This window comes from Oncorhynchus tshawytscha, linkage group LG02, assembly GCF_018296145.1.
Source record: "Oncorhynchus tshawytscha isolate Ot180627B linkage group LG02, Otsh_v2.0, whole genome shotgun sequence".
In the NCBI taxonomy this organism is placed as follows: Eukaryota; Metazoa; Chordata; class Actinopteri; order Salmoniformes; family Salmonidae; genus Oncorhynchus; species Oncorhynchus tshawytscha.
The window spans coordinates 41,148,894-41,290,993 of NC_056430.1; the positions used below are offsets into that span (position 1 = coordinate 41,148,894).

The following is a 142,100-nucleotide window of genomic DNA, read 5'->3' on the forward strand; positions in this document are numbered from 1 at the left end:
GAAACGCTCTGTGAGAGTTTTCCACAAGCCCTTCTTCTCTTCATCCATCTGCTGCATGCTACCTGTGAGGGGGACGATACACGAGAGGGGTTATAGAGACATCAGAACCATTACCATGCATTTTCTGAACACCCTGTGGAGTTCCTTTAGCTTGTGTGCCAGTTTGCTGTTTTGGCTCTCTTGCAGTCTGGGTGCCAGCCTCCTGCTGAAAGAGTGCGGGTGTCTAGTCTGCCAGAGGGCCCCCAGGCTAGTGCTAGTCTGCCAGAGGGCTCCCAGGCTAGTGCTAGTCTGTTTCTCCTCTCTAAGGAAAAAGCTTCTATGAACATGCTGGTATCCTCAAAGTCCACTCGATAGTGCTATTAGCCCGATTAACACTACAGGTGTTGTTTTTGAGACAACATCATGACTGATATAGTAGTCTATGCTTTTTCATTGATGTGTCTAAAACTGACAGTAGTAGAAGACATGAACTATTAATAGAACATTTGGTATGGAAAAGAAATAGGGAGGTGTGTATGTCCTCAAAATAAATACAGAAGCATTTTCACATAGCTGCAAGCATAAAGAAAGAAAGTGATATACTTGGGAAAATGGATATGTAGAGATATTGTGTCCATACCTGTTGCTAATAGCATTCTACATTCTTCCACTGTGACACCTGTAAAACTGGTGTCTCTTGTGCGGGGGAACTGTGAACAGATATTACAGGAGATAAAGGTGATGATAAACCTGACTGACATCACTTGGCTGATTCCAAGCTCTTTCATAGCTGCCGCAAGAAGCAAATGTATCGAGTAATGAACAGATATCACTGAGTGGTCCTGGCTGTGGATTTGGGCCTATGGGTTGGTTAGGCCTATGCTATGACATGAAAGTCTCTACATTAAAGCCAATACAATATCAATAGGGATATAAGGGAATACTTACTCGTTCTCTGTATATGTTAGTGTTAATCCGGGCCAAGCTGTCATACATTTGATCACACTTCTCTGGATCCGAGAGCTGTCAAGAAAGATCAGAACAGTTAATAGGGGGACCATACAATATCCACATCTAGCAACTATCCACATACAGATAAGGGCATTTTGTAAGATTTCATGCTGTTCAATGGTCAGTTCAATTTCAAAATAAGTGTGAAAATTACTCATTTAAAGTTAAGAAATATGTTTAAAACCATCATGTTGATCTTAGGTGAGGCTACATTTCCTCAGCCCCATTCCTCAATTTACCAAACAGTGGCAGAAGGCTTTTCAAATGACAGATAATGCCTTTGCCTTTTGTAAGTAAACCAGTCCCTCCGTGCTACTGAATGATTGTTTGGACTGTCGTGTCTCACAACTCAATAAAAGATATTGAAAAACATTTGATTATAGCTCTAAAGGCCCGCGATTGTCATTACTAAACATGTTTGTTTAGCCTGTAACTGCAAGGTTGATATGGACGGGTGCCCTATCATCACCATCCTACGCTAGCTAAACTTCAGCCTGAAGCTATCTAGCCACATTGGTTAGCGTTCTCGTACGACATATGAAGCGGAATCGTTTTACCTGTGTGTTTTCACCTTCACGAAAGGCAAGGGCTACTCTCTGTCTTAGAAACGTTCCTAAATCACGGCCTTTCTTTGATTCGTCCCGTGGCCATTCTTCGCAGAGTTTCAAAAACCGACGGTACCGTGTTGCAGACATTTTCTGTTATGGAACGCAAAAAACGACTATGAATATGTTAGATAAAGACATCATTGAACGACCTGAGTTTGGCCGCTATCGGCGACCGTAGTTTTCAACTTCATGGCATTCCGTATTGGTGTTACATGTCAATCCTTCCCCTCGCTGGTAAATCGTTATTCAGCAGAAAGGAAAGCACTCACACTAAAAAGCTAATATGAGTGGAGCTGGAAAAAAGGCTGTCGGGGCACCGTCTGGTGGTGTCGGGGAATGGATCAGTACCGCATGTCGGTTCGCTACAGATAGGAATGATTTTCGAAGGTATTTATGATTAAACATTCACATTGTAGCTAGCTATCTTGCAAAACATGTGCCTGCTTTGCCCTTGGATATACCGGTATGAACACCCCTTAGCTAATTGCTCAGCAGTCATTGCAAACATAACATCAAATTCGAACGAACATGGTTTTGTGATATTTGGGACACATTTTGTGATACGTTGTGGGGTTGGGCAACCCCATAACAATACCCCCCAACACACAAACTGTAAGAGTCAACGTGGAACTAACTCGGTAAAGTAATGAATATAATGAATTGTATTGTCTCCCGTGACTTTATTCATGAAGATAATTTTGTTGTATATAATTATATTAATTCATTGTTTAATGTGTCTTTATTTAGGAACCTACTGGTCAACCTGGGCCTTTTTGCAGCTGGAGTTTGGGTTGCCAGGAATCTCTCAGATTTTGACCTGATGTCTCCTCAACCAATCACGTAGTGCAATAACTGGATGGATGTCGGGAGGTACAGGGCAGGCCTCACTTCAATTCATGTTTGATTACCTGGTATATGTGTAATTTGTTTTTTGCTAGTTGAATGAACACCAGTATTAATATCTCTATTTTATTTTCAGGTGTCTCGGACCAAAATGGCAGTCGAAGGGACAAGATATATGCTTTATATTTTCTATTTTATTGGTTGGTGATGGGATAATGTTAAAGATAGTCTGGAAACTGGTGTGACTGATAATTACTTTATTTGAACTGTATTGCTTTCAGTATCAACACACTTTCAGTTCTCTTCATTATGTACATGTTAGATCCAATGCACACAGTGACATAACTTTTGTGACAATCATTTACCTGCTTAAATAAAGTTCATAATACTTTAACTTGCATCTTAAGTGCTAGAGAGAACTTCAAAACTGAGCTTGGTGTGGAATCAATTATAAAACAGAAATTCTTCAAGAATCTAAGTCTGTGCATGACCACTTAGCCATGGGGGCAAGAGAACCAGTCTGCACTATGGTACTGCTGTCGGTGTCAACAAAGAAATGTGACGACCAGAAGCAGGCATACCTTGAAGTTACCGTTAGATTGATAAACAAACAAACTGTAGAAATAATTATCTATAATTCATTAGTCAAAGTAAATTGTATGTGGTAAGAAAGGCATAAGCGTTGAACTGGTGTACCATTTATTACAGGGCTAGCTGTTTTTTTTGCTAGTTAGCTACACTGTGCGGAACAAAAATATAAATGCAACATGTAAAGTTTAGTCCCATGTTTCAAGAGCTGAAATAAAAAAATCTTAGACATTTTCCATATACAGAAAAAGCTTCAATCTCAAATTTTGTGCACAAATTTGTTTACATCCCTGTTAGTGAGCATATCTCCTTTGCCAAGGTTATCCATCCAATTGACATGTGTGGCATATGAAGAAGCAGATTAAACACATGATCATTACAAGGTGCATCTTGTGCTGGAGACAAAAGGCCACTCAAGTGTACAGTTTTGTCACACAACACAATGGCTGCGGCCCAATCTCAAAGTAGACAGCACTCAGCCCTTGAATGATGTTTTACATTGTCACATCCGAGTGCGCCTTAAATGTCTCTTGCCCAAGCGAGGGAGAGTGTTGATCGGAGACGCAATGTCCTTGGTGAAAATCTTAAAGTTGACCTTAAAAACAACCCACCTAAAGCTATTGATGTAGCTAGCTACAGTTACCCATACTAGCTGGCTAGCTAGTTTTATAGTTTGGTCATTTATTCCAATACATTTCAGAATTCCCAAAAATATGTCTATGAAGCTAGCTAAGTTTTATAGCCTCACTCTGAGACTAAGCCAATTTGCCATCTCTAAAATCAATGTCATTGTGGAAATTCTTACACAGGGACTCTCAAAGTCAATCTTAAATGAATCATTGTTTATTGTCAGTGCGCTGGAAAGGTTCCAACCAACTCATTGCACAATAGTACACAAGTCAATCAGGAGCTATGCCTGGGCAGACCCAGCAGTTGTCTAATATACAGCTATGATATAGCATAATTAATCAATACCATTTTGTTTCATTCATGTGACTGACCAATACTGTTTCACAACACGTGACAGACCAACACCTCACAAGGCTTCTCTCTAAACTGAGACCTTGAAACGATATCTATCATTCGTTTTCAAAACACGGTCTGGACGTACTGCCAAATTGCAGCTACTGATAAGTGAGGATTTGTACAGTCAGCCACTTGCATGAACACATAAATTGGTTATTAGAACAGCACATGAATAGAAGACAGAAATTAGTTAAAAGAAAAGCACAAACATTAAAATTCCCCTACACCACATACAATAGTTCCTGTCAAAGGTTGACACACTTACTCATTCAAGGGTTTTCTTTATTTTGACTATTTTCTACATTGTAGACTAATAGTTCAGACTTCAAAAATATGAAATAACACATGAAGTCATGTAGTAACCAAAAAAGTGTTAAACTAATCAAAATATATTTGAGATTCTTCAAAGTAGCCACACTTTGCCATGACAGCTTTGCACACTCTTTGCATTCTCTCAACCTGCTTCACCTGGAATGCTTTTCCAACAGACTTGAAGGAGTTCCCACATATGCTGAGCACTTGTTGGCTGCATTTCCTTTACTCTGCGGTCCAACTTATCCCAAACCATCTCAATTGGGTTGAGGTCGGGTGATTGTGGAGGCCAAGTCCTCTGATGCAGCACTCCATCACTCTGCTTCTTGGTCAAATAAACTACACAGCCTGGAGGTGTGTTGGGTCATTGTCCTTTTGAAAAACAAATGATAGTCCCACTAAGCGCAAACCAGATGGGATGGCGTATCACTGCAGAATACTGTGGTAGCCATGCTGGTTAAGTGTGCCTTGAATTCTAATTAAATCACGAAAGTGTCACCAGCAAAGCACCATCACACCTCCTCAATGCTTCATGATGACACCTGACTACAGTTTGCATTGTGGGTCTGGCTTCTTCACCTGTGGGATCGTCTGAAAAATTCGTTCTGAGTGGGTGTTTGCCCTCCCAGGCCCCCCATGGCTGTGCAGATGCCCAGTCATGTGAAATCCATAGATTAGCTTAATTCATTTAAATTGACTGATTTCCTTATATGAACTGTAACTTAGTAAAATCTTTGAAATTGTTACATGTTGCATTTATTTTTTTGTTCAGTATAGTTCCCCTGCAAACTTGCTATGCTTGAGTTGGGGCGGTATGCAAACTGAATTGGGTCTAGGGTGGCAGGTAAGGTGGAGGTTATATGATTCTTGACTAGTCTCTCAGAGGAATACCTATGTAAGAATGCTGTTCATTGACTTCAGCTTAGCATTCAATACCATAGTACCCTCCAAGCTCATCATTAAGCCGAAGGCCCTGGGTCTCAACCCCATCCTGTGCAATTGGGTCCTGGACTTCCTAACGGGCCACCCCCAGGTAGTGAAGGTAGGAAACAACATCTTCACTTCGCTGATCCTCAACATTGGGGCCCCACAAGGGTGTGTGCTCAGCTCCCTCCTGTACTCCCTTGACTGCATAGCCATGCACGCCTCCAACTCAATCATCAAGTCTGCAGACGACACAACAGTAGTGGGCTTGATTACCAACAACGATGAGACAGACTACAGGGAGAGTGTTGATCGGAGACGCAATATCCTTGGTGAAAATCATAAAGTTGACCTTAAAAACAACCCACCTAAAGCTATTGATGTAGCTAGCTATAATTTAATTTGCAAATAAATTCATTAAAAATCCTACAATGTGATTTTCTGGATTTTCTTTTCTCATTTTGTCTGTCATAGTTGAAGTGTACCTATGATGAAAATTACAGGCCTCTTTCATCTTTTTAAGTGGGAGAACTTGCACAATTGGTGGCTGACTAAATACTTTTTTGCCCCACTGTATATACTGTATTTTATACCATTTATTGCATCTTACCTATGCCACTCGGCCATCGCTCATCCATATATGTATATGTACATATTCTTATTCCACCCCTTTACATTTGTGTGTATAAGATATTTGTTGTGGAATTGTTAGATTACTTGTTAGATATTACTGCACTGTCAGAACAAGAAGCACAAGCATTTCGCTACATTAGCATTAACATCTGTTAACCATGTGTATGTGACCAATAAAATTTGATTTGCAGTCACTGAGCTACAGTGGGGAGCTATCAGGGACGATTCAGGCTTTACTTGCTCATATCAGACAGTTCGGACAACAGAGATGATAAGGAATAGTCCTCTGTATCGAAGAAAGATATTGTGACACGTGGAATCTGCATTCTCTTTGGGATTCTATTGGGCTACCACTCCACCTACTGGTTTGACCAGAGCAGGAGCTTTGAGAATCGCCTAGCTCTGCTACAGGCAGAGATTCAGTCAGTTCTGGATAACTGGACTAAACTTCAGGAAGGCTTTCAGCGCAGACTGACTCAGTGTGACCAGATCAACTGTCACCTTACCTTCTGTGGCTCTGTGATTCCAATAGCACTTTGTTGATGGATATTATAGAACATACTATAACATGGATTTACATAAGTTGGTTTATTTATTTATTGGAAATGCAAATCCCCCTCATTTGGTAAATGCATTACTGTGGTGTTGACATTACCTAAACCATGTCTGTGCACTGACAAGACTAGATCCCCCACAATATTATTATTAGTAGGCCTACATATCTAAAGCTCATCTTTAAAACTCTAAAATAGTTATTGCACCTATTTTCCATATTGGTGGTTGTCTGTAAAGTATATACTAGTTAGCTAAAGCGATGGATAGGCTAAGTGAAAAGTAGAATAATAACCATTCATTCCTATGGATGACTTTTACTTCCAGGGAGGATCAATAAGGCAGGGGTTAACTTCAGAATATTGCCCTGTCAGCCATAGAGTATACAGTCCCTTCAGAAAGTATGCATACCCCTTGACTTATTCCACATTTTGTGGTATTACAGCAGGGGTGTCAAACTCATTCCATGGAAGGCCTAGTGTCTGCTGTTTGTTTTTTTCCCTTTCAATTAAGACCTAGACAACGAGGTGAGTGGAGTTCCATACTAATTAGTGACCTTCATTCATCAATCAAGTACAAGGGAGGAGTGAAAACCCACAGACCCTCGGCCTTCTGTGGAATGAGTTTGACACGTGTCTTACAGCCTGAAATCAAAATGGATTAAACAGATGTTTTTTTCTCACCCATCTAAACACGATAACTCATAATGGCTACCACACTGTGAAAACATGTTATTAGAAATGTTTGCAAATGTATTTTCATTTCAATGCAGAAATCTCATTTACACAACAAAAATATGAATGCAACATGCAACAATTTCAAATACTTTACTGAGTTACAGATCATATAAGGAAATCAGTCAATTGAAATTCATTCATTAGGCCCTAATCTATGGATTTCACATGACTGGGAATACAGATATGCATATGTTGGTCACAGGTACCTTAAAAAAATGTAGAAAAGCAGTCAGTATCTGGTGTGAGCACCATTTGCCTCATGCAGCTGTAACAGTATAGCTTCCGTCCCTCTCCTCGCCCCTACCTGGTCTCGAACCAGGGACCCGCTGCACACATAGACAACAGCCACCCTCGAAGATTCGTTACCCATCGCTCCACAGCCGTGGCCCTTGCAGAGCAAGGGAAACAACTACTTCAAGGTCTCAGAGCGAGTGACGTCACCGATTGAAATGCTATTAGCAAGCACCCCGCTAACTAGCTAGCCATTTCACATCGGTTACAAAGCATGACATATATATTTTGCATAGAGTTGATCAGGCTGTTGATTGTGGCCTGTGGAATGTTGTCCTACTCTTCAAAAGACTGTGGAACACACTGTCATACATGTCAATCCAGAGCATCCCAAACATGCTCAATGGGTGACATGTCTGGTGAGTATGCAGGCCATGGAAGAAATGGAACATTTTCAGCATCCAGGAATTGTGTACAGATTCTTGCGACTTTGGGCTGTGCATTATCATGCTGAAACATGAGGTGATGGCGGCAGATTAATGGCACAATGGGCCTCATTATCTTGTCACGGTATGTCTGTGCATTCAAATTGCCATCGATAAAATGCAATTGTGTTTGTTATCCGTAGCTAATACCTGCCCATATCATAACCCCACTGCCACCATGGGGCACTCTGTTCACATTAACATCAGCAAACCGCTCTCCCACACGACGCCATACAAGCTGTCTGCCATCTGCCCAGGACAGTTGAAACTGGCATTCATCCGTGAAGAGCACACTTCTCCAGCGAGCCAGTGGCCATCGAAGGTGAGCATTTGCCCACTGAAGTTGGTTACAACGCCGAACTGCAGTCAGGTCAAGACCCTGGTGAGGATGACGAGCACACAGATGAACGTCCTTGACATGATTTCGGACAATTTGTGCAGACATTTTTCAGTTGTGCAAACCCAGTGCAAACCCAGTTTCATCAGCTGTCCGGGTGGCTGGTCTTATACGATCCGTCCAGTTGGACGTACTGCCAAATTCTCTAAAATGACATTGGGGTGGCTTATGGTAGCTAAATTAACATTCAAATACTCTAGCAATAGCTCTGATGGACATTCTTTCAGTCAGCCTGCCAATTTGCATGCTCGCTGAAAACTTGAGACATCTGTGGCATTGTGTTGTGTGAGAAAACTGCACATTGTAGTGGCCTTTTATTGTCCCCAGTACAAGGTGCACCTGTGTAATGATCATGCTGTTTAATCAGCTTCTTAATATGCCACACCTGTCAGGTGGATGGATTATCTTGGCAAAGGAGAAATGATCACTAACAGAGATGTAAACAAATTTGTGCACAACATTTTAAAAATATAAACTTTTTGTGCTATAAGCTATTCACACCGCTGAATCAATACATGTTAAACTAATCTTTGGCAGGGATTAGGACTTCAGCTGTGAGTCTTTCTGGGTATGTCTCTAAGAGCTTTGCACACCTGGATTGTATAATATTTGCACATTATACTTTTAAAAATAATTTGTCAAGCTCTGTCAAGTTGGTTGTTGATCATTGCTAGACAGCCATTTTAAAGTCTTGCCATAGATTTTCAAGACGATTTAAGTAAAAACTGTAACTAGGCCACTCAGAACTGTAACTAGAACATTCAAAGTCATCTTGGTAAGCAACCAGTGTATAGGTGGCCTTGTATTCTAGGGTATTGTCCTGCTGAAAGGTGAATTTTTCTCAAAGTGTCTGTTGGAAAGCAGACTAAACCAGGTTTTACTCTAGGACTTTGACTGTACTTGGCTCTATTCCGTTTCTTTTTATCCTAAAAAAACTCCCTAGTCCTTGCTGATGACAAGCATACCCATAACAGCCACCACCATGCTTGAAAATATGAAGAGTGTGTTGTTGGATTTGTTCCAAACATAATGCTTTGTATTCAGGACATAAAGTACATTTCTTCGCCACATTTTTTGGCAGTTTTACTTTGTGTTATTGCAAACAGGATGCATATTTTGGAATATTTATATTCTGTACAGGCTTCCTTCTTTTCACTGTCATTTAGGTTACTATTGTGGAGTAACTACAATGTTGTTGATCCATCCTCAGTTTTCTTCTATCACAGCCATTAAACTCTGTATCTGTTTTAAAGTCACCATTGGCCTCATGGTGAAATTCCTGAGTGGTTTCCTTCCTCTCTGGCAACTGAGTTAGGAAAGACGCCTGTATCTTTGTAGTTAGTGACTGGGTGTATTGATACACCCTCCAAAGTGTAATTAATAACTTCACCATGCTCAAAGGGATATTCAACGTCTGCTTTTTATTTTACCCATCTACCAATAGGTGCCTTTTGCAAGGCATTGGAAAACTTCCCTGGTGGTTGAATCTGTGTTTGAAATTCACAGCTCGACTGAGGGACCTTACAGATAATTGTATCTGTGGGGTACAGAGATTTGAATACTTTCTAAAGGCACTGTACATGTACAAGCCCATAACACATGATTCCTGGTTACTAGTAGTGTCCATCACTTCAGCCCAATGTCCTAAAGCTGATTGCATTGCTGCCAGGTTGACCAAGAGTTAGAATAGTAGAGCCCACTGAATAGTTCTCAAAACAATACAACGGTATCTGTGGATCAGTGACTGAAGTCCTAGTGAGGCCTTCCGTCTGTCTTTGTGGTCAGTGAGGCTGAATGACAGACAATACCTCCCCACAACGAGCACTGACTCTGAACTCTGCCAGGTGGTCGGCCCTGGTAGACCCAATGTTCAAGATGGCTACTGGGATCTTCTGGTCAGCTGCTGCCAGTAGGAATCTGTATCCAGAATACACCTGGAAAATTAGAAGGGATGTGAAACTTCCACATATTGTAAGGCTATTGAGTTGTTTCCTTTGTGTCACAGGGACATGTTTTTCTAAGTATACCATATCAGTAAGACAAACATAACAGAATATCACCTGTAACAACCAGTTGACTATATCAACAACATAGCAACACTATCAATTTAAACATTTATGGTAGGTCGTGAACAATTATATATATCATGCCCACCTGCAAAGAAGATCCAGCGACAAGAACCGCATCGGACTCAGCTAGTCTCTCATGTACAAACTGCACTGTCCTTCGGTTCACTGTGTCCCCAAAGAATGTCACCTCTGGCTTCAATATGCCACCACAATCCTTACATGAAGGCACTCTGAAGTGGAGGACCTGCTCGTCCTCAATGAAGACATCACCATCGGGAGCCACACCTCCTGCCTGTGCACCCCAGCTAGGGTTCAGTGCTTTGAACCGCTTCTGGAGGTCCTCCCTTGGAGACACGGCACCACAGCCCAGACACAACACCCTGAGGGACACACACACACACAAAGGTAAAAAGCTGAGTGTTGTCCTGAGCCAATGTCCTTGAAGAAGAAGTCAGTCTGTATTGTATGTGTGACACAGTACATTTCTACCTCACTACCTGTGTGCGCAGCCGTGCAGTTCAGTCAGTCCTTGATGGCCTGCCTTGGAATGAAGCGCGTCCACATTCTGAGTTACCAGCCAGTGTACCTTTCCCTGCTCCTCCCACTGCTGCAGAGCCAGGTGGGCAGAGTTCGGCTGATGAGAGGAGAACTGTGGCCAGCCCATATAGTTCCTAGCCCAATAGCGCTGACGAGACTTGGCGCTGCGTATATACTCTGCATACTGCATAGGTCGCCTGTCTGTGCGGGCGTAGAGACCCACCCCCTCTGAGCGGTAGTCTGGAATGCCAGACTCTGTGGACAGACCCGCCCCAGTGATGACGAAGAGGCGCGTGGCACGGGACAAAAAGGCCTGTAGCTGCTCCAGGGTGTGGGCATCGATGGTGCTGCTGGCGGGCACAAAGCTCTGGATGACCTCGGGAACTGATGATGATGCCCGTCTCCCAGGGGCTGCGCAACACAGTGCCAAGGGTCTCCATGGGAACCGCATCTGCATACAGAGTACAGTGTAAGATTGATGCATATAGGTCGATCCACCTCACAAAGCACTTGAGGATTTCGACCCACTATCTCAGATTGTTCTGAAATAGTTTCTGTAGTTTGTAACAGATACGATTAGCATTCCTGAAACATTACACTCCAGTGTTGATTTGGCCTTAAGTTATTGTCCTGCTGAAAGGTGAATTCATCTCCTAATGTCGTGGGAATCAGATTTAACCAGGTTGTCCTCTAGGATATTGCCTGTGCTTAGCTCCATTCAGTGTTATACCCACAGTGCTTGATTTGGGACGAAACTGTCCTGAACGCCTTACCGGCACTTCTATTTTTTTGGGAATTGCGTACCAGCTCCTCTATAAAAACAAAGTACCCTATCGCTGGCCCAGATTCACACACCAAGGCAAAACAGGTTGATCAAAGCTGAACGAAGTCGGGATCTTCATTGAATAGCAATAGAGAGTCCGCATTAATTTCCTGATTCTGCTTTGTTCAAATGTATTTGCTACTAGTCTGCGTTGACAGTAAACTGTTCCGAGATTGCGCAGATTGAAAATGCGCCAGCCTGAATAGCATGATGTGCTGATCCAAGTTGTCCAATTAGGGTTTGTCAGGTCATGGAAATTAGTTTAATAATTGTTGTTACTCTAATTCATGAAAGCACACTTAAATATGATCAATCAATAAAACAACATATCCGCCATTATCGGAATGACCCTTCAGTGTGTGCCAGTGCCGGAGGAGATAGACGACGACATTTCAGCAGCAGGTATAAAATAATGACAGACGAACTAGATCACCATTTAGAAACACAACTTGTAGCAGTTCTCGCTAGTTAACTATAGCTAACTAAGCACTCATTTCGTTGTCGCACTGTAGAGCCTAACGAAATCTGCACCATTAGAAAGCTGGGATTTACCTCTATAAAACAGTAGCCATGTAACGTTAATTGCGATAATGTTAAAAAATATTCTAAGAATAGCATAATTGACATAATTTGCTGTGCATAGACCTCCCTTGAAACGTTAATATTTCAGCCTTATATATGAACATGTCTAGTTAGATTCAGTACCAGTCAAAAGTTTGGACACACCTACTCTTTCAAGGGTTTTTCTTTATTTTGAGTATTTTCTACATTGTATAATAATAGTGAAGACATCAACACTATGGAATAACACATATGGAATCATGTAGTAACCAACAAAGTGTTAAACAAATCAAAATATATTTGAGATTCTTCAAAGTAGCCACCCTTTGCCTTGCTAACAGCTTTGCCCACTATTAGCATTATCTCAAACAGCTTCATGAGGTAGTCGCCAGGAATGCATTTCAATTAACAGGTGTGCCTTGTTAAAAGTAAATGTGTGGATTTTTTTCATTCGTAATGCGTTTGAGACAATCAGTTGTGTTGTGACAACATTGGAGTGTATACAGAAGATAGCCCTATTTGGTGAAAGACCAAGTCCATATTATGGCAAGCACAGCTCAAATAAGCAAAGAGAAATGACAGTCCATCATTACTCTAAGGCATGAAGGTCAGTCAAAACTGAACATTTCAAGAACTTTGAAGCGCTATGATGAAACTGGCTCTCATGAAGACCGCCACAGGAAAGGAAGACCTAGAGTTACCTCTGCTGCAGACGACATGTTTATTAAAAATAACTGCACCTCAGCCCAAATAAACGCTTTACAGAGTTCAAGTAACAGTCACATCTCAACATCTACTGTTCAGAGGAGAGTGAATCAGGCCTTCGTGGTGGAATTGCTGCAAAGAAACCACTACTAAAGGACACCAATAATAAGAGACTTGCTTGGGCCAAGAAACATGAGCAATGGACATTAGACTGGTGGAAATCTGTCCTTTGGTCTGATGAGTCCAAATTAGATTTTTGGTTCCAACCGCCGTGTCTTTGTGAGACGCAGAGTAGGTGAACGGATGATCTCTGCATGTGTGGTTCTGACCGTGAAGCATGGAGGAGGTGGTGTGGGTGTGCTTTGCTGGTGACACTGTCTGTGATATATTTAGAACTTAAGGCACACTTAACCAGCATGGCCACCACAGCATTCTGTAGTGATATGCCATTCCATCTGGTTTGTGCTTAGTGGGACAATCATTTGTTTTTCTTCAGGACAATGACCCAAAACACACCTCCAGGCTGTGTAATGGCTATTTGACCAAGAAGAGTGATGGAGGGCTGCATCAGGTGACCTGGCCTCCACAATCACCCGACCTCAACCCAATTGAGATGGTTTGGGATGAGTTGGCCTGCAGAGTAAAGGAAAAGCAGCCAACAAGTGCTAAGCATATGTGGGAATTCCTTGACGGTTGGAAAAGCATTCCTCATGTAGCTGCTTGAGAGAATGCCAAGTGTGCAAAGCTGTCATCAAGGCAAAGGGTGGCTAATTTGAAGAATCTAACATACACTTTTTGGGTTGTCTTCACTATTATTCTACAATGTAGAAAATAGTACAAATAATATGCTATGCTTGAAAATATGGAGTAGTACTCAGTAATGTATTGCATTAGATTTGCCCCAAAGATAACACTTTCTATTCAGAACAAAAAGTACATTTTTGGCCAATTTTTTTGTATTAAAGTATTACTTCAGTGCCTTGTTGCAAACAGGATGCATGTTTTCTGTACAAGCTTCCTTTTCACTCTGTCAATTAGGTTAGTATAGTGGAGTAACTAAAATGTTGTTGATCCATCCTCAGTTATCTACTATCACAGCCATTAAATTCTGTTTTAATGTCACCATTGGCCTCATGGAGAAATCCCTGAGCGGTTTCCTTCCTCTCCAGCAGGATGAACGCCTGTATCTTTGTAGTGACTTGGTGTATTGATGCACAATCCATCTACATTTACCCATCTACCAATAGTTGCCCTTCTTTGTGAGGCATTGGAAAACCTCCCTGGTCTTTGTGGTTGAATCTGTGTTTAAAATGCACTGCTCGACTGAGGGACCTTACAGATAATTATATTTGTGGGGTACAGAGATGATGTAGTCATTCAAAAAATCATGTTGAAACACTTTTACACACAGTGTGAGTCCATGCAACTTATGTGTCTTGTTAAACTCATTTTTACTTCTGAACTTATTTAGGTTTGCCATAACAAAGGGATTGAATACTTGAGTCAAAACATTTTAATTTATTAATTTTCTTTAAAAAAATTGCACTTTGACATTATGGAGTATTCTGTGTAGGCCAGTGACAAACATATACATTTAATCCATTTTAAATTCAGACACTAACAACAAAATGTGGAAAAAGTATAGGGGTGTGAATAATTTCTGAAGGCACTGTATTCTGAAATACCATTTTTCACATTAATGTATTCATGTTTGATTCATTTAGACATTGTTTGGAACAATATACAATTTCCAGTGGGCTCTCTGCTACTTGAAAAAACTAAACGTTATACATAGAAATTAACATGTATAGGTCATTATTAACCAATCACAGCCCTCCTGTAGGATTGCCCATTCAACAAATCACCAGCAGAGGGAGTTCCCTTTGAATCCATTCCCTGTGTTGGTGGTGCTCATAACATTTATCGTAACTTTAAAAGTGGCAGGGAACCCAGTCTTGAAATGTGATGTATTTTGAGATCAATATTAATAGCTTTAAAATTAAATGCATGTGTAAAATTGTATTCCAGAATGTAGCGATACTCCATATTTTAAACCACACTAAGGAGTACAACGACACCAAGGTGTTGTCTGTATCATGTACGGATCATTGGGCATGTATAGGTGGGGAAGGGGTGGAGGAAGAAGTTTGGTACTATATTTATTGAATATCTGAATCCTATTTATTAAAATGGCCAATTTGCGTGCAATAAATTCGCTTAATTTCGCATAGATCAAATTAAAATGTCAACAAAATAATATAACCTGTTTCTAACCACAAACTATTTAAGAACAATCTGAGATCGCGGGTGTCATGGCTTGCTGCAATGACATGGAACGACTGTTGCATGCTGTTGTTTTCTTATACACATATCAAAAAAGGAACCTGTTGGGATCAAGTGTTTCACTGGGTAATAAACTCCATGGTTGTCACGATCACTTGTGGGGTTGATTTGGCCCACAATGTAAAGCAAAACTGTGGTCACGTGTCGCTCAACAGATATGACATTGATTTCAGCGTTTGCCAATAGTCTTAGTCTCATAGTGAGGAGACTTTAAAAAGTACCTAGCTTCATAAAAATATTTTGGGGGAATTCTGAAATGTATTGGAATAAAATCACAACTATAAAACTAGCTAGCCAGCTATGTGTAACTGTTAGCTTGCTAGGTACATTAATTGCTTTAGGTTGGTTGTTTATTAGCGCAACTTCAAGATTTCCATAAAGGAAGATTGCGTCTTTGATCATCTCTCGCTTGGTACACTCAGATGTGACGATGTAACATTTCATTCAAGGGCTGAGTGTATAGGACGGTCTACTTTGACTTTGGATTGCAACCAAAATCTCATCTGTTGATGGGAGATTCTCCATTCCTTCTCAAAACCCATTGGAAGAAAAGGTCAGAAAGGCGGGACCTCTGGCTCTCTCATCCAATGGGTTTCGAGAAGGAGGTAACGAGAGAGAGGACGCGAGCTGTAAATTATTTAGATTTCTCTTATGTAAATTCAAGAAAACATGGACATGCCCTGATGCCTCCTCGCAAGCTTGTCACATATTTTATTAAAAATAATATAATTATGGTCACCAAGCAATAATTATATGTATCTACCTTTATCTGACACAGTCATTGTTCATTTAGTCTTTTACGGTATTCGACTTTTTGTCAAGGCTGATTTGTGTATGTTTACAAGTTCTGGCTCATCATTTGAACTCCTGTCATCAGTAACAAGGTTACGTGGAGTAAATACGATAAGAAGCATAGAACCACAAAAAGGCATGAATTAGACATTGTAAGTAGTAATAAAATTCAGCGTCATGTAACGTACCTTACAATGGCACGAGGTACACGTTTGATAGAATAAACAGCCGACAATGTAGCAGGCAGCCAACTCTTACGAAAAAGAGCGACAGGAAATACCAGTGTAACGAATAACGGCAGCCGCCGCTATGCACGCTGGGACTTGTAGTCTGGTGGAATTTACCAACGTACTAACGTTCATAGCTCAGTGTGTGGTACACAAGCGGGTTCCCAAACTTTGCGTCGGGGACTCATTTCGTGTCAGCAAATGCATCAGTCGCCCTCATCAGAATACAACTCCTACTGTAGACGGCATTAAAAATAGCATACACGTAGTTTTACGTTGACTAAAACAGTGCATGTCCAGACCTTGGCAATACCATACCGTTTTAAAGCTAATTTCTTGCAATTCTACACATTTTGCAATATTAAAATAATGCACTGTGTTCAAAACCAAATTTTGGGGGAATGAAGAAGAATTCTGTTGAACAAGATCATTGATGGAGTATTGTGAAGACCAATCTGTGAGCCTCACAGGCCCATGTTGTGCATATAAGGGCTAAGAACATGAATATGACATTGTATTGTAACTTCAACTTTTTCCACGGATCCCTTGTCCAAAATCCTTTTAATTTGTTGTTGCTAGTAATTTTTCAAAAAATAAAAATAAAATATTTGTTTTAATATTTAGAGATTTTGCTACAGACCCTACTTTTGGAACCCCTGCACACATTACCAAAAGTTTGAAAAATGACATATTGCTGAAAAGAAACAGAAGCTTTCATTGAAAAGTATCTGACAATTCTATATATATATATTTAACATTCAGGTGGGTGTGGACTGAGGAATTACAAGAAGCAAGAAACAATATTACATTTTGGCATTTTGGTTAGGGCCTCCACAATAGGTCAATGTGAAACATGTGATTTCTCTTCTCTCTGTTGCTCAAAATATGCTGCACACGTCCTGGTTGCAAAATTCCAAGATGTCTGTCAGAGAGAAAATTAATACATACATTGGCTACTTTATAGTCAATAACATTTCAACAGTACACAGTTTCAGTATAAACATGCACATGATAAAGTATCAATTTCCACCTGAGTGTGTGCAGTTGAAGACAGTCTCTGCTAGTCTGTAGAACTCATCTCCAAGTATGGTGCGGTAGTCCAGGTGACTGGTGTGGATGAGGCACTGAGTGGCATCTTTAAACAGCAGATCACTCTCTCCATACTGCTGGGACTGAAACAGACGGAATTCTGTGTCTGGGTTGGATGCCAGAGTCTCCTTCAAGGGATGGGAACATTTGGAATGGCTTGTTAGAAGAAGAAAAAAATAGTATGAAATTAATACAGTGTTGCCAGAATAATTAGGTTGGTTTAGATTCCTGTTTGTCTGACTCCGCAGTCTCACCTGTGACTTCATGAGGAAGTCGTAGACGCGAGAAGTGAGCACAGGTCTTGTCATGATGATGTTGGGTGGGATGGCTCCTAGGTTACAGTTCTCCCATTCAGATAAAGGTTCCCGCCGGCCATCCCCACACAAAAGCTCAAAGTCCCAGGATAGCCACCCATCCGCCCACCCACTGGGGCTCAGACCTGGAGCACAACACAAACAAAGAAAATGTAATATAAAAAGTATCACAAACCAAATGAGGAAAAACAAGAACATTATTATAACCTGTAACTGTTTGCCTGAACGTATACCATTATTACTTCATGGTGTGTGAGTGTGGTGGACATATGTAGCCTAACTATGTATAAGAGTTGTATGAGGTTCTCACTGAGGATGTTGCTCTCTAGATTGTGCTGCTCAACAAAGGCCACATCTCCATAGCTCTTCCCACTGGCATCTCCTACCAGGCACCTGCACAAATAACCATGGGGCAACGTCATAACAATCACAACAAATCTTTCACATTGCCAGGTTTCTGTAAAGCACTGTGACAACTTGATGTAAGATTGAATGACTGCATTTTTTATCCATGAACAATGAATACGAACATGCAACAAGAGAGCCACCACTCACCTCAAAGCCCCCATGTTGCCGTAGTAACGCTCGTTGTGGTTGTCTGCACAGCGTTTGGTGGCAGCCTCCCCAGTGCCCCCCATACACACTTTACAGAGGTTTCCCTGAGAACCAGGGAGACAGCCCTTCCAGAACACCTCGTTGTACACTAGGAGAGATGAGCAGAATACACATCCTCACCAAATATCAGCCTATTGTGCTGTAAGAATTTTGGGTAATTTCATGTTGTAGTCTACACAAGGATAAAATTGTGAATTGCAGTATACCCGAGCTAGTTATCTGCATACTAGTACACACACACACACACACACACACACACACACACACACACACACACAATATATATAAACACAACAATTTCAACGATTTACAGTTAATATAAGGAAATCAGTCAATTGAAATAGGCCCACCCACTTGGGAGTCAGGCCCAGATTTGGTACCCTTCTCCAGACCGGCGCCTTGACCCAATCCTGTCTTGGGGCTCTACGGACAATTCCTTCGACCTCATGGCTTGGTTTTTGCTGACATGCACTGTCAACTGTGGGACCTTATATACACTACTGGTCAAACGTTTTAGAACATCAACTCATTCAAGGGTTTTTCTTTATTTGTACTATTTTCTACATTGTAGAATAATAGTGAAGCCATCAAAACTATGAAATAACACATATGGAATCATGTAGTAAATGTAGTAAACAAACAAAGTGAAACAAATCAAAATATATTTTATATTTGAGATTATTCAAATAGCCACCCTTTGCCTTGATGATAGCTTTAAACACTCTTGGCATTCTCTCAACCAGCTTCGCCAACAGTCTTGAGGGATTTGCCACATATGCTGAGCACTTGCTGGCCGCTTTTCCTTCACTCTGCAGTCTGACTCAATTTAGTTGAGGTCGGGGGATTGTGGAGGCCAGGTCATCTGATGCAGCACTCCATCACTCTCCTTGGTAAAATAGCCCTAACACAGCCTGGAGGTGTGTTGGGTCATTGTCCTGTTGAAAAACAAATGACTGTCCCACTACGCCCAAACCAGATGGGATAGTGTATTGCTGCAGAATGCTGTGGTAGCCATGCTGGTTAAGTGTGCCTTGAATTCTAAATGAAATCAATCACAGACAGTGTCACCAGCCAAGCACCCCCATAACATAACACCTCCTCCTCCATGCTTTATGGTGGAAATACACATGCAGAGATCCGTTCAACTACTCTGCATTGGAACCAAAAATCCCAAATTTGGACTCATCAGGCCAAAGGACAGATTTCCACCGGTCGTATTTCTTGGCCCAAGCAAGGAGATTCTTCTAATTTGTGTCCTTTTAATAATGGTTTCTTTGCATCAATTTGACTATGAAGGCCTGATTCACACAGTCTCCTCTGAACAGTTGAGAAGTGTCTGTTACTTGAACTCTGTGAAACGTCTATTTGGGCTGCAATCTGAAGTGCAGTTATTCTAATGAACTTATCCTCTGCAGCAGAGGTAACTCCGGGTCTTCCTTTCCTGTGGCGGTCCTCATGAGAGCCAGTTTCATCATAGCTCTTGATGATTCTTTGCGACTGCACTTGAAGTAACATTCAAAGCTCTTGAAATTGTTCGTATTGACTGACCTTCGTGTCTTAGAGGAATGATGGACTGTCGTTTCTCTTTGCTTATTTGAGCAGTTCTTGCCATAATATGGACTTGGTCTTTTACCAAATAGGGCCATCTTTTGTATATTACCCCTACCTTGTAACAACACAAATGATTAGCTCAAATGCATGAAGGAAATAAATTCCACAAATTCACTTTTAACAAGGCACACCTGTTAATTGAAATGCATTCCAGGTGATTGCATCATGAAGCTGGTTGAGATAATGCCAAGAGTGTGCAAAGCTATCATCAATGCAAAGGGTGGCTACTTGGAAGAATCTCAAATAAACAAATCAAAATATATTTTATAACACTTTTTTGGTTACTACATGATTCCTTATGTGTTATTTCATAGTTTTGATGTTTTCACTTATTATACAATGTAGAAAATAGTCAAAATAAAGAAAAACCCTTGAATGAGTAGGTGTGTCCAAACTTTTGACTGGTACATAAATATAAATATAAAACACACACACAGGAAAGGGAGATGCAACTGTCAGGCAGGAATGGTACCTTGGTTTGGTTCGCAGGGAGAGGTGTTGTTGTGTTCCAGGCTGAGGGTGTGTCTAAAGGGCAGAAGCCAGCCTGCAGGGCTGTACATGTGGCCGTGGCAGGAGCGCCTGCCCCCAAAGTTCCCAAAGAACACACCCCTGGTGGAGCGCTTCACGACCGCAACACCAACGACGGACGGCAAAACTGTGGGGACACAAGGAACTGCTTAGAATAAAATCATGTACATTTACAGATGAATGGACTTCTCTTCTGTTCAGCTCACCATCCGTCTCTAAATGGCCTGCTTTTTCAGCTCCTCCCTCAGCCGGTACGCACGTCTTCCCTGAGAGAAGTGGAGAGAGAAAGAGTCGACGACAGACACTGACTGCAGTGAGCGTCCATGATAAATAACTTGTTCTGTAACCATTACATTATTATCAGGCATACCATAATACTCTGTTACCACGGGGACAAGGCCACATTTCCCAGCGATGAATGCATGTGTGGCGTCCAGCGAGACCGCATCCACCTCATCTCTCTGTGACAACACAGTAAGTGGAGATCAAGATGTAGGGCTGCATAGAATGACAGTAGGTTATGGATAGGGTTATGATTTTCCACACCCTGTAGTTTTATCTTAGTCTGCTTACCTTAATCTTCTCGACACAGTCGCTCATGGAGATGGCTCTAACACACACCAATGGGTCTGACTTAATGCTGAGAGCCCACTGCTCACATTTCTTCTGTTCTGCATGGCTAATGCAGCACCAACGCACAACACTGTCCTCCAATGAGCTTCCTATAGATACACAACAGAAGAAAAAATATTTAGTTATGATGCATAATGTAGCAGCAAATTAGTTTTCCCAATGAGCAGCCTACATACACCCCCACTGCCCATGTGAGTAGGTAGGCACCTTCATGTCCAAGGCCTTTGAGGAGAGCCACATAGTCCAGCCCCAGCACCTGACTGATGTCCTTGTTATCCTCTAGAATGGACAGCTTCTCTGTGACATCCTTGAAGAGCAGATCAGCGGCGCCGAACGGAGCAGAGTTAAAAAGCTGGAAACGTTGCCTCTCTCGACCCCGCCGGCCAAACGCCATCTGATTAGGAAATCCATTGGACATTCTCTCAGCAACAAAAATACAAACAAGGGACATACTATAGATGACACATGCAGGTGGATTGATGCAAATGTGATATACACTGATGTTAAATACAGTGGACACGCTTTCCCTTGCAAACCCAACCCTGTTTCACAAGTGGTCATCCTGAGTAGAGGGCTGGAAGCCCTGAGCTGTCCCGACAAGTCCCACACCTGCTGCTTCTAGAAGTGGTTGAAGACAGAAAGGGTTACTACCTGTGCTGCCGCCAGGAACTTGCGTGCGATCTTACGAACACTGAGTCGAGTGACCATGCCCTGTCCTGGTCCCCTTCCCAGGTTGCAGCTCCCATAGTGGCTTAGTGGCGCACGGGTACCATCAGTACACAGCAGTTGGTAATCCTCCCTCTCACTCTCTGGAAGAGAAAAAAAAAACAGGGATAGAGAGAGAGCGGAGGGGGATGTTTCAACAGCTATTTGACTAGTCTTGAGAAAGAACTCTGAAGTACTTGAATGGTAGTTGTGTATTGTTCCAGAATATCTATATTTTTTGTGTACCTTCAATACCCTCCAGGGCTGTATGGTCCACAAAAGCAACATCCCCTGCCCCAGTCTTGAGACACCTGATAGACAACGAGAATCATTTTTAAATGACCATATCATTATCATTGTGTCTGTCCTGATATGACCCTCCCATCTGACCTGAGCGCCCCCTGGCTGTTGTAGAAGGGTTCGCCATGTGCCGTCTCACAGTGGAAGTTGCGCTGGGCGATGTAGGACTTCTGACCCTGACACAGGGTACACAGGACGGGTGCTATGGCAGCCGCCCCAGGAACACAACTGGCATTGAAGAAGGCACTGACCGCTGCCAAAGAGAAGAGTGGGGATAGAGACCATTCCTTTGTAGCGGAGGTGATTTGGAATCACGCTCTCGTGATAAGTTAGGCCTGCCTGAGACTTGGAAGCCCTATTGTCAGCCTCTGACCTTGAGCATGTCCTCTAAGAAGTTGGATTAGCGAGCAAGAGTCCCGGGTTCTAATGCCACCAGAAACACCAGCGTTTCCTAAACTCTGTCCTGGGGACCCCAAGGGGTGCACGTTTTGGTTTTTGCCCTAACACTACACAGCTGATTTAAATAATCAACTAGTCATCAAAATAAAACATGTGCCCCTTGGGGTCCCCAGGACTGAGTTTTGGAAACGCAGTTTAAAATGTAACAAGCTCTCGTGGACAGATTCTCATGGACAGATGAAACGGCGAGAACTTGTCAAGGCTCACTTCCTTTTCTTCCGAAGTGAGCAATTGTTAACGGCATCCCCCCAGAAGTAAAACAGAAAATGACAAACTTTTGGGTAACCGGGATTACACTTAATAAAATTATGATTCAACAATTTGGATGGATATGTCGGTCTATGTTCTTACCCTGACTGAGTGGCTGCTCCTCTGCCCAGGTCAGGTAGTTGCGGGACAGCAGGAAGCCCAAGGGTAGACTCCAGCCTGCCGTCCAGCGGGCCCCAGTATGACAGCTTCTCTGGCCCTGCAGGGAGCGCACGTCCAGGGTGCGGTTCCTCACCACCGCCACCGACAGAATACAGCCTCCTGGGCAAACAGGTGACAGACATACAATAAACTGGACACAGTACTCCGCGTTGCATCGTGCATAAGAACTGCCCTTAGCCGTGGTATAGTGGCCATATACCACACCTCCTCGTACCTTATTGCTTAAATGTTTCCCGTACACAGATTGTGCCTAGTTCTGGACTAAAAGGATCCAAATCTTAAGTGTCGTTAACCAACCGTCACTGTAGATCTCCTTGGCAATGGCAGTGAGGCCAAACTGCTTCACTGCAGTGTAGACTTCCCCTGCATCCAATGTTACTATGTCAGCACGGTTAGCCTGGAGGAAAAGCATCAGATACAGTTGGCTATGAAGGAGCATCTGTATGGTAAACCTGCCCTGTCTGAAATCAGTATCAGCATTAACAACATCTTTCTGGTCTTTCTGTCTTTCTGGTATCTGGAGAGAGCAGGTATTTTCTGACCCTGATCTTGTTGATGCAGTCGGTAGTGCTGTAGGCAAGGACACAGGAGAGCCTTGCGAATGCTGCCACAGCAGCAGGAGGCAACACTGCCACCAGGGCCTTGGCCAGCTCAGCACACTTCTTCTGCTCCTGCTCAGACACCGTGCACCAGCGCATCTTCTTACCTAAAACAAAAAGGGAAATAAAACTGGGGTTAAGGAGAGTAATATTAGGACCTAAGAAATAGCATCAATATTAACCTGCATGCATAACTCACTATTTCCTTTCCAATGGGAAATAAATAAACAACTGCTGTAGAGGGAGAATACATTGTTACAATACTGTATGAGATTAATTAAAATGTATAGGACCACAACATTTTCAGAACAATCCCTGAAATTAGGTGAAACCACAAAAGCAAGAATATATTTGAAAAGGGCAACATTACCCAGCAAGGCTAACCAAACGATTAACAATTGGAATTTTGAGTACCTCCACCCAAAACTATACTAGATTGGATGAACACTTACCCCAACTATAGTGAAGGCAGATGAAAATTATTAGAATGGCATGCATTGCCCTCATTTTGGACTCTGAAAAGGACTGAAGAGCTGAACAAACCAAACGCAGTTTACTTTACGCAGCGAGGTTGGCGGACCCCTTCCAATTCGTCCTGAAATCCGTCTTCATAATTCAACATGATTTCTTATTACTACAGACGACCTAAAGAAATCAAACTATTGTGCAAGCGTAGAACTTCCGAAATAGCCAAAAATAGGGGATTCTGCGCCACTGCTCTGCGCGCATCTGGAAAATATTTCCATGTAACGTCACGCGGACGACCCGCATCCAAGCACTTTTACGCGTTTGAGATCTGTAGAACAGTTGCCAGTATCTCACACCTCCAGTTTGTTTGGCTTATCGCGGTGAACACATTGAATGCATGATTATGTAATAATAAACATCGAGTGTTATATTTATTTTGGTAATAGTTTTGTGAAAAACAGTTAAGCACTGCAAAGTTTAATGCAGAAAATACCAACATAATTAGGCATGTAGCCAATATTTTATTAAAATGTACAAACACCAAAACATTATACATGTAAAAAAAAGCCATTACAGTATAGTCAAGTCAAACATAAATCAAACAGCTGCCTTGCCATGCCATTCTTTTTCAGTCCAACCGATTAACACCAAGATCAGGGTTTTAATTCAAAAGCTTCAATTGAACAATTTCCATACATCTGCCTCTATTTTGAATAATGATGTTTTTATACTATAAAAAACAACCAGTGGAGAATGGCAACATGTCATTCTCTTACACCACTGGGGCGACCATGGTCCGGTCAGTCATCTAGTGTGGTGGACAGAGTAATGATCAGTAGCCCCATGCTCTGGAGGCCTGCTGAGAACTGCCTGTCCCAGTCCCAGTCCCAGTCCCGTGGCTGTGCTGCTGTGGAGAACACTCTCTATCCTGTGGATCCTGGCAGCATGCAAGATATTTACAGGCTTCTGCTCTGCCAGCTCAGCTGACAGTCTTCCAATACACTCCATCTGTCAATAACAATACAAAGAGCTGGAAAATGAATCTGGAATGACCACAAAATGGGAAAAAAAATCGTTGCACAATATGGCATGGTTATTATATACTTGCTGTAAATTCTGACTGCTCCGTTTTCATAGCTGAAGATTTATGGCTCACATGAAAATGACACCTCCAGAGGAATGCATGCTAAATCAAAGCCATCAGTTTAGTTATTCATTTATAAGTGGATAGGAAACCAATGAAAAAAGTATTACTTCAATGATTGGTTCTGGTTCTTTATGGACTGGTGAATAGCCAGTATACTTTTTTTTTCTCTCCATTTTTTTTCTTTTCATAATCACCATTGTTTGTTTATAAATCCTTAATTACTCTGCCTTGAAGACATTGTGGCCCTTACATATACCAATGACCGCAGCATCTTCCCTTCAAGTCTTACCTCATCCAGCCCTTGGCTGATTGTGTTCCTCTCCGCAGTCTCTCCCTCACTTCCACTCGTCTGCAGCCAGCTGCTCAACACCTCTTCAAGTCTTAGCTACAGTGGCTTGAGAAAGTATTCACCCCCCTGGCATTTTTCCTATTTTGTTGCCTTACAACCTGAAATTAAAACTGATTTTTGGGGGTGGTTTGTAACATTTGATTTATACAACACAACCACTTTGAAGATGCAAAATATTTTTTATTGTGAAAAAAAAAAAAAACTTGAGTGTGCATGACTATTCACTCCCCAAAGTCAATACTTTGTAGAGCCACCTTTTGCAGCAATTACAGCTGCAAGTCTCTTGGGGTGACTATAAGCTTGGCACATCTAGCCACTGGGATTTTTCAAGGCAAAACTGCTCCAGCTCCTTCAAGTTGGATGGGTTCCGCTAGTGTACAGCAATCGTTAAGTCATACCACAGATTCTCAATTGGATTGAGGTCTGGGCTTTGACGAGGCCATTCCAAGACATTTAAATGTTTCCCCTTAAACCACTTGAGTGTTGCTTCAGCAGTATGCTTAGGGTCATTGTCCTGCTGGAAGGTGAACCTCTGTCCCAGTCTCAAATCTCTGGAAGACTGAAATAGGTTTCCCTCAGGAATTTCCCTGTATTTAGCGCTATCAAATCATTCCTTCCATTCTGATTAGTTTCCCAGTCCCTGCCGATGAAAAACATCCCCACAGCATGATGCTGCCACCACCATGCTTCACTGTGGTGATGGTGTTCTCGGGGTGATGAGAGGTGTTGGGTTTGCACCAGACATAGCGTTTTCCTTGATGGCCAAAAAGTTCAATTTTAGTCTCATCTGACCAGAGTACCTTCTTCCATATGTTTGGGGAGTCTCCCACATGCCTTTTGGCAAACACAAAGTGTTTCTTATTTTTTTCTTTAAGCAACGGCCTTTTCAGGCCACTCTTCTTTAAAGCTCAGCCCTGTGGAGTGTACGGCTTAAAGTGATCCTCCACAGATACTCCAATCTCCGCTGTGGAGCTTTGCAGCTCCTTCAGGGTTATCTTTGGTCTCTTTGTTGCCTCTCTGATTAATGGCCTCCTTGCCTGTGAGTTTTGGTGGGCGGCCCTCTCTTGGCAGGTTTGTTGTGGTGCCATATTCTTTTCATTTTTTAATAAAGGATTTAATGATGCGCTGTGGGATGTTCAAAGTTTCTGATATTTTTTATAACCCAACCCTGATCTGTACTTCTCCACAACTTTGTCCCTGACCTGTTTGGAGCGCTCCTTGGTCTTCATGGTGCCGCTTGCTTGGGGATGGAAATTTCTGAATTTTTGGTGGTCTTCTTAAGCTTGGTGGTGCCCCTTGTTAAGTGGTGTTGCAGACTCTGGGGCCTTTCAGAACAGGTGTAGATATACTGAGATCATGTGACACTTAAAGTCCACCTGTGTGCAATCTAACAAATTATGTGACTTCTGAAAGTAATTGGTTGCACCAGATCTTATTTAGGGGCTTCATAGCCAAGGGGGTGAACACATATGCACGCATCACTTTTGCGGTTTTTATATTATCACATTTTTTTCAAACAATACATTTTTTAAAATTTTACTTCACCAATTTGGACTATTTTGTATTTGTCCATTACATGAAATCCAAATCAAATCTATTTAAATTACAGGTTGTAATGCAACAAAATAGGAAAAAACACCAAGGGGGATGAATATTTTTGCAAGGTACTGTACGCCCTACAAACACACACACAAATCCACCAGAATGTATAAACAAGATCCAACAGTAATGTTAATCACAGACCTGTGGGTCCTTACTGAAGTTGCTTGCAGCCCTGTTGGAAGCGCTGCATGTCCATGTGGATATTGAGCAGCTCTATGGTCCAGGCTAAGGGGGGTGCAGTAGTGACTCCTCACTACCTTAGTTTGACTGTAGGTGGTCATGAATGAGGAGGGGGGCAGTCTGGTCTACTGATCCATAATGTGGAGCTGTTGGGAGACTGAGATGGGGGCGCTGGGCGTGCCAGTATGGGACTAATGGGGAGGGAGGCTGCAGCAGGGTCGAAGCTCGCTGTCACTGGGACCTGGGTTGGAGGTGGTAGAGGAGCTGCAGGTGGTAGCAGCTCTTTGACCGGGGAGTACAGCAGAACTCTAGGCCGTTGTGGTTGTCATCTGGAAGCACGCACGGCCACCCTGCACACAGAAAGAGCTACTGTAAGACTCCCAAGGATAGGAGACATAGGGCCAGTTTCCCAGACAAACATTAAGCCTTGCCCTGGAGTAAAAAGGGATTTGAATTGAGATTCTCCATGTATTCGGAAAACCCTCCCCGTAAGGTTTAGGGTCTGATGTTGACATAGTGGCCACCAGTACAGGTAGTTGAGTGTGCGGTCTCCCACTCCCTGCACCACTGAGTCTGTGTCCGGCTGTGGGTGAGGCCCTCTGCACCAAGGCTGGGCAAACAGGTCACGCTCTGGACCATTACACCGGATCTTTGCAGCTAGCCAGCTGCTACCGAGTGGCTATTGTGGCCAGCACCCTTGTCCAGAAGCATGCACCAGTTAGCCTCGAGCTAGGCCCATCTCCCTGCTAGCAAACGAAGTACACCAACTACAATACCTCTCTTGACAATTACCCTGGACCCTTTGTCGACACGGAGCCCCGCCGATCCATCACGACTGGTATGCTGACATAATTAGGCCGATGTGCTCTCAACCGGCCTCTGCATCGTGGATGTTGATGATGATCCATCTGCTATCCCCGGCCCGCTAGCTTCCTGAACGCCGTGTCTCCCGCTCGCCTAGTGTAGCAATCAACTACCCAACGGCTCCCTATTTCAACTATTGCTGCTTTTGACCCTATGATCACTCGGCTACACAGCTGATACCTGCTGGACTGTTCATTACCACGGTACTTAATTTAGTTTATCTGTCGGCCCCAGCCTCGAACTCAGGCCCTCTGTGTAGCCAACTGACCCGCTCTGCCCATTCATCGCCATTTACCCATTGCTGTTGTCTTAGCTGTTTCCCCGGTGTTGTCTTAGCTCTCCCAATCAACACCTGTGATTGCTTTATGGCTCTTTCTAATGTCAATATGCCTTGTATACGGTTGTGTAGGGCAGCTCTTATTGTTTAATTTTACTGTGGAGCCCCTAGTCCTGCTCAACATGTCTCAGATAGCCCCCTTGTCCCACCCCCCACACATGCAGAGACCACACCTTGCTTAACTGGCGCCTCCAGAGATGCAACCACTCTCATCGTCACGCAATGCCTTGGTTTACAACCACTGTATTCGCACCCTATCATACCCTTGTCTGTACACTATGCCCTGAATCTATCCTACCACACCCAGAAATCTGCTCCTTTTAATCTCTGTTCCCAAAGCACTAGACGACCAGTTCTTATAGCCTTAGGCCGTACCCTCATCCTACTCCTCCTCTGTTAATGTAGAGGTTAACCCAGGCCCTGCATCCTCGAGCATCACTCCCATTCCCCAGGCACCCTCATTTGTTGACTTCTGCTACCGTAAAAGCCTAGGGTTCATGCATGTTAACATCAGAAGCCTCCTCCCTAAGTTTGCTTTATTCACTGCTTTAACACACTCCGCCAACCCGGATGTCCTAGCAGTGTCTGAATCCTGGCTTAGGAAGGCCACCAAAAATTCTGAAATTTCCATCCCCAATTATTTTCCGTCAAGACAGAACTGCTAAAGGGGTCAGGAATTGCAATCCACTGTAGAGATAGCCTGCAGAGTTCTGTCATAATATGGTCGAGACAGGTCGAGCTTCTACTTTTAAAAGATCCATCTCTCCAGAAATAAGTCCCTCACTATTGCCCCCCCCAGCTATACCCTGGACACCATATGTGAATTGATTGCCCCCATCTATCGTCAGAGTTTGTACTGCTAGGTGACCTAAATTGGGATATGCTTAACACCCTGGCCATCCTACAATCTATGCTATATGCCCTCAATCTCACACAAGTTGTCAAGGAACTACCAGGTACAGCCCCAAATCCGTAAGCATGGGCACCCTCATAGATATCATCCTGACCGACTTGCCCTCTAAATATACCTCTGCTGTTTTCAGGATCTCAGCGATCACTGCCTCATTGTCTGCGTCCGTCATGGGCACACGGTCAAACGACCACACCTCATCACTGTCAAACGCTCCCTAAAACACTTCTGCGAGCAGGCCTTTCTAATCGACCTGGCCCGGGTATCCTGGAAGGATATTGACCTCATCCCATCAGTAGAGGATGTCTGGTTGTTCTTTAAAAGTGGGAATAGTCCCCGTGATATGAAACTTTTCAGGGAAGTCAGGAACCAATACACAGTCAGTTAGGATAGTAAAGGCTAGCTTTTTCAAACATAATTTTGCATCCTGCAGCACTAATTCCAAAACAATTGGCCACCTTTCCTTCCAGTTCCCTGCTGCCAACGACTGGAACAAATAGCAAAAATCACTGCAGCTGGAGACATATCTCCCTCACATCTTAAATAAGCATGCCCCAGTCAAGAAATGTAGAACTAAGAACAGATTAGCCCTTGGTTCACTCCAGACTTGACTGCCCTTGACCACCACAAAAACACCCTGTGGTGTACTGCACTAGCATCAAATATTCCCTGCGATATGCAACTTTTCAGGGAAGTCAGGAACCAATATACACAGTCAGATAGGAAAGCAAAGGCTAGCTTTTTAAAACAGAATTTTGCATCCTGCAGCAATAATTCCAAAAAGCTTTGGGACACTGTAAAGTCCATGGAGAATAAGAACACCTCCTCCCAGCTGCCCACTACACTGAGACTAGGAAACACTGTCACCACTGATAAATCCACGAAAATCCAAAATTTCAGTCACTCTCTTCAGCATTTCTCTACAGCTGGCCATGCTTTCCACCTAGCTACCCTAACCCTGGGCCAACAGTTCTGCACCCACCGCAGCAACTGGCCCAAGCCCCCACACTTCTCCTTCACCCAAATCCAGACAACTGATGTTCTGACAGAGCTGCAAAATCTGGATCCCTACAAATCAGCTGGGCTAGAAAATCGGAACCCTCTCTACCTAAAATGATCCGCCGCCATTGTTGCAACACCTATTACTAGTCTGTTCAACCTCTCGTATCATCTGAGATTCCTAGACTGGAACGCGGTTATCCCCCTCTTCAAAAGGGGAGATACTCTTGTCCCAAACTGTTACAGACCTATATCCATCCTGCCCTGTCTTTCTAAAGTCTTCGAAAGCTAAGTGAACAAACAGATCACCGACCATTTCGAATCCCACCATACCTTCTCCGCTATGCAATTTGGTTTCCGAGCTGGTCACGGGTGCACCTCAGCCACACTCAAGGTCCTAAATGATATCATAACCGCCATCGATTAAAGACAGTACTGCGCAGCAATCTTCATCGACCTGGCCAAGGCTTGACTCTTGTCAATCACCGTATTCTTATCGGCACACTCAACAGCCTTGGTTTCTCTAATGACTGCCTCGCCTGGCTCACTAACTACTTCTCAGACAGAGTTCAGTGTGTCAAATCGGAGGGCCTGTTGTCCGGACCTCTGGCAGTCTCTATGGGGGTGCCACAGGGTTCAATTCTCGGGATGACTCTTTTCTCTGTATATATATATCAATGATGTCGCTCTTGCTGCAGGTGAATCCCTGATCCACCTCGACGCAGACGATTCCATACTGTAAACATCGGGCCCTTCTTTGGACACTGTTATCAAACCTCCAAACGAGCGTCAACGCCATACAACACTCCTTCCGTGGCCTCCAACTGCTCTTAAATGCTATTAAAACAAAATGCATGCTCTTTAACCTATCGCTGCCCGCACCCGCCACCATCACTACTCTGGACGGTTCTGACTTAGAATATGTGGACAACTATAAATACCTAGGTGTCTGGCTAGACCGTAAACTCTCCTTCCAGACTCATTAAGCATATCCAATCCAAAATTAAATCTATTATCGGATTCCGATTTCGAAACATACCCTCGTAAAACGGACTATCCTGCCAATCCTTGACTTCGGCGATGGCATTTACAAAATAGCCTCCAACACTCTACTCAGCAAATTGGATGCAGTCTATCACAGTGCCATCTTTTGTCACAAAAACTCCATATACTACCCACCACTGCGACCTGTTTGCTCTCGTTGGCTGGTACTCACTACATATTCGTCGCCAAACCCACTGGCTCCAGGTCATCTATAAGTTTTTGTTCGGTAAAGCTCCGCCTTATCTCAGCTCACTGGTCACCATAGCAACACCCACTCGTAGCACACGCTCCAGCAGGTATATTTCTCTGGTCATCCCCAAAGCCAACACCTACTTTGGCCGCCTTTCCTTCCAGTCCCCTGCTGCCAATGACTGGAACAATTTCAAAAATCACTGAAGCTGGAGACATATCTCCCTCACTAACTTTAAGCGTAGCTGTCAAAGCAGCTTGCAGATCGCTGCAGCTGTACACAGCCCATCTGTAAATAGCCCATCCTACCAACTATCTACCTCATCCCTAAATTTGTTTGTTTTCTTTTGCACACCAGTATTTCTACTTGCACATCCTCATCTGCACGTATATCACTCCAGTGTTAATTGTAATTACTTCGCCACTATTGGCCTATTTATTGCCTAACCTCCTTACTTCATTTTGCACACACTGTATACAGATTTTTGTATTGTGTTATTGACTTGTTTATCCCATGTGTAACTCTGTGTTGTTTTTGTCACAATGCTTTGCTTCATCTTGGCCAGGTTGCAGTTGTAAATGAGAACTTGTTCTCAACTGGCCTACCTGGTTAAATAAAGGTGAAATAATATTAAATTTTTTGAAACCTCACTGCTGTCTGTTTCCACTGCAACACCACCCCTGGAGACACCGCGAAGAACTCTGTAAAGTACCAAAAAAAGACAGGCTTGATACAGTTCCACACAGACAAGACACACTAGAATAATAAAATACAGCATCTGCTCACACACACCTGCTCCTGGCTGTGAAGTGCTATGTTGGTGCAGAAGCTGCCCATGTGAGCGGCGTGGGCCACCCCTTTCCTCAGAAGCTGGTCTCTATAGAACTGGGCATCCTGGGCCAGCCTCTCCTGCTTTCGGTGCTACTCCGCGACCCATAGCCTCCAGCACCTGGAACAGAACACACCAGGGGATCTTCCGTCTCATCCAGTGTGTCTGAGGAGTATACACTATTCTATACATTTCCACTCTATTCACCAGGGGATGTCTCATTCATTATGTCTATCGAGTCCTTTTCATATCCTTATTCCAGCTGTGGCCTGGATATCATCAATGAGGAAAATAGGTCTCTGACGTTACACCCATTAGCCTGGTCACAGAGCCGTTTCTGCGGTCTTGCTAACTCCTATGGTCATTGGAAAGACAGCACAAACAGATCTGGACCCAGGCTGTACATTAACAGGGTCAGCAATGGTAATCATACAGGAGAGATGTCCTCCACTACAGACAAACAGAGACAGGGATAATATTTCATGTTTTAGTTAGGCTGAAGGCCAGCCGACAGTGAAGTATGTGTCCAGGTGTTACCTTGGCCTGCAGACTGAGGGACCAATGCCAAAGGGCCAGTTCTGTCTGCTCAGCCTCTCTCCCCTTCTGTGCTGCAGCTGTGCAGGCCAGGGAAGAAAAACACTGAGTTACATAACAGCCAGGAGTTCACCCCGACACTCAGAAGCTCACAGATGGATCATAGAAAGAGGAGATCATTAAAGCCAAGAAACATCCCAAAACACTATTTTTCAATTAAATAATTGTATTTTAAAGTAACTTGAACACAATTTCTCACACAAGTCTTGGTAAGTTGACCTTTAGTATTTGAAATAACCATGTTAAAACAGCAATAACCTCACCACAATATTCCAGCGTGCAAAAAAAGAAAAAAAGAGCTGGCATGTATTGTTTCAAATCAAATTGTATTTGTCACATGTGCCAAATACAACAGGTTACAGTGAAATGCTTACTTACAAGCCCTTAACCAACGATGCGGTTAAGAGAATACCTAAAAAATAAAATTGAAGTAGTAAGAGATAAGAAAACCAAATAATTAAGAGCAGCAGTGAATAACAATAGCGGGGCTATATACAGGGGGTACCGATACAGATGCAATGTGCGGGGAACTGGTGTCGAGGTAATTAACAATTATGTACATGCAGGTAGGGTTGTTAAAGTGGCTATGCATAGAAAATAACAGACAGTAGCAGCAGCGCGCAATTTTTACAGCCTTCCTCTGACACCGCCAGGTATAGAGGTCCTTGGTGGCAGGAAGCTTGGCCCGGTGATGTACTGGGCCGTACGCACTACCCTCTGTTGTGCCTTGCGGTCGGAGGCCGAGCAGTTGCCATACCAGGCAGTGATGCAACCCGTCAGGATGCTCTCGATGGTGCAGCTGTAGAAACTTTTGAGGATCTGAAGACCCATGCCAAATCTTTTCAGTCTCCTGAGGGGGAATAGGTTTTGTCGTGCCCTCTTCACGACTGTCTTGGTGTGCTTGGACCATGTTAGTTTGTTGTTGATGTGGACGCCAAGGAACTTGAAGCTCTCAACCTGCTCCACTACAGCCCTGTCGATGAGAATGGGGGCATGCTTGGTTCTCCTTTTCCTGTTGTCCACAATCATCTCCTCTGTCTTGATCACGTTGAGGGAGAGGTTGTTGTCCTTGCACCACACGGTCAGGTCTCTGACCTCCCTATAGGCTTTCTCATCCTTGTCAGTGATCAGGCCTACCACTGTTGTGTCATCGGCAAACTTAATGATGGTGTTGGAGTTGTGCCTGGCCGTGCAGTCATGAGTGAACAGGGGGTACAGGAGTGGCCCCCGTGTTGAGGATAAGCATGGCGGCTGTGTTGTTACCTCCCCTTACCACCTGGGGGCGGCCCGTCTCAACATTGAGTGTCCCGTTTCTTGCATCACCTAAATAAGGACATGAAAAACACAATATTAAACACAGACTAACATAGGATCAGAATGTATCAAACACCACACAACAGACTCAAACACAGGACCGAACGCAGTATCCATCTACCTTATAGCTCTGCTGATGCTGCCAGTACATAGTCCCCAATCTGAACATACTGCAAAGAAGAGTGGTGGTGGTGCCTTTTGGTTTTCTCCACACCTGTACTCTCCTCCACAACTGCTCTGCTTCGCTCCCGCCATCTCCTGAAAGTCCACCGCTGCCTCACTGAGACATACAAAATGGTGTCAGTATGCTTCACATTTCAGTGGAGGCTTCATTCAATGTGCCAGGAGACTGATCTAACAGAAAATAGCATTGAATAATGAACTATTTGTCTTCATCTTAGTATCTATTTACCTTTATCCATGCGACTCGGAGCCCTGCTCACTGCCGGTGACGGTGACGGTTTGACACAGGATGTGGCTTTCCTCCATGCCAACAGCACCTATAGGAAAAAAAAAGAAGATATTTGTTGGTGAGTATTTCACACTGACTTGAGCAGTAGTTGCACCCAGAATCAGTCGTGGTAACAGTACTGATAACATACGAAGCTGTAGAAATAAATTAGAAGCTAAGTCATTGAGCTTCTACAAAACTTTCAATGAAGCCTGAGACTTTATCATAGGTAACAGATAGAGCTGCTCTAACACCTTAGCCTGAACAGTGCCGGTAGTGGTTCCCTGCCCTCTTCTCACTGCTCCTGGCTGCTGCAGTCTCCTTCCACACACGCAGAACCCTCCTGGGAAGAAAGTAATACAAGTGTCAGTCAGAAAGATGACCAAAATCAACATTCCAAGTAAGAGACGGTGGATAAAGAGATTGAGACGGTGGATCCATTTGGGTTGATGCTGGAGGAAGTCATGCTGATGCAGGCTGTAGCGCTCCTCGACAAGCTCATCGACCTGCTCTGTCTGGAGGTGATGCCACCACAGGGACACAAACAAACAAGGCAGGGTGGAGCCTATTCTGCAAGGAGCATCAGTCAGGTCAGACAACACATGATGACCAAATGAATGAACAATAGAAGTGTTAACTAACAACATTCAGAACAGTTAACGTATAAATAGGGATGGGCAACTTTGAGGGGTGCATACGCACATCCATACCCACACATGCAGTCAGAGCCAGTCCTAGCCTTTTGGCGGGGCCCCCTGTATTGATAGCGGAGCAATTTTTTGTTGTTGTTTAAGTTTTAAAGTTAATTTCCTGCAATGCTACAGATTTTGACATGGGGCAGAGAGAAATGTTAGCAGTTTTTAATATGATATCTGAGTGAGTGACTCCCAAAATCAATGGGGGCCCCCCTGGTTGGTAGTTCTACCATGATAAATACATGTTTAGACAGCACGCCGCTAGACTAACTTATCAATCTAATACATTTTAGTTGACATGGGCTAATTGAGTGACTGTCAGTGACAGAAGATAAAGTGATGATGCACAACCAAATTTCGAAGCTGCACCTTGTGTACATATTCTACTATTCCAACTGTCAAAAGTTCAGACCCGGAATTCTGAAAGAAAGCAAAAATATTTGCCCATCCGTGATGTATAGGATGTGAGCTCTGTTGTGCCTTCCAGGCCTGTAAGGTGTGTTTGAGAAGTCTGACTCATGCCATGAAGACAAACTGATCCAGCCTGCTGTTCTTCTCTCCTCTGTGCTGGACACACTGACATCAAAGAATATAGGATTACTCTGGAGAAACCAAACAGAGCAAGGCTAATGGTAAACTATACTGTATATGGTAAGATGCTGTACCTCACTCCAGCCACTCAGGGCGCGTCGCACACAAGACACATCCCCATGTCGACCTGCCTGCGCCTCTCGGTTTCGCCTTAAGAGATAAACACACTTGAAGGATTAACCAAAACCTCAAAAGGGTCTAATCAAATCCTGTTAAGTACACACACCAGTCTACGTCTTTCTGAACCAGTTGGTCCCCAACAGTCAGCATAAGTAGCAGGTCATTAACGTGCATTATAACATCAAGAAAAATATCATCCTGATCCTCACTGATATTTTACAGTCAGTCGTACAGTACCTGTCCCGGATCATGGTGACGTTGTCCTTCCACTGGCTCAGTGTGTTGTGGACTACAGTATGGTGGTCCAGTATGACAGAGGCTCTCCGTTTCTCCTTCTCCTACCCCGCCCTCCACTGCCAGTGGTGCCAGGCTCTACTTAAACACAACCTCTCTTCATGCACCAAGGCCCAAAGGGCAGGACAGCTGGGCTCTGTCTGGGTGTATGGCTGTACCATGATGGTGTGTGTGTGTGTGTCGGGACAGCTGTGTTTTACCATCCTCTCAGCCAGCCTCTGATCCTTTCTCTCCTCTGAATGTCCCCACCAGGTGTAAAAGGCCCAGGTGTACTGACGCTGCCCACAGACGGTTAGAGTGTTTCACACATTAAGACAAACGTCATCATCACCACCACAAGGCTAGCTATATGTAGTTCATAAACGTAGCCAAGGGCCCTTTAGAAAAATATATATATAATATAGTATAATAGTAGTAGTGCTAGGATCAGTTTTACCTTTCAGATCATAATTAATAAGATCACATGGACTGGGTGGACCTGATCCTAGATCAGCACTAGTTCAGAAACAGGATGTGATTATGGGATTGTGTCGTCTCGCCTCTCCCTGTGCTGTTTCCTCTGGCAGGTAAACTCAACCCAGGAGTTCAGACACTGTGGAAAGATGTGGTTCGCAAACCAGGCCTGAGCACGACGCTCCAGACCCTACAACCACACACAGTAATGTACAGGTAACTGCCAAAAATAACAGAACCACTTGATTAACAAAGTGTATTGAAAGCAGGTGCTTCTACACAGGTGTGGTTAAGTTGATTCAGCAATTAACATCCCATCATGCTTAGGGTCACGTACAAAAACGCTTGGCATGCCATTATTTGAGCTACCATGGCTATGCCTCCATAGCATGACAATGACCCCATTCATAGGGCACAAGTGGTCACTGAATGCTTTGACGACCATGGAAATGATGTAAACCGTATGCCATGGACATCTCAGTCACCAGATCACAACCCAACTGAACACTTATGAGAGATTCAGAGTGGGGCTTGAGACATCATCAACAAAGTACGAAATTATAGAATTTTGCGTGGAAGAGTGTTGATGTATCCCTCCAATAGAGTTCCAGACACTTGCAGAATCAACACCAACTGGTGCATTGAAGCTGTTCTGGCTCGTGGTGGAGCCAATGCCCTATTGAGACGCTTTATTTTGGCGTTTCCTTTATTTTGACAGTTACACGTCGGTGTGTGTGTACCTGCATTTGTCAGTGCTCAACAAGCTGCTCTCTCCAGTGATTCAAGCAGTAGCTCTGTAGTGACGTCAGGCCAGAGAAACTACTTTCAGAATTACTCTTCTAACACGCAACACACTAGTTGTCTGGGAAGTTTAAAAAAAACATGTGTATAGACAGCGTGCGTCGCTGAAATTTGCCAAAAGGAGCCTGCCAACCTGTAGTGGATGTGTGTCATCTGCATCTGAAGTACCCAATCTTCAGCCTCCTCCAGACGTTGCTGCCAGAGTATCCAATGCCTGCCTGTAAGATACAGAGAAAACACATAACATAGCAGACGTGGTACTAACACCGGACCAATTCAATTCAAATAACTATTATTTCCTGGGCGGGAACTTCATGTGTGATGAATGGTACGGACAAGACGCATAACAACATAGAACACAAAAACACATAGGATACAGTATAAAGGATTAGAAGCAATCACAGGGTATATACACACATGTATACAAATGAAACCTTCAAAATTGTACTGATACTAATGCAGGGTGACTATACTAACATGGATATTATAGTACTGTAGCAGCATAACTCTTACAGTGTGATGATGATGCTGGACAGCGATGTTCTTGTTGAGTCGATGAGTATCTGAGCGATATTAAGGGCCAGACTTCTCAGACCAGCGTGCTGCAGACAGAACAAATTAGAGACAGAAAGTTAAGGAATACAGCAACTTGTCTATGGACCGAGTATTGCAGAAATAATTCAGAAGTGCTTTGCTCCATCTCACCAATAGATGGCGGTGTTGACTTGCTGCTGACTGATCTCTGACTCCTGCATGCACAAGTCCACATCTGCACATAAACTCAGGAAATTCACTTAATCTTCTTGCAATATGTTCCGAAGTATGATGTTGAGGTAGATGAGGGCACATGAAGTTAACCATAAGGTGAGTATTGCTAATGTTGTTCTTGCAATAGTGTGTGACTTCACATCTGTCAGTGTGTGTGGGGTAGGATAGTGTCCCCAGCGCTATGCTGTATGCTGCATTGTGCCACATGGTCAACACTCTGCTCTCTGTCCACCTCTCTCTGTAGTCCACTTCTCCACACATACCAATACCTCAGGACCAAGCGGAGTTGCCAGGCTCGCACAGCAACAGCTGAAACACAGGAGGTAGACCAATACATGAGGGTTAACAACAACAGAAATAAATGGTAATGTCAACGCAAGTTCTAGCGGACAACAGGCTGGTCTGTAGTATGTGTTGGAGACAACCCAAGTTTGGCTACAATTGTCAATATAAGTTTCTGATATCCTAAACTGGGAGTATATTATCCTGGACCATGAATGCCATCCAGTGATTGTGATAAGAGGTACAGTAGTACACATGATTAACAGAAGATGGCACCTTGTGGTTTCCTCTTAGCTTGGCGGAGGTGAACAAAGCTTATACAGGCATGAACGTAGTGCCTATGACAGAATAACAACATGCATAAATCATACAATTCTGCGAATGGACATTCATTGCAAATTGTCATTCACAGACAACAAGGTAGTGAATGGACCTTCCTCTCCATTGTGGTTTTTGAGGGGCAATGAGGATGTGAGGAATCAAGGAAAGATTCATTGAAAAAGAGCCACATAAATATTGATGTAATCAACTCACCTTACTCTGTAGAGTCAGAGCCCAGTGCTTGGTCCTCTATATCACATTCATCATACCTCCTCCACATCCTAGTCTGCCACATAGTCCACACCCAACTGTATTGGGGGAAACACACATCAGCAGTAAGACAGGCTGCCTCCTCCCCTTTTACTCACAAATGATTATATTGTCAACACACATATATAATCACTCACGCAATGACTGTATGTAGGAAGCTCACTAACCTCCCAGAGGCAGTGTATTGTTCCTAATTCAAAGTAATTTCATATAAAATGAACAAAAATAGCATCTATCAGTCGTAATGCACTCTGCCCTCACTGTGAGCCTCAACTCCCTCCTAGCTGTCCACCACTCATCTTTCCAGCCCCACTCTGTGATGTGAGACCTACAGATTGGACAAGGTAACATTCTTCCAGTTAGCGAACTCAGGCTACACACAGTGGATATATTAACAGCATAGTATCAAGAGCTTTACCAATGTTATTTCCCCACCATTTGGAATGGACATTGCAATGCATTATAAATTCAAGCAGTGATGTAATCTGTCTGTAATCTATAGGCTATTCCTGAGAAAGTGCACCTTGCATTGTAAGGATGAACCCATCCAAAAGTCTTCTGTATCCATAGTTTGAGGAACTCCATGCAAGTTGCCTGGAAGAAAGACCGATTTCAGGGATGGCCAACTCCAGTCACTAAACATACAGTACCTTAAATCAGTGGTTCCCAACGTTTTTCGGTTACTGTACCACCAACTGAAGTTTGCTCTGGTGAGGGGGTACGGGTACCCCTGAAATACGTCCTCGTATACATTTTACCCGTAGGTTTATGGTCTCATCAGTAGTCTCAAGTACCCCCATGTGGATAGGTCAAGTATTTGTGGTTAGTGCCATTTCGAATCGTTGGGACGTCCTAGCCCTTGATCGTGACTCTCAGTTCCGTTACATAACACATAAGAGTCATTGGACTCTTATATTTTTTTTATTTGAAGGATTCTTTCTCGCTGATGAAAGATAAGGGCCATTGGTTTCGAAAGCCGTATCGCAAGCGATGATTATTGACGTTTCTAAAACAACGCGTCGGGATTGTAGCTAGTTCAGGTGAGGTAGGCGTGGGCGAAGCTAATTAACGTCAGCCGGAAACTGTAGATCGAAGGCAGAACATCGCCTAGAGTTTGAGAGCTACACCTACCCTAACCATTTTAAAATGTCAACTTCAAATGGGGTAGGGACGTCCCAGGGATTCCAGATAGAAAATGCAATTTATTTGAAGGGGGTACTTCTCACCTTATTCTCGGGGCCTTGTCTTCCACCTTGGTTCCAGGTGTATCCGATTTTATAACTGGATATAGCAATGCGTGGAGTTCCTTTTGTACCAGATATGTTTGATTTTTGGGTTCCTCTACCTCTAGAAGTCATTGCCACAAACAGTTGCCTAGCTAACAACCCGAGAACACTAACGTTACTCACTAGCTCGTACTACTGGCTGTCAATCAGATTACTGACTTCTTCAACTAGCCGAACAGAAATCACCATTTCATTATCTTCATATGAATAACTTAGCTACCATTACATTTTCTTAATTCCCTAACTAGTTTCACGTCTATAGCTAGGTTTCCAACCAATTTGGGGCAGATTTTCATGCGAATAACCTCATCTGCCTAAAACAATATAATAACATTTTCCCACCAGAGATGTTTTCACCAAACCAAAGATTATGGAAAACTGACAAGACTACGTCTCTCCGCCCTAACAATGGGAGTCGTTGTTCACAAAGTGGCACGGCTGGCTGTCTAGTTCCCGCCTATTCTTTGGATTGGTAGATACATCTATTTATTGTTATTTGTTTTTAATATTTTATGAGGGTGGTTAACTTCAACCGCCCATATTCAATGACGAGAGATTTAACATTACATTAATACGACGTTAAACCATCTCGAGACAACTCCAATATAAAGTGGGTTTTTTTTCTCAAAGTTGCTGGGATGTCACGTGTCCAATTTATATCAGCATACGCGTAACAATTTAAGCATTACGAAACTTCAATTCGATCAAATAAACCTCAGGTAGAAAATAAGACTTTACATTTTCGTTGAACAAATTCGACACTCAAACGGTTTTATTTTCGCTTACATTTTTTGGGCTGAGTAAACCCTCTCGTTTAGCCTTTTCCTCTGTGATTTGTCGCCACATATGGTTTGTTTACGTTTCCTCTGTTGTGGTTAGATGGGGTAGGCCTACATCTCTATCCAGTGGTCGCGTCGGGGAAAACAGCTGTTGACAACCGAAGCATTAACTAATCCTAACTATTTTCATAACCTTAACCTCATTCTCATAACCTGATACATTAATTCACATATCCTGCCTCGTTAGTTCTCGTAACCTGCCACGTTAATTATCCTAACATGCGACGTTAATTATCCTGACTGCTATGTAAACAAACCATCTGTGCCCAAAATCATCAGTATCACCACACCTGCTAAATTAGCTATCTTTGTGTCATACCCAGTGAAATTAATAAACATGCGCATCTTTATGATGGAACCAATGACGGTGAAGTTACTACCACTCAGTGACCGCGTGTTGTCTTGCAAACGTTACTGTAGCAACCCTCTGTACAAATACTGAACTGATGAGCGTGATGTAAAGTACATCGAATTTTACCCTAAAATGACAGGGTATGGTATCATTTACAAAGAAATAAAAAAGGTGGATGTGTTGCGTGCCATTTGGTTGGCCTATACGTCAAATCATTAATTAATGAAAGGGCTCATTTGTTTAAAAAAGTAAATTGAAAGTATGACAACGATCGATCAGTTTGGGCTTTCATCGATCCGCTTTGTAATGTCAACAATTAGCTGTCCATACATAATGCCTGATATGAAATGACTCAATCGTAAAATACAAGCAGTCGTTGATATTTCATCTAAATTAATATATATTAATTTCGTAGTCAAAAGAGACTATGTCAAAGACAGTAATGGTTTAAATGAATGATTTATACTATTTTATATGTTTGAGTAAGGCACTAGTGATGGGCACTATATAATCCTACGAAGGACCCTCATTCAGAAGCGGTGATCGGAGAAAAATCACTGCTACGACTGAGAGAAGAGACCAAAGAGAAGTATATTTCGACATTCGAATACAATCCCAGGAAGACGCTAGTGTACGTTCGGATTTCAGTTCGTAGAAATATCACGGGCGTTGGCTGTTTGTCAAAATAACAACCCTAGCTGTTTAGAAAAAACGTATCGCACTTATTGGAAGGCTTTATCTCCAGCAAGCTAGCTGGCTAACTAGCCATAGAGTTAGTTTAGCTAGCAAACGTAGCTAGCTTCTGAGTCGGCTTCAAACGTTTTCTAAACAGCATTGTAAGTTAATGGTTACCTTCTACATGTATAAGTATCTGCAATTTATCCAGAGTGATATGATGGCCTGTTTGTTTGCTTTGTTAACGTTACATATGCACTCGGCGTTTATCAATTGAGTAGCCGAACACACGTTAACTAGCTATCGGATTAGCCGACAAGTCGCCTTTCAAGCTAACTAGCTAAACTAAAGTTTTGGCAGCTAACTAGCTAATATTCGCTAACTAGTTACCAGTAAACCAAACACGACGGTCGTGTAATTTAGCTAATTGTCAGCCGTCCATCAAATATTTGACGCCGGTCTTGTAAATTGGCATCAACATAGGCATTTGCTACATATGCCAACGCAGTTTTGCCAATTAGTTAGTTAATTACGTAAATATGCTAGTTAACTTAACCTACTTCCAGTAGCTTGACAGCTTGCTAATTAATTCTGGCCAGGTTCCTAGCATGCTAATGGTAGCCAATTTTAGCCACTCTATTGCTATGATTTAGTTTGCCTGTGCTGCTCAGGTATGGATGACATGTTGCCAGGCCAGCTTCCTTTGGCGAATTGGTTGAGTCGGATTTTATCACCAGTCCACGGTCGAAGCCCTTGCGCTAATGTTAATATACCTCGATGCTTAATGGTATAGATTGTTCGACTAATTTCATTGATCTAAGCTTGTTGCGTTTTACTATTGTATCGATATTACTACACAAACTACATTTTAAAAGTGTGCCAATACGTTGTTTTAATGTCTTTGCACGTACTTTATCAGCAGTGTCTTCCTGACCAATATAGAATTACTTTTGTTTATGAATTGTAATTACTTTTGTTAAGCCTGTGAGGGTTATGTCATAACAGCATGTTGTTTTTCAACAGGTCAACTACTAGTCTCAGAAGCTATACATTGGTTTAGCCCCCCAAAAGAGTCATGGAAAAGGATGCTTGTGTAGAGGAGGATGCATGTGTAGAGGAGCAGGAGAATGGTGACACAGTGGTGGTGAAAGACCATGTGGTCAAGGAATCAACAGGACCATCCCCTTACAGATACACCAAGGTATTTGGGAGATATGGCTTGTATAAGTTGCTAGATGTGCAAGTTATTGGATTGCTTCATGGACTTAGGTTCACATAATGTGTTCTTACAGGAGCAGCTTTTGGAGATAAAAGATTTCCCAATTTCTAAAGAAAGGCCAGACTGTCTTTCTGAAAAATATGACAGGTGAGTGTTTTTGTCACACCTTGGATTAACTTGACACCCTACAAAGCTTATAGTCTTAGCCAATCATGTTGGTTCTATGCTAATTGTTGAGTTTGTCCCTCTGGTTTGGTCTTACATTTGGTTACAGTGATTGTGTTTGGGACCCTGAGAAGTGGCATGCCTCGCTGTACCCCACCTCAGAGTGCAGCTCTCCTGTGGATGGATATAAGAAGGACTTTGTGGATGATAGGGTCCCTCTAAAACGTAGAATTGCAGGTAAATAAGTCCTGTATATTATATTCAAAGCTCATTTTCAAATCCCTGTGGCATACATTTAAAATAATCTATTGCATATTCTTTAAGGGTCAAGTGGTTTTAAGCTCAAATTAATTTGGCTACCCTTACAAGTGCCATATTGCTTACACATATGCTTTGTAAAATACAATATGAAGCATTATAGTGGATGTTATGTTTGTTCCTTGTGACGCTGTTGTCAGATCCCCGCGAGCGACTAAAGGAAGATGACCTGGACGTGGTGCTCAGCCCCCAGCGTCGTAGCTTTGGAGGGGGCTGTGTTGGCAATGCTTTGCCTGCACCCACCCGCCGCCCCATCAGCCCCCTGGAGAATAAGGAGAACGAGAGTCTCAGGCTGGGTGGTGCACGGCGCATTGGCAGTGGCCGCATCATGGCGGCGCGAGGCTTTGAGAGGGAACCCCGCATGGAGAAGGAACGGGACTTCAAAGATAAGAGGTTCAGGGTTAGTGTCTGTTGCTTCATGATCTGCATTCAATTTAAACTATTTATCCTTTTAGGGCTATTCTATCGATATGTTCCGACCCCACAAAATGGCAGTTACTTGTGCCTCAAGGGGAGGCATATGTTCTGCGGTAATCTAAATGACAATCATCAGGAGCTGTGTACACCATTATTTCCTCTTTAAAGCTGCACTATGTAACCTGACCAAATTTGGGTAGAAATGTGAGTTATAGATCTCATTCTCATTGAAAGCAACTAAGACTCTAAAATAAAGGTAGAAAAAGAAAGCAATCTGGTCTGTGGGCTATTTCTGTTTACTGTTCTGAAGTTTATTTTTTTGTGCGTTTTACTTTCGGTTTTGTACACCAGCTGAAAATAAAATATTTTTGGTTATGGATTTTTCACAGCAGTTTAGATGGTACAATTGCTCTCAAAACTACATTTCTTGTTTTGTCACAAGCGGAAATTAGGTGAACTTTTGACTTTTAAGCAAAAAGGAAATGGCTGTGCGATTTCTGCATATTGCACCTTTTAAAATATCCCATGGTATTTAGCAGCGTGTTAGATTCAATGTTTAAGTGTTTTAAAATGTATTTACACTACCGTTCAAATGGTTGGAGTCACTTAGAAATGTCTGTTTTTGAAAACTTTTTTTTTTTTGTCCATTAACATAACATCAAATTGATCACAAATACATCGTTAATGTTGTAAGTGACTATTATAGCTGGAAACTGCTTTCTATTTTAATTTGATCAGCAACCATCACTCCTGGGGTTCCAATGGCATGCTGTGTTAGCTAATCTAAGTTTATCGTTTAAAAAACCTAATTGATCATTTGAAAATCCTTTTGAAATTGTTAGCACAGCTGAGAACTGCTGTGCTTATTAAATAAGCTATAAAATTGGCTTTTAGACTAGTTGAGAATCTGGAGCATCAGCATTTGTGGGTTCGATTACAGGCTCAAATAATGGCCAGAAACAAAGCGCTTTCTTCTGAAATTCGTCAGTATATTCTTGTTCTGAGAAATGAAGGCTATTCCATGCGAGAAATTGCCAAGAAACGGAAGATCTCGTACAATGCTGTGTACTACTCCCTTCACTGAATAGCGCAAACTGGCTCTAAACAGAATAGGAAGAGGAGTGGGAGGCCCCGGTGCACAACTGAGCAAGAGGACAAGTACATTAGTGTCTAGTTTGAGAAACCGATCCCTCACAAGCCCTCAACTGGCAGCTTCATTAAATACTACCTGCAAAACACCAGTCTCAATGTCAACAGTGAAGAGGCGGCTCCGGGATGCTGGCCTTCTAGGCAGAGTTGCAAAGAAAAAGCCATATGTCAGACTGGCCAATAAAAAGAAACAATTTAAGATGGGCAAAGGAACACACATGGGACAGAGGAAGATTGAGAGAACGTGTTATGGACAGACGTTTGAGGTGTTCAGATCACAAAGAAGAACATTCGTGAGACTCAAATCATTTTAAAGATGCTGGTGGGGTGCTTGACGCCATCTGTCAAGCATGGTGGAGGCAATGTGATGGTCTTGGGGTGCTTTGGTGGTGGTAAAGTGGAAGATATGTACAGGATAAAAGTGATCTTGAAGGAAGTCTATCACTCCATTTTGCAAAGCCATGCCATACCCTGTGGACGGTGCTTAATTGGAGCCAATTTCCTCCTACAACAGGACAATGACTCAAAGCACAGCTCCAAACTATGCCATAACTATTTGGGTAAGAAGCAGTCAGCTGGTATCCTGTCTATATAATGGAGTGGCCAGCACAGTCGCCTGTGGGAGCACCTTGAACATGTGGTACGTAAGTGCCCATCAAGGAAATCTGACTTGTGGGAGGTGCTTCAGGAAGCATGGGGTGAAATATCTTCAGATTACCTCAACAAATTGACAACTAGAATGCCAAAGGTCTGCAAGGCTGTAATTGCTGCAAATTGAGGATTCTTTGGTGAAAGCTAAGTTGGAAGGACATTTTCAATCAACCATTATTTATAACCTTGTCAATGTCTTAGGAAATAGTCAACTAATTTCATGTTTTTATAGAAATGCCCTTTTCCATGTGACTCCAAACTTGTGTGTCATATATATATATATATATATATTTTTTTTTTTCTGCAGCGAGACTTTGGGGACAAGCGTGTGTTCAGTGAGAGGAGAAGGAACGAAGCGGAAGAGGAGCCGGAGTGGTTCTCAGGGGGCCCAACCAGCCAATCAGAGACTATAGAGCTCATTGGCTTTGACGACAAGATCCTGGAGGAGGACAAGCGCAGACCCAAACGGTCCAGGAAGAGGACTGACTCTGTGAGAGAAGGCATGTCATGCTGGGTTCTTCATACTTTAACTTTTGGATTGTCCCCCAGAAGGATCCCATTGGCTTTGCAGTGTTATGGATGCCATGTTTTATTTTCTTGGGTTTGGTTCAGGCTTGATATAAGTAGACAACATGGGCTTAAGTAAACACTTACTATAAATATTTTTTTACTGAAGTCTATGTTAAAGACATACACTGGTACTTGGACTTGTATTTATTTTTTTGACCTCCCACCTTGAGCTGTTTGTGTGAATGTGTAGTTCCTACATGCATAGTCTGAGCAGAATTATAGTCTTACCTCAATTAGCCATGAAATCCCTAGTTTGAAAGCAACTGTTTTCCGGAAGATGTGCAGCACAATTTCCACTACACCCATGTGAGCCAGACCCCCAGCAATTTGAGTGTCAGCCATTGAATGAACACGTAGTTGAGCGAGGGGAGCCTTAACGTGGTGCACGTAATATTTGTACATTTTGATGTAGGCAATTTTCTGGGACAGTTGGCTCGTGGGTGCTACTTTCAGAACTACTGGCTTAAAAGCATACGAAAGTACTGTCCAAATTAACTTATCGCAAGTCTGAATACGCTCCTTGATGACTTGTGGTGCATTTATTTTCGATTTATGACCACACTGATGTGAGGGTCAATGTTTGGGTCATGAGCATAGTAATGTTTCTACCTTTACAATGTACAGGTATGTCTTAGGTATTTTTTGGGGGGGGGGGCTCCAGACACTGAATGATCAGTAGAGTACTTTCTGTCTGATGTTACTATATGCCATCGGATTGTTTACGGAAAGAAGCTACCCTGAATGTTAATTTGCACTCTGTCTATTGCAGTGGAATGTAATGGTGGGCTTGCAGAGGAGCCGGAGCAGGTAGTAAAAGACTCCCACTCTACAGCAGACCAGGAGGTCCCACACCCAGTGGTCCTCCCAGAGCAGACATCTGGAGACTTTGACTTCAATGAGTTTTTCAATCTGGAGAAGACCATGCCAGGACTGGCCTCTGTAAGTCCTGGGGAGCACTGCATGTTTAAGGTGTGTTTTGGGTGCTAGAAGTTGTGCTCTCTGGGCTAATATCCACAGTAATGTGTTCTAAGTGCATCACACATTGGGTCCTTTTACTTTTAAGTGTTCAGTGTAGTTTAAAGGGATAGTTAACTAAAATTACACTTGTTTCCTTAACATGTAAGCAGTGTGTGGACCAAGTGTTTTGGCAGTCCGTGCTTATTTTCCCTGGCACTGTTTCCACATGCACATTTTTTAGCATTTGTTAGCATGTGGAAACTGCCATGGAAATCAAACCAAAGCATAGATTGCTGTCATACCGTGTCCACAAAATGCTTACAGGGTAAGGAAACCAATATTATTTTGTAATTTGGGTGAACTATCCCTTTAACCTACACTGGTTAGTTCCATGGTTTTATCACGTGGTACTGTCCTTTGCCTGTTTGGATGGGTGGTGGTACCGGCAGTATTGTCACCCTGGCCAGGACTGTTTCTTTCTAAGGTTTTCTTGACGTATTGTCATTTTCCAGTGAAACGTCGTAAGGCAACAGGTTTTTACCTCCAGTAGGGTGGTTTTGTTAGGTTTCAGTCAATGCAAATGTATGCCCATCTGTTCCAGTTTATTCCGCACTTATTACAATACCCTTCGAAGGAATCTATAAAAAAGGAAATTAGCTATGGGATAGGGAAATAAAGTACAGATTCAATGAAGAAAGAATTACAATACCGTCAAAAAGCACTGACAAAATGCATCCAAAAAAAGCCCAAAAGTGTGCAGATGGACGGCGCCGTAAACGTAAGTGCAACCTTTGCTCACACCCACCCTTTAGCAGTCTGCCACTCTGGACCAGCAGCTTGCATCTGACTGGCCTCTGGTTCTGTGTTGCAGATGATAGAGGATGTCCTGGGGGAGGGCCCTGTTTCGGCCAGCCGTTTCAGCCGGTGGTTCTCCAGCAACCTGAGTCCCTCGGGCAGCCGCTCCTCCAGCCTGCGCTCCACCCCTCATGAGGAGCTGGAGAGACTGGCTGGTAAGAGGGCTGCTTCTGAAATAAATGTTTTTGATTAATACAAATGTGTTGCCCTCAAGGATCAAACAGTCCCTCCAGGACTTTGCAGGGGGGGTTTGTGATAATTGTGTACAAAAATGCACTTTTTTTTGTGTGTATTTCTACTGTTTTGCATGGCAATGTGGGATATTTGTTGGGAAAATGCACTGACGAGGGAGAGTTTGACATGTGGCTTGATTAAACCATGCGGTAAATGTGTAGTGATTGGTTGAAATTGCGAGCCCTCTTTTGTACTGCCATTGAGTTTTTTTAAATGTTTTTTTTATTTTTTATATAATACTGCCATTATTTGACTACTTTATGTGGAAAAGGAGCAGTTATTGTTGATTTTGCAAGAAATTGCACATTGTATTTTTATATCTGTTTTTTGTAACCCAGCATGGAATTCAAGTAAGGGAAATGCATATTGGTACCGCGGTTGCTAAGCAACCTGTGGAACACAACCTAGCAAACATTGGCCCTCCTTTAGTTAAGTATAATTTTATTTAAAAAAAAAACATTATATGCAGTCTTTTGCATATGGAGGACCACCCTGAAACATATTTTTCATATAATCATAAAGCCACAACCGTTTCTGTTTTGATAGCCACAATTTCTGAAATGACATACAAACCCCTCTAAGGACTCCATGATGCTTTCTGTTTTGATGACTGCACATGTTTTCTAATGAAGTTTTTGGAAACTGTTACTTACCGTTTCTCAGGGCAGGACCCCCGCTGCACGTCCCCCAACCAGATGGGCCCTGTCCCCTACTTCACCCCCATCCAGTCGGTGGAGCACCGGGACAAGGTGGACATTCTGGAGCTGTTACACAAGGCCAAGATAGACCTGAAGCCTCTCCTCTCGAGCCTCAACGTCAACAAACAACGGCTACAGCAGAGCAGTAAGTAGCAATTGTTCATGTGACCAGTACTTAATTTCCATTGGGGTCGTTTAATTCGAGCACTAAAACATTTTGAAATGGGAAAACAATTGTTTCTTATTAAACAGTTCCAGGCAGTTCCGTGTTTCCATGCTGCCTAATGTCATATGGTGAATTTGCAGTAAGACGTATGCTTTTCCAACACTTGTAAAGCCCTCATCTTGTCCCCTAGCTAACTCTGGTGTAGTGCTCTCTCTGGAGGAGGTGGAGGGAGGCCTGAAGGGGCTAAAGGTGGGCTCTGAGCAGAACCACCAGTTTCATCGGAAACTGCACCAGAATCCGCATCGGGGAGGAATCAGAGGCAGCACCAGCAGTGGCACGCCCTTCATGGCTGAGCACTTGGAGCAGGCTCTAACAGGCGGTGTAGGCCCCAGTGCAGGGCCGCCTAGGTCACAGGCCAGAGACCCTGACATGTCAGCCTTCAACAAGCTGGTCAGCAGCATGAAGGCAAGTGGAACTCTGCCTACCCACCCCAAAGCCAACCAAGTGAACAGCAACGTAAGTGTGCCGCTCTCGGATGATGTTTAAAAAGCACCGACTGTCCTGTCGGCAAGCTGCCTCAGGTAACGCTGGATGTGTAAACCATAACGGCTTTGAGCTGCATGCTGCTTCAGGTAAACTGACCCTTGCGTCTGTGCTGCTGAAAGTTTGGCCTCTTACATCACATGTAGGTTCTCAACCAAATGATGCATGCAAGCTAGCGTCCTAACCATAACTGAACACCTAGACTAATAGTTGTCAGGTCTGGAAAATGATGGGCATAAATTTGCATCGTTTGAGTTCCTCCCAAGAGTTCTGGATTCACATGAACCCCTATGAACTAACATGTCAATCAAATGATTGCATACAGAAGATTTGTTCATATTTAACCTTACTGTTATCCTTTATCAAATTAGACTGGATTACCCTCATGTCCTGTGACATTTTTTTTTTTTTTGGGGGGGTTGTGCCCTGGTGAATTTGTTGGGGTCTGTCACTTTGGTCTCTGGGCATGGAGGGATATCTACATTCAAGAACATTTCATTGCCTCTGGCTGAGCCATGCTATGCTCTTCTCCATCCCAATGGGCTTTTCATATCTGATCAATTAATGTTGCATTTTGGTCATCTGCTGCAACGTTAGAATTTAGTCATAAGTTGTTACATATACGTCATTACAATCTCATAATTTTCCATTGGATGATGTCTAAGTAACTTGTATTTGGACATTTGACAACATTGTAGCAATGCAATGTCTAACAATGTTAATTGGTCTGATGCAAAACATTTATGCAAGTGAAAAATGCCCAGAGGGATTGGTTTTAAAGGCTTGTCCACAACCAAGACTGCTGTCTGATTCCACGTTCTTCCACCCGTTACAGCTCAATCAGGGCACAGATCCTGCTATAGTGCCCCTGCCTGAAGCCACAGTGCCTGCCCCATCGCAGAGGAACGTATTCCAGGTGTGTAGTTTGGGGCTAGCTCGTTATCAGGGTGGGTGTGTGGAACTGTTAAAATAGTACTTATTATAAGCTGTTGAGTTTGATAGGCTGTAGCATTCTGGTTGGGGTGCTTTCTAAGGAATAAGGGGCTGGTGTGTTGTGTGGCTCAGTTGGAGTGTTGCTGCTGTCTGAGCAGTGTGTATAATTGCTACAGGAGCTTCTAGGTGCCCAGGGCCCTCCCCGTAGCGGCTCCCCTACCCTCCACAGCGTGCTAGGCAGCACTGACGCCCCTCCACCCCCTGGGCCTGGACTTCAGCACAGGGGGCCCTCGCCTCCACTCTTCCTACAGAGGGCACCTTTGCCTGACTACTTCCATGGACGCATGCGGCCACCCGCTGGTAAACATTACATCAATATGGAAGCAAAGGGTGGTGTTCATTTAGGGCACACTGTAGCTACGGAAAAAACTGGGCACTACAGTGCGACCACTTTTGAATTTGCGCCTAAAAATAGATGTGAGAACTGAACAAGTCAATTATGAGCACGTTGAGGTTGTGATTTATAGCAACGAAATTGCTGCCTTGACTATTTTCAAACTAATTCTGCAGTTTTGTTTCTTTGCGGGTAGCTAATCACATAACTATACTGAACAAAAATAAACAATAGTTTCAAAGATTTTACTGAGTTACAGTTCCTAATAAGGAAATCGGTCAATTTAAATGTATTAGGCCTTTATCTATGCTTTTCACATGACTGGGAAGGGGTGCAGCCATGGGTGGGCCTTGAAGGGCATAGGCCCACCCACTGGGGAGCCAGGCCCAGCCAATCAGAATGAGTTTTTTTTCCCACAAAAGGGCTTTATTACAGACGGAAATGCTCCTCAGCACCCCCCATTAGATGATCCCGCAGGTGCAGAACCGTGCAAGGTGCACCTGCGTAATGATCATGCTGTTTAATCAGTTTCTTGATATGTTTTGGATGGATTATTTTGGCAGAGGAGATATACTCACTAACAGGGATGTAAACACATTTGTGCACAATTTGAGAATCAAGCTTTGTGTGTGGATGATTTCTCCTCATGAAATGTGGGACCACCAACATTACATGTTGCGTTTTGTTTTTGGTCAGTCTGTAGTCTCATATCCCACCTCGTGCAGCAACCTGTCCTCCTGAAAGATTCATTTTTAGAAGCTCACAGGCATGAAGTTTGAATTTATTTGAAAGTCTATTAGTGACTTTAGTGTTTCTTAGCAGTTTACATCGTTTTCTTCACACGCTAGCGTTAAATTGTCAATCTTTGTTCGACCTTTCTCAACAGCTAGGAAAGAGACGTCTGTGTATCTAATCTCCAATGTTAGCAAATATTTTTCAGCAAAATCGTCTCCTGGCTCCTTGATTAATCGATAGGTGACGTTTTGCTGTGACGATGTCACAGCACCCATTTGCCTTGCTGCGGTCCCCGATATAGTGTTTTTGCCCCCCTACCCTTGTTTCCTTCCTGTACGTGCACCGTTGCTGTGACTTCTCCACAGACATCTTCTCCCACTCTTGTTTGAAGAATTGTGTGAAAAATCACTAAATGCTATTTCTAAACTACCCCAAAAGCAGCCTGAGAAGTAGCTGAATTTGTCTCTTGAATATTTGACCGTTAAGTGGCTGGTGCAGTCTGATAACTCTCAAAATATAGCGACAGTCACTAAGTTTCCAACACTGCTGATCTCAGATGTTTGAGTCCCTCTGTTGCCACAGTGATGGCCCACCCCTTAAAGGGGCAGCTGAACATTTGTCTTACCTAAGTGACTATTTGAGGGTACGTTGTACTTTATTGAGCATGGAACACCAATGTTTCATTCATTAACTTAGTAATTTATCAAACACTCTTCACTCTTATTTTCATTGTGCTCCTAAATGTTTTTGTGCTCCTTCACTTTTAAGTGATTTGTCTGATTGGTCTTGTTTCAGGGTACCCTGTTGGTGCGGCACCCATGATGGGGGAGCAGTTCCCAGATATGCATAGATCCCTCAGCCCTGGACATGGACCCACCCTACACCAGCAACAGGTTAGATGTTGTTTACAGTAAACCTTATCTGAAGCACATCAAATCTATAAGTCGTTATGGTGCAACACCCTTTGTTAGATCTTGCCTTGGTAACCAAACGATTATGGCATGCAAACTGAAACCTGAGATGGGGTGTCATTCATTCCATGGAGGGCCAAATGTCTGCAGGTTTTGGTTTTCTCTTTCAATTAAGACCTAGACAACCAGGTGAGGAGAGTTCTTTACCAATTAGACCTTAATTCATCAAGTACAAGGGAGGAGTGAACACCCGCAGACACTCAGCCCTCTGTGGAATGCGTTTGACTCGTGGTGTAAGTAAAAACTGGTGGTTTATGACTGCCTCCAGATGAGGGCGATGTCCATGGCTGTGGACCAGGCTGACCTGGAGGCTCTGATTAACCAGCAGGACCTTGCTCTCCATGCCCACAATGCCTTCCAGCCCGGTTACAACAAACTGCCTCCGAACAAGGTCTACCAACACAACAGGTGACTGAGGGTTAAAAGGGTTAAAATTTGACATCTTTCACAATTTATGGGGGTGACATTTTACATTGACGTGTGTTATCTGGCAACCCAGGATGAACCGATCCCCTGGTCCAGGCACTCATCCTGCAGGCAGACACTCCCCTGGCAACACAGTCACCAGCATGGTACGTCGAAAGGTTGTCTGCGTTGTATTCATTAGTCGCCAACCAGAAAACCAAAATGGGGCAGGACTACCTGAACTTGTACAATAAGAAACACTCATTCCATTTTTCCAGTGAAAACATTGTAACCTTGTTCAATCCCTCCACTGACTCAAACCCATAGTGGTTTCAGGAAACAGTTTGATAAATAAGCACTTGTCTGTTAAAGTGGACATTTCCCATCTGCTCAGTATTGATCAACTGTCTGGTTTAAGTTGCTTTTTTTATTTTAATGCCCTCCTATATAAGTAAAATAACTTGTGTGTTGTACAGCTGTCACCATCTTTCGTGCCCACGTCTGTGATCCGTAAGATGTACGAGACGAAAGAAAAGAGTCGAGATGAGCCAGGTAGTCGTCCAGACAGCAAGGAAGGCCACTCCCAAGAGGGTACGTTCATCAACTGCTGTTTTTGCATGTCAGTAATGACATTGTTTGGGAAATGCATTGAATGCAACCTCAGGTAAAACCAGGTGGATGACTTCCTATATCTCTGCTCCTTACTTGTGCAATGTTGTTTCTGCTACTGTCTTGTCTAATGTAGCATTTGTGCGCCTGTGTTATAGACAGGCGCTCTCCCAGCTCTTTTCTGGATGGGATAGGCAGTAGTGGTTCTCAGTTGGGAGGGGTGAAGGCCACCTCCCAGGCTCGCCAGGACCGCCCCAGGCCAGGCTCTGCCGGGCACCCCTGCCCCATCTACCCGATACCACTGCTATCCCACGGACATGTGCCCATGGTGCGCCCCCCTCCGCCCCAGCTCCATCCCAGCCTTGTGCAGAGGATGCTGGCCCAGGGCATCCAGCCACAGCAGTTAGGCCCTGCTCTGATGCAGGCAGGTTAGTACTGGTCTACCTGTTTACAGTACCTTGCTATTCTAAGCCATCACATAAGGCCACTGTGACAGGTTTTATAGTGCCAAGATGAGTTAGCCTATTGAAAATGACACTCATGCCTATATTACCAGGGGTATTTAGAAAAACTATAGTTGGAGTTTGTTTTCAGGATGAGTTTACCTGCAGTGTATGGTTGAGGTGTGTGGGGAACTGCTGAGGAGCTCACTGACATTTCATTTTCCATCCTAGGCATATTTCCACAGCACGTTGACCTCGCTCAGCTTCAGGGTTTGCCCCCTGCCCTGCTAGGACAACCCCTCTACCCCCTAGGGGCGACAGGACACCCCCTCTTACCTCCCCGAGCCAGCAATCACATGCAGCTAATGCAGCAGCAACCGAGACCAAGTGAGTGACATTTTCTGTTCAGTCTGCCGTTATTCAACATGAACACCTGTTTTGCATTTGTTTTACTAGTGTTTATGCAGAGATGAGGGCACCACAATCTTGGCACAGTGGATCCCTTTTTTAAGGACATTAGTTTCCCAATGTTCCGAATGGCCTTTACTGATAAATTTCATTCTCTCTCTCCTCCCAGTGCATCCATCAGTCCCAGGCCACCAGTCGCAGAACCTCGGCCCTGACCGGACGAGCCACTCCCAGCAACATGGGGGTAGCCCCACTGGTGTGGGGGGAGCTGGTCTGTCTAAGTGGTTTGGCTCAGATGTGCTGCAGCAGCCCCTTCCTTCCATGCCTGCTAAGGTCATAAGTGTAGATGAACTGGAGTTCAAGCCCTGAGAAGAGTTTCATACAACCAGAATGCTGGATAATGGAAGACTTCATTCCCCCCCCTCCTTTCTCCACCTCCCCATTAACAAAAAAGGCTGACTTTAATTTAAGACTAAGCACAGATCCTGGAGAACGAGGAGTGTGTCCATGTGTTTTCTTAAACCTTGAAGTCACTGTTAAGAGTTTTGAAGAGGCCTCAACTTAAGGGAAAGACTGAGTTCTATAAGATTTTTTTTCTTTTTTGCAGCATGTTTTGGGATATGTTTTTCTATCTTTTTTTTTTGCAGTAAAGATGAAGTAAATAATTTATAGGCCCAACATTGTACAGACTGTAGGAATGGATCTGATTCTTCTACCTGTACATAAATATGATTTTGTTTTCTTGGTAAGGGGAAGGTTGTATCTTGATGTTTAAGTGCGGACTGCCGCAGTCAGACGTAGTAGAGCTGTGAAGCGAGGGTAGTGGCGCGTCTTTGTCGTGTCCTGGTAGTTTTATTTCCCCCCCATGGATTTGAACTGCACTGAGAAAGGGGTGACAAGTTCAATGTTTGATTGTGGAGTTGCCCTGCGTGTACCCTCAAAAGATGTCCTCCCTACGGCTTGGTCAGTCGGTGCCACTGCCTGCCCTGTCTGGAAAGGTGACTGGAGTGTTACAGGGGGAACAGCAAGTGCTGGGTGTGCCTTTCTGACTCTCAATTCATCTTTCCATGATTATTTGCATCCCATCGGCTCGCCTGCCTCCTTTTCAACAGTATTTGAGAAGGTATGAGGTCCCTTCTGTCGCACCTTCTCCAATGTGTTTTTGAGAAGGTGAAATGATGCAAGGAATTAAGGTAAGATTTGAGAGCCCACAGCTTATTTTTCTTTACTGCGTCCCTCCCCCTCTGCCAGTCACTGGAACAGAGAAGCACTTCTGAATCACGTTATCACATATTTGGCGGTAGGTGGTAGAGATTCAGTTTGTTAATGTGCTATTAAGTTATAAAAGCACAGAATAAATAAAATGTTCAATAAAAAAAATGTATCACAATGGCTTTGTTCTCTTTGTGCGTATTGAACTAAGATTGCTGAAGCCTTAACACGTGCCTTTGAAAATGCAGGAGAATGTGAATACTGCATATTTGAACAATGAGCTGCTAGGTCAGATATATCATTTGTGGCATTGCCTGATTTGTTATTGTCACTGGACCGTGACAATCTCACTTAAATGCATATTCTGTTAACGCATACCCAAATGTTGACTCAGCCTACAGTATACTAATTTGTGGGCCAAGCACAAATTGGAGGAAAAACATCTGCCTGTTTTAAAAATATATAAAAATGCTTGCCATTTATTTGTAGAACATGTCATTGGTTGAGCTGGCCAATCAGGTTTACTTGGGTGAATATTATCACAGGTACACACTCACCATTCTGTTATGGTATGCCCACATCATTCCAACACAAGCTACTTTTAAAGTTTTCCTTCCACATTTAAGTGATCACTCATTCTAATGAATTAGAGGTCATATTTAATTGGAACCACAGGACAGTTTAAAGGGAGGCACACTTTTTTTTTGGGGGGGGGCGCAATCTTATTGAATGTCATGGTTGGTTTACCTTTCTGCTTTTGGTGGCAACTGACGATAAACATGGAATTTTACATTTCAAATGGTGTTTCGGTTCTCGTAATTTCTTTGCTTTACTGTCATGAGCTGGTTATTTGCATATGCGAGTAGCGCCTTTTCAAATTGGGCAATTCTCCAAAGGCATCTGCAATGTGTGAATGGCAGCAAGCCATATACATGTGTTATAGACTAATGTGTAGTGTCAGAATTGGATGGGTCATAAAAAAATATTGCCGCATCAAAGTTATGATTGGAGTCGTCTATAGTTCAACTTCAATTTTTTTTGTTATATTCTAACATGCGCACGGTCGCACCCTTTTTTTTGTTCTGAAAGCTAGACGGTCAGCCTTTTCTCAGCGGCGGCTGGGGGAGGGGGCTTGTTGGAGAAAAAAAAAGATGCTGGGAGAAACCAGGAAGAGGAATATTATGAATGTATTTGACAACTTCAACCCAACCTCTTGTCGGCTAAATGGGTGTAGTATCAGAATAATACATTTTACATGAGACACACACTTTGTCGAGTATCTAAAAGCGACGTGGAAATATAGAACGATTCTCTCCCCCCCCATTTGAAACGAACGAAAAAGGTTAAAGTTCACAGGAAGCTGGGGGGCTGCCATTTTTCCCTGCTAACATTTTAGATGCTAAACAGGGAAGGGTGGTCGTCGTGTTTTTTATTTAACTTACTCGGACTATTGAGCTTTACACACTATTTGTTTCGCCACCCCTAGTCGCTAACCTAAATTGATGTTGAATGAATTCGGCATGGAGAGAATAGCGGAGCAGTCGTGGAATTCTTCATACACCTATCAGGTGAGCAATCATAGCGCGGAGATGCTACACAACCTCAACATTCAGAGGAAAGATGGAGGCAGGTTTTGCGATGTGATCTTGCGCGTTGGCGAAGAGAGCTTCCCTGCCCACAAGGCGGTACTGGCGGCGTGCAGCGAGTACTTCGAGTCCGTTTTTGGTTGTCAACCGGAGGGCGACGGGGAGGCAAAAGAACTCGAGATGCATACGATAAGCCCCAAAGTTTTTAAAGACATTTTGGACTTTGTCTACACCTCTAGGATTGTGGTACGATTGGAATGTTTCCCCGAGTTGATGACAGCTGCTAAGTTTCTGTTAATGCGTTCTGTCATCGAGATATGCCAAGAAGTAATAAAACAGTCCAATGTACAAATCCTTATACCACCCTCTCGAGGAGGCGACGTCAGTTTGTTCCGTGCCACGGGGGGCTCTGAATTGGGTTTCAAATTAGCGGTAGACATGTCAAATGGGAATGGCTTGTTGGAAAATAGCAACAATGGGCACACACATAATGTGGGCGGAAGTCATGCCAATGACACTCTTGTTTCGGATAGCAGCCCCCAGTCCACTATTCCAGTTCTGCAGCCCGTGTCTCCATCAGAGAAGACGGGCAACCCGTTCCAAGAAGAGGGATCTCCGGGTTCTAAGAGAGGCAGGGGACGACCAAAGAAAGCGACAGCCATAGAGCATATACATTATAACCACAGCACCTCTGACGTTAAAGACATTGAGCAGCTATTTCCTTGTGGAATATGTGGCAAAGCATTTACAGAGGCTGTGCGGTTGAGAAATCACGAAGCGCAGCATGGAGCGTCCAGCCATGGCGCGAGTAGCGGAGGCGGCCCTACCTTGATAACGCACTCTGGTCAGCCCGGTCTGTTGGAGAATGGCATGCCCTTGCATGGAACAGTAGATATCAGCCGTAAACGAGAGAGGACGAGACGTCACGTTGGCTGTGACATTTGTGGAAAGGTATTCCGGGATGTCTACCACCTGAACCGACACAAATTGTCTCATTCCGGGGAAAAGCCATATGCGTGCCATGTCTGTGGCCTGCGATTCAAGCGCAAGGATAGGATGTCATACCATGTGCGGTCACACGATGGATCTGTGGGAAAACCTTACGTCTGTCAAAGCTGTGGAAAGGGGTTTTCAAGGTGAGCTATGGACAGTTATTATGGTAGACCTACATTACCATCACTACTTCCAGGGTCATTCCCTATTCTATTCTAAGCATTCTGTGTTCAGAGGGAAAATATAGACAGACGGTCTTCCTATCATCTTCCTAACATGCCTATGTTTGTTTCATTCAGGCCAGACCATCTTAATGGACACATCAAGCAGGTTCACACAACAGAGAGACCCCATAAGTGTCAGGTGAGACAATAGTAACAACTGGATTCTCTTAGGAGAGTTGATGTGGATGCAATATTTGTCACAATGAATGAACAACACTTTAAATCAGTCAGTGTGGTATTTGTTTTAATGATTGAATTGTCATTGAATATGGTTACTCAATGACAACAGAAACTAATATAATAGTTTGTTTAAAATGTTTACGTGCTTTGCAAAATAAACGATTTCTCTAATAATCCAGTTTACATGGACACATCTGAAATCAGGCTACCTGATGGGACTGAAATAAATGGCGAGAATCGCCAATCAAAATAAACATTCTACCGACATACCATGTTATTTTTGCAAAGACTATTTGATTCTGAGTTGAGACATACAAAGTTTTTATGTGTGAACTTTTTTTAAGATGCTTACTTTCAGTTTTGTTTTACTCACTTGACTAGGGAAAGGGGGATACCTACTCAGTTGTACAACTGAATGCCTTCAACTGAAATGGGTCTTCCACATTTAACCCTACCCCTCTGAAACAGATAGGTGCGGGGGGCTGCCTTAAATCTACATCATTTACAAAATAGCCCCTAACACTCTACTCAGAAAATTGGATGTTATCTATCACAGTGCCATATGTTTTGTCACCAAAGCCCCATATACTACCCACCACTGCTACCTGTATGCCCTCGTTAGCTGGCCCTCGCTTCATATTTGTCGCCAAGTCCACAGATCCATAAAAGCTATTTCTTTGTTTCCTGTTCTTAAGTTTAGTTTTTTTCATCTTTTACTTTCGGTTTTCTACACCAGCTTCAAACAGCTGAAAGTACTATATTTTGGTTTATGGAAAATATATTTCACTGTGGTTTAGATACTACCGTGACTCTCTACACAATACTTGCATGTTTTGTCACATAAACTAAAAACGAGGACTGAATTTTGGCAACCAGGAAATGGCAGAGCGATTTTTGCATAGTGCATCTTTAAAATAAGCAGAGTAAAGTGTTTATGGCTATTGCCATATTCGGCCTACTGCCATAATCAGTTAAATATGGAATTATTTGGTTGCATGTAAACATACTCATTCTTGTCGATTAGAATATGGTTGACGGTAAATTAATACTGTTTCTGTAGGTAACGTATGAGGGCATGCTCTTTACCTGCATTTTCCTCCTCTTCAGATTTGTAATGCCTCCTTTGCTACGAGAGATCGTCTGCGGTCCCACCTGGCTTGCCACGAGGACAAGATCCCGTGCCAGGTATGTGGGAAGTACCTCCGGGCTGCGTACATGACCGACCACCTCAAGAAACACAGTGAAGGACCTCACAACTACTGTAGCATATGCAACAAAGGTAACCTCAGGCCTAGTGTGCAGCATCATCTCCTCATACATGTCAGGAGAATCAGGATGGCAGCTTCCTTCTATAACTGTGTCTTCTTGTTTCTTAAATTTGTATGTTTTTTGTTGTTGTTGTTAACCTGCCTTTCTTCCAGAATGGTATTTCGATCTTGCCACAAGGATGATCTACCAATATTTTTACTATTCAAATCTAATAATGTAAGTAACTACCTCAGCTGGTGCAAAGAACTTGGGTTGCTTTCTACATGTGTGACCTGCAAGGTAGTACATACCGTGGGGTCTGAAATAATTTACACCAGCAAAAATGAGTGTATAAAATAAATAATTCAAATACTGAGCTGTATTGTATGTGCCAAAAAAATGAAATTATTTTATACTAAAACAATTGCTGAAAGAAAGAGATTTTGTTTAACAAGTAATATGTTTTTTTTCTCAAAGGTAGGGGTAGAATTGACACCCCTGTTTTCAAAACCTCACCTCAGCCTTTTTCTAAAATGTTTTATGAGTTGGAGAACACATTGGGAGGGATCTTAGATCATTCCTCCATACAGAATCCTTCCAGATCCTTGGTATCCGTCATCTGCACTTATGGACTGCCCACTTCAATTCAAACCACAGCTTTTCAATGGGTTTCACATCCATAGACTTGAGATGGCCATTGTAAAATGCAAATTTTGTGGCCAATTAACCATTTTCTTTGTGGATTTTCATATGATCCACTTGCGGCCAAGTTTCAGCCTCCTGCCAGAAACAACCAGGTTTTGTTTAAAATGTCCTGGAACTGGGTAAAGTTCATGATGCCGTTGACCTTAACAAGTGCCCCAGGACCAGTAGAAGCAAAATATCCCCTTAACATGAAAGATCCACCACCATGTTTTACAGTTCGTATGGGGTTCTCTTTGAGCAATTGAATGTATAAAATAATATAATTTCCCAATTTTTTGGTGCATACAATATAGCTCAGTAATTTAAATCACGGTACCGGTGCCGTTTGTCTTTAGACCTATGGTCTGAAATTTTGCCCCAAAATACTGTATTGGGCTTCTTTTGTCTTCATTTACCTTGCTTCTTTTGTCTTGAGTTACCTGGCTAGAGATGGTGTCATTCTTGTGGTAAGCCTAATAGCTTAGATAAGAGAGAACAGTGGTTGCATATTTTTTTATTCTTGCTTGAGGTTACCCTTCCTTTTGCAGGTTCACATTCTCCCTTGCCTTCTGAAGTTAGATGCGCTTCATATTTATTTTTGAGGGGTTGTTACATCATCCAAAAGCTCAGCTCAGTTCAACAAAATCATATTATTATCCCTGGTACCAGCTCTTATGCTTGTCTGGATGAAAATATAAAACAGTTTCACAAAAGGTGGACGTGGGAACAAGTTTTTGTTGTTGTCCCACAGTCATCTTTGGGTACATGACAACAGGGAGCATCCATTCTCTCCCAGCTGGATGTGTAGTGCCACTGCCCTTTTGTTCTGTGTTCTTCTCCTGGTCTCCAGGTTTCTCCACTGCATCCTACCTTAAGGTGCACGTAAAAACGCACCACGGCTCGCCATTGCTCCCTGCTACCGCCCCAGCACACGGTGCCTTCCCCGAGCCGCAGAACCACAGCGGTGCCCTCTACCACACGGGACGCCAGTGCGCAGTGGAAGGCAAGCAGCCGCCCACCCTGCTCCGCTCCACCTTGCCCCCCCCCCCAGCATATGTCTCTTTATTGCTTTGTATGGATCATAATCTGCTCTGCTGCTGCTTGTGGGGAAAACCTGCTCTGTCTGTCTTTTTAAAGCCTGACCAAAAACACAAGCATACACAAACACATACGCACATAAAATATATAGGCATGCTTGTCTATGCCTGTGCAGTAATGCTAACACCAAAGGATCTATACGCTCTCTGCGCCTCCATCAGCTAACGGTAGGGACACTGTCTTCAGAAGAAGCGCCATACTTACAAAGCTGGCTGAAATAGCTGTCCTGGCTGATATTGTGTATATGGTTGTTCTGCATTCATGCACTTTCTGACTGCACCCCATTTGATTTGAACTAAACCTTCAAAACATGTTTGCCCATGGTAGACATCCATGTCGTCATCACTGAAAAAGTAAAACGGTTGAGTTTGATATGATTTGAAAGTGTACAAACAGGGTTGTTAAACTATTTGTGACATTTTCTTTTAACCTTTTAATGTCAATTATTTCAAAAATGCGTAAACATATGTTGTAACTTAGATTAGAGGTCTTCTTTGTTCCAAAACGTTGGACCCAGACCTGAGAACAATCAGACTCGAACACGAATGGACCGGACAACAGCCAGACCTAGACTCTACCCGTACACTAACGGGTTTGGATTTAGACTAGACCCGAGTGACAAAAAAAAGTATGTTTATCAGCCATGTTGCTCTTCCGGTTAACTAATAGGTCTTTATATGTTGGCTAGGCCTTCTATAAGTTAATAAATTCACCTTATTAGCATAAAATAAATATGCTATGGGCAACTTTTTAATGGGGGTGGTGGGCACAAAACAAATCTGCAAATATCATTAGGGGTCACAGTGGCTGGCAGGTCTGCATAACCACATCCATACCAACACAGAGCTGGCCCTAGCCTCTTGAAAGTGGAGAGAAAATTGAAGTTTTAGAGATAGTTTGCTGAAATTCTACTAAATGTTCTATGGGGCGAGGAGAAAATGTTGCACTTTTAAACCAAGTTTGCTCTAATTCTACATTTAAGCATGAGGCGGGGAGACGATTTAGCATTTATTTGATCTAATTTCATTCAATTCTACTTATTTTGCCATGGGACAAAAAATAATAAATTGAAGTTTATAGCTCATTTTCTGCAATTCTACACATTTTGCCATAGGGTAAGATAAATGTTAGCAGTTTTTAATATGATATCTGAGTGAGGGTGACTAACAAAATCAATGGGGGTCCCCCCGGTCGGTAATTCGACCATGATTACTCCACGTTGCACCTTGTGTATTCTACTATTCTAACTCAACAGTAAGATCCCGACTGAGTTCCTCCCCCCAAAATATATATACATACATATTTAGTACCAGTCAAAAGTTTTTTCTTAATTTTTTACTTTTTTCTACATTGTAGAATAATAGTCAAGACACTATGAAATAACACCTATGGAATCATGTAGTAAACAAAAGTGTTAAACAAATCCAAGTATATTTTATTTTTGAGATTCTTCAAAGGAGCCACCCTTTGCCTTGATGACAGCTTTGCACACTCTTGGCATTCTCTCAACCAGCTTCATGAGGAATTATTTTCCAATAGTCTTGAAGGAGTTCCCACATATTCTCAGCACTTGTTGGCTGCTTTTCCTTCATTCTGCGGTCAAACTAAAATATATTTTGGTATGTTTAGCACTTTTTTGAATACTACATGATTCCGTATGTGTTATTTCATAGTTTTGACGTATTCACTATTATTCTACAATGTAGAAAATAGTATAAATAAAGAAAAACCCTTCAATGAGTAGACATGTCCAAACATTTGACTTGTACTGTATATATGTACAATATGTATATCACCTGTAGTTATATAGACCCAATGACAATGAAACAGGACCTGACCTGGACCCAAGGGAATAGTTAGAATTTTGGACCTGGACCCGCTCAGGTCTCGGGTATTTGGTTCAGGTTGACCCATGAAGACCAAGCATAGGCTCTATTTTACATCACCTGAGGTGTTTGTTGTGCCCGTCATCGGTTGAGACACCGCATACTCTTGAATACAGGGTGGGTGTCATTTCGATCATAGAAATGTAATTCATAGAACGGACCTATCCCTTCAGTCCACTGCAATTTATCTGGTACACCATTGAAACATTAACTTCCAATTACTACAGAATGATGGTGGCTGGTCCACTCACCGTCAAATACCAATTTGAATGTCTATTCTATTATGCATATTTCTAGTTCAATAGGTTTCCTATGGAATATTGACAGTATAATTTAAAACAGTGTATATTCCCACTCAATACAACATTGTCTGATTTCCATGTTTGTGGTTCCATTTGAGAAAGTTGACATTTCAATTGTATTCACATTTTAGTACATTTATCAGCCGAAACATGACACTCAGCCTGTATGCTGTGTCTCAACGATGGTGAGCACAACGCAAACATTTTAAATAGGGTGCCCTTCTGCATGGCTTTATGGCGAAGAGAGGGTGAGGAAAGTGAGAAGTTGAATGGGGAACTTCACGTTTAGATTTTTTTAGATAATGTGAATTAATCTTTTAATAAGGATAACTTTGCTCAATAGGTTAGAATTTGTATAGGCCTATTTCTTGAAGTTAAAAGATTGCTTAATCAAGGTGAAAGGAACATTTTAAATTGTAGCCTTTGGTGTCTTTTTTAATGGGTCACTGCCCCCCAGTGGTACATTTTTGGACACTGCAGTATCTACAACGAAGAGGTATATGTATGCCACCCCATTTTCCAAATCAAGGCTCAGACATATAGACTGTTAAGCCTAATAGCCTTAGTGCCACACCCATCTCTGTCTGTTCAGCATGGCAATGTGAACTCTGTCTGAAAACGCTGTTTGTCGCTTGCTGTCATCTCCATCGCCTTGTGGCCATTGGTCAAACAATGCACTAATGTTGTTGCATGTCTATTGAGTCATACTGTACTGTGCAATGTTCCTCTGGATTCAATGGAGCTTTTTTCAACTATATTATTGCCATGGCAACCAGCAGCAGCCTATGGAGTTTGCTGTACAGTACGTCCGACTCCGAGAGAGAGCCAAAGCAGTGTGGAGAGAAGTTTAGATGCGGCGCAAAAACCTGTTTTTTGGTTGTAGAAAAGAGCTTCCTAGTGATTACATATCTCCAATCTAAAATCAATGAAAAAATGTGACAGAATGCCAGGATTTAAAATCTATTGACCAACTGCTTTTATTTAGAATGAATAACTGTAGAATGCCATTGTAGTGTGACTCTGATCATGACAGTTTTAATAGCATCTTCATTCAACACCATTGCTCAACTGTTTTGGCCTGATTGGCATGAGATGAGGGGCCTGTGCTGCAGACAGAACCCCGTTCGAGAGGAGTGAGTAGTAGGGTTAAAGCGACCTGGAGGAGCTGATAAGAGTATGGATTGAAGAATGGGAAATGCTTCATGAAGATAAAATGTATTTTATAAAGGAAATAGAAAGAAATAGCATAAAGAATAGCTGTAAACTTCCTAAAGGAAAAAGTTATTTGACAGAGAATAAATACCATTGCAAACATTCAATTCTCTAGAACAGACTAGCAGTCTGCTGGCTTGGCAAGTAATACAGGAAAAAGTTTCATTCCACTGGACAAAGTAAAACTACTAAGTGAAAGACTTCGTGAGGTCTGGATAACATTCGGACTACGTTGACTGTATGGTTTCCGCTGGCCTTGTCTGTTGTCTCTGCTGTCCCCACTCTACTTTCTGTTGGTGGCCTGGTGTTTGTCTGTCGGTGGTGTAGACCTGTGCACCAGTCGCCGGCTGCTGGTCACCTTTCAAGAGGCAGAGGGTCACTGCTTTCTCCCCCAGCCCGGCCCTCCCTTCCTGGGCCTGCAGCCCGAGCTGCTACTGGGGAAACCAGGGCCTGGGGGGGCTCCGTATTTCTGGGAATGCTCTGCCGGCCCGCCTGGGTTCCAACCCCTCCATGGGCCTCTGCCAGGTCAGTACGGGCCAGCCGGAGGGTGGGGGCTGGGCCGTGCCTGGGCGCTAACAATGCCCACTGATTGGACGGGTAACAAGGGTTCCACTGTAAAGGGTTGGTTGGATGAGGAGATTCCAACCTTTATGGGTGTATGGGTATAAAGAGTCAAGAAAATTTGGTTGACGGGATGCATGAGTAAGTTTTCCTGGAAATAAGCGCTAGAAGTTAGCGGATGTGGAGACATGAGATGTCGCAGGAGTAGTTCCGATGTGGTTTTGGTATCGTGAAAAAAACTGATACAATAGACTATTTCAGGGATGGGCAACTGGTGACCCCCCCTTTTGTAAGCCCTTTTTTTTAGGTACTCACTCGGGGACTCAACTTACTGTTGAGTTAGAATAATAGAATACACACGGTGCAATTTCAAAATTTGGTTTTGCATCAGCAGTTTCTCTTATGTCAGTCACTGACAGTCACTCAATTAACCCATGTCAGCAAACATTTTTTGGATTGGTAAATTACTCTAGCCAGCGATCTAAACTTGAAGTAATCATGGTCGAATTACCGACCGGGGATGCCCCATCTATTTTATTTTAGTCTCTCACTCAGATATCATATAAAAAACTGCAAACATTTAACTCCACCCTATGGCAAAATGTGTAGAACTGCAGGAAATCCACTGTAAAACTTGTCATTTATTTATCTGCCCCATGGCAAAATGAGTAGAATTACATTCAATTTGTTAAAAATGGCAAAATCTTCTCTCCGCCCCATGGCAAAAATGTGTAGAATTGCAGGAAATTAACTCTAAAAGTGAATTTGTTTCTCTCCACTGTCAAGAGGTGGGGCTGCTAAAATGTTTTGCTCGCAAATTTCACTTAGGGCCTCCAAAAGGCTAGGGCCGGCTATGACTGCATGTGTGGGTATGGATGTGGATACGCAGACCCGCGAACCACTGCTGCTCCCTCATAATGAGTTCAGTTTTTTTGTGGCTCACACCCCCATCAAAGTTGCCTAAACCTGGCCTTTTTCATATCAGATATTCTGGGCTGATATTGTACAATCAGAGCTAAAATAATCTGCCATGGCTTGCTACCAACCAACACTTGTTTCCCGGTGAAAATCTTAAGTGTAAGGAAATGCCAACAAAGCAGTTGTGTAGAATTGTGTTTTTTTGCCTGAAACTCACAAGGAAGAAACATACTTTTTGCTCTCAATGAAAGCATATTATCTATTGGGTAAAGGAATGAAACTGCGGAATGTTTGTTTACCGCATAATCTGAACAAATATGCCCTCTGTTCCTATAAGTATATTATTCGCTAACGTTCAGTCCCTGGAAAATAAAGTAGACGAACTCAGGTTGAGGAGTTCCTTCGAGAGAATAATGACTCTCTCTCCAAATATGTTCTTGTCCATTCAACCAGCGGGGTTCTCCATCCATTGCGAGGACAGGAAGAAAAAACTCTCCGGGAAAAATAAAGGTGCAGGGGTTTGTTTCATGATTAATGATGTGATTGTGGTAATTGGTGGACTATGTGCAAACTGGAAACCGCATATCATAAGTCTGCATTTATTGTAGTTGGGGATTTAATAAAGGAAATTTGAGGAAAACGCTACTGAAATTCTATCAACACATCTGCTGTGCTAGACGCCCAACACAGACCCTGGATTATTGCTACTCTCCCTTCCGGGACTGCCCTCCCCCACCCTCCCTTCGGCAAATCAGATCACGCCTCCTTTCTGTTCCTTCCCACCTATAGGCAGAAACCTAAACAGGAAGCTCCCATGATAAGGACTGTTCAACGTTGGTCTGACCAATCGGAATCTATGCTTTAAGATTGTTTTGATCACGCGGACTGGGAAATGTTCTGGGTCGTCTCTGAAAATAGTATCGACGTATACACTGACTCTGTGACTGAGTTCATCATGGAGTGCATAGAGGATGTGTTTCCCACTGTGACAATATAGAACTTATCCAAACCAAAAACAATGGATAGATGGCTGCATTCACGCAAAACTGAAATCCAGAACCACTGCATTTAACCATGGTAAGATGTCTAGGAACATAAACGTCTACAAACAGACCAGGTACGACCTCTGTAAGGCAATCAAGAGGCAAAATGATAGTACAGGGACAAAGTGGAGTCGCAATTCAACGGCTCAGACACGAGACATATGTGGCAGAGACTCCAGACAATCACAAATTACAAAGGGAAAACCAGCCGTGTCGCCGACACCTCGTTCCCTGATGAGCTAAAGACTTTCTTGCCCGCTTCGATGAAAACAACATTGAGACGCGGGCCCACAACACTCACGAGGACTGTGTTCTCTCGTTCTCCACGGCCGACGTAAGTCTTTTAAACATGTTAAATGTGCAATATGCAGAAATCGATCCGCCTTCCTGGTTGTAAAAATTCTAATAGTTTGCCTAATTTCAGTTTGTGACAAAACAAACAATGCATAGTGTAGAGAGTCATTGTACTATCTAAACTACTAAGACATATCTTTTCAATAACCAAAAATTATGTATTTTCAACCGATTTGAAGCTGGTGTACTAAACTGAAAGTAAAAGATAAAAAACTAAACTTAAGAACGGGAAGCATAGAAATAGCGCCCACAGAGCATGGGCAGACCAGCTGGCTGGAGTCTTTACGGACATATTCAATCTCTCCATATTCCTGTCTGTTGTCCCCACTTGCTTTAAGATGTCCAATGTTCCTGTACCCAAGAAAGCGAAGGTAACTGAACTAAATGACTTTCGACCTGTAGCACTCACTTCTGTCGTGATGAAGTGCTTTGAGAGGCAAGTTAAGGACCATATCACCTCCACCTTACACAACAATTTAGACCCAGTACAATTCACATATTTCCCCAACAGATCCACGGACAATGCATTCGCCATTGCCTTATCCCACCTCTACAAGACTAATTCCTATGTAAGAATGCTGTTCATCGGCTACAGCTCAGCTTTCAACACCATAGTGCCCTCCAAGCTCATCACTAAGTTCAGGGCCCTGGGTCTGAATCCCTCCCTGTGCAACTGAGTCCTGGACTTCCTGACGAGCCGACCCCAAGTGGCAATAACACCTCTGCCACCCTGATCCTCAACACGGGGCCCCACAGGGGTGCGTTCTCCGCCCCCTCCTGTACTCCCTGTTCACCCATGACTGCCATGACTGCCATGGCCATGCAAGTCTCCAACTCAATCAAATTAGCTGATGACACGACAGTGGTAGGTCTGATTACCAACAACAATAAGACAGCCTACAGGGAGGAGGTGAGAGCCCTGGTGGAGTGGTGCCAGGAAAATAACCTCTCCCTCAACGTCAACAAAATGAAGGAGCTGATCGTGGACTACAGGAGACCACAGAGATAGCACGCCCCCATACACATCGATGGGGCCGCAGTGTAGAGAGTCAAAAGCTTCAAGTTCCCTGGTGTACACTTCACTGACAACCTGAAATGGTCCCTTCACACAGACAGCGTGGTGAACAAGGTGTAACAGCACTTCTTCAACCTCTGGAGGCTGATGAAAGTCGACTGAGCCCCTAAGACCCTCACAAACGTATACAGATGCACCATTGAAGCATCCTGTCGGGCTGTATCACCGCCTGGTATGGCAATTGCACAGTCCCCAACTGCAGGGCTCTCTAGACAGTGGTGCGGTCAGCCCAACTTTTCACCGGGAGCACACTGCCTGCCTTCCAGGACATCTAAAGCACCCGGTGTCTAAGGAAGGCCAAGAAAATCATCAATGACCTCAGCCACCCGATTTATGTGTATATTTATTTTATTATTATTGCTAGGTATTACTGCACAGTTGGAGTTAGAAACACAAGCATTTGGCTGCGGTAACATCTACAAATCTATGTATGTGACCAATAAACTTTGATTCGATATGAATGACCACCATGTCTTCTAAGAATTGCGGTACAATTCTACTTAAAAGCAATACTATAAGAATACTGCAGATGGGAGTAGATGGTTAGTACACAAAGCATTAAACTGTCCTGTTCATGTTGCAGGTGATGGTGGTGAAGAGCAGTGCTGCCTCGAGGTCTCGCCAGATTTTGTGTTGTGCGCATGGCCTAATTTTCATGTTTTTCTTTCTCCCCTTATCCTTCCCCTGCTTCCTGACTCTCCCTGTGACCTTCCCCTCTCCCCAACCCACTCTGTACTCTCCCCATCCCACCAACTATTCCAACTCCCACCTCCTGTCCCTGTCCCTCTCCCCCTTTGTCTTTACCTCAGACGGGCAAGAGAATGCCGGGAAATGTCCCCATCAGGGAGAATCTGAGGGAGACGAGCCGTCTTTCAGGGAGCTGCCCAATGGCGACGAGATGAAATCTCTGCATAAGTCTGAGGGGGAGGAGCTTGGGTCTCCGACACCATTCGCCTGCAACGGAGCCTCTGCTGGTACCGGGACAGTGCCGGGGTCGCCACCAAGTGACGCTAAAGCCAAGACCAGCCAGGACTCTCCAGAGAAAAAGTTCCCCTGCAGCGAGTGCACCCAGACCTTCCGAACAAAATCCTACCTCAACAAGCACGTCAACAGAGTGCATCATCATGGGGTCCAGAAGAGTCTGGTGGTGGGTGCAGGGTCGGGGTCAGGTCTGGGGGAGTTGGGTCCTTCGCTGGGCTCGCCCTTCTCCCCACAACAGAACATGTCTCTGCTGGAGTCGTTTGGCTTCCAGATTGTCCAGTCTGCCTTTGCCTCGTCGCTGGTGGACTCTGAGGCAGGGCATAGTGGGATGGACCTGGGGGGGAAGTGACCCGTACGCCCTAGGTCTGTTCAGCCTATCAGATGGAAGGGAATGATGTTGTCTTTAGACTACTTTGCTGTTCATTGCATCATCTCTCACTGTTGTTGTTTATCACCTTCTGTTACCTTTCTGTGTCATGGACCTCGCTATTACTATCAATATAAATGTTCCATTTCATAGCAATATATAGAATGTACATAAACGTGAATCATTTTAACATTAATCAACTTCAAAAGCTTTTTTGAATCTGCTGTCTGTCTTTGAAGTCTACCGTCAGTCATGTTTTTGTCTTTATCGTGTTTGTATTGTTTATGACATGACCATCCGCTTATGATCCATTACCAAACACATGCACATATAAGAAACATATATTAGTCAATGCTGTTATTGTTATGTCTGGTCCAGGGTTTTTTCTCAATCAAAATGGGGCTTAGGTGGTGGATGTGGCAGTGGGTGTGGCCATGGAGTCCCGATTGGGCACCGAGAGAAAATTTCCTGCAATTTCACCAAGCTAATTCCTTGCAGTTCCACACATTTTATCATGGCGCTGGGGGGGGATTTCCTGCGATTGTACACACTTTACCATGGCTTATGCGCATTCTTATGCTAGCTGAGTGACTCAAACATTAAAACAAAATCAATGGGGGACATTTTTGTTTTTTTACATTTTAGTTTCTCCCCGACTGTGTAGTTTTTAAAATTTAGATCCAAAGAGGATCTGTTTGAAAAATAAATATGCCTAGGTCCATTATCTTTTCAACATACGTTATATCTGGGTTTAGCCGTTTACACTGAAAACGTTTTCACTGTTTGGATTTAGGCGGCCCGGCCAAGACTTTTCTATGCAGAAAAAACCCTGAGGTCCTAGTCATATTGGTAATCTGTGGGTTAGTACATATGTTGACTGGGCCATTTTGAAATGCTTTGTTATCTACATGGTTTTCACAGCTGCAGTGACGCCTTCTAACCCAAGGTTCCCCCTTACTTCAGACAGAGCCTCTGATGGGACGAGGCTGCAGATGGACATCTAGTCCAACTCCGAATATAAAGGAAAGGGAGATACCTAGTCAGTTGTACGACTGAATGCATTCAACTGAATATAATCAGTCAATTATACCAGTTTCTGCAGGGCAAGAATATAACCTTATGCCTCAGTATGGCTGTTACATTTGATAATGTTGTATTCTATTATTATGACATTTTAAAGAACTGATATATTTGTTAGTCACATACTTGTGAAATCAGTTCTGGGTATTCAACAGGGACCAAGTTCAGGTTTGACTATTAGAAATCGTGAGAAATGTAGAATATATATTTTATTAACTTATTGATTGCCCTGTCCGTGTTGTGCACAAAGTTTTTTTATTTTTTATAAATCAACGTTTGAGATGTCGATGTGCTGTGCTGATTTTACTCTTTAAGTTATGCTAGAGACGGGAGGCCTACTAGGGAGTGACAAAAAGAGTATGTATGCAGAAATATCTGTGTGTGTGTGCGTGCATGTTTGGTGCTCTGATATGTGTGCTTTTGTCCTCAGAATGTAATCAACCAGAAGGCTTTTGATCTTTAATTTGTTTCAGATAATTTTGCTCTATTACTTTCAGTACATTCCTGCTTTTATTTATAGTTATATTGTGATTGTAATGAGTGTAATATAACATGCGTATATATGTGATCAAACCTAATGATTGATTTTAATAGTTTGTCAATTAATGGGGATCCTGCGTGTGTGTATGTGTGTGTGTGTGTATATATATATGTTTTTTTCCTTCCTTGCCGATGATGGAAAGAGGTGTGGAGGTTTTGGTGGTGGTGGTGGTTTGATTTGAAAGGTTTTCCTCACAGTGCACACCCATGGTCTGCTGTGTACTGTTCTGGATATAAATGTTTTTTGGGGGTGTGGATGGTGACGGAGGTTTCGCTTTTCACTGAAGACCTGGGTTCAAAAAGTACTCGAAAAACATTTGCTTGAGTCTGGCTGGAGTGACTGATGGGTGGGTTTGCACTTTTGGGACTCTTCTATTGTGCCAGGCAAGCTAAATCAAATACTATTTGAACCCAGGCCTGGTTCACGGCGCTGTTACCTGGCTCTGGTAGTGTACACTACCCGTTTAGTGATAGGACCCATGGCTTTGATCAATCAGTCTGTTTAGGTCATATTAAGCTCTTTTTATATCCCCACTAAATAGTGATGCTTTTCACACAGCGAATGGAGTACAAAATCATTTATAAAGGCCTGTTTTGTGTTATTTATTGGATAAGTGAGAGACGATGCTGTTTAGAAATATGCCCTTATATAATTGGTGGTTGTGGCAACACTTGGGATCGCCCATACATGCTAATCAAATCATCTGGTGGTATTGTTTTATTGATCTCATCTGTTTGGTACTTCAATTTATAGATGTTTTGATTGATTGCTTGGATACTTACCTTTGCTGTTTTCTTGTCTTATTCTGTTGGTCTGTTGCAAAGTGCCTTCCCAATACTGATTGTGCACGGCAGTGGATTTGAAACGCGAGATTAAAAAACAGGACCTTTCTCTTGAAATGGTAAATCATGCGCAGATTGACTTGCAATGACACTTTTGTACGCATAAAAACATGCACACACAGAAGATGTACATTTGTATATGTATGTTACCTTGGTATTTTATCTCTGTACTCTGCAAGATCGTTGAACTTTAAAAAAAAAAAAATATATAAAAAAAAATTGGAGTTACATGTTTTGTTATAAAACCTTTGGACATATTTCAATATAAGCATACTTTTCTATAGATGTCTGTTTTTGTACACTGTTTTTGAGTCTGTCATCTCTGTCTAATTGATACAGAGATGGGGATTCAATAAAGATGTATCTGAAACTGTTCCTGAGTGTGTTATCTTTGGTGTGTTTATTATTGTGCTTAAGTTTAGGATGAGTTGACTTTGATTTTCTCTTGAGCATGACGCATCACGGGTCACTTTAGCCACGCCACTATGACTGGATTCAAACTTTTCATGAGGCCATAAGTAGAAAATAAAGATGTCACTGTGCAGAATAGATTATGAAATGTTCTGCCCCTGAACAAGGCAGTTAACCCATTGTTCCTGGGCCGTCGTTGTAAATAAGAATTTGTTCTTAACTGACTTGCCTAAAATAAAGGTCCTGAATAAAACATGGTAGCATAAACACTATATCATTGATGACAAACACAATTTAGTCTAATATATATATATGTGTGTGTATATACTGAACAAAAAATAAACACAACATGTAAAGTGTTGGTCCCATGTTTCATGAGCTGAAATAAAAGATCCCAGAAATGTTGAATATGCACAAAAAGCGTATTTCTCTCAAATTTTGTGCACAAATGTGTTTACGTCCCTGTTAGTGAGCGTTTATCCTTTGCCAAGATAATCCATGCACCAGACAGGTGTGGTATATCAAGAAGCTGATTAAACAGCATGATCATTACACAGGTGCACCTTGTGCTGGGGACAATAAAAGGCAATTTTGTCACACAACACAATGCCACAGATATCTCAAATTTTAAGGGAGCATGCAATTGGTATGCTGACTCCTGGAATGTACAACCAGAGCTGTTGCCAGATGTTGAATATTAATTTCTCTACCATAATCTGCCTCCAATGTAATTTTAGAGAATTTAGCAGTACCTCCAACCGGCCTCACAACTGCAGACCGTGTGTAATCTGGCTTCTTCACCTGCAGGATTGTGTGTGTGTGTGTGTGTGTGTGTGTGTGTGTGTGTGTGTGTGTGTGTGTGTGTGTGTGTGTGTGTGTGTGTGTGTGTGTGTGTGTGTGTGTGTATGTGTGTGTGTGTGTGTGTGTGTGTGTGTGTGTGTGTGTGTGTGTGTGTGTGTGTGTGTGTGTGTGTGTGTGTGTGTGTGTGTGTGTGTGTGTGTGTGTCTGAGGAGTATTTATATCTGTAATAAAGTACTTTTGTGAGGGAAAACTCTTGGCTGGGCCTGGCTCCCAAGAAGGTGGGCCTATGCCCTCCCAAACCCACGCATGGCTGCGCCCCTGCTCATGACAATTCCATAAATTTGTGCCTAGTTAAATTTCAATGGACTGATTTCCCTATATGAACTGTAGCTCAGTATAATCATTGAAATTGTTGAATGTTGCGTTTCAATTTTTTTTTCAGTATACTGTATATTTCTACTCACTTCCAGACAACCAATCTGCATAGACATCGGCTCCAAAGTGGTGACATTTAGGTGTTGAAAAGGAAAGACAGTCATGACATTTCTTGCCCAGCAACATTGTTTTGATGGGCTATTTTGTTTTCAGTGTCATATCATTGGGGCTCATGGTATAGATTTAGTCGGTTGACTGTCAAATGAAAACAGAGGGCCCAAATGTAGTGTCTTGTTGGTTAATCAATGGTAATATACAATTTTAATCGGCACTAAGTTATATCAAGTAGTCCTTACTTAAACAAATTTTTTGACAGTTTCCCGGACAAAAGATAAGAGTACAGACAGACAGTAGGACCTCAGAGATATGCAACTGTCAAGAATGGCAGTCTTTTTGATCACTGAAATGTTTGCAACTTTGCGGTTCTGTGTGTATGTTGACTTGGAGCAGCATTTGACCACTACGTATCTCACTCGACTCCCAATACTCAGATCTGAAATCGTACACACCACTTAGCCTACAGCTGTAGACTTGTGAAAATAAGACATGCATAATACATAAGAAATGATGTACTCACAAGGTCCTAGTCCATAAATACAGATGACAAAGAAGATGAGGGTGACATTAACATAGGGAAACCATGAGTACAGGTCCTCTCTGCTATATGACCTATGGTATTGTACTTATGTAACAGTATAGACTTTACTTCCGTTCCCTCGCCCCGACCTGGGCGCGAACCAAGGATGCTCTGCACACATCAACAGTCACCCTCGAAGCATCATTACCCGTCGCTCCACAAAAGCTGCGGCCCTTGCAGAGCAAGGGGAACCACTACTTCAAGGTCTCAGAGCAAGTGACGTCACCAATTGAAACGCCAATAGCGCGCACCACCGCTAACTAGCTAGCCATTTCACATCGGCTACACTCACCCCCGTTTTGACCTCCTCCTCTTTCCGCAGCAACCAATGATCCGGGTCACGGCACCAATGTAACAGTATAGACTTTACGTCCATCCCCTCGCCCTGACCTGGGCGCGAACCAGGGACGCTCTGCACACGTCAACAGTCACCCTCGAAGCATCGTTACCCATCGCCCCACAAAAGCCACGGCCCTTGCAGAGCAAGGGGAACCACTACTTCAAGGTCTCAGAGCAAGTGACGTCACCAATTGAAACGCCAATAGCGCGCACCACCGCTAACTAGCTAGCCATTTCACATCAGCTACACTTACACAGAGAGTGATGGTGATGAGATCTGTTGTTCCGATGCCAATGGACAGGTAATGCATCTCGTCCTCTGCTACTCCAGCTTCACCGAAGATGTCGAAGGTGTAGAAATAAATCTATAGAACATATTTCCGACATATCTATAGAACAGACTCACTGCGTTATTACCACAAAACTGAATATCGGCATAAGGGATGACCAGAGCCAGCAGCTGCCACATGACACAGCGAGAAGTCAGCACGTCCCACATTGTCTTAACCTTCGGGCCCTGCATGCCTCTCCTTCCCCATGTCATCCATCTACAGGTCATCCTCCTGTAGATGACAGATACATACGCATAAATCATATTTTATACAACAGAAGCATCATTTACACGCCTCACCTCACCATATCGGATGATATGATGTGTACTGATATATGTTATATGTGAATTGTTATGTTGTACGTTATGGAACGTAATTCTATGTTTGACTATTGTAAGGTCTAGATAATCAAGGAACATCCTTCTTCCAAAACCCAGCATAAGATGTCAAAATAAAAGATTCACATTATCATCTCTTCAGTGGGTCATATGATTGAGTGTACTCTGGCCCAGGAGTGGGAAGGTGAACGGAAAGGCTCTGGAGCAACGAACAACCCTTGCTGTCTCTGCCTGGCCGTTCCCCTCTTTCCACTGGGATTCTCTGCCTCTAACCCTATTACAGGGGCTGAGTCACTGGCTTACTGGGGCTCTTTCATACCGTCCCTGGGAGGGGTGCGTCACTTGAGTGGGTTGAGTCACTGATGTGATCTTCCTGTCTGGGTTGGCGCCCCCCCCCCCTTGGGTTGTGCCGTGGCGGAGATCTTTGTGGGCTATACTCGGCCTTGTCTCAGGATGGTAAGTTGGTGGTTGAAGATATCCCTCGAGTGGTGTGGGGGCTGTGCTTTGGCAAAGTGGGTGGGGTTATTTCCTTCCTGTTTGGCCCTGTCCGGGGGTGTCCTCGGATGGGGCCACAGTGTCTCCTGACCCCTCCTGTCTCAGCCTCCAGTATTTATGCTGCAGTAGTTTATGTGTCGGGGGGCTAGGGTCCGGCGCCGACAGAGATGGCCGCCTCGCTTCGCGTTCCTAGGAAACTATGCAGTTTTTTGTTTTTTTTTACGTGTTATTTCTTACACTAGTACCCCAGGTCATCTTAGGTTTCATTACATACAGTCGAGAAGAACTACTGAATATAAGATCAGCGTCAACTCACCATCAGTACGACCAAGAATATGTTTTTTGCGACGCGGATCCTGTGTTCTGCTTTACAAACAGGACAACGGAGTGGATTCCATGCAGCGACCCAAAAAAACGACTCCAAAAAAGAGGGAAACGAAGCGGTCTTCTGGTCAGACTCTGGAGACGGGCACACCGTGCACCACTCCCTAGCATTCTTCTTGCCAATGTCCAGTCTCTTGACAACAAGGTTGATGAAATCCGAGCAATGGTAGCATTCCAGAGGGACATCAGAGACTGTAACGTTCTCTGCTTCACGGAAACATGGCTCACTGGAGAGACGCTATCCGAAGCGGTGCAGCCAGTGGGTTTCTCCACGCATCGCGCCGACAGAAACAAACATCTTTCTGGTAAGAAGAGGGGTGGGGGCGTATGCCTTATGGCAAACGTGACATGGTGTGATGAAAGAAACATACAGGAACTCAAATCCTTCTGTTCACCTGATTTAGAATTCCTCACAATCAAATGTAGACCGCATTATCTACCAAGAGAATTCTCTTCGATTATAATCACAGCCGTATATATCCCCCCCCCAAGCAGACACATCGATGGCTCTAAACGAACTTTATTTAACTCTCTGCAAACTGGAAACGATTTATCCGGAGGCTGCATTCATTGTAGCTGGGGATTTTAACAAGGCTAATCTGAAAACAAGACTCCCTAAATTTTATCAGCATATCGATTGCGCAACCAGGGGTGGAAAGACCCTGGATCATTGTTACTCTAACTTCCGCGACGCATATAAAGCCCTGCCCCGCCCCCCTTTCGGAAAAGCTGACCACGACTCCATTTTGTTGATCCCTGCCTACAGACAGAAACTAAAACAAGAGGCTCCCACGCTGAGGTCTGTCCAACGCTGGTCCGACCAAGCTGACTCCACACTCCAAGACTGCTTCCATCACGTGGACTGGGAGATGTTTCGTATTGCGTCAGACAACAACATTGACGAATACGCTGATTCGGTGTGCGAGTTCATTAGAACGTGCGTTGAAGATGTCGTTCCCATAGCAACGATTAAAACATTCCCAAACCAGAAACCGTGGATTGATGGCAGCATTCGTGTGAAACTGAAAGCGCGAACCACTGCTTTTAATCAGGGCAAGGTGTCTGGTAACATGACTGAATACAAACAGTGCAGCTATTCCCTCCGCAAGGCTATCAAACAAGCTAAGCGCCAGTACAGAGACAAAGTAGAATCTCAATTCAACGGCTCCGACACAAGAGGCATGTGGCAGGGTCTACAGTCAATCACGGACTACAGGAAGAAATCCAGCCCAGTCACGGACCAGGATGTCTTGCTCCCAGGCAGACTAAATAACTTTTTTGCCCGCTTTGAGGACAATACAGTGCCACTGACACGGCCTGCAACGAAAACATGCGGTCTCTCTTTCACTGCAGCCGAGGTGAGTAAGACATTTAAACGTGTTAACCCTCGCAAGGCTGCAGGCCCAGACAGCATCCCCAGCCGCGCCCTCAGAGCATGCGCAGACCAGCTGGCCGGTGTGTTTACGGACATATTCAATCAATCCCTATACCAGTCTGCTGTTCCCACATGCTTCAAGAGGGCCACCATTGTTCCTGTTCCCAAGAAAGCTAAGGTAACTGAGCTAAACGACTACCGCCCCGTAGCACTCACATCCGTCATCATGAAGTGCTTTGAGAGACTAGTCAAGGACCATATCACCTCCACCCTACCTGACATCCTAGACCCACTCCAATTTGCTTACCGCCCAAATAGGTCCACAGACAATGCAATCTCAACCACACTGCACACTGCCCTAACCCATCTGGACAAGAGGAATACCTATGTGAGAATGCTGTTCATCGTCTACAGCTCGGCATTCAACACCATAGTACCCTCCAAGCTCGTCATCAAGCTCGAGACCCTGGGTCTCGACCCCGCCCTGTGCAACTGGGTACTGGACTTCCTGACGGGCCGCCCCCAGGTGGTGAGAGTAGGCAACAACATCTCCTCCCCGCTGATCCTCAACACTGGGGCCCCACAAGGGTGCGTTCTGAGCCCTCTCCTGTACTCCCTGTTCACCCACGACTGCGTGGCCACGCACGCCTCCAACTCAATCATCAAGTTTGCGGACGACACAACAGTGGTAGGCTTGATTACCAACAACGACGAGACGGCCTACAGGGAGGAGGTGAGGGCCCTCGGAGTGTGGTGTCAGGAAAATAACCTCACACTCAACGTCAACAAAACTAAGGAGATGATTGTGGACTTCAGGAAACAGCAGAGGGAACACCCCCATCCACATCGATGGAACAGTAGTGGAGAGGGTAGCAAGTTTTAAGTTCCTCGGCATACACATCACAGACAAACTGAATTGGTCCACTCACACAGACAGCATCGTGAAGAAGGCGCAGCAGCGCCTCTTCAACCTCAGGAGGCTGAAGAAATTCGGCTTGTCACCAAAAGCACTCACAAACTTCTACAGATGCACAATCGAGAGCATCCTGGCGGGCTGTATCACCGCCTGGTATGGCAACTGCACCGCCCTCAACCGTAAGGCTCTCCAGAGGGTAGTGAGGTCTGCACAACGCATCACCGGGGGCAAACTACCTGCCCTCCAGGACACCTACACCACCCGATGCTACAGGAAGGCCATAAAGATCATCAAGGACATCAACCACCCGAGCCACTGCCTGTTCACCCCGCTGTCATCCAGAAGGCGAGGTCAGTACAGGTGCATCAAAGCTGGGCCCGAGAGACTGAAAAACAGCTTCTATCTCAAGGCCATCAGACTGTTAAACAGCCACCACTAACATTGAGTGGCTGCTGCCAACACACTGTCAATGACACTGACTCAACTCCAGCCACTTTAATAATGGGAATTGATGGGAAATGATGTAAATATATCACTAGCCACTTTAAACAATGCTACCTTATATAATGTTACTTACCCTACATTATTCATCTCATATGCATACGTATATACTGTACTCTATATCATCGACTGCATCCTTATGTAATACATCATATCACTAACCACTTTAACTATGCCACTTGGTTTACATACTCATCTCATATGTATATACTGTACTCGATATCATCTACTGTATCTTGCCTATGCTGCTCTGTACCATCACTCATTCATATATCCTTATGTACATATTCTTTATCCCCTTACAATGTGTATAAGACAGTAGTTTTTTGGAATTGTTAGTTAGATTACTTGTTCGTTATTACTGCATTGTCGGAACTAGAAGCACAAGCATTTCGCTACACTCACATTAACATCTGCTAACCATGTGTATGTGACAAATAAAATTTGATTTGATTTGATTTGATTTTGTTATATCTGGAGTACTTCTCCTGTCCTATTCGGTGTCCTGTGTAAATTTAAGTGTGCTCTCTCTAATTCTCTCTTTCTTTCTCTCTCTCGGAGGACCTGAGCCCTAGGACCATGCCTCAGGACTACCTGACATGATGACTCCTTGCTGTCCCCAGTCCACCTGGCCGTGCTGCTGCTCCAGTTTCAACTGTTCTGCCTTATTATTATTGGACCATGCTGGTCATTTATGAACATTTGAACATCTTGGCCATGTTCTGTTATAATCTCCACCCGGCACAGCCAGAAGAGGACTGGCCACCCCACGTAGCCTGGTTCCTCTCTAGGTTTCTTCCTAGGTTTTGGCCTTTCTAGGGAGTTTTTCCTAGCCACCGTGCTTCTACACCTGCATTGCTTGCTGTTTGGGGTTTTAGGCTGGGTTTCTGTACAGCACTTTGAGATATCAGCTGATGTACGAAGGGCTATATAAATCAATTTGATTTGATTTGATGATATAGCCCTGGACTGAGCGCATACTCGCTCTCTCCTTCCCCATTTCATCCATCTCCATCTGCAGGTCATCTTCCTGCCACAGCCAGTGCAGGGCTATTGAACACACACACACAAAGATTCATAATTTGTTGATCAATCAAAGCAATAGAAAATTTACTCTCTCTGATTGCCTTAAAATACTTGATTATCTAAAATCAAGTAATTAAATGATAAATACAACAAGAACATGACAAGCCCTCCCCCCTCCCTGTGATGTGTTTGACTGTAATGTAATGTTATAGACCATGCCTGGACTGGACGTATACCTTTTTTTGCAGCCCTCAGTGTCTCCCTTGTCGATGTATAGGTAGCGGGGAGCCTCAGGGTAAAAGAGAAAGGTCACAAACTGGAGGATGGCAGGGAGGCCACCAAGGGCCATGAGCCAGGGCCACATGTTATCGGTACCCATCAGCTCCCTGCAGAGAGAGAGAGACAGTGAGAGAGAGAGTGGGAGAGAGAGAGGGTGAGATAGTGTGTGTGTGTGTGTGCGTGCGTGACTATTTCAACCACACTGTGTCTTCCTTCCATCCTAATTCTATGTTTGATACTTGAACATCAACCTCCAAACTTGCTAAAATTCTCCTATTAGAATTTATTTCACATATTTATTTTGAGAACTTTGCCATAAATGTGTACAACATCATGCTACAAAGGGATTCCATTTCTAGTAATTTGTCCGATGAGTTGTTCAGAATCTTGTTCTTCAGCCCAGCCGGACCAGGACAGGGTAATCCAGGGCACATGATGGTGAGGTTGAGCTGGTCCGATTTGGAGTGGAGAAGGCTCAGGGCGGTCAACTGGAACATTCAGAAGGGGATTTGACTGAATGGTGTGAACCTTGAAAGTTCTCCTCTTTCTCTAAGTAAGATAGATGGCAAGAGAGTTGGCTTCATCTTTTACAGAATGAGACTAACCGGTATGTTGCCCTTTTTGACTCTATGGATGCAATCTATGTAACTCCACTGTGATTGTGGGTACTGAGGACGTATTAAGGTGTCATGAACATGAACTGTAGCCCGCCAACCAGACTGAGTGACCGCTGCACTGTGAGCACAACACCGAGGTCAGTATGCTTGACCAGGCTAGAACATCTGACCACTGAAAGGGTAAACGGACCACAGGACGCGAGTTAGTTGGTTAAGTAACAAGGGTACTGACAATCTGACCATGACCTTCCTGAAGCCATTGAAGATGGAGCTAGTTAGGGTCAGGAATCCTCTCAGCTTCTTAGGTGAACTTTCGCCCAGGTACACCAGGTGAACACTCAGCCCCAAGCCTAAAAGACAGTGAGAGAGAGGATGGAGCGGTATGAGGAAAGAGATATATAGAGTAAGATTGAAAGAAAGAGAGAGAGAGTGAGCGAGAGAAGGGAGGGAGAGGTTACAAAAACAAATGGGTCAGTTACAAAAACGAATAGGTAAGCTACACAAACTAATAGGTAAGCTACACAAACTAATAGGTAAGCTACACAAACTAATAGGTAAGCTACACAAACTAATAGCTAAGTTACACAAACTAATAGGTAAGCTACACAAACTAATAGGTAAGCTACACAAACTAATAGGTAAGCTACACAAACTAATAGGTAAGCTACACAAACTAATAGGTAAGCTACAAAAACTAACACCATAGGCTATGCCCATATTGTCATATATATTAGGTTATACACAGAGGAAAAAACTACCACAACACACATACCAATATTATATCCTTAGAGAAATATGTTCAGCAGGATCATCTCAAAGGACTTGGCCAAGCGACGAAAGACCATCAGTACAGCGTCTATGTTGAACAGCAGGGCTTTCTTCCTGCAAAACCATACAGAAGACATCAGGAAAACCTGCTTAATATTGAGTTGCACCCCATTTTTCCCACAGCACAGCCTCAATTCGTCAGGGCGTGGACTACACATGGTGTCGAAAATGTTCCACAGGAACGCTAGCCCATGTTGACTCCAATGCTTCCCACAGTTGTGTCAAGTTGGCTGGATGTCCTTTGGATGGTGGATGTTTCTTGATACACATAGAAAACTGTTGAGCATGAAAAACCCAGCATCATTGCAATTCTTGACACACTCAAACCGGTGCGACTGGCACCTACTACCATACTTAAATCTTTTGTCATCCCCATTTGCCATCTGAACGGCACACATACACAATCCATGTCTCAATTGTCTCAAGGCATAAAAATCCTTCTTTAACCTGTCTCCTCCCCTTCATCTACACTGATTGAAGGGGATTTAGCACAAGACGTCAATAAGAGATCATAGCTTCCACCTGCATTCACCAGGTCAGTCTACGTCATGGAGATGTTTTGTACATTCAGTGTGTGTGTGTTGTTGTGAACACTGCCTAACCGACCGTGGGTGACAGAGAAGCTGCCCACTGTCTATAGCCCGACCCATCCTCCCAGGCTGAACACAGACACGATGAAAGACCAGATGATGAAAGACGAGATGACCAGATGATGACCAGATATGATGACCAGATATAATGCTTCTACTCTCTATTGTTATCATCGATGCATAGTCACTTTAATAACTCTACCTACATGTACATATTACCTCAACTAATCGGTGCCCCCGCCCATTGACTCTGTACCGGTACCCCCCCGTAAATAGTCTCGCTATTGTTATTTTACTGCTGCTCTTAATTACTTCTTACAACTGCATTGTTAGTTAGGAGCTTGTGTGTAAGCATTTCACTGTAAGGTCTACCTGTTGTATTCGGAGCATGTGACTAATAACATTTATTTGATTTGAGATAATAACAGAGTAGCAGCGGTGTAAAAGAGGGGGAGGGGGGGCAATGCAAGTAGTCTGGGAAGCCATTTGATTAGATGTTCAGGAGTCTTATGGCTTGGGGTTAGAAGCTGTTTAGAAGTCCTTTGGACCTAGACTTGGCGCTCTGGTACTGCTTGCCGTGCGGTAGCAGAGAGAACAGTCTATGACTAGGGTGGCTGGAGTCTTTGACAATTTTTAGGGCCTCCCTCTGACACCACCTGGTATAGAGGTCCTGGATGGCAGAAAGCTTGGCCCCAGTGATGTACTGGGCCGTACGCACTACCCTCTGTAGTTCCTTGTGATCAGAGATCGAGCAGTTGCCATACCAGGCAATCATGCAACCAGTCAGGATACTCTCAATGGTGCAGCTGTAGAACCTTTTGAGGATCTGAGGACCCAATGCCAAATATTTTCAGTCTCCTGAGGGGGAATAGGTTTTGCCGTGCCCTCTTCACGACTGTCTTGGTGTGCTTGGACCATGTTAGCTTGTTGGTGATGTGGACACCAAGGAACTTGAAGCTCTCAACCTGCTCCACTACAGCCCTGTCGATGAGAATGGGGGCGTGCTCGGTCCTCCTTTTCCTGTAGTCCACAATCATCTCCTTTGTCTTGGTCACATTGAGGGAGAGGTTGTTGTCCTGGCGCCACACGACCAGGTTGGATGATCACTTGTGCAAGTACTTTGAATGTAGACTATTCTAATTGAGCAAAAACGTGTAGATCTCTGTTAGATATTAGTGTATTAATTTCCACTTAAACTAGAGGTTTAGCTGAGTAAGCAGCTGATGTATCATGTGTGTCATCCCAGTGCTTAGGAAGTGAACAGGATGAAGCTCTGTTGACTGATCAACCCATGGTTAGTAGACAACCCTGCTTATGTTGGCCATACTTCAAATAGTATCACGCATAATATGCATTGCCTATCATATACAGTGCAAACATATGCCAACAGGATTCCTGTAACCTCAACCCCACCATGTTTTTTTCTCTCTGCTCACATGATATGACAATGCACAGTTGGATCTGTAATAAATTGGATTTGAGAAAAAGCTGAAATGTTGATGAACTGTTGATTCACTTTTATCCCTCAATGTTATTCTTCACTGTCAAGTTTATATTCAACTCCACAGAGCTGAACATCAGACAGCTTTCTTACCTCAGCTGGAGAAGCCATGATGGAAACTTGCATCCCATGCTGATCCCCCGATTCCCAATACCAACTTCAACAGGCAAGGCCTCCAGTACTGCAACCAGAATATAAAGAAGGATGTCTTAAAGTAACTACAAATTCTAAACTTCTCAATGAAACTGTCATGCCCTGATCCTAGAGAGCCTTTTTATTTCTCTATTTGGTTAGGTCAGGGTGTGATTTGGGTGGGCATTCTAGTTTTTCTATTTCTTTGTTGGCCGGGTATGGTTCCCAATCAGAGGCAGCTGTCTATTGTTGTCTCTGATTGGGGATCATACTTAGACAGCCTTTTCCAACTTCAGTTTGTGGGATCTTGTTTTTGTGTAGTGCCTGTGAGCACTCCAGTAGTAACGTCTCATTTGCAGTTTATTGTTGAGTTTCATTTTAATAAACATGTGGAACTCTATGCACGCTGCGCATTGGTCCGCTCATTTCAAAGATCGTGACAGAAACAAACGCTAATATCAAAGACATTATTCAAATTTGATAGATCAGTCAAATAAGATGCTTAAGTTTTGTGTAAAGTTTTGACTCAACAATAGATATTTGTATGAAATTGTAATTTCAGGATGTCACTATGAGAGCAGAAATTGCAGTGTGCAGTATATATATTTATTTTGACTATTTACTGAACAATTCCATCAGCGATTGTGTAACTGATGTTCTATTGTCTTACCAGGTCGTTGAGTGTTTCTCCTATCTTTCCGTTTGAGGCTCCCTGGTTGCTGGTTGGAACAGGAGAGGAGGTAGACATTGGGTCGATCACATGATGCTGGCCCATGGGCTAATAATCGCCACCCTCTCCCCCTGTCCCTGTTACTCATCACACCGTACGGGTTGATCATTCAGCCAGCATTTCAGCCAAAACTAAGTTACACCATGTTCGCATGTGACCTGTTTGGCATTAGGTTGAATTTTTTTGTAAGGGATAGACGTTTAGGGAAGTGTCTTGATACAACAGAAATAACTTACCAATTGTTCCGTGAGACACTGTCTGAACATGTCCATCTGTAAACTGGACAGTACAGGTGTTGCCCAAAGCCCAGTTTCACATTGAGCACATTATAAGAAATAAATAAAACAGTAATTTCCGACTTGGTTTGATACATACTGTAAGTTATGTATTGGATAAGTATTGTGCATTATTTTAAAGTTATAAACTATAAAGATAGTTGCACACTCCATATATAAACTTCCAGTAATTTACTGGGCAAATCACCAACGCCTCACCCTGAAGAAGGCACATGGATGCCGAAACATTGGTGATTTGGCAAATAAATTACTGGGAGTTTATATATGGAGTGTGCGACTCTATTTTTTTTGGTTTAGTTTATTCGCCATTAGTCAGCACCTCCACACAAAATAATTTTTCTGGGTGTACGCCATCATGGTTTTTTTTCTACTATTGTATTTAAGTTGCCTTTCTTTTTCCCTGTTTGTTTGTGTTTTGATGACTGAGCATCACCGATTGTTATTGGCAAAAAAAACTGCAAGAGAATTGACCTCTAAAAAGAATAAAGAAACAGACAAAGGCGTAACTGCATTTTTTTCTACTGAACTTCTGAACTGATTTCCTAACGCAAGTTGAGAATAAAACATGAATTAACATTCATTTTCATGCACATATGACAGATAAATATAGCAGTTAGATTTTCATAAATGAAATGTCTAGCATTATCGTATGTATTTGATGACTGCTTTCTCCAAATTAGATAATTTGTCTAATTGGTATTTCAATGCACTATTTATGAAAAACCATGGGTATGCCAATTTAACTGATAAAACAACAATCTGTACTGAACGTAAACTTTGCCGCCATAATAAAGAATATGCAACGACATGGGGTCTCCCTTTACGTGTAATGTTTATCATACTGTGTAATCGGTTAGTTTATCTTACTCACTGTTCTCTGCTGGTCCTCCACCTGGCTCTACAGTACACGTATTAATGTGGTTCACATAGACAGATGGCTTGAATGGTCTTGTTTATTCGGACAAATCTTAGGTCGTCATGTTCTTGCTGTAACAAAGGTTTTAATGAAGGATGTCTATGGAATGATAGACCGCACTGGACCAAAGTTGAAAGCCTGTAGACATTTATTAACTTCGATCATTGATTTTCCAATCTAACAAAAGGATACATCATTTATTATCACAATCTGTTCTAAACAATTCAATGTTACACACCATTCAAAACAACAGTTGGATCATTTGCCAATATAGCTTTATGAAATGATCTAGAAATACAGTAGAATACTCTCTCAACATACAGTAGCTATAGATTGTTTTTTTTGTTTTTTTGTTGTTACAACATCATCCACCATATATGTATGATAACCCTATGACACATGTAACAGCAGTCGAGCTTTCCCTTTGACCTGGATAGCAAAAACATTGCTGCGCTTATAATGTGAAGAAATAACCCAATCGTTTATCAACCTTTTAAACTTAACGTTCTCATCTGTTGCGTCAGGCTCATAGCTTAAAACAGTTTTTTTTTTATGATAGTGGTTGTATTCATTTGGGATCTATCGTATCCCACAACTGTCTCAGACTATGTTTGGAATATTTATAACTCGCACAGAATAGTTCAACATAAATAACTCTAAAGTAAGCATATAGGAGTAGCTGTTTCCTTAAGCACTCAACACAGAATAGCCACATGTGCACACTCCCTCAAATCCTTTGGAGAAAATATAATTTCTATTTTATTCAGCTATGTTCAATTTTATTCTTCATACTATGAAATAATATAGAATAATTCCACGGAATTCTAAGCAAATCTTGTCTGCTAAATGAACTAGTGTAACCCACAGCAATAAAGGCATAGCCAGATCAGGGCCTAACAAAAGGACAACTCAGAGTATGCTATTCTGTTCCTCTGAAATAGACTACATTTTCTATTTATTGTGATGGTGTGGGCAATATTACATGGATTTATTAGACTTTATTAAATGTAGATGTTCCAAAGGTTTGCATTAGGCTTGTAGGCTATGAGTGGAAGCCAGGAGATGCTAAATGTATTTATGTTCATTAACGGTCAATTACCCTGAGACCGGTAGTTATTTGCTTGACAATCATCTGCTGACAAAATTTCATGACCACCACAGCCCTATATAGGACCCCTGACTAGAATGTAAGAACAGAGTTATGACAGATTTTTTTGCTGTAAAGCCACATTCAAAATAACAACTAAACAAAGTACATCTCTTAACACTTCTATCCAAACATAACCCTGTCCACAGAGGGTTCTACCTGGAACCAAAAAGGGTGCTCCTATGGGGATAACCGAAGAACCCTTTTGGAACCCTTTTTTTCTAAGAGTGTACCAATATCGCTCAAGCCACTCAATACATTTCTTTAAAATTTCGTTGCCATAACAAAGTCAGCCTTTTCCGTGTCTGTTCCCCTGTTCTTGTAGTTGAGTTTGTTAAAGTCCTCCATGATCTCCACCATGCCCTTGCCTTTGGTCTCTGGGATGAAGTAGAGTACAAACACTGCGCTGAAGAGGCAGTATGCTACAAAGATCAGGAAGCAGAACTGACCCAGTCCATCCTACATGGGGCACACAAATACCAACGTTAAACAGATCCATAGATCTACAGCAGTGTTTCTTGATGGAGCCGCTGATGAGCCCAAGCACACTCGATTCAACTAATCAAAAGTTTGATGATGAGTTGACAAGTGGAATCAGGGGTGTAGTGCTCGGGCAAGAGCTAAAATGTGCACCCCTTCGGGTCCCCGGGACCAGGATCTACAGTAACTCACTGACCCTCTGTCAGGGGACACTATAGCCCATTAGCCTGCATATGACAGAGAAAAAAAGAAAGACTTTCAGAAACCGTCGACCACAATCCATTAGCATTTATCTTATTTCTTTTCAGTAAAATGCAGGCTTATTGCTTGCTACAGTATGTCAAGTGTGTTCTAATGCTAGAATCACACTATAGGGGGTGACCTGAACCATACTATGCTCGTTTGAATGTTTTCTTTTTACACCGTCCTTTCCACCACAGTCTGAGCAATTATGGTGGATATGTAACCAGGCCAGCCCAGTACAGTTTGACTTGGCTCGGCTCGATTTGTTTCCATTGTGAAAAAAGGTTTCAATCATCAAGTGTGTGCATGAAGACTTAGACCAGTAAGTATCTCACCACTAGGAAGGGGAAGAACATTCCAATCAAGAACAGGCTTAACCAGTTGATGGAGCCGCTAATGACGTAAGCGGACGGTCTCCAGGCCTGCAGGAAGATATCTGCAAGGAGGATGCTGGCTATTCCAGCTAGGAAGAGAATTTAGTACCATGACAAATAACTCCGTCTGGGGTTTGCTCACTTAGCTAGCCACAACCAGAAACCACTCAGACCACAGGTGTAGACTTGTGAAATATGACTCATGAGGGGACTATAATTTTTTGAGAACTCACAAGGTCCTAGTCCATAAATGCAGACGACAGAGAAGATGAGGGCGATGTTAGCATACGGGACCCATGAGTACAGGTCCTGTTGAGAGACAAAGAACTGTATTGGATCTCATGCTTGGCCCTTCTTCTATGGCATGGCACCAGCAACATCAAAGCTGTGGGTTCAATTTCATCCAGAATCACATCATGTACATGTATACAGTGGCAAGAAAAAGTATGTGAACCCTTTGAAATTACCTGGATTTCTGCAGAAATTGGTCATCAAATTTGATCTGGTCTTCATCTAAGTCACAACAATAGACAAACATAGTGTGCTTTAACTAATAACACACATTATTGTATTTTTCTTGTCTGTATTGAATACATCATTTAAACATTCACAGTGTGGGTTGGAAAACGTATGTGAACCCCATAGGCTAATTGGAGTCAGCTGACCTGGAGTTCAATCAATGAGACGAGATTGGAGATGTTGGTTAGAGCTGCGTTGCCCTATAAAAAAGCACTTACAAAATGTGCGTTTGCTATTCACAAGAAGCATTGCCTGATGTGAACCATGCCTCGAACTAAAGAGATCTCAGAAGACCTAATATTAAGAATTGTTGACTTGCATAAAGCTGGAAAGGGTTACAAAAGTATCTCTAAAAGCCATGTTCATCAGTCCACGTTAAGACAAATTGTTTATAAATGGAGAAAGAATATTGCTGAACTGAAACAGTTTTGTAAAGAGGAATGGTCCAAAATTCCTCCTGACCACTGTGCAGGTCTGATCCTTAACTACAGAAAATGTTTGCTTGAGGTTATTGCTGCCAAAGGAGGGTCAAACAGTTACTAAATTCAAGGGTTCACATACTTTTCCCACCCTGCAATATGAATGTTTACACGGTGTGTTCAATAAAGACATGAAAATGTATAATTGTCTGTGTGTTATTAGTTTAAGCAGACTGTGTTTGTCTATTGTTGTGACATACTGTAGATGAAGATGTTATGTTATGACCAATTTATGCAGAAATTCACATACTTTTTCTTGCCACTGTAAGTTGATTTGGGGTTTTTAGCTTGGTGAGTAAATGTCAGCTAGGTGGCATATATTATTATAATTTGAAAGAACAACCCAGAAAAGCCCTGTTAGGATTTTCTGGGTTGCCCTGTTAGGATTTGACCTGTTAGTTACCTTGATAGACAGCATAACAATCAGGATGGACATGATGACTCCCATCAACAGGTAGCCATAGCCCATCAGCATCTTCCTGCCCGCGTGGTCGATCAACAGAGACTGGCCCACGACACAACCCGTAATGTATTGTAAACACATTATAGAAACGAAACAATATAAATTACATAAACAAAACAATGTCATTTATATTATTAACATTTGTGAGTATATCTATGGACACAAAAAGACTGATTGTGGGACAACAAGGCTTGATCAAGGGAAAAGGTCAAGGGAAAGGAAGTCATCCAGACACAGATTAAGCCTAGACCTGGACTAAAAAGCATGTTCAAACAAGATTCTCAATTTGAAACACTTTTTAGGACTCGGCTCAGTAACAGACTGTAATGTTATTCTCTGCTATATGACCTATGGTATGGTACTTACACAGAGAATGATGGTGATGAGATCTGTTGTTCCGATGCCAATGGACAGGTAATGCATCTTGTCCTCTGCTACTCCAGCCTCACGGAAGATGTCAAAAGCGTAGAAATAAATCTATAGAACACATTTTGGGTCATTGTGGAGACGATGAGATGAAAGGAGAACGACGAGAAAATGTAGAGCAAGAAGGGGGCTTAGCTGGAAAATTGGAACAGTTCTTAAGTTTGATTAAGAATACAGAATGACATTATCAGTCAATTATAATGCATTTACATTAAATGTACACTACCGTTCAAAAGTTTGGGCTCACTTAGAAATGTCCTTGTTTTTGAAAGGAAATGTATTTTTTTGTCTATTAAAATAACATCAAATTGATCAGAAATATAGTGTAGACATCGTTAATGTTGTAAATTACTATTGTAGCTCGAAACAGCAGATTTTTAATGGAATATCTACATAGAAACCATCACTCCTGTGTTCCAATGGCACGCTTTTTCTTTGCAACTCTGCCTAGAAGGCCAGCATCCCGAATCGCCTCTTAACTGTTGACCTTGAGACTGGTGTTTATATTTAATGAAGCTGCCAGTTGAGGACATGTGAGACGTCTTGTTTCTCAAACTAGACACTCTAATGTACTTGTCCTCTTGCTCAGTTGTGCACCGGGGCCTCCCACTCCTCTTTCTATTCTGGTTAGAAACAGTTTGCGCTGTTCAGTGAAGGGAGTAGTACACAGCGTTGTACCAGAGCTTCAGTTTCTTGGCAATTTCTCACATGGAATAGCCTTAATTTCTCAGAACAAGAACAGACTGACGAGTTTCAGAAGAAAGTTATTTGTTTCTGGCCATATTGATCCTGTAATCGAACACACAAATGCTGATGCTCCAGATACTCAACTAGTCTAAAGAAGGCCAGTTTTATTGCTTCTTAGTCAGCACAACAGTTTTCAGCTGTGTTAACATAATTGCAAAAGGGTTTTCTAATGATCAATTAGCCTTTTAAAATGCTAAACTTGGATTAGCTAACACAACATGCCATTGGAACACAGGAGTGACGGTTGCTGATAATGGGCCTCTGTACGCCTATGTAGATATTCCATAAAGAAATCCGCCGTTTCCAGCTACAATAGTCATTTACAACATTAACAATGTCTACACTGTATTTCTGATCAATTTGATGTTATTTTAATGGACAAAAAATGTGCTTTTCTTTCAAAAACATGGAGTTTTCTAAGTGACCCCAAACGTTTGAAAGGTAGCGTATAATTGCCATGAACGTAGATCAATATTTTGCCCTTTTGGACCGAGCTGAATTGTACTGCGCTGGCCTGGTTACACCACCACGTTGTTGCTGGAACCGTGCTGGAGAGGACAATGTGAAAAGAAAATATCTGAGCAAGCACATAATGATTTCAGTCTGCATAATAGTTTGAAAAGGGTATTGGCCACACCGCGTTAAACCCACAGAACTGAACGCTGGCACAGGGGATGACCAGAACCAACAGCTGCCACCTGACACAGCGAGAAGTCAGCACATCCCAAATGGTCTTAACATTCTGGCCCTGCATGCTCGCTCTCTCCTTCCCCATTTCATCCATCTCCATCTGCAGGTCATCTTCCTGCCACAGCCAGTGCAGGGCTATTGAACACACACACACAAAGATTCATAATTTGCTGATCAATCAAAGCAATAGAAAACTTACTCTCTCTGATTGCTTTAAAATACTTGATTATCTAAAATCAAGTAATTAAATGATAAATACAACAAGAACATGACAAGCCCTCCCCCCTCCCTGTGATGTGTTTGACTGTAATGTAATGTTATAGACCATGCCTGGACGTATACCTTTTCTGCATCCCTCAGTGTCTCCCTTGTCGATGTATAGATAGCGGGGAGCCTCAGGGAAGAACAACAAGGTCACAAATTGGAGGATGGCAGGTAGGCCACTAAGGGCCATGAGCCAGGGCCACATGTCTTCGGTACCCATCAGCTCCCTGCAGAGAGAGAGAGAGAAAGAGAGAGTGAGACAGAGAGAGGGTGAGATAGTGTGTGGGTGCGTGTGCGTGTGAGTGGGAGACTTGACCCATTCCAATATACTGAGTGTTTTCCTCCTATAGTTTGATTCCAATATTTACATCTTTTGATAATTGAACTTTCTAGCCAAAGTTCTGCAACTAAATTCAAATATATTATTGGTGTTTCACACAATTGTCTCACCCAATTTGCACGTCGTGCTCACAGAATGATGACATTTTGAATAATCAGAATCTTGTATTTCAGTTTGGCAAGGACCAGTAATGGTGCGTGGGTAGAATCACTGGGAAAGGTAAACCAGGGGGAAAAAGCCATAATACAACCTGTGTTGTGATAATTGCATTGTTTGCTCTATAACCTACACGCCTTGCCACAGTTATATACAGTATAGGCTTAAGGCCGAGACAATAAGAAGACACAGTGGCAGAATAAATTAAACCACACCTTTGTTTCATCACAAAACCGGAGAGCAACCTCTGTCCGGTGAAGTCCACAAAGCATATTGCATGTAACAAACCGTTACAAGCAAGTTAATGTTTCCGACATTTTCTGACTACTAAACAACTATTGATTTAGAACCACAGAGTGGAGAGTCGCAAAGAAAACAGGAGCTGCCTTCACTATTCCAGCACCATGTAACGGTTCTCTTGTGGTGAAGTAGAGGCGGACCAAAACGCAGCTTGATTATATTGATTCATGTTTAATAAAAACAGATAAACACGAACACTACAAAACAATAAACGTGGAAAACCAAAAACAGCCCTGTCTGGTGCAAAACACAGAGACAGGAACAATCACCCACAAACACACAGTGAAACCCAGGCTACCTAAATATAGTTCCCAATCAGAGACAATGACTAACACCTGCCTCTGATTGAGAACCATATCAGGCCAGACATAGAAATAGACAAACAAGACATCCAACATAGAATGCCCACTCAGATCACACCCTGACCAACCAAAACATAGAAACATACAAAGCAAACTATGGTCAGGGTGTGACACACCATTTCAACATCATCAAATCACCTATGCTTAGTCTAGTACAGTGACAACTAAAAGATTCCCAAAACGATTTAGTCCAATCAACATAAGCTAAATGTCATGTGGCAGTCCATGGTGCGGATGTCTGTGTGTGTGTGTGTGTGTGTGTGGTAGACTCACCCTACTTGTAGAGAAACGCCAATGCCATCCTCCTCTCTTTCATGTTGACGAAACTGTCATACAGTACACTATTTTAGTTTTTGTTGTCCTAGGCTACCTGGTTAAAATGCTTGCTCACTAGACTAACTTCCTTTCATTGGCAAATGCTTAGCCAGCTATTTAACATTAGCCTACTACATTTAGCTACATATTAAACTTCCATCCTCTCAGGCCAGAGGCACAATGTATGAATTTGTGGTTGGATCAGAATTGCCGTTATAATCATTGGCCAGTACTTAGAATTAAGTAAAATGACAAGTCCAAATCCCTATCTCCATCCATGGCTAATTTAGGAAAGGGCCAATTTTAGCTGGCTAGCTAGGCACTGGAGGATAACAACACAACAAGCAACAACAGTTTTTTTATGTCAATAACATTGGACTTGATGTGATGTGATTGGTGTGAAGCCAAATCCAAACTGGCTTCCCTTCATACTTTTTTTTGTGCTCCAGGACCATTCACAGATGAGCTCACTCAGTTTAGCTGAACGCTATTATTGTATTAAAAAAAATATCAAGGGAGGCCAAATGCTCGCAGGCTTCCCTTGCATTCAATGCTACGGGTGGCAACAGTATCATACTCTTTTTGACCATTATTTTATATGTTTTTTTCTTGTTCAATTTTTTGGTGAAGCCTGGCGTCCCCTGGCATCATGAATACATGCCAATGGCCAGGACAGGGACATGTGAGAGTGAGTAGATTCGATCTAAAGTGGAGAAGACTCAGGACAGTAGGTACTCAGGGCGGCAGGTAGCCTAGTTGTTAGAGTATTGGGCCAGTAACCGAAAGGTTGCTAGATCGAATCCCCGAGCTGACAAGGTAAAAATCTGTCGTTCTGCCCCTGAACAAGGCAGTTAACCCACTGTCTGTCATTGTAAATAAGAATTTGTTCTTGCCTAGTTAAATAAAGGTTAAATAAAAAAATATAACAATAATAACATTGATGGTACTGACTTGATTCCAACAATCTGACCCGTGACTTTCCCCAGGCTACTGAAGATGTTGATGGTGATGGTCAGGAATCCTCTCAGCATCTTGGGTGAACTCTCGCCCAGATACATCAGTTGCACGTTCCACCCCAGGCCTGAGAAAGAAAGCAAGAGAGGGAGAGGCCAGGTAGAAAGGCACAAGAGATGTTACAAACACTAGTACCACGGGCTGCCCTGACATTCCCACAATAAAGTACACACACATGAGACAAAACAGACACATACCAGCATTATATCCATAGAGAAATCTGCCCAGCAGGATCATCTCAAAGGACTTGGCCATGGGACTGAAGACCATCAGTACAGCGGCTACGAGGGCCACTATGTTGTTGAACAGCAGGACTTTCTTCCTGCAAATCCAGACAGGAGAGACATTAGGAGTATCCTCATTAGTTAGTATAAAAACAACACTTCCTGGGTGTGTGTATCGTGTACAGTGTCTGACCTGCCGTAGGTGACAGGGAGGCTGCCACTGTGTATAGCCCCGACCCATCCTCCCAGGCTGAACACAGACACTATGAAAGACCAGATGAGCATGTTGGTTGAATCGCTTACTGGAACCTCATACCTCCTCAGCCAGGTCTGGTTCACAAAGCTCTGGATGTGCTACAGACACACAGAGAGGGAGAGACACTGGTTTACTACAATGAGATTTGGCTCAAAGAATAATATGTTTATTCCTGATGGCAATGGCATGGCCAGATGTTGTGATCCATATGTTATTACTCATATTATGCATTGTGTACATTAACTTTGATCCCTTAGCTCCTCACAGCAAATACTGAACACTACAGAGCTCAGAGCTGTGGCCGTCAGTATTCTTTCTTACCTCAGCTGGAGAAGCCATGATGGAAACTTGCATCCCCAATTGAAATGATCCCCCAATTCCCAATACCAACGTCAACAGGTAAAGCCTCCAGTACCGCACCTAGAATACAAAATTATGTCTACACCAGGGATTGACCTTAATGGTTGCCATATTACCTGGGGCAAGTGAACTGGGCTGTTTTCTTTTTCTGAAAACAACAAAACTGCAAAGAATTCCAGTAAGCCTAAAATCCCCATTGTTGAAGTAAAAGACGGACAATTTATGGCATTTATGGCAGGCGGGCAAGTTGACCCTGTTCTGTGGTTTCCCAATTTGGCAGGTGATTTTTCACAACTGAATTCCAGTAGCCTAACATTGGGGCTACACTGGGTATGGAAAGCCAATAGGTTGAAATCGTCTCACCTTGAAAACGCATGGGATTGGTATCTATTACAAGCGGTGTTGTCACCTGGTATTAAACTACACACGTGTTGTGAATGTCCAGTGTGCATTTACAGGTGAATAGACCACCTGTCTTCTGTACATCAAACAACTTTTCAAACAAATATTCTCCTGTTTAAATGTCGTGGTCCCCCGCCCCTTTGCCCTCAGAACAGCCTCAATTCATGGGGCATGGACTCTACAAGGTGTCGAAAGTGTTCCACAGAGATGCTCCAATGCTTCCCACAATGTGAAGTTGGCTGGATGTCCTTTGGGTGGTGGACCTTTCTTGGTACACACTGTTGAGCATGAAAAAACCCAACAACATTGCAGTTCTTGACACAAACCAGTGCGCCTGGCATCTACTACCATTTTATTTCACCTTTATTTAACCAGGTAGGCTAGTTGAGAACAAGTTCTCATTTGCAACTGCGACCTGGCCAAGATAAAGTATAGCAGTGTGAGCAGACAACACAGAGTTACACATGGAATAAACAATTAACAAGTCAATAACACAGTAGAAAACAAAGGGGGGAGTATATATACATTGTGTGCAAAAGGCATGAGGAGGTAGGCGAATAATTACAATTTTGCAGATTAACACTGGAGTGATAAATGATCAGATGGTCATGTACAGGTAGAGATATTGGTGTGCAAAAGAGCAGAAAAGTAAATAAATAAAAACAGTATGGGGATGAGGTAGGTGAAAATGGGTGGGCTATTTACCAATAGACTATGTACAGCTGCAGCGATCGGTTAGCTGCTCAGATAGCTGATGTTTGAAGTTGGTGAGGGAGATAAAAGTCCCTTTCAAAGGCACTTGAGTCTTTTGTCTTGCCCATTCACCCTATGAAGGCCACACATTCACAATCCATGTCTTAGTTGTCAAAAACAAACATTTCAACCCTTCTTTAACCTGCCTCCTACTCTTCATCTACACTGATTGAAGTGGATTTAACAAGTGACATCAATAAGGGATCATAGCATTCACATAGCGTTCACACAGCTTTAAATGTACACTTTAAAGCTGCAATATGTAACCTTTTGAGCAACCTGACCAAATTCATATAGAAATATGAGGTATAGATCTGCCATTGTCATTGAAAGCAAGTCTAAGAAGCGGTAGATCGATTCTACGTGCACTATTTTTATGCTTCCTATTCTTAAGTTTATTTTTGTGTCTTTTACTTTCGGTTTTGTACACCAGTCTCAAACAGCTGAAAACACATATTTCACAGCATTTAGATGGTACAATGACTCTCTACACTATACTTGCCTATTTTTTTTAAATAAACTGAAATTAGGTGAACTATTAGAATTTTAGCAACCAGAAAATGCAGGAGCTATTTCTGCATAGTGCATGTTTCAGGTATTGTATTTAACATTAAAGGGATAGTCCACCGGAATTATAAAATGACACATTGGTTTCTTTACCTTGTAAGCAATCTATGGACAAGGTATGACAGCAATCCATGCTTTGGTTTAGTTTCCCTGGCACTGTTTTCAAATGCTAACATTTTAGCATTTGTGGCACAAATCCCATTTAAGTGGTGTAGATATTAGCATATTTCGTGCATGATGTCCAAATCATCCAAAACTATTTAAAATCGATTGTGAAGCACCAAGCTCTAAAATTGAGTGTAAAGCTGACAAAGTCACTTATAGATGATTACAAACTGGGTGGTTCGAGCCCTGAATGCTGATTGGCTGACAGTTGTGGTATATTAGACCGTATAGAACAGGTATGACAAAGCATTTATTTTTACTGCTCTAATAAGGTTGGTAACCAGTTTATAATAGCAATAAGGCACCTCTGGGCTTTGTGGTATATAGCCAATATACCACGGCTAAGGGCTGTATCCAGGCACTCCGCATTGTGTCGCTCAAAGAACAGGCCTTAGTGGTATGTTGGCCATATACCACACTCCCTCGTGCTTTATTGGTTAATTAGAACATAATGCAAAAAATGCTAATATCGATACCATGACTTGTATGGGATTCCTTTCCTTTTCTCCTATCCATGCTCCTATTAATTTCCTGTCCTTTCCTAGCAATCTTTCTGCCTTTCCTTTCCTATCCTCCTTTCCTAACTTCCTTTCCTAGCACCATTTCCGCCCATCCTTTCTTAGCTCTCTTTCCTTATTTCTTTTTCTAGCTCCCCTTTCTTCCCTTTACTTTCCAATCTCCCTTTCCTCCATCCTTTTCCTAGCTTCCTTTCATTATCTAATTTCCTCTCACAGCTACTTTCCTTTCCTCCTATACTTTCCTTGCTCCCTTTTCTTCCCTAGCTTTTCCATTTTCTTCCTTTCCTCTCCTCCTTTCCTAGTTCCTATTCTTTCTGAGCTTCCTTTCCTCCTTTTCTAGCTCACTTTAATCCATTCTAGGAAATGAGGAAAGGAGGAAAGGAAGCTAGGACAGGATAGGAGGAAAGGGAGCTAGGAAAGGATAGGATGGGAGGAAAGGACAAGAGCAAGGAAATTAAGCTAGGTAAGGAGGAACAGAAAGGGGGCTAGGAAAAGGAGGAAAGGAAAGGAAGCAAGGGAAGGAAAATGAGTTAGGAAAGGATAGCAGGAAACAGAGCTAGCAAAGCAAAGGAGGGGAGGAAAGGATCAAAGAAAGGGAGCTAGGAAATGTAGAAAACAAACTAGGAAAGGAGGAAATGGGGCTTGTAAAGGAAGCATAGAATGGTTAGGAGGAAAGAAAAGGAGGAAGAATAGGAAATGAGGAAATTGAGGTAGGAAAGGAGAAGAGGAAAAGGAGATAGGAAAGGAAATAAGGAAAGTGAGCTAGGAAAGGAGGAAATTAAGCTACAAAAGGAAAGGATGAAAAAGAGCTAGGAAAGGAGGGGAGGAAAGGGGATAGGAAAGAAGGAAAGGAATCTAGAAGACAAAAAAAGGGAGCAAGTCAAGGAAGCTCAGAAAGGTTAGAAAGAAAAGGAAAGAAGGAAAGAAGCAAGGAAGCAAAACTACCCAAAAGAGCTAGGAAAGGAAAGGAAGAAATGGAGATAAGAAAGGTGGAAAGGAAGGTAGGAAAGTAAAGGAGAAAATGGGTCTAGGAAAGGAGGGAAAGAAAGTGAGCTAGGAAAGGAAAGGAGGAAAGGGAGTAGGGATTTTTTTTCACTGCTAACTACTCACATTTTTTTTTTTAAGAGTGCTGGAATACTCAAATGGAAAAAACATATTTGCATATTTATCTACAGTATATGCCAACAGGTCACAACAATGCAACATGTATCATAACCATTACAGACAACAAATCCTAATTGCTAAATTGCCCCATATATATTCAGTCAATAAAAAAGCAAGTGGCGTTTAAGATGAATTCATTGAAAACATAATGTCAACATTATATCTCAGAACACCATGTTAAAAAAGGCAGTAACCTCAGCAGTGGCGCTTGCTTGTAGAAGCTTATGGCTGTGCAATAGCATAGCCTTGCTTTGTTACTTTAGAAGACAAGACGCTCTTATTACCCAAGCCGTTGTCACAGTCAAGACACACCTAATTTATAGTAAAAAAAAAAACAATGATATATCAGTTTAAAATAGGATCAAACATTTTTCCAAAATAAAAATGTTATAATGTTTACTTATGGTCCATCCTATTCAACCTTTGCTGTATATATACTATTCTGTCCTACGTATTCAAATCAAATCAAAGTTTATTTGTCACGTGCGCCGATTATAACAGTGAAATGCTTACTTACAGGCTCTTAAGGAAAAAAAGGTATGTTTGTGTGTGTGTGTATGTAGGTAAGTAAAGAAATAAAACAACACTAAAAAGACATTTGAAAATAACAGTAGCAAGGCTATATACAGACACCGGTTAGACAGGCTTATTGAGGTAGTATGCACATGTAGGTATGGTTAAAGTGACTATGCATACAGTGGGGCAGAAAAAGTATTTAGTCAGCCACCAATTGTGCAAGTTCTGGAACTTGAGGCCTGTAATTTTCATCATAGGTACACTTCAACTACGACAGACAAAATGAGAAGAAAAAAAAATCAGAAAATGTAATGAATTTATTTGCAAATTATGGTGGAAAATAAGTGTTTGGTCACCTACAAACAAGCAAGATTTCTGGCTCTCACAGACCTGTAACTTCTTCTTTAAGAGGCTCCTCTGTCCTCCACTCGTTACCTGTATTAACGGCACCTGTTTGAACTTGTTATCAGTATAAAAGACACCTGTCCACAACCTCAAACAGTCACACTCCAAACTCCACTATGGCCAAGACCAAAGAGCTGTTGAAGGACACCAGAAACAAAATTGTAGACCTGCACCAGGTTGGGAAGACTGAATGTGCAATAGGTAAGCAGCTTGGTTTGAAGAAATCAACTGTGGGAGCAATTATTAAGAAATGGAAGACATACAAGACCACTGATAATCTCCCTCGATCTGGGGCTCCACGCAAGATCTCACCCCGTGGGGTCAAAATGATCACAAGAACGGTGAGAAAAAATCCCAGAAGCACACGGGGGGACCTAGTGAATGACCTGCAGAGAGCTGGGACCAAAGTAACAAAGCCTACCATCACACAACACACTACGCCGCCAGGGACTCAAATCCTGCAGTGCCAGACGTGTCCCCCTGCTTACGCCAGTACATGTCCAGGCCCATCTGAAGTTTGCTAGAGAGCATTTGGATGATCCAGAAGAAGATTGGGAGAATGTCATATGGTCAGATGAAACCAAAATATAACTTTCTGGTAAAAACTCAACTCGTCGTGTTTGGAGGACAAAGAATGCTGAGTTGCATCCAAAGAACACCATACCTACTGTGAAGCATGGGGGTGGAAACATCATGCTTTGGGGCTGTTTTTCTGCAAAGGGACCAGGACGACTGATCCGTGTAAAGGAAAGAATGAATGGGGCCATGTATCGTGAGATTTTGAGTGAAAACCTCCTTCCATCAGCAAGGGCATTGAAGATGAAACGTGGCTGGGTCTTTCAGCATGACAATGATCCCAAAGACACTGCCCGGGCAACGAAGGAGTGGCTTCGTAAGAAGCATTTCAAGGTCCTGGAGTGGCCTAGCCAGTCTCCAGATCTCAACCCCATAGAAAATCTTTGGAGGGAGTTGAACGTCCGTGTTGCCCAGCAACAACCCCAAAACATCACTGCTCTAGAGGAGATCTGCATGGAGGAATGGGCCAAAATACCAGCAACAGTTTGTGAAAACCTTGTGAAGACTTACAGAAAACGTTTGACCTCTGTCATTGCCAACAAAGGGTATATAACAAAGTATTGAGATAAACTTTTGTTATTGACCAAATACTTATTTTCCACCATAATTTGCAAATAAATTCATTAAAAATCCTACAATGTGATTTTCTGGATTTTTTCCCCCATTTTGTCTGTCATAGTTGAAGTGTACCTATGATGAAAATTACAGACCTCTATCATCTTTTTAAGTGGGAGAACTTGCACAATTGGTGGCTGACTAAATACAGTACTTTTTTGCCCCACTGTATATGATGAACAGAGATTAGCAGTAGAGTAAAAAGAGGGGTTGGCGGGTGGTGGGACACAATGCAGATAGCCCGGTTAGCCAATGTGTGGGAGCACTGGTTGGTCGGGCCAATTGAGGTAGTATGTACATGAATGTATAGTTAAAGTGACTATGCATATATGATAAACAGAGAGTAGCAGCAGCGTAAAAGAGGGGTTGGGGGGAGGTGGGGCACACAATGCAAATTGTCCGGGTAACCATTCGGTTACCTGTTCAGGAGTCTTATGGCTTGGGGGTAAAAACTGTTGAGAAGCCTTTTTGTCCTAGACTTGGCCCTCCGGTACCGCTTGCCATGCGATAGTAGAGAGAACAGTCTATGACTGGGGTGGCTGGGGTCTTTGACGATTTTTAGGGCCTTCCTCTGACACCGCCTGGTGTAGAGGTCCTGGATGGCAGGCAGATTTACCCCAGTGATGTACTGGGCCGTACGCTCTACCCTCTGAAGTGCCTTGCGGTCGGAGGCCGAGCAAATGCCGTTGCAGGTATAGAACCTTTTGAGGATCTCAAGACCCTAGGCTCGTGTCACACGTATTCTTCAGATATACTACATATTCTATCCACATACTGTCCATAATGTTTATACATCCCATCCATATATTTACATATATTCTATATTTTATTATTGCATTATTTTACTTTTAGACTTGTGTATTTTTAGATCTTACTGCACGGTTGGAGTTAGGAATAAGCATTTCGCTACACCAGCAATAATCTGCGAAATATGTGTGTGTGAACTATAACATTTCATTTGAATTCAGCATTGAACACTGCATGGAGATGAATTACGGACAGGACATCCGTTTGGCGGGTAGATATGCTTAATGATTCTGATGAAAATACACTCTTTGTCTTTATCAAACTAATGTTTTTGCATATTTTCAGTGTGGAACCTGTTTACGTTTAGGGGGGTTATAGCCTAGGCTAACCCATTCTAAAAGGCACCAGCAGTGTTCGCAAAGGAGCTTCAAGCCAAGCATCACACCGTTCTTCTCCCTAAATTCCCTTTTACCTACATGTCCCATTCACTCAATTGCGTTCCGACTGCTCCCTCCACATAGGCATGCTGAGTGTGCACACAAGCTCCCGTTAGGACTACAGAAATGCCTATAAAAACATCAGTTAGATGTATCCCATCTAACTAATGGGATACACAAGCTACATTCCTTGCCAAATGACGACAGTCTCATCACAAATTAAAAATGGACTGGTTGATTGAAGTAGGAAAATATGTGTTCCAACAACGAGCTGCAGATTTGGAATAATTGCTTTGTGTCTATATTCCATTTAAGCTGGCTTGGTTTAATTTTTGTTGGGTCTGCAAATGTGCATGTATAAATGGAACCCTAGAGTCAAAGCAAATTAACGTTATCTTCAAGACAAAATTTCACTTGTCCGTTCAAGCAGCCACAAAGCACATTCCGCCAAATAGTTTTACCGTATTAAACAAAATCTCTGGTTAAAGATCGATCTTTGACATCCGTTTACTCGATTACTCATGCCCATCCCTAAAAGGGAGCTAGAAAATGAGGAAAGAAAGCTCAGGAAAGGATGGGAAGAAGATAATTTGTTAGGAAAGAAAATTAGGAAAGGAAAGGAGGAAAGAGAGCTAGGAAAGGAAAGGACATGTATCTTCATGTACAGAAGACAGGCGATCTATTCACCTGTAAATCCTCACTGGACAGGTGTAAAGATCAAGTATCAAAATACACAACAGGCGTTTACAACAAGAGTAATTGAAACAGGCGATATAGTTACCTAGAAATGCACAACGGACATGTGAGAAGATCAAGTTTAAAAAATAGATTTGACAGTTTAAAAAATGAAGTGGAAAATAATAATAACAAGCGTTAATATGGTCTGATTTACGAGCCAAACTTTTCCTGTGACACTACACAAGTTTTCAACTCGTGTAGAGGAATAACAGGCGACTACGTCGCTTGTAATTGACACCAATACACTTGTTTTCTACGGTATAATAGCAAAAGCCTGTTTTTGTGGTGAGACGATTTGAACCTTTTGGCTTTAAAAGTCTGCAACACTGGAAGCATAACTTTTGGTCTGGGTGAGCAGAATGTGTCGACATCTTGAAAATACATTTGTAACCAGAACTCATGCAAATGTTGTGCATTCGACATAGCCCTGCAGGCCAGTAAAACATTTGTTTCTGCTTCCTCCCTGTTGTTTACTTAAGTGACCAACAGGTTCTGACAATGTTGTGTGAAAATAACATTTTCGTGCAAGAGAGAAGTGACCAACAAAATACTGTTGACTTGTCCGATGGAGAAGTGCCTTTCAGACCTTAATGTCAATCCCTGTTCACTCCAAACTGTACCTCATAACTCATTGAAACAAAGGGCAACATTAGGGTATACAGTACACAGACATGATTCAAGTTTGATATTACTGTCAACAGTCAAATTGGATGCATATGCCTACATTGTTTGTAACATAGACATAGGCTAAGTGCCACATAAAAGGATTAGTCATTTCAAAGTGTGCCTCATCAGTTGATCAAATGTATTCATAAAGCTCTTTTAACATCAGCAGTTGTCACAAGTGCCTCATGATCAGTTAGTTTGTGAGTGATGTTCTGCGCTCCTACCAGGTTTTTGAGTGCTTCTCTCATCTCTCTGTTTGAGGCTCCCTGGGATGCTGACTGGAACAGGAGAGCAGGCGGTCATTTATCCCCACGACCAACCCGCCCCTGTCCCTGAAATAGTTACTATTTACGCCAACTGGGTTGATCATTGAGCCTTATAGTGGAGAGGAGGTAAGATGGGAGAAGGAGTTTGGAGGGAAGGTAGGAATGAGAGAGAGATGGTTAAAGAGACAGAGAGATAGAGGGAGAGAGAGAGTGAGTATAAGATAGAGTGACTGAGGAGGGAGAGGGCAGGCAGAAAGGTGTTCTACCTGAGAGCTGTTTGTAGGTATTGCATTTGGTAATTGTTTAGTATGGCCACACAAATCTTTTTACAGTTTTCAACTTGTATATGTATGTGTTTTTATATTGCTCCATAGGATATAATTTTTGTTGGCATGGGTATACATTTGTTTACAAAAACCTTTGGAACAACGTAGTCAGTGATTAAGGAACTATCTGCACTTGGTCTGACGGATGGTATATTTTCCTGCCAAAATAAAGATATGCAACTTCCTGTTAGTGTTGTGAAGTAACAGACATGGGTCTCAATTGTGTAATAAGTTAGTTGATATCTAACTCAGTTTCTCTGCTGGTCCTTCTATACTTATTTCCCAAACGTACAGTGCCTTCGGAAAGTATTCAGACCCCTTGACTTTTTCCTAATTTTGTTAGGTTACAAGCTTATTTGAAAAATTATTACATTGTTTTTCCTCTCATCAATCTACACACAATACCCCATAATGACAAAGAAAAAAATGTTTTTTAGACATTTCTATTAATTTATTAAAAACAAAAAACAGAAATATCACATTTAGATAAGAATTCAGACCCTTTACTCAGTACATTGTTGAAACACCTTTGGCAGAAATTACAGCCTCAAGTCGTCTTGGGTATGACGCTACAAGCTTGGCGCACTTGTATTTGGGGAGTTTCTACCATTTTTTCTCTGCAGATCCTCTCAAGCTCTGTCAGGCTGGATGGAGAGCGTTGCTGCACAGCTATTTTCAGGTCTCTCCAGAGATATTCAATCCGGTCTGGGCTCTGGCTGGCCACTCAAGGACATTCAGAGAACTGATGAAGCCACTTCTGCGTTGTCTTGGCTGTGTGCTTAGGGTCTCCTTGTCCCTGCTGCTGAAAAAACACCCCCACAGCTTGGTGCTGCCACCACCATCCTTCACCGTAGGGATGGTGCCAGGTTTCCTCCAGACGAGACACTTGGCATTCAGGCCAAAGAGTTGAATCTTGGTTTCATCAGACCAGAGAATCATGTTTCTCATGGTCTGAGAGTCTTTAGGTGCCTTTTGGCAAACTCTAAGCGGGCTGTCATGTGCCTTATACTGAGGAGTGGCTTCTGTCTGGCCACTCTACCATAAAGGCCTGATTAGTGGAGTGCTGCAGAGATGGTTGTCCTTCTAGTTTCTCCCATCTCCACAGAGGAACTCTAGAGCTCTTTCAGAGTGACCATCGAGTTCTTGGTCACCTCCCTGACCAAGGCCCTTCTCCCCCGATTGTTCAGTTTGGCCAGGCTGCCAGCTCTAGGAAGAGTCTTGGTGGTTCCAAACTTCTTCCATTTACGAATGATGGAGCCCACTATGTTCTTGGGGACCTTCAATGCTGCAGTAATTCTTTGGTACCCTTCCCCAGATGTGTGCCTCGACACAATCCTGTCTCGGAGCTCTAGGGACAATTCCTTCGACCTCATGGCTTGGTTTTTGCTTTGACATGCACTGTCAACTGTGGGACCTTATATAGACAGAAGTGTGCCTTTCCAAATCATGATCAATCAATTGAATTTACCACAGGTGGACTCCAATCAAGTTGTAGAAACATCTCAAGGATGATCAATGGAAACAGGATGCACCTGAGCTCAATTTCGGGTCTCATCGCAAAGGGTCTGAATACTTATGTAAATAAGATATTTTTAATATACTTGCAAAAATGTTGATAAACCCGCTTTGTCATTATGGGGGTATTGTGTGTAGATTTTTTTGTTTTGTTAATCCATTTTATAATAAGGTTGTAACATAACAAAATGTGGAAAAAGTCAAGGGGTCTGAATACTTTCCGAAGGCACTGTATTTCACATAGATACAATACATGGTCTTATTTGTTTATGATCACAATCTATTCCAAACAATGAAATATATGACATACTGTTCAAAACAAGTTGATTATTTGATAATATAGTTTGATATGAAATGATCTATAAATACAGTATAATACTCTCACAACATACAGTAGCTTAGATATCTTTGGTTTTACCTTGTTACAATATCATCCACCATATCTGTATGATAACCCTATGACACATGTAACAGCAGTTGAACTTTGCATTTGATTTGGACAGCAAAAATAAATAAATAATCCAAATTCGATTTGAATATACTTTCTTCATTTTCATCACAAGGCAATATGTGATTGATACGGCATAAACAGGCTCACAGGGATTTGTAAATATTGGTCCTAAAAAAATAAAAACATAACTTCACTGATCAGTGTATATGGGATTCACCATTAAATATTTATGTGGATTACATTCACCCTTTCAAGATATGGGACCCACAACATTGCATTTTCTTCTGTACTGGTAGACTAAAAGTGCAGACTACTTGATGCCAAAGGCACATTATTAAAATGAACATCTTTCAAAGTAAAGACGGTCCATCCCTTAGCACCCTTTGTACATAAAGCTTTCACTCAAGCCACTCAATACTACATAATTACATATTATAACTTTAATGGGATCTCTGTGCTCAGAACAATAATTATTCTCTCCAAGAGTTTATTGCCGAAAATTGACTTACTGTAGTTTCATTTTAATGAAAGGGAATACACCATCTTTGCATCTTTACCCAAGACGATGGAAAACCTGGTTTCCTGTGGGAAAAAGGTATTCTGACCTCAATTGGATCTCCCGGTTAATTAAGGTTAATTAATTAACCATAAATAGTACTGTAGTCAATGGTAGAAGTCGTAGGTCATAGGTAGGAGAGCAGTAGGCCTACAGGGCAGTGGAGTGGCAGACCTCTCCCAGCTGATACTGTGCCTGAGGGGCAGGTAGACCCTGCTTGTCCTGGCCCCTGTAGTTGAGCTTGTGGAACTCGTTGGCGATGGCTGAGAGGGTCTTCCCTTTGGTCTCAGGCAGAACCAGGCCCACGTACAGAGCAGACAGGAAACAGACAGCAGCAAATGGGACGAAGCAGAACTCACCCAGCTCACTCTGCAGAGAGAAAGAACAACAAAAACGAGTCTGTGTGTGTGTTTGTACGTGTTTGTGTGTGTGTGTGTGTGTGTGTGTGGGGGGTGGGTCATTCTGCCAATTACTTGCCTTTTGAGTATTGGAACTTGATGAATTTTTTTTTTTATTTCACCTAATTTTAACATTTTGTTAAAATGTTCAACTTAATAAAAACATGTTTTCCCATCTCAAGAGATTCAGTTACAAAATGACTATAGTAAGTGCCTACTAAAGTAACAGGGTTGACGACTTCATCTTAAATCATACATAAATCCCCTTGTGACAGGGGGAATGGAAGCTTGTTGTGTGCAACAGAGAGGGGCAATTGAATGCAAGCATTTCTGTCTTGTCTATTGTATTTATTGTTAACAGGGTTAATTTATAGATTTTTCCATGTGGTCTATTTGAAACGGCACTTATTTGATATAACAAGCTTTTAAAATGCAATATTTTTACACAATTTCTACTTCTATCAAAGTGACGCAAAAGGAACTCGTTTAGTAGAATGACCCTGTGTTTGTGTGAGCGTTTTTATTGATTTAACCAGTGAAGTCAGTTAAAAACAAATACTTATTTACAATGACGGCCTACCCAGCCAAACCCTAACCCGGACGACGCTGGGCCAATGTGTGCCGCCCTAAGGAACTCCCAATCACGGCCGGTTGTGATACAGCCTGGAATCAAACCAGGGTCTGTAGTGACGCCTCTAGCACTGAGATGCAGTGCCTTAGACCGCTGCGCCACTCGGGAGCCGTTTGTGTGTGTGTGTTTTTCACCCACCACCAGGAACGGAAAGATCATCCCCATAATGAAAAGGTTGATCCACATCATTGAGCCAGCTATCATGTAGGCTGCTGGACGGGCAGTCTGGCTAAAGATCTCTGTAGGGAGGACCCCTGTCACTCCAGCTGTAGGCAAAGATAAACACAGACCTTACCAATACCGATCAATAATGAGATGAGTGTACTTTATTCATCCCCAAGGAAAAATACATTTGTCATCCTTACAGCCATAGTTGAAATGAAATGAAATCACAGTTTATTTGCACAGACCCTTATATATGATCTACAGATGCTCAAACTATCAACAAACTGTCAGCTGCAACTCTGTTGGATACTGTAGTGTGTAGGATAAAATACTTAAATGCCAATGTAATTCCCTTCAATATTAGCTAGTATTTCTAACTGACTGGTCTAATAATATTAAGCTAAATATTAATATTAAAGCTATTGAAAAGGAAGACACCGGCTCACCTGGGCCCATGCCAAAGCTGAGTATATAGGTGAAGATACAGGCCATACTCAAGTAGGGCATCCACTCCACCTTGTGCTGTTATAGTAAAACAATGAACTTAGTTATCAAGTCGAAAATAGATGATTTAACAAGTTTATTTGTATTTTATATTTTATTTCACCTTTATTTAACCAGGTAGGTTAGTGGAGAACAAGTTCTCATTTACAACTGCGACCTGGCCAAATTAAAGCAAAGCAGTTCAACACATACAACAACACTGAGTTACACATGGAATAAACAAACATACAGTCAATAATGCAGTAGAAAAAGTATATATGCAGTGTGTGCAAATGAGGTAGGATAAGGGAGGTAAGGCAATAAATAGGCCATGGTGGCGAAGTAATTACAATATAGCAATTAAACACTGGAATGGTAGATGTGCAGAAGATGAATGTGCAAGTAGAGATACTGGGATGCAAAGGAGCAAGATAAATGAATAAATACAGTATGGGGATGAGGTAGTTGGATGGACTATTTACAGATGTGCTATATACAGGTGCAGTGATCTGTGAGCTGCTCTGACAGCTGGTTCTGAGGGAGATATGAGTCTCCAGCTTCAGTGATTTTTGCAGTTTGTTCCAGTCATTGGCAGCTGAGAACTTGAAGGAAAGGCGGCCAAAGGAAGAATTGGCTTTGGGGGTGACCAGTGAGATATACCTGCTGGAGCGCGTGCTACGGGTAGGTGCTGCTGTGGTGACCAGTGAGCTGAGATAAGGCTTTACCTAGCAGAGACTTGTAGATGACCTGGAGTCAGTGGGTTTGGCGGTGAGTATGGAGCGAGGGCCAGCCAACAAGAGCATACAGATCGCAGTGGTGGGTAGTTTTGGTGACAGAACGGATGGCACTGTGATAGACTGCATCCAATTTGTTGAGTAGAGTGTTGGAGGCTATTTTGTAAATGACATCGGCGAAGTCGAGGATCGGTAGGATGGTCAGTTTTACGAGGGTATGTTTGGCAACATGAGTGAAGGATGCGTTGTTGCGAAATAGGAAGCCGATTCTAGATTTGATTTTGGATTGGAGATGCTTAATGTGAGTCTAGAAGGAGAGTTTACAGTCTAACCAGACACCTAGGTATTTGTAGTAGTCCACATATTCTAAGTCAGAACCGTCCAGAGTAGTGATGCCGGATGGGCGAGCAGGTGCTGGCAGCGATCGGTCGAAGAGCATGCATTTAGTTTTACTTGCATTTAAGAGCAGTTGGAGGCCACGGAAGGAGAGTTGTATGGCATTGAAGCTCATCTGGAGGTTAGTTAACATAGTGTCCAAAGAAGGGCCAGAGGTATACAGAATGGTGTCGTCTGCGTAGAGGTGGATGAGAGAATCACCAGCAGCAAGAGCGACATCATTGATGTATACAGAGAAGAGAGTCAGCCCGAGAATTGAACCCTGTGGCACTCCCATTGAAACTGCCAGAGGTCCGGACAACAGGCCCTCCGATTTGACACACTGAACTCTATCAGAGAAGTAGTTGGTGAACCAGGCGAGGCAATCATTTGAGAAATCCAATGGTGTTGAGTCTGCCGATAAGAATGTGGTGAAGCCTTGGCCAGGTCAATGAATACGGCTGCACAGTAATGTCTCTTATCGATGGCGGTTATGATATCGTTTAGGACCTTGAGCGTGGCTGAGGAGCACCCATGACCAGCTCTGAAACCAGATTGCATAGCGGAGAAGGTGCGGTGGATTCGGTGAAGGAGAAATGGGGAGGCTTGGGCGAGTTTCTGTGGGGGGGGTGCAGGGCTGTTGATCGGGGTAGGGGTAGCCAGGTGGAAAGCATGGCCAGCTGTAGAAAAATGCTTATTGAAATTCTCAATTATAGTGGATTTATCGGTGGTGACAGTGTTTCCTAGCCTCAGTGCAGTGGGCAGCTGGGAGGAGGTGGTCAGATTCTCCATGAACTTTACAGTGTCCCATAACTTTTTGATTTTGTGCTACAGGATGCAAATTTCTGCTTGAAAAAGCTAGCCTTAGCTTTCCTATCTGCCTGTGTATATTGGTTCCTAACTTCCCTGAAAGGTTGCATATCACGGGGGCTATTCGATGCTAACGCCAAGTTAAAAAATTTATATAAAAAATAAAGTAATTTTCCTGACAACTCAGTTCTATCTTGCTGAATCAATATCAGTAAAATTGAAAACATCTGACTTTCTTGCAGACCAAAGTCTGAGGTCCAAAAATAATTGAGCTAAATCGATATTAATTCAAATGAGCACCACATAATACCACTGATTGAGTGGGCTTTCTAAGAGTGTCCTGTCGCCTTACAGATTTAGAATCTGAATTGAACCAGTTTGCTACAGCAGGGAAATAATACTGCAGCAAGAGGAAATGTGAATTATGATGTGGATTATCATTTTTTGTAGGGATTTGATACATTTTTCATTAGGGGAAATCAAGTCTGACCTTTTTACGTGGAAATTACAAACTCTCGAACCCTTTTTAAACCTTTGAATACACTACAAGTATTCTGCCGTGCAGATAAATTCTCAGCAACAGAAGAGTGATCAAATTAAGATCCTACAACTGTACCTGACTACACCTATCCAACCACCCACTGCACCGACACATGCAAAGCACAAAGTAGAATCACCCCTCCTAGTGGATAGAGTATTGTGTTGTCACAACATGAAGAGGAACAGGGGGTTCAAAAGGGTATGTTTACTTTTCTGCCTGGTACACAGCAACCCAAGCGTGACTGCGACGCAGATGCACCATGTCAGACTGCTGTCCTTCCATTAGGATGAGTACGTTCACACTTCAGAAGTAATAGTCGTTCTGCCCTTGAACAGGCAGTTAACCCACTGTTCCTAGGCCGTCATTGTAAATAAGAATGTTCTTAACTGACATGCCTAGTAAAATAAAGGTTAAAAAAAAATGTTTTTAAAAAGGTAAATAAAACCAATGAAATTAGAGACTGGGACATGACTAGGACATGGCATTTCAGCCACGTATCTCCATCATCTAGTTTCAGATTACCTTTTGATTTCCACTCGTACTTTTATTTTCTTACATTGACAGGGGAAGAGGATGACATAAGAAGATAGAATACCTCAAAACACAGAGCTATAGTGAAGACAATGGCCCAGACCGTCATTAAAGCGTAGCCTCCCATCAAAAGAATCTTCCTGCCCTGTCGCTCAATCAGCAGGTTCTGAGGAGGATGCAAACATTACAATGTATATTAAAATCATGTCATTTTCAGCCCTGAGGTTAGCAGTAGACGCAAAAGAGAGGTGTTTCATCTTCTTTTACGTCTCTGGTTACCCTGAGGTGAGCATGTATTTTTTTTAGCCTTGTGTGAAAATACATTCAAAAAAAAAATAATCTAATCCAAACAGAATGCCTAGAAAAGCACTTTAACAGCTCTCAGAATGCAGGAACAATTTTAAAATGTAACTTTTCTTACAGAGCAACTTTTTCAAAGGTCTGGATTAAGGATTTAACAAGAACAAGAACAAGAACAAGAACAAGAGAGAGAGAGAGAGAGAGAGAGAGAGAGAGAGAGAGAGAGAGAGAGAGAGAGAGAGAGAGACAGGGGTAAAACAATCCCTACTTGCCTCTGGGGTGGTTAGTTAGTTACCAATAGTTACACAACAGCCACATTACTCAGGAATACTCACACATATTATACAGGCTGTGAATTCACATGTACCAGTGCATATGGTGATATACTGGATCATATCCGGAGAGATCCCGGACTCTTTAAACACATAGTATGCATAGAAGTAGATCTGTTGGAGTGAAAAAGAGAACATCACATACACTGTACATAGAGTAAGCGTACTGACAGAGTACAGTGGCTGCTGTTTCAGTTATGATGATTTTTGAATAAAACTATGCTTTTTCTATCGTTTTTCATAAAATGAGTCCCGTCCTTATCATGTACTGACCGAGTACTGACAGACTGACTGAGCATTTCAAATCATTACATCAAATGACCAAATTGAAATTTTGTTGTTGATAAGCTGATTCAGCCGCAAAGCATTTAGCATATTACTGCTCTAATACCCAGTCAGCTCTCTCCCTAAGGCTTCCAGCTGCCAGCCCCCTGGTCTAAATAATCCCCTGAAGAAAGAAAGGTACTGTAATTACACAGTCATCAGTTAGGGACTGTGAGATGTAGCATGAAGGCAACTAAGAGACTGCAGCAGCACTATTAACTTGGCATGGCCTTGGACTGACTACACCTCTTCATTAAAACCTATCTGAAATACACACAACACGCTCTCTTTCAAATAATCGTTTGGTGTCTCACATTGGGATTCGCTGGATAAGCAAATCACTACAGAAGGTCCAATCTCACGATGTTTGTCGCAGACAGACACGTCACGTAGTGAATGAGGAGAGACCCTACTCATTATAAGTTGCTACGGCCCGCCCTCTGGTCATTCACCCCCTCTAAGCTCTCCTCAGCACGACTTGATCCCTGTCTCCCTGCTTAACTGTTCTCCAATGAACCGTGAGCTTTACGCTGCCGAACGTAGGACCTCAGCTTCTCGTCTCTAGTTTTGAGTACTGTCCAAAAGTAACGTTTTTGCTTTGAGTAGAATACTTGCTCCAAGTATCCGGTGGTAGCTAGCGTCACATGCCTAGCTACTGCAGGTAGCCTACTGGTTAGAGCGTTGGGCCAGTAACCGGAAGGTTGCTGGATCAAATCCCCGAGCTGACAAGGCAAAAATCTGTCGTTCTGCCCATGAGCAAGGCAGTTAAACCACTGTTTCCCGGGTGTCAAAGACATGGATGTCGATTAAGGCAGCCCCCCGCACCTCTCTGATTCAGAGGGGTTGGGTTAAATGCGGAAGATACATTTCAGTTGTACAACTGACTAGGTATCCCCCTTTCCTTTTCCCTTACTGAGACTTGGTTAGCTCACTCTGCAAAGCTAAGCTACTTGGTTAGCTCGCTGAAAATCCAGCTCACCTCTACTAGGTCTTCATACTTGCCCAAATGGTAGAATTGCTAGCTTCCTCCTCTCGTCCAGTAAAACCTACGTTCATGCTCACTAACCCCGTGTCCTGTGTGCGTGCATTGTAAGGAGTTGCCAAGGACGAAAACTATGTAGAGCATCCCCTCTTCAGGGCTCCTCACAGCCGCAACAAAGTCCTGCCCCGCTGACTCCCTTGGAGGGAAGAAGGGGCGACCGACCTCGGGTTCTAGTAGCTGAGGTAAGAAGACACATTTTCAGTCCCCACCCAGTGTCTCAACACTTCCCTTTGTAATAAAAGTCTCTGTTGCATCCAAGCGTCTTGGTAAGTTAAAAAATACAATAAAAGGGCAACTCCCCATTGCGCCACCAGAGAGTGAGTCATCAAACTTATGGGCAACTCGTCACAAGAGCAGAGAACTGGCGTGCATGCATATTCCAGCCCTGGGTCATGTCCACAGTTACAGAGGGGTACAGACTGCAGTTTGCTACGAAACCACTCGCTTTCAATGGAATTCTGGCAAGTGGCAACTCAGCTTGCATACTAGAGCAGGACGTCTCCTCTCTATTGAGCAAATGGGCAATCGGAGCTATAACGGCGGCAGAGTGCCAACTCGGCTACTACTGCCTGTACTTATTGGGGGGGGGCACACATATAATAGGATACCTGGGTGTCAGACTGGATTCTCTCTCTTTCCGGGCTACACTATCAGATGGACGCATAACCTTAGGGTAGTGTCAGTGAGGAAGGTGGCGACGACAGATGCATCACTCACATGGTGGGGGGTGGGCGCAGTTCAAAGATAAGAGTGGTTAAACAGGTTGTGGTCCCCACAGCTCCGCCCCGCTCACATAAACTACCCTGAAACTGATGACACAGTGTTCCTATCTCCGAAACACTTTCTGCCTTATCTTTCCAAATTGTTACATCCTAGTCAGGACAGGCAATACCACTGTGCTAGCATACATCAAAACGCCAGTATGGCCCTCACTCTCTGCAGCTATACAGGTTCCTTTTTCAAATATTATTATGTGGAGCAGCGCACACCTCTTCTCAGTGGAGAACCAGATCTGGGAGAGATACGTTGGAGCCAGCGTAGATCTCTTGGCGTTGCACAAAAGACGAACACTGCCCTCTGTTCTTTGCGCTGGCAGGAGACGCACAACCAGGGGTGGATGCGCTGGCACACCCCTTATCCCATTGAATCCCAATGTGAGACACCCCACTCTATTATCAGAGAACTGGCGTTACGAAAGTAACCTTAAGTTATGTACTCCTCCCTAACTCCCGCAGGATTACAACTGTAAAGTACAACCACATGTCATCATCACCAGCATGCATTTTTAACAAGGAAATGTAAACCCGTCTACACACAGTATGAAATATTGATAGCTGATATCACATTTCTAATCAAGTTTGCTGTGAGATGGAGGGGTCAGGAACACTGTGGCCAAAATTGTGTCTGAGCTGGGTATGTTCTACTGTCAGAACAATGGTGTTGTTTAGAGGTAGGTAACTTTGATCCTTGAGAGAGAGTTCTCAGTCAGAAACCCCAGGACCAGAGAGAACCAAAACCCTGCTTACTCAAAACCAAACATCTGAGAAACCCAGTAACTGTGGGGAGAAACCATACTTACAATAACAATAGAAGTCTGCTGGCAGGAGTCTGCTTCTTACAACATTTGTAAGAGGGTAAATTAATAATAAAAGGACATTGCATCATCATTCACCACAGATATTATTTGTGATTTTATGCGACACATGTGGCCTACTTAATCCACTAGAAATTAAGTTCCCTGTTGAAAAACGCAGTTATTTAAAATTCTACATTCACAAGTTTTTGCAGTAACTCACGGAGTCGTTGCCACAGAGTTGCATGGCGCTGCTGAGAGTGATGATAGAGATCACCTGCCAGCGCACATTACGGTCAGCGAACAGCTCCCAGGGTCTGCTGGGCCTCAGGCCTTTAGCTTCAGCCTGCTCCTGGAGGATCTCATCCAGCTCTGATCTCTGGACCTCACAGCCACGCAGACGCCTCAGAGCTAACACACGCACACACAGACACATACACGTGGACGGGCAAAATGGATTTCGGAAATACAAATGATGGCAAAGTACACAGATGCACATATAAGATTTAAAGACTACCCCTCCCTGCTCACGCAGAGGCGGCACAATGAACATCCACAGAACCTGCTCATGCTTTTACTGTATATCTCCCTAACTCACATACAAGAGGAACAGAACAACGTGGACCATGAATTGGCTCTCCCCCTACCTACCATTGATACAGGCTTCCTTGTCCCCCCGGTCTATGAGGAGGTATCGAGGGCTTTCTGGGAACCAGGGGAGAGTGAGGAGCTGGATGAGGCCTGGGATGGCATTACTGGCCAGTAGGTATTGCCAACAGGGCTCACTGCCCAAGATCTCCCTGGAAACATGACACCATCAAATGAAATACTGACTTAATTAAAACAAAGTTTACAACTGCAATTATTTCCCCAAACAAATCACACAATCCATTATAGTGCTAGATTTATGTGTAAGTAACACTAAATTGCAGGCTTATTTGGTAGCCTCTGAATGCTTTGCTTGGATGTTTGTCTTGTGTCGGTGTGTTGTATGTTGCCTACCTGAGGCCCACGACCTGTCCTAACACCACTCCAAACGCTGTGAAGATGGCTGATGACAGGGAAGCAGCCCCTCGCAGGTGCTTGGGAGCACTCTCACCAAAATACATGGGTTGCACATTCATACTGATCCCTGTGAAAGGAGTGGATCATTTCTCTACTGTCTGTGGTGTCAGTTTCTTGCATCAAACATAATACTGTAATTGTACAGCTGCTTGTCTTATCTATATCTACACTTTACATGTCATTGACATTTAAAGACCTAAGACAGCAACAAACATACAACCAGTATTACACTTTTTTCTCTATACACAACGTACAAGTAATGCAGTCAGTTGCACAATGAGCATGGTTTGATGACATGAGAACCCCCATTTGAGAACCCTCTGGTTGAATATACAGTAGATACCAGCATTGATTCCAACCAGGACCCTGGAGATGATGATCATCTCAAAAGACTTGGCAGCTCTGCTGGTCAACGCTAGGAGTGAACTCAGCATCAAGAAAATATTATTCAACAGCATAGTCTTCTTCCTGTGGGAGCAACACAAGGGGGTTAGAGTAGAGTAGAATATAGTGGAGTAGTGTAGAGTAGAGTCGAATTTAGTAGAATAGAGTAGAATTTAGTAGAGTATTGTAGAGTAGAATTTAGTAGAGTACAGTAGAGCAGAATAGAGTAGAGACAAGTAGAATAGAGTAGAGACGAGTAGAGTAGAATTTAGTAGAGTAGAGACAAGTAGAGTAGAATAGAGTGGAGACGAGTAGAATAGAGTGAAGATGAGTAGAATTTAGTAGAGCAGTGGAGTGTAGAGTAAAGTAGAATATAGTAGAGCATTGTAGAGTATAGTACAATTTAATAGAGTAGTGTAGAGTAGAATTTAGTAGTGTAGTGTATAATAGAATAGAGTGGAGACATGTAGAGTTGAGTGGAAGTGAGTATAGTAGAATAGAGTGGAGATTAATAAAGTAGTGGAGACTAGTAGAGTAGAATACAGTGGAGAAGAATAGAGTAAAGTGGAGATGAATAAAGTAGTGTAGAGTGGAGACTAGTAGAGTAGAATATAGTGGAGACGAGTAGATCCAAGTAAATCTTGAGTATCAATGAACTTATACTGTAGTAATGATGTTATAATTACGTTTATGCAAATACTACTATCTGTCCAGATATCATATATGCCCTGGCGCCAGCCTGCAAGGTTCAGTGTGCTCTTTCAGCCTTGAGAAACATAAACACCACCACATTGTTCATTAACTGACTCCACTGTGAAGAGAAATCATAAAGTAGCCTTGCTGTCTTCAGTGACACTGTGTCTATGCTCTCTTTGATGCAACCCCCTTCTACATCTGACCCATAAACAGATGAAAATATTCTCATCAGTCACTAAACATTTCTCTTTGAGACATTATATCACTTATAGATCCCAGGTAATATTGAATTCTAAAGCACATATATCAAGGTTCCCGCACATCCTTGTGTCAATATCTGACATTGACATTGCCTTGACATCGCCTTGACATTGATGACATTACCTTCCAAAGGTTATGATCATGGATCCAGATATACAATAATACATTATTACCTTCCAAAGGTTATGCTCATGGGTCCAGCTATAAGAGCTCCGGCCAGGCCTCCCAGGGAGTAGATGGACACAATGCAAGTCCAGACCAGAGTGACCTGGTAGTTCTTCAGCTGCACGTCCCAGCGCTCCCGAAATGTCTCGTTAACAAAGTTCTGAATGAACTGAAAGGAAAGGTCAAGTGTGGTCAAATACACTCAAGTGAGCATGTGCACACACACATACATACACAGATTGTATTTGTTTATTTGGATACCCATTAGCTTTAGAAGAAGCAGCAGGTACCCTTCCTGGGGTCCAAACACACACACACACACACACACACACACACACACACACACACAGGTGTGTCAAAATAACCTTACTATGGTGGGTGCGTTCATTATGGCAAGGTTGTAGCCATACTGAAGAGTGCCTCCAATGGCACATGACGTCACCATTAACATCAAGTTTAGATCATTGCCCTGTCAGTACAAACAAGTATTAATAAAAAAGAAACAACAATGATAGGTTGTTCACTTTAATAAATATTGGAGATGTACAATAGTGCACAGTACTTAGCCACAGAGTATTGATTTACATAAGAGAATTAGGAGAAACACTGTGTTATGCCCCCAGTCCTATATTTTCAGGTATTATTCGAAAAATAGGCAATTGGAACAACAGTGCACGAAAAGAACATGCCAATAGTCAGAATAGTCTGACTAAATGGATAAATGTCAATAAACATAAAAAACACGTTCACATATTACATTTTTCTAATGCATTTTTGTGACTATCATTATTTTCACATGGGGGAAAATGTGCATTTTGCTAAAATAAGTTTAACGCGACACCAAACTACATTACACGGTCCATGAAAAAATATATATAGCCTATTACGAAATAAAAACAAAATTACTGTACCTTTTTATCCACTCCAACATGCGACATAGCGAATCGCAAATTATATTTTGTATTTTTAAGTAGAAATATAACAGCAGACCTATTCAAGTCTTTGCAAAATCCTTGAATCATACAGGTTGCCAGGACGCAGAGCGCAGGACTGTGGACATCACCGAACTCCCCAACCCCAACCTTCTGAAATACTGTATAAGTACAGTATCCACTCCCCCTGCACGTGTGTGTGTCACGTTTCGTGTGACACCCAACTCCTGTTATGTTAAGGGAATGTTTAACCACTATATGAACTGTCAGGTTTATGTATAACATTGACCTTCACGTGGGTGTTATCCTACTGTAGGTCTCATACAATACGTTGTTATTCTCTATACAATACCTCAGATATGGAATATGGATCGCCTCGCACTGGGCAGAGACGTAAATTCAACGTGTACTCCACGCTGGTTCAACTGACGTGGAAACAACGTTGAATCAACCAGTGTGTGCCCAGTGGGCTGTTGCCTCAGATCAAATATGTAATGGCACTAGGCTATTCACCGGTCACCTCGCTCGAGTCATTTACCTATACTGTGGAATTTGTCTCATATCGTTCTCAAAACATTGCGGCATCATAAGCCTACCAAATGTTTGTATAGCAGTTTATTATTATATGCAACGCATGTGCAGAATATCTGCCCAGTCTTTCTGGAAATCAACTTTCAGGCCGTGTCGCGACAACGAACATTACAGGTGCGTGCAGCTTGCTCTAGTCCAGTCGCCAACGTCCAATAAGTCATGCTTCCTGTCGATTTACAAATGCTGGACCATGTCTGGAGTTATGCTCAAACCAGACCTATAGCCTATACTCTCATTATGGGGCTGCATCTTTACTTCAAACGCACGTCCTTGCGAAAATGTCCAATTGACATCAATTTATGACATTGTTGATGTTTGTGTAGCCTGTACGTCACCAAATGGAATTGAGGCATATACTATCATCATTCGTCATTGGCTACCATGATCAGCCTCTTCAAATGTCGCTGTCTAGCCAGCAGATGGTGCTGAATTGTAAGCCTATAAATTACTGCATAGGATGAGTCTTCAATACAATACTTCCAAGGCACAACACAGTTCTAAAATACCAGGGTGGGTTGCACCAACATGAATTAACACTTAAACTGTGTTAAATCAAGGTTTGTCTATTAATCATGTTGCACAAAACTTTAAATCTAGTATGAAATTAGTCATAGTTAGATGTAACCCTTAATCTAATTTTGAGTTTCACTATGATTGTTTGTTGTCACTCTTGGCCACTATAATGTACTATTTATTCTTGCCTGCCTTGAACACATTCAACCTTTAATTGATTAGTCCATCATGGACTGAATGAGCTTTTATATGTTCTCTCATTAACTTCCTGGTGGTAAATTAATGTACACTTTATTACAAAAGTATGTGGACACCCCAGCCACACCCATTGCTGACAGGTGCATAAAATCGAGCAAAAGAGAACCATTGCGCTCTCCTAAAAGCTTGGCTCGTGCATAAAAGCCACACATTTAGAAAAATGAAGAGTTGTAATGGGTTTGCTGTCAAAAATATGTTGCCTAAAATGTACTTCATTATTCAATTGTATTATTTTTTTACTGCATCAGGGATAGTGTACACAGACTGTTTCGGCTTTACAGCCTTCTTCAGTCTACACACACAGCCATGCAATCTCCATAGACAAACACTGGAAGTAGAATGGCCTTACTGAAGATCTCAGTGACTTTCAATGTGGCACTGTCATAGGATGCCACCTTTCCAACAAGTCAGTTCATCACATTTTTGCCCTATTAGACCTGCCCCAGTCAACTATAAGTGCTGTTATTGTGAAGTGGAAATGTCTAGGAGCAACAAGGGCTCAGTCGTGAAGTGGTAGGCCACACAAGCTCCCAGAACGGGACCACCGAGTGCTGAAGCACGTAGCGCATAAAAATGGTCTGACCTTGATTGCAACACTCACTACCAAGTTCCAATCCACCTCTGGAAGCAACGTCAGCACAATAATTATTAGTCTGGAGATTCATGAAATGGGTTTCCATGGGCGAGCAGCCGCACACAAGCCTAAGATCACCATGCGCAATGCCAAGCATCGGCTGCAGTGGTGTAAAGCTCATCGCCATTGTACTCCGGAGCCGTGAAAACGTGTTCTCTGGAGTGATGAATCACGCTTCACCATCTGGCAGTCCAAATCTGGGTTTGGCGGATACCAGGAGAATGCTACCTGCCCCAATGCATAGTGCCAACAGTAAAGTTTGATGGAATAATGGGTCAGGCTAGGCCACTTAGTTCCAGTGAAGGGAAGTCTTAATGCTACAGCATACAATGGTATTCTAGACAATTCTGTGATTCCAAATTTGTGGCAACAGTTTGGAGAAGGCCATTTCCTGTTTCAGCATGACAATGCCCCGTGCACAAAGCAAGGTCCATACAGAAACGTTTTGTCGAGATCGGTGTGGGAGAACTTGACTGGCCTGCACAGAGCCCTGACCTCAACCCCATCAAACACCTTTGGGATGAATTGGAACTCTGGCTGCAAGGCAGGCCTAATCACCCAACATCAGAGCACAAACTCTAATGCTCTTGTGGCTGAATGGAAGCACATTTCCACAGCAATTTTCCAACGTGTAGTGGAATGCCTTCCCAGAAGAGAGGAGGCTGTTATAGCAGCAAAGGGGGACCAACTCCATATAATTGCCCATGATTTTGGAATGAGATGATTTTGGAATTAGATCCATGGGTGTTGTTGGATCAACATAAAGGGAGTGATTGCTCATCATCCTTTTATATTTTATGCTGATTTGTTTTTGCCCTAGGAAGGCATAATCAGGCCAATAAAATTCAGCAATATGAAGTATGCACCCACATATGGGTGCACTAGACCTAGGCTATACAGGCACTGCTCATATGAAAGCTACCACAAATGCTACAAAAGCTACCACAAATTGAAATATGAAAGCTGGTAACTTGAAGATTGAGTTATCATAATGAGATTCTTGTGATGAGAGTAATTCTACAACATTCCCTAAAAACAAGTTATTTTAGGCAACTAGAAGTGAGCCCGGCAGAGAGAGAGCAATATTGATTTCTCTCTCGCTCCCTCCTCGGGGGAAACCATTGAAAGGATTATGTGTGAGAGCGTTTATTTAGACTGTGGAGGAGAGTGGAATTGTTTAGCGCTTGGACTAAATTTATCCGTTTAAATTGAAGAGAAATTAATCGAAACAAAGTATTTGAAGACTTGTTTGTTGTTACGTTAAATTAATGATATATCAGACAAGGAAACTCAGCTTGCACATGGCACTGGAAATTAATCAAGTTGCCGAATAGCGACGCACTTGCATTTTTTTTGGAACATTTCTGAAGACTGTCAGCCTATAGTCTAAGATACGCGGAAGGGGTTTTGTCATGGAAGAAGGATTTACTTAATTTTATACAAACACATTTCTCTCTCCTGACTGACCTATGCGAGCATATACAAATGTTTATGGACTTGGGAAAAGAACACTAGCATTTCAGAGGATTACATTGACAAACATACAACCTTCATGATGAATCGGGCATTCTGGGATGTGATCTTTCTCATTACTGGTGAGTTCTATGAAGAAGAAAAAACAACACAGTTGGTAAAATATTTGAAAGACTTCAAGCGAAGTGGCAGAAAGTGGGAATGATTGTAAAATGTTATATGGAGGGGAGGGGGAGGGGGGGACGTGCGGGGAAACGAACAATTGAATTATAAAATGTAATCAGTAACCTCAATTTCCCCAATTTATCACATTTTAAGGAGGAGCATTATTTTAGTGAGCATCAGAAAGGAGAAAGTTGAGAACCCCAGGACTCTAGGCTAGCCTACCCTACTCTTAGCAGGAAGTCCCGTTTACAGTTTTTATTGTATCTGACTCCAGTTTGTGAATTATAACCATTGTCAGGCTCAGTGATATTTTAACATTTCTATGAGAAACAAAGATGGTAGACCTACCAATGAGCCATCATTGATGTTTTATGTGGCGTGCGTATGCTGCCAGTGCAGACCTATTCATAGGTTTCTAATGGCCTCATCCTTTTAGCAGGGGATACTTGACCCTGTTACTGTTATTGGCTGGTCAGTCACTCTTCTACGTCCCAAATGGTACCCTATTCCCTTGATCACGACTTACAGTTACATTACATTATGCCTAAGTCATTGGTCTTCTGTATTGGGAGTTTTGCTAAGAGCGCCGACGCTTAATCAAAACAACAGTATGATTATGGAAGCATAAGGACCTTTCTTTCATATCAGCGAGAAATAATAATAATTTAAAAAAGGTTAAATTGATACACACCTTGATATGGCAGTGTGGAAACACTAACCCTATCTCCATGTCACAGCGTTTGTTTACGGAAGACAAGAGGCCTGTGCTATCTAGCATGCAGCAAACACCTGTGTGTAAGCGTAACTTGGGAAGTGTAGGTCAAGTGTACGGTCGTGGCCAAAAGTTTTGAGAATGACACAAATATACATTTTCAAAGTCTGCTGCCTCAGTTTGGCAATTTGCAAATACTCCAGAATGTTATGAAGAGTGATCAGATGAATTGCAATTAATTGCAAAGTCCCTCTTTTCCATGCAAATGAACTGAATCCCCCCAAAACATTTCCACTGCATTTCAGCCCTGCCACAAAAGGACCAGCTGACATCATGCCAGTTATTCTCTCGTTAACACAGGTGTGAGTGTTGATGAGGACAAGGCTGGAGATCAGTCTGTCATGCTGATTGAGTTCGAATAACAGACTGGAAGCTTCAAAAGGAGGGTGGTGCTTGGAATCATTGTTCTTCCTCTGTCAACCATGGTTACCTGCAAGGAAACACGTGACGTCATCATTGCTTTGCACAAAAAGGGCTTCACAGGCAAGGATACTGCTGCCACTAAGATTGCACCTAATCAACCATTTATCAGACCATCAAGAACTTCAAGGAGAGCGGTTTAAATGTTGTGAAGAAGGCTTCAGGGCGCCCAAGAAAGTCCAGCAAGCGACAGGACCGTCTCCTAAAGTTGATTCAGCTGTGGGATCGGGGCACCACCAGTACAGAGCTTGCTCAGGAATGGCAGCAGGCAGGTGTGAGTGCATCTGCACGCACAGTGAGGCGAAGACCTTTGGAGGATGGCCTGGTGTCAAGAAGGGCAGCAAAGAAACCACTTCTCTCAAGGAAAAACATCAGGGACAGACTGATATTCTGCAAATGGTACAGGGATTGGACTGCTGAGGACTGGGATAGTCATTTTCTCTGATGAATCCCCTTTCCGATTGTTTGGGGCATCCGGAAAAAGATTGTCCGGAGAAGACAAGGTGAGCGCTACCATCAGTCCTGTGTCATACCAACAGTAAAGCATCCTGAGCACCCAACCATCCAGGAACAGTTTGGTGACGAACAATGCCTTTTCCAGCATGATGGAGCACCTTGCCATAAGGCAAAAGTGATAACTAAGTGGCTCAGGGAACAAATCATCGATATTTTGGGTCCATGGCCAGGAAACTCCCCAAACCTTAATCCCATTGAGAACTTATGGTCAATCCTCAAGAGGTGGGTGGACAAACAAAAACCCACAAATTCTGACAAACTCCAAGCATTGATTATGCAAGAATGGGTTGCCATCAGTCAGGATGTGGCCCAGAAGTTAATTGACAACGTGCCAGGACAGATTGCAGAGGTCTTGAAAAAGAAGGGTCAACACTGCAAATATTGACTCTTTGCATCAACTTCATGTAATTGTCAATAAAAGCCTTTGACACTTATGAAATGCTTGTAATTATACTTCAGTACTCCATATTAACACCTGACAAAAAATATCTAAAGACACTGAGGAAGCAGACTTTGTGAAAATTAATATTTGTGTCATTCTCAAAACTTTTGGCCACGACTGTAGTTTTTTTTCGGGTGGAGGCACCCAGGACCGAGATTGAGAAACCCTGTGCTGCATTGTACACATCTTTTGACCAGGGCTCGTAGGTCTCTGGGGTAAATCCATTTGAATTCAGACACTGTTTGACAGCATTCTTTTTGATTTAAGCAAAACCTTCCATACATGATTGCCCATGGAAGACGTGGTCAGAAAGTTACTTTTTGGACCTGAATGGCAAAACATTCAAGAGATAAAGGTGTTCAAAGTTGACCCATTTTGCCTACCCCACCATACCCTGAGACATCCATGTCTTCATCACTGGGAAATATTAAAGGTTGAGTTTGATACCTTACAAAAGCTTACATTTAAAATCTTACAAACAGTGTTGTCAAACTATTTAATTATTTGTTGAGGAAAAAAAAGGTTCACATATGTCGCAGCTTAGACCATATTTCACAACATCTGAGGTTTTTGAGTTGTGCCCGCTATCGGTTGAGACACAACATGCTCTTGAACACAGGGTGGGTGTCATTTCAATCATAAAAAGTGTATTTCCCTAAAGATCACTTCAATTTAGCGGCTACTTCATTTAAATGTAATTGAAATTATAACTTCTAATTACTACCACAAAGATGGCTGCCGGTCCACCCACCGTCAAATGTCAACTTAAATTGTCTTGTCTATTCTATCTATATTTCTACGATTTCAATATGTTTTCTATGGAGGCATGACAGTTTGAATTTAAAACAACAGATATTCCCATTCAAGTCAATATTCTCTGATGGGTGAACCTCCAAATATCTTTGGAAGTTGACATTTCAATCTGATTCCCATTTTAGTACATTTATCAGCCATAACATGACACTGACCCTGTATTCAAGAGACTGTGGTGTCTCAAACGAAAGCCAGCACAACACAAAAACCATAGATTACGAAAAATAGGGTCTAAGCTACAACATATGTGAATATGAAAAACATCTGAATTTAGGTGTTTTTAGATAAAAAAACTATTTTTTTTAAATTAAAGAACATTTTCACAGAAATGATCAAATATGTTGACAAGCTTTTAAATGATATCAATCTCAACCATTTGATATTTTCCAGTGATGAAGACATGGATGTCTCTGGGTATGGTGGGATATGCAACATGGGTAAACTTTGAGCACCTTCTATCTCCTTGAATGTTTTCACATTCATGTTCAAAAAGTCACTTTCTGAGCACTTCTACAACGGGCAAATATGTACGGAAGGTTTCATTCAAATCAAAAGGGGTGCTGTCAAAAAGTAATTAAATTCAAATTGATTTTACCCTCTTGTCAAAAGTAGTGCACTATGCACGGAATAGGGTGCCATTTGTGACGCAGCCTGCCTTGACACAGCATTCATCCACCGTCTCTCTCTCTGGGCTTTGTACCTTGTCACACTGTCCTTAGCAACATCAGGGACGTCACTATTGACTGACTGATGAAATTCTCAGTGGTTCTCCTCTCCTTCATAACCAACTGATATGGATTAACCTGTGTTATGTGAGCAGTGTGTTTTCAACCATTATTTGAATTGAACCGGAGAATGAAGCTCTAATTTGATACTCAGCACTTTCATTGTCTGATATCTCCACATCACTGAATCTCATGTCTCATTGGCTGCCTTACAGAATTCTAATTGTGTGATCACTCTCCGGGATCTGTCTATATTAAGACTATCCCAGCTTAGTCCCATTACAGACCCATTGTAGTGTGTCCATCCTTTCATCCTATTGTCATTCTTGAAATACGCAACACATGCTGGTAAGAGGAAATCCAAACATAATGACAAATGGGAAAGTTGTGTGAGAGTTATGAGGACTGTACATGCCTCAGGATTCAACCCCCGATGGGCCCAATGCAACAGAAAAAGGGAAAGTGGTTAATTAAGGTCAAGAACTAGAAATAAGATATAACACCATTTCAGTGCAATATTTGGTTAAGATCTCCTGGCAAGAGGGAAAAGCCCTCACACAGAAGAGTCAGATGGACACCCTATGCTCCCAAGGGGGCCAAGAGGTTTAAGTTAAGTAAGTCTGATATGTTAACATATAGTGGTTTGGCAACGGAAAACAAAAATCTGTGTTCTTAGGTAATACCTTAATTTCAGTCAGCTTTTCTCTACTGAATAGGACTCTGGTTGATCAGTGGGGACATAATTAATGTCACCTTGCTCTGCTGGGATCCGTGAGTTGGGAGATGAGTTCTATTTTAAGAGCAACAAGTCATTTGTAGACGGCTTGTTTCTCTGATTCAGCCAACTAAGTCACTTCGGATGAGAGCTGTTAGGTACCCCAAAAAATGTAATAATTATACTGAACAAAAATATAAATGCAACATGTAAAGTGTTGGTCCCATGTTTCATGAGCTGAAATAAAACTTCTCATACATTTTCCATATGTACAAAAACCACATTTCTCTCATATGTTGTGTACAAATTTGTTTACATCCCTTTTAGTGAGCATTTCTCCTTTGCCAAGATAATCCATTCATCTGACAGGTGTATCAAGAAGCTGATTAAGCAGCATGATCATTACACAGGTGCACCTTGTGCTGGGGACAGTAAAATGCCACTCTAAAATGTGTTTTGTCACACAGCACAATGCCACAGATGTCTCAAGTTTTGAGGGGGCGTGCAATTGGCATGCTGACTGCAGGAATGTCCACCAGAGGTGTTGCCAGATAATTTTATGTTCATTTCTCTACTCTAAGCCACCTCCAACTTCGTTTTAGATGGAACCCATGTATTTGATACTATTCCACTCCAGCCATTACAACAAGCTTGTCCTCCCTTATTAAGGTGCCACCAAACTCCTATGCATTAGACATGGCAAAATGTATAGAATCGCAAAGAAATTAGCTTTAAAACTGCAATATTTTCTCTGCACATTTACAAAACTCATAGAATTGCAGGGGGGATGTTCCCCAATACAATACTGGAAGGGGGTGCCTGAGTGGAAATGTTTAGGAACCCCAGGCCTAGTGGGATCTTCTTCAATGTCCCAACCGTTTCTTTATCTGATCATAATTTAAAATCAGTACTGATTTGTATACCTAAGCATTTCATCTGTTCCTTTTAACAGGGTCCCTCTTTACCTATGGAACCGGACAGGATAATTCTACTATTGCTACTAATTCTACTATGACCACCACCCCTCCTGTGACTACTACCACTGTAAACATTATGCTATTTTCTACCACTACCAGCACCATTACTACAACCAACCTTCCAGTTAAAAGTAAGTGTGTGTGTGTTTGTGTGTATATGTGTGTCTCTTCAGGTGACTGACAGTCTAAATATGAATGCCCCTATAAAACCTCTCTACAGGGTGCTCCAGAGAATCTTTCACCTCTTCAGACTCATTGACTGGTGCCAAAGTTAATTCAAGGCTTCTCTAGTGAAGAGTCAGATGGCAACATAAAATGCCTTACAAAAGTGTCACACAGCACACCTTACAAAAACATACAGACACTGTGCTGCACATGAATGAATTAGTTGAATTTTTTATATGAATCTAGTCCTCTGTTTGGATAGAAAGTAGCCAGTGTGGCAGACGTCAACCAACGCTAAAATAAAAATCCTGTAGCTTAATTCCCAGGCGATCCCCGATCACATTTCAGTCATCATCTGTGAGTCACCACAAAATCCAGAAATGCCCTAATGTCATTTTGACCATAGGGGGCCATTTGGGATGCTGCCAGAGGGGCTGAGGAGTAGCTGGGGCAGATACCTAAGGGGAGAACAGAGAGCTTTTTACAGGCTCTGAAAGAGAGAGAGGAGAAGGGACAATGCATGTAGGCTGGAATCCAACCAGCCATTTACCAATGGAATGGAGTGTGTGACGGTCGGCTGTAATGCAACCGTCTATCTCTCTGTTCATCCTCCCTCTCTCTTACTCACTCCCTCTTTCTCTGAATGCCACATTGTGGCATCTGTTTTGGCTGCCTGAGAAAAGATACTCAAACTTTTGTTTGGGCCAGTCCAGTTGGAATTTGGAACTCATTGTACAGTTGATGAGTAAGAAATTCGTCCAGACTCTGTAATTTGGTTACTGTGTTCCTCCTGAGTCTTGACCCCTTCAGCTCATTCCAATGTTCATTTATTTCAGGAGATTCATTCTGTTATTCCAGCATCGTTTGGCCATAATGAATCACGTTTGATTGGATGTGAAGGAAAGAGGCAGGAGAGGGATGGGGGGCTGTGTCTGAAAAGGTTACTAGCTGTCAAATCCTTGCCTCCTCCGTCCTTATTTCCTGAAGTCCTCTCAAAGCTCAATGGAGGAGAGGTCTGAAGAAGGGACCTTTTTGATCTTCTCCTCAAATGCACGTTGAGAGTCATTCAGAAATCAAAGGAGGAAGCAAGGATTTGACGGGTATCTTTTCAGACAAAGCCCTGGAAAGAAAAGGGTGAGGATTTTACTCCTTGGCTTCAGGGATGTGCTTTCTCCAGACTTCTAATGGGTTTGATGATGGCCAGACTTGTTGTTTGCTGTGTCGTGGCACTGGGGATTTGATTGGGGTTTAACTTGTCCATTTGCATGCAACACATCTTAATGCATGGTTGTCCCTCGGAGGGCCTTGTCCCTGACGTAAGCCATGACAAAACCCAAGTCACTCAGAGGTAACAAAAGAAGTACAGTGCCTTCAGAAAGTATTCATTCCCCTTGACTTATTCCATAGTTTGTTGTGTTACAGCCTGAATTCAAAATGGGTGAGAAAAACTGTATTTAATCCATCTACACACATTACACCATAATGACAAAGTGAAAATAGGTTTTTAGAAAGTGTTGATAATTTATTGAAAATTAAATACCAAAATTACTTATTTGCATAAGTATTCACACCCCTGAGTCAATACATGTTAGAATCACCTTTGACAGCATTACAGCTGAGTCTTTCTGGGTAAGTCTCTAGGAGTATTGCACATCTGGATTGTACAATATTTGCCCATTTATTATTATTTTTAATTCTTAAAGCTCTGTCAAATTGGTTGATCATTGCTAGATGACCATTTTCAAGTCTTCCCATAGATTTTCAAGCAGATTTAAGTCAAAACTTTTGTCATGGCCACTCAGGAACATTCAGTGTCTTGGTAATCAACTTCCAGAGTCGATTTGACCTTGCGTTTTAGGGTATTGTCCTCTGAAAGGTGAATTCATCTCTGTGTCTGGTAGAAAGCAGACTGAAACAGGTTTTCCTGTCCTTTAGCTCTTTTCAGTAGATTTTTTTTATCATGAAAAACTCCCCAGTCTTTAACGATTACAAGCATACCCATAACATGATGCAGCCACCACTATGTATTGGTGGCGCCGACAGAGATGGCCGCCTCGCTTCGCGTTCCTAGGAAACTATGCCGTTTTTTTTTTTTTTTTTTTTTTTTTTTTTTTTACGTGTTATTTCTTACATTAGTACCCCAGGTAATCTTAGGTTTCATTACATACAGTCGAGAAGAACTACTGAATATAAGATCAGCGTCAACTCACCATCAGTACGACCAAGAATATGTTTTTCGCGACGCGGATCCTGTGTTCTGCCTTACAAACAGGACAACGGAGTGGATTCCATGCAGCGACCCAAAAACGACTCCGAAAAAGAGGGAAACGAGGCGGTCTTCTGGTCAGACTCCGGAGACGGGCACACCGTGCACCACTCCCTAGCATTCTTCTTGCCAATGTCCAGTCTCTTGACAACAAGGTTGATGAAATCCGAGCAAGGGTAGCATTCCAGAGGGACATCAGAGACTGTAACGTTCTTTGCTTCACGGAAACATGGCTCACTGGAGAGACGCTATCCGAGGTGGTGCAGCCAACGGGTTTCTCCACGCATCGCGCCGACAGAAACAAACATCTTTCTGGTAAGAAGAGGGGCGGGGGCGTATGCCTTATGGCTAACGTGACATGGTGTGATGAAAGAAACATACAGGAACTCAAATCCTTCTGTTCACCTGATTTAGAATTCCTCACAATCAAATGTAGACCGCATTATCTACCAAGAGAATTCTCTTCGATTATAATCACAGCCGTATATATCCCCCAAGCAGACACATCGATGGCTCTGAACGAACTTTATTTAACTCTCTGCAAACTGGAAACGATTTATCCGGAGGCTGCATTCATTATAGCTGGGGATTTTAACAAGGCTAATCTGAAAACAAGACTCCCTAAATTTTATCAGCATATCGATTGCGCAACCAGGGGTGGAAAGACCTTGGATCATTGTTACTCTAACTTCCGCGACGCATATAAGGCCCTGCCCCGCCCCCTTTCGGAAAAGCTGACCACGACTCCATTTTGTTGATCCCTGCCTACAGACAGAAACTAAAACAAGAGGCTCCCACGCTGAGGTCTGTCCAACGCTGGTCCGACCAAGCTGACTCCACACTCCAAGACTGCTTCCATCACGTGGACTGGGAGATGTTTCGTATTGCGTCAGACAACAACATTGACGAATACGCTGATTCGGTGTGCGAGTTCATTAGAACGTGCGTTGAAGATGTCGTTCCCATAGCAACGATTAAAACATTCCCTAACCAGAAACCGTGGATTGATGGCAGCATTCGTGTGAAACTGAAAGCGCGAACCACTGCTTTTAATCAGGGCAAGGTGTCTGGTAACATGACCGAATACAAACAGTGCAGCTATTCCCTCCGCAAGGCTATCAAACAAGCTAAGCGTCAGTACAGAGACAAAGTAGAATCTCAATTCAACGGCTCAGACACAAGAGGCATGTGGCAGGGTCTACAGTCAATCACGGACTACAGGAAGAAATCCAGCCCAGTCACGGACCAGGATGTCTTGCTCCCAGGCAGACTAAATAACTTTTTTGCCCGCTTTGAGGACAATACAGTGCCACTGACACGGCCTGCAATGAAAACATGCGGTCTCTCCTTCACTGCAGCCGAGGTGAGTAAGACTTTTAAACGTGTTAACCCTCGCAAGGCTGCAGGCCCAGACGGCATCCCCAGCCGCGCCCTCAGAGCATGCGCAGACCAGCTGGCCGGTGTGTTTACGGACATATTCAATCAATCCCTATACCAGTCTGCTGTTCCCACATGCCTCAAGAGGGCCACCCCTCAGCTAAACGACTACCGCCCCGTAGCACTCACATCCGTCATCATGAAGTGCTTTGAGAGACTAGTCAAGGACCATATCACCTCCACCCTACCTGACACCCTAGACCCACTCCAATTTGCTTACTGCCCAAATAGGTCCACAGACGATGCAATCTCAACCACACTGCACACTGCCCTAACCCATCTGGACAAGAGGTATACCTATGTGAGAATGCTGTTCATCGACTACAGCTCGGCATTCAACACCATAGTACCCTCCAAGCTCGTCATCAAGCTCGAGACCCTGGGTCTTGACCCCGCCCTGTGCAACTGGGTACTGGACTTCCTGACGGGCCGCCCCCAGGTGGTGAGGGTAGGCAACAACATCTCCTCCCCGCTGATCCTCAACACTGGGGCCCCACAAGGGTGCGTTCTGAGCCCTCTCCTGTACTCCCTGTTCACCCACGACTGCGTGGCCACGCCGCCTCCAACTCAATCATCAAGTTCGCGGACGACAGTGGTAGGCTTGATTACCAACAACGACGAGACGGCCTACAGGGAGGAGGTGAGGGCCCTCGGAGTGTGGTGTCAGGAAAATAACCTCACACTCAACGTCAACAAAACTAAGGAGATGATTGTGGACTTCAGGAAACAGCAGAGTGAACACCCCCGTATCCACATCGATGGAACAGTAGTGGAGAGGGTAGCAAGTTTTAAGTTCCTCGGCATACACATCACAGACAAACTGAATTGGTCCACTCACACAGACAGCATCGTGAGGAAGGCGCAGCAGCGCCTCTTCAACCTCAGGAGGCTGAAGAAATTCGGCTTGTCACCAAAAGCACTCACAAACTTCTACAGATGCACAATCGAGAGCATCCTGGCGGGCTGTATCACCGCCTGGTATGGCAACTGCACCGCCCTCAACCGTAAGGCTCTCCAGAGGGTAGTGAGGTCTGCACAACGCATCACCGGGGGCAAACTACCTGCCCTCCAGGACACCTGCACCACCCGATGTTACAGGAAGGCCATAAAGATCATCAAGGACATCAACCACCCGAGCCACTGCCTGTTCACCCCGCTATCATCCAGAAGGCAAGGTCAGTACAGGTGCATCAAAGCTGGGACCGAGAGACTGAAAAACAGCTTCTATCTCAAGGCCTCAGACTGTTAAACAGCCACCACTAACATTGAGTGGCTGCTGCCAACACACTGACACTGACACTGACTCAACTCCAGCCACTTTAATAATGGGAATTGATGGGAAATGATGTAAATATATCACTAGCCACTTTAAACAATGCTACCTTATATAATGTTACTTACCCTACATTATTCATCTCATATGCATACGTATATACTGTACTCTATATCATCGACTGCATCCTTATGTAATACATGTATCACTAGCCACTTTAACTATGCCACTTTGTTTACATACTCATCTCATATGTATATACTGTACTCAATATCATCTACTGTATCTTGCCTATGCTGCTCTGTACCATCACTCATTCATATATCCTTATGTACATATTCTTTATCCCCTTACACTGTGTATAAGACAGTAGTTTTGGAATTGTTAGTTAGATTACTTGTTGGTTATTAGTGCATTGTCGGAACTAGAAGCACAAGCATTTCGCTACACTCGCATTAACATCTGCTAACCATGTGTATGTGACAAATAAAATTTGATTTGAAAATATGTAGAGTGGTACTCAGTAATGTGTTGTATTGGATTTTCCTCAAACATTACTTTTTGTCCTGATTACAAAGAGTGTTAATTGCTTTGTCAATGATTTTGGTATTACTTTAGTGCCTTGTTCCAAACTGGATGCATGTTTTGGAATATTTTTTATTCTGTACTTCCTTCTTTTCATTCTGTCAATTAAGTTAGCATTGTGGAGTAACTACAAATGTTGTTGCTCCATCCTCAGTTTGCTCCTATTACAGCCGTTAAACTCTGTAAATGTTTTAAAGTCACTATTGGCATCATGGTGAAATCCCTGAGAAGTTTCCTTCCCCTCCGGCAACTGAGTTAGGAAGGACGCCTACATTTTTGTAGTGACTAAGTGTTTTAATACACCATCCAAAGTATAATTAATAATTACTCAAAAATCATGTTAAACACTATTATTGCACACAGATTGAGTCCATGCAACTTATTATGTGACATGGTAAGAACATTTGTACATTTTTACGCCTTAACAAAGGGGTTGAATACTTACTGAGTCAAGCTTTTCAGTTTAAATGAATTTGTAAAAATGTCTATAACATAATTCTACTTTGACATTATGGGGTATTGTCTGTAGGCCAGTGACAAATGTAATCCATTTTAAATTCAGACTGTAAGGCAACAAAATGTGGAAAAAGTCAAGGGTGTGAATACTTTCTGAAGCACTATAAGTTTCCTCTGCCTCAGGGCCTTGAAAAATGTCCATATGTATCTCCTGTCTCTGACTCAGAGTTTGTGGCAGCAGCTGTTCGATCACACTTCGATGACTGTCCTGACTCGCACAGCCACTTCTGTTTCCATGGCACCTGTCGTTTCCTGATTCTGGAGGAGACCCCTGCATGTGTGTAAGTTCAACTTCCTGTCCCGTGGTGCAGAAAATACAAGGATCTCTCTCTCTCTCTCTCTCGTTACACAGTCGTCATTATTTCAATATCCAATGAATCATTGTGTTACTCTGTCTGTATGGGAAATTGTTATTTGATAGTCATGAACTTGTGACCTGTCCTTGCTGGTGTGCAGTCACAACATAGCATATGTCCTAATTATTATATTTTGAGTTATCGAGAGTATTTGTTGGGTAACCCACCCAGTGTTAATGTCTGTGACTGACGGTTGAACAGCTCTTTCACGCTCCTCAGAACAATATGTGTTTAGGATCTGTTCTGCCAGTGCTCTGTTTGTACACGGATTCGCTGCAGTTAGAGCTGGTCTAAGCATGATGCAAATTGGAATTAGAGAGCGGCAGTCCACTTCTATCTGACTGAGCAGAGTAGAGAACTCCCTCCAGGATTAGGGTCTTTACTAAATAGCTTTTTAGTAGTGAATCCTTTAGACCCTTTTTTGGCATGTTCATAATACGAAGGGTATTGTGTAGTTGTTTATCTCATGCAAAATAGTTTTGCAGACTGAACTTCACTACCACCTAATATTCCTAAAACTTAGGTGTACTAATTCTACTTCAACGATATATTTATAGATTGTTATGTTTTTTTGCTGTGGTCTCTCCATTGCAAATGGAGTCTGTGAATTTGTCAAACACCCCTGAAGGAACAAGTCCACGTTGCTGTATGATGTCCTTTCTCCTCTCCATGTTGGACAGGTGTCACCAAGGCTTTGTAGGGATGCGATGCGAGCACGCCGACCTGCTAGCCGTGGTGGCCACCAATCACAGGCAACAGACAGTTGCCACGGCGCTAGTGCTGTGTGTGATTGGCTGTGTCTTGACGATGCTTCTCTGTACACTTTTACAGTAAGTACATCATGTTATATCTTGATTCTGGTCAATTGGAAGAACACAAGTGAATAGAAATGTCACCATGACACTGCCCGTTCACTGAACCTACAAACTTGATTGTGTAGACATCAGCGTCATCACATAGTTGATTACCCAATCCTACTGCCCATGTTACCATGATTTTGTTCATAAAGTAAGATTAAACCCTGCACTTATACTGATAGTCTTTATAAAGGTTAATGAATGTGTTCACCCGAAATCATCTGTAATTGAAACATGTCCTCTCTCCCAGTTGCTGGTGGAGGCGGGACGGTTTGGGGCGGAGGCACAGACTCCACTGTGCCCCAGAGAAACAAGACAGTAGGCTGAAGGGCCGAGGTCCCTGCTGTCACTCTGAAAGTGGTACAGACTTCCTTTTTAACTTTTGCCTAGTTTGTCTATGTTTCACATTCCAAACTCTCATCAAGTTTGAAATTGGAAACTACAGGGGTGTATTCATTACATCTTGCAAGGGAAACCAAAAGGAAGCAAGTGGAACCAAATGGTAGGGATCTACCTGAATTTGTCCAACAGAAACTCTCATTTTTGTTGCAAAACTTTTTCTGTTTGGAGTAAACTGTTTCTGTCGCAAAACGTTTTGCAACAGAAACGGTACAAAGGATACACCCCAGGGGTTCTAATTATGATAATCGGTAAGGGGTATTTTTGTAATTGACAGGAGAAGGTAGCTATGAGCCCTTAAGGTAGGTTTAATGGCCTACTGTGTCCTAGCTGCTGAAGCATACTGAAGCTTTTCGCTGTGCATTTAGGACCCATCTGGTTTGAACGTGACGTTATTAGAGGCTCATGCTGTCAGACCTAATGTATAGGAACCATTGAGGTGTTGCTGACACTATTGTCGCTAATTGATGTTTCCTGTCCTTAACATCCATTGACATGTAGATCTCACTTGGGGAGCCGCTCTAGCTCTTCTAAAGGGTTATGAGAACACTACACTGAGATCATAAAGAGAGCAAAATACAGTCTTGACCATATCAGAACAGGATTCTCTATAGATCTATTAGTTACAGTGAGTGAATCTTTTCAAAGATATGCTTACTACTGTACTCGACCTCACCCTAAATGAACTTTGAATGCTCTTGGCTCGTGCTTTTTGTGAAGTACACACTAATAACATGATCACTCCCAGACCGCAATGTCAATCAAATTATAAACTTCATTCCTCGATAGATACGGTAGTTAGATGCTTGAAAGACTCAGTAAATACAGTGTTCTCTCTTAACCAGCAGTTGCATGCTATGGGTCTATCCGATGCTTATGCAAACCCAGGACCAGTATTTCCTTAACGTCTGCCCCCTCATGTAAGTTTCATATATCATGTAGACATTTGGACTTCTTCTGAAACCAATTTTAGATTATTAGGTACTTTTCTGATTTTAATTGAATGACATTTTCTGTTTCTACTTTGTCCTCTGTCAGATCACGTCCCTTATTCAGAAGGTACCACTGGGGCTGTGTTTTGTTGTCGATCCTATTTTAGATGGTCTAGACTATAGGCTCTAGCTCTGTTTTGTGGGATAGTGTGTTGTTTTTGTAGTCCTGATCTGAGGTTATACATACAATTGCTGGAAACTGATCTCTCGTTTTAAACGAGGGATCAGACAATCGTCATGGAATCATCCCCAAACCTTATGTGCATTGAGTAGAATGTAAAGTGACTTTGTGCTTGACTTCCAAGTCTCCATACCACATTGTCATCATGGAAGTTTCTACAAAATGGGTTGATTTCATTTCCTTATTTTCTGAAACCTTTTTTTATCTTATCATTTCCCCTCAGTGGTTTGAGAGAGAAAACGCTGCTTGGAACGCCAGGGATTTTCACGATGGGCTGCCTTCTCTTCCCATCTGTCCATTCAACCCTAATGCCTGCTGGGACTACTATGGACTACACACAATATGGCATCAGACACCCTGGCTAATAACATCTTCACAAAACTGAAAGGGGTATCTTTCTTACCAGACCAAGGGAAGTTGAATGTCATATTTGATGTTATATTCTCCACAGACCGGGTTTAACAGAACCTCAGCACACTTGGAATACTGTGATATCACTACTGTTGAAATGCATGGAGAGAAGAGAGGGAAACTGACCTCTCAGAAACACGGAACTCTCCGGAAGATCTCTCTGGAACCTGACGTGAGGAGATCCCCCTCAGTGTGACATAATGACTGTAATAATAATGATGCCAAGGGCGTGGTCGGGAACATACAGCCCATGCTGGACATAACTAGACAAAATACCTGCAGTCCTCTGAGGATTTTGGAGCAGGAGAGCAACTATTTATTTCAGATTAGGATTTGAGGGATAACTTTGTTTAATTCACTTGAAATCAGAGGAACTCAAAATTCTCTCTCTTTTTTTCTCACTTTTAAAAATCTACACAAGCTAAACACAATATATAATTATCCAAATTTAAAGCACACAGAGATGTTTAAGGTGGAGCAAGAGTGTTTGAGTTTCTGTTTTTCAACAAGGGATATTGACATGCCTCACTTGACAAAAATGGGAGAGTCCCAGTAGCAATATCTTTTTAACCCCACTGTGGATTAAGGACCAATGGTGGGACTTGGACATAGTAATGGGAGAGATTATGTTTGGATTAAATACATGCAAAAGAGTAGATTTTAAGAGGACTGTGAAGCATCCAAAGCATTGCCAACCTATAGTCCTTAGTAACTTGTAAATCAAGTAATATAACACCATAAATTAGTATTCCTGACACGAGTCTTGCAATTCCATTGCACCTCAGATGTAGTTTGTTGTTTCTGTCCATTCCTGCACAAAACCTGCATTACATTTAGGTTTCTAAGTGAGTGATGCACAGACTTTGTTGTGTTCTAACACTTGTTTTATGCACATGCATGCAGTGTTGGGGTAATGCGTTACAAAAGTAACATGCAAGGTAATCCGATTTATTTTATGAGTAATGGAGTTAAGTAATGTTACTTTTTCAAACTGGGTAATATTATGATTTTGTCAAACTCGTGCGTTACTTTCAGAATCAACATCTCTACCGGGCGCGTGTTTCCATGATCCGATCTCGACTCGTTTCTTCATTTAGTTCTCGAACAGGCGGAGAAAGTCTGTTTGGAGAAATCATGACAGCTGCTGTCCATAGAAATGTATAGAGGGTGCACATCTGATCTTTGCCATTGATCTCTTCCGTCTAGTGACAAGTGTGCCCTCTATACATCTCTATGGGTCCGTGTAGCCGACATGTGGTGTATAACCAAAACTGGCAGCCTGAGAGAGATTTTGATATTTGGCCTACAATGCATTCGGAAAGTATTCAGAACCCTTGACTTTTTTACATTTTGTTATGTTACAGCCTTATTCTAAAATTCATTAAATTGTTTTTTTTCCCCTCATCAGTCTACACACAATACCCCATAATGACAAAGCAAAAACTTTAAGAAATGTTCAATAATTTATTACAAATAAACAACTGAAATATGAAATTTACATAAGTATTCAGACCCTTTACTCAGTACTTTGTCGAAGCACCTTTGGCAGCGATTACAGCCTCAAGTCTTCTTGGGTACTAGCTTGGCACACCTTTTATTTGGGGAGTTTCTCCCATTCTTCTCTGCAGATCCTCTCAAGAACTGTCAGGATGGATGGGGAGCGTCGTTGCACAGCTATTTTCAGGTCTCTCCAGAGATGTTAGATCGGGTTCAAGTCCGGGCTCTGGCTGGGCCACTCAAGGACATTGAGACTTTTCCCGAAGCCACACCTGCGTTGTCTTGGCTGTGTGCTGAGGGTCGTTCCTGTTGGAAGGTGAATCTTCGCCCCCCCAGCCTGAGGTCCTGAGCGCTCTGCAGCAGGTTTTCATCAAGAATCTTTCTATACTTCGTTCATCTTTCCCTTGATCCTGACTAGTGTCCCAGTCCCTGCCAATGAAAAACATCCCCACAGCATGATGCTGCAACCACCATGATTTACCGTAGGGATGGCGCCAGGTTTACTTCAGACGTGACGCTTGGCATTCAGGCCAAAGAGTTCAATCTTGGTTTCATCAGACCAGAGAATCTTGTTTCTCATGGTCTGAGAGTCCTTTTAGGTGCCTTTTTGCAAACTCCAAGCGGGCCGTTGTGCCTTTTTACTAAGGAGTGGCTTCCGTCTGGCCACTCTACCATAAAGGCCTGATTGGTGGAGTGCTACAAAGATGGTTGTCCTTCTGCAAGATTCTCCCATCCCCATAGAGGAACTCTGAAGCTCAGTCAGAGTGACCATCAGGTTCTTGGTCACCTCCTTCACCAAGGCCCTTCTCCCCTGATTGCTCAGTTTGACTGGGCAGCCAGCTCTAGGAAGAGTCTTGGTAGTTCCAAGCTTCTTCCATTAAATAATTATGGAGGCCACTGTGTTCTTGGGGATCTTCAATGCTGCATAAATGTTTTGGTACCCTTCCCCAGATCTGTGCCTCGACACACTCCTGTCTAGGAGCTCCAAGGACAATTCCTTCGACCTCATGGCTTGGTTTTTGTTCTGACATGCACTGTCAACTGTGGGACCTCATATAGACAGGTGTGTACCTTTTTCAAATCATGTCCAATCAATTGAATTTACCACAGGTGGACTCAAAGTTGTAGAAACACCTCAAGGATGATCAATGGAAACAGGATGCACCTGAGCACAATTTTGAGTCTCATAGAAAAGGGTCTGAATACTTATGTAAATGGCTATTTCCAAGAACCTGTATTTGATTTGTCATTATGGGGTATTGTGTGTAGACTGAGACATTTTTATATATATTTTTTTTACACATTTTAGAATAGGGCTGGAATGTAACAAAATGTAGAAGAAGTCAAGGAGTTTGAATACTTTATGAATGCACTGTATATGGCTAATTAAGCAGCTCATATATAGCTCAGACTAGCAAAGGAAAGCAGCTCCACCTATGAAAGGAGAAACTAGTCATCAAACCTGAGTTAGTAAGTAGTTTGTCTTTGGTAGAGCGTGTGCGGCTCACCTTGCTCACTCCGACAGACAGACAAACAAACAGTTAAATTTGTTCATGAGATCAACAGTTCATGAGATTTTTTTCATGTTACTAACAAAGTTATAGAACTACTAATATAGTGTGTTACTTTCCACACAAAGTGTAAAGTACACGTTGATCTATCTACTTAAAGTACTATATTGCGTTTTAACTTCTCAACACTGTATACATGTTACTGAGAACATTGTATGCATGCGATTCTTCTCGCAACTTTTTCTAGACATACACTTCATTGTATAGTAATGTTTTCCTGGGGTACACTACATAGCAAGTTTTCTCACTCCTTCGAAGCACACTTCTGCACTTATGTTGCAGTCCCTTCACTTGTGAAAGATGCCAAATGCACCTGAAGATCTTACATGTCTGATAGAGCTCAGTTACACATGCAGAGACGCATGCTATAGGGCACATCCACCTATGCGTGCATACACAAAATACACTGTTTCTAGATATGAAACAAATATAAAAACACAGTATTTATATTATTGCACCCCACAAATATGCACAAACAGAGCTTTTAGCTAGAATGTGTT

General features: G+C 42.7%; 9 protein-coding genes and 1 long non-coding RNA gene across 39 annotated transcripts in view; 4 read left to right on the plus strand and 6 right to left on the minus strand.

The window, feature by feature from the left end:
• The window catches only part of LOC112215331 (ubiquinol-cytochrome-c reductase complex assembly factor 2), a 1,860-nt gene extending 113 nt beyond the window's left edge, over positions 1–1,747 (minus strand). Inside the window, exons 1-4 of the mRNA XM_024374282.2 lie at positions 1,548–1,747; positions 928–1,002; positions 620–689; positions 1–62 (exon numbers count right to left, since the gene is read on the minus strand). The exon at positions 1–62 is cut by the window's left edge and continues 113 nt beyond it. Coding sequence (XP_024230050.1) covers positions 1–62; positions 620–689; positions 928–1,002; positions 1,548–1,685 — 345 coding nt within the window. The 5' untranslated portion in view covers positions 1,686–1,747. The remainder of the gene's footprint in view (positions 63–619; positions 690–927; positions 1,003–1,547) is intronic.
• Positions 1,748–1,780: 33 nt separating this feature from the next.
• tomm6 (translocase of outer mitochondrial membrane 6 homolog (yeast)) lies at positions 1,781–2,872 on the plus strand. The gene is made up of 3 exons (XM_024374296.2): positions 1,781–1,985; positions 2,346–2,468; positions 2,578–2,872. Exons 1-2 carry the CDS (start codon positions 1,882–1,884, stop codon positions 2,440–2,442), a joined length of 201 nt encoding a protein of 66 aa, XP_024230064.1. The 5' UTR covers positions 1,781–1,881; the 3' UTR covers positions 2,443–2,468; positions 2,578–2,872.
• Positions 2,873–9,804: 6,932 nt separating this feature from the next.
• On the minus strand, positions 9,805–16,919 carry sirt4 (sirtuin 4). Of its 3 annotated transcripts, none has more exons than XM_024374233.2 (4): positions 12,308–12,393; positions 10,893–11,383; positions 10,481–10,775; positions 9,805–10,260 (listed from the first exon to the last, which is right to left on the minus strand). In XM_024374233.2, exons 1-4 carry the CDS (start codon positions 12,380–12,382, stop codon positions 10,108–10,110), a joined length of 1,014 nt encoding a protein of 337 aa, XP_024230001.1. In that variant the 5' UTR covers positions 12,383–12,393; the 3' UTR covers positions 9,805–10,107. The 3 variants fall into 3 exon arrangements, with proteins under 3 accessions (XP_024230001.1, XP_024230017.1, XP_024230008.1); XM_024374249.2 differs by lacking the exon at positions 12,308–12,393 and adding an exon at positions 11,706–11,855; XM_024374240.2 differs by lacking the exon at positions 12,308–12,393 and adding an exon at positions 16,345–16,919 and having other exon boundaries at positions 9,806–10,260.
• A 181-nt stretch (positions 16,920–17,100) lies between these two features.
• On the minus strand, positions 17,101–33,752 carry zgc:172271 (Saxiphilin-like). 9 transcript variants are annotated; one of them, XM_042298882.1, is made up of 23 exons: positions 33,122–33,750; positions 32,548–32,704; positions 32,402–32,456; positions 27,373–27,761; positions 25,570–25,727; positions 25,238–25,319; positions 24,118–25,141; positions 23,609–23,772; positions 23,364–23,463; positions 22,989–23,165; positions 22,269–22,431; positions 22,125–22,189; positions 21,825–21,982; positions 21,381–21,567; positions 21,114–21,262; positions 20,911–21,001; positions 20,747–20,806; positions 20,485–20,667; positions 18,342–18,489; positions 18,097–18,179; positions 17,727–17,911; positions 17,414–17,600; positions 17,101–17,305 (listed from the first exon to the last, which is right to left on the minus strand). In XM_042298882.1, exons 7-23 carry the CDS (start codon positions 24,170–24,172, stop codon positions 17,262–17,264), a joined length of 2,199 nt encoding a protein of 732 aa, XP_042154816.1. In that variant the 5' UTR covers positions 24,173–25,141; positions 25,238–25,319; positions 25,570–25,727; positions 27,373–27,761; positions 32,402–32,456; positions 32,548–32,704; positions 33,122–33,750; the 3' UTR covers positions 17,101–17,261. The 9 variants fall into 9 exon arrangements, 8 of the variants coding, with proteins under 8 accessions (XP_042154816.1, XP_024229944.1, XP_024229970.1 ...); XM_024374176.2 differs by having other exon boundaries at positions 24,118–25,727; positions 33,122–33,198; positions 33,557–33,750; XM_024374202.2 differs by lacking the exon at positions 25,238–25,319.
• A 539-nt stretch (positions 33,753–34,291) lies between these two features.
• Positions 34,292–42,282, minus strand: LOC112215239. Of its 14 annotated transcripts, none has more exons than XR_006079046.1 (10): positions 40,765–41,602; positions 39,482–39,576; positions 38,603–38,974; positions 38,411–38,499; positions 36,587–38,115; positions 36,304–36,379; positions 35,198–35,286; positions 34,905–34,992; positions 34,614–34,772; positions 34,292–34,501 (listed from the first exon to the last, which is right to left on the minus strand). It is a non-coding gene; the product is annotated as an uncharacterized LOC112215239 (long non-coding RNA). The 14 variants fall into 14 exon arrangements; XR_006079044.1 differs by having other exon boundaries at positions 35,198–36,214; XR_006079047.1 differs by adding exons at positions 39,224–39,285; positions 40,062–40,132 and having other exon boundaries at positions 35,198–38,115.
• Positions 42,283–42,522: 240 nt separating this feature from the next.
• Positions 42,523–56,922, plus strand: LOC112215210 (eukaryotic translation initiation factor 4E transporter). Of its 4 annotated transcripts, none has more exons than XM_024374147.2 (19): positions 42,523–42,646; positions 43,714–43,891; positions 43,983–44,056; positions 44,184–44,311; positions 44,533–44,792; positions 46,917–47,109; positions 47,949–48,148; positions 49,008–49,146; positions 49,889–50,068; positions 50,280–50,605; positions 51,468–51,548; positions 51,742–51,925; positions 53,490–53,587; positions 53,934–54,073; positions 54,165–54,237; positions 54,547–54,661; positions 54,838–55,107; positions 55,354–55,509; positions 55,700–56,922. In XM_024374147.2, the coding sequence occupies exons 2-19, from the start codon at positions 43,766–43,768 to the stop codon at positions 55,897–55,899; spliced, it is 2,943 nt and encodes a 980-aa protein (XP_024229915.1). In that variant the 5' UTR covers positions 42,523–42,646; positions 43,714–43,765; the 3' UTR covers positions 55,900–56,922. The 4 variants fall into 4 exon arrangements, with proteins under 4 accessions (XP_024229915.1, XP_024229910.1, XP_024229927.1 ...); XM_024374142.2 differs by having other exon boundaries at positions 42,534–42,851; XM_024374159.2 differs by having other exon boundaries at positions 42,534–42,851; positions 50,280–50,554.
• A 1,152-nt stretch (positions 56,923–58,074) lies between these two features.
• On the plus strand, positions 58,075–74,292 carry LOC112215192 (POZ-, AT hook-, and zinc finger-containing protein 1). Of its 3 annotated transcripts, XM_024374131.2 has the most exons (6): positions 58,075–59,464; positions 59,621–59,684; positions 60,833–61,004; positions 62,508–62,660; positions 66,483–66,680; positions 70,916–74,292. In XM_024374131.2, exons 1-6 carry the CDS (start codon positions 58,245–58,247, stop codon positions 71,434–71,436), a joined length of 2,328 nt encoding a protein of 775 aa, XP_024229899.1. In that variant the 5' UTR covers positions 58,075–58,244; the 3' UTR covers positions 71,437–74,292. The 3 variants fall into 3 exon arrangements, with proteins under 3 accessions (XP_024229899.1, XP_042154911.1, XP_024229904.1); XM_042298977.1 differs by lacking the exon at positions 66,483–66,680 and having other exon boundaries at positions 58,076–59,464; XM_024374136.2 differs by lacking the exons at positions 62,508–62,660; positions 66,483–66,680 and having other exon boundaries at positions 58,078–59,464.
• A 13,634-nt stretch (positions 74,293–87,926) lies between these two features.
• LOC112222788 (solute carrier family 2, facilitated glucose transporter member 11) lies at positions 87,927–97,010 on the minus strand. The gene is made up of 11 exons (XM_024385544.2): positions 96,917–97,010; positions 96,533–96,693; positions 96,313–96,437; positions 96,053–96,182; positions 93,707–93,855; positions 93,312–93,499; positions 91,868–91,978; positions 91,442–91,543; positions 90,274–90,349; positions 90,002–90,129; positions 87,927–89,402 (listed from the first exon to the last, which is right to left on the minus strand). Exons 1-11 carry the CDS (start codon positions 96,947–96,949, stop codon positions 89,208–89,210), a joined length of 1,398 nt encoding a protein of 465 aa, XP_024241312.2. The 5' UTR covers positions 96,950–97,010; the 3' UTR covers positions 87,927–89,207.
• A 10,535-nt stretch (positions 97,011–107,545) lies between these two features.
• On the minus strand, positions 107,546–124,534 carry slc2a11a (solute carrier family 2 member 11a). 2 transcript variants are annotated; one of them, XM_024374110.2, is made up of 13 exons: positions 124,406–124,534; positions 123,625–123,678; positions 119,519–119,617; positions 119,157–119,317; positions 117,986–118,110; positions 117,580–117,709; positions 117,229–117,377; positions 116,801–116,988; positions 113,642–113,752; positions 113,071–113,172; positions 109,979–110,054; positions 109,506–109,633; positions 107,546–108,707 (listed from the first exon to the last, which is right to left on the minus strand). In XM_024374110.2, the coding sequence occupies exons 1-13, from the start codon at positions 124,490–124,492 to the stop codon at positions 108,489–108,491; spliced, it is 1,629 nt and encodes a 542-aa protein (XP_024229878.1). In that variant the 5' UTR covers positions 124,493–124,534; the 3' UTR covers positions 107,546–108,488. The 2 variants fall into 2 exon arrangements, with proteins under 2 accessions (XP_024229878.1, XP_024229882.1); XM_024374114.2 differs by lacking the exons at positions 123,625–123,678; positions 124,406–124,534 and adding an exon at positions 120,060–120,207.
• On the plus strand, positions 123,052–139,905 carry LOC112215181 (protransforming growth factor alpha). Its single transcript, XM_024374125.2, has 6 exons — positions 123,052–123,671; positions 129,070–129,225; positions 135,503–135,617; positions 136,373–136,522; positions 136,800–136,909; positions 138,345–139,905. The coding sequence occupies exons 1-6, from the start codon at positions 123,629–123,631 to the stop codon at positions 138,350–138,352; spliced, it is 582 nt and encodes a 193-aa protein (XP_024229893.1). The 5' UTR covers positions 123,052–123,628; the 3' UTR covers positions 138,353–139,905.
• Positions 139,906–142,100: the final 2,195 nt, after the last annotated feature.

Bases quoted from the DNA above. Each gene is read 5' to 3' on its own strand.
- slc2a11a (XM_024374110.2), bottom strand. From the start codon at position 124,492: ATGCTAGATAGCACAGGCCTCTTGTCTTCCGTAAACAAACGCTGTGAC. The intron at 123,679-124,405 runs GTGTGTATCAAT...TCTTCTTCATAG, and splicing joins TTCCACACTGCCATATCAAG to AACTCACCAGTAATGAGAAA. The intron at 113,753-116,800 runs GTGAGTTACTGC...TCACTCCAACAG, and splicing joins AACTCTGTGGCAACGACTCC to ATCTACTTCTATGCATACTA.
- tomm6 (XM_024374296.2), top strand. From the start codon at position 1,882: ATGAGTGGAGCTGGAAAAAAGGCTGTCGGGGCACCGTCTGGTGGTGTC. The intron at 1,986-2,345 runs GTATTTATGATT...GTCTTTATTTAG, and splicing joins GATAGGAATGATTTTCGAAG to GAACCTACTGGTCAACCTGG.
- LOC112215210 (XM_024374147.2), top strand. From the start codon at position 43,766: ATGGAAAAGGATGCTTGTGTAGAGGAGGATGCATGTGTAGAGGAGCAG. The intron at 47,110-47,948 runs GCATGTCATGCT...TGTCTATTGCAG, and splicing joins GACTGACTCTGTGAGAGAAG to TGGAATGTAATGGTGGGCTT. The intron at 54,238-54,546 runs GTACGTCGAAAG...TGTGTTGTACAG, and splicing joins GCAACACAGTCACCAGCATG to CTGTCACCATCTTTCGTGCC.
- LOC112215192 (XM_024374131.2), top strand. From the start codon at position 58,245: ATGTTGAATGAATTCGGCATGGAGAGAATAGCGGAGCAGTCGTGGAAT. The intron at 59,685-60,832 runs GTGAGACAATAG...CCTCCTCTTCAG, and splicing joins AGAGACCCCATAAGTGTCAG to ATTTGTAATGCCTCCTTTGC. The intron at 61,005-62,507 runs GTAACCTCAGGC...CCTGGTCTCCAG, and splicing joins CTGTAGCATATGCAACAAAG to GTTTCTCCACTGCATCCTAC.
- sirt4 (XM_024374233.2), bottom strand. From the start codon at position 12,382: ATGTCAATTATGCTATTCTTAGAATATTTTTTAACATTATCGCAATTA. The intron at 11,384-12,307 runs GTAAATCCCAGC...CTCTGTATGCAG, and splicing joins ATGGCTACTGTTTTATAGAG to ATGCGGTTCCCATGGAGACC. The intron at 10,261-10,480 runs GTGGGCATGATA...CTAATTTTCCAG, and splicing joins TCGCTGGATCTTCTTTGCAG to GTGTATTCTGGATACAGATT.
- zgc:172271 (XM_024374176.2), bottom strand. From the start codon at position 24,172: ATGAGGGCAATGCATGCCATTCTAATAATTTTCATCTGCCTTCACTAT. The intron at 23,464-23,608 runs GTCAGAAAATAC...CTTTTCCTCCAG, and splicing joins ACTGCATCAACAAGATCAGG to GCTAACCGTGCTGACATAGT. The intron at 22,432-22,988 runs GTAAGAACATAG...TCTCTTTGGCAG, and splicing joins GGAGCAGCCACTCAGTCAGG to CGGTCAGTGCCTTCTTCAAT.
- LOC112215181 (XM_024374125.2), top strand. From the start codon at position 123,629: ATGATGAATCGGGCATTCTGGGATGTGATCTTTCTCATTACTG. The intron at 123,672-129,069 runs GTGAGTTCTATG...TCCTTTTAACAG, and splicing joins TGTGATCTTTCTCATTACTG to GGTCCCTCTTTACCTATGGA. The intron at 136,523-136,799 runs GTAAGTACATCA...CCTCTCTCCCAG, and splicing joins CTTCTCTGTACACTTTTACA to TTGCTGGTGGAGGCGGGACG.
- LOC112222788 (XM_024385544.2), bottom strand. From the start codon at position 96,949: ATGCAAGTTTCCATCATGGCTTCTCCAGCTGAG. The intron at 96,694-96,916 runs GTAAGAAAGAAT...GTGTGTCTGTAG, and splicing joins TCATGGCTTCTCCAGCTGAG to CACATCCAGAGCTTTGTGAA. The intron at 96,438-96,532 runs GTCAGACACTGT...CTGGATTTGCAG, and splicing joins CTCCCTGTCACCTACGGCAG to GAAGAAAGTCCTGCTGTTCA.